Source organism: Notolabrus celidotus, chromosome 6, assembly GCF_009762535.1.
Source record: "Notolabrus celidotus isolate fNotCel1 chromosome 6, fNotCel1.pri, whole genome shotgun sequence".
NCBI classification, from domain to species: Eukaryota; Metazoa; Chordata; class Actinopteri; order Labriformes; family Labridae; genus Notolabrus; species Notolabrus celidotus.
This window is the reverse complement of record NC_048277.1, coordinates 2468424-2582080: the sequence shown is the minus strand read 5'-3', so window position 1 is coordinate 2582080 and position 113657 is coordinate 2468424. Positions and strand designations below refer to the sequence as shown.

The 113657-nt window shown below is 39.9% G+C and overlaps 5 protein-coding genes across 13 annotated transcripts; 4 read left to right on the top strand and 1 right to left on the bottom strand.

Moving 5' to 3' along the window:
* Positions 1 to 3535: 3535 nt before the first annotated feature.
* On the top strand, positions 3536 to 34964 carry lcat (lecithin-cholesterol acyltransferase). 3 transcript variants are annotated; one of them, XM_034684679.1, is made up of 7 exons: positions 3536 to 4107; positions 22819 to 22975; positions 23188 to 23303; positions 24308 to 24403; positions 28980 to 29204; positions 31451 to 31646; positions 33874 to 34964. In XM_034684679.1, the coding sequence occupies exons 1-7, from the start codon at positions 3963 to 3965 to the stop codon at positions 34235 to 34237; spliced, it is 1299 nt and encodes a 432-aa protein (XP_034540570.1). In that variant the 5' UTR covers positions 3536 to 3962; the 3' UTR covers positions 34238 to 34964. The 3 variants fall into 3 exon arrangements, with proteins under 3 accessions (XP_034540570.1, XP_034540571.1, XP_034540572.1); XM_034684680.1 differs by lacking the exon at positions 3536 to 4107 and adding an exon at positions 6670 to 7172; XM_034684681.1 differs by lacking the exon at positions 3536 to 4107 and adding an exon at positions 6670 to 7263.
* A 4780-nt stretch (positions 34965 to 39744) lies between these two features.
* pla2g15 (phospholipase A2, group XV) lies at positions 39745 to 55638 on the top strand. Its single transcript, XM_034685463.1, has 7 exons — positions 39745 to 40112; positions 43971 to 44127; positions 44669 to 44787; positions 48867 to 48965; positions 49146 to 49370; positions 52034 to 52146; positions 54358 to 55638. The coding sequence occupies exons 1-7, from the start codon at positions 39965 to 39967 to the stop codon at positions 54757 to 54759; spliced, it is 1263 nt and encodes a 420-aa protein (XP_034541354.1). The 5' UTR covers positions 39745 to 39964; the 3' UTR covers positions 54760 to 55638.
* Positions 55639 to 56266: 628 nt separating this feature from the next.
* On the bottom strand, positions 56267 to 64062 carry usb1 (U6 snRNA biogenesis 1). Of its 2 annotated transcripts, none has more exons than XM_034685464.1 (7): positions 63714 to 64062; positions 62444 to 62595; positions 61741 to 61924; positions 61448 to 61501; positions 60135 to 60240; positions 57840 to 57920; positions 56267 to 56751 (listed from the first exon to the last, which is right to left on the bottom strand). In XM_034685464.1, exons 1-7 carry the CDS (start codon positions 63869 to 63871, stop codon positions 56644 to 56646), a joined length of 843 nt encoding a protein of 280 aa, XP_034541355.1. In that variant the 5' UTR covers positions 63872 to 64062; the 3' UTR covers positions 56267 to 56643. The 2 variants fall into 2 exon arrangements, with proteins under 2 accessions (XP_034541355.1, XP_034541356.1); XM_034685465.1 differs by having other exon boundaries at positions 63720 to 64060.
* Positions 64063 to 65465: 1403 nt separating this feature from the next.
* znf319b (zinc finger protein 319b) lies at positions 65466 to 74577 on the top strand. 4 transcript variants are annotated; one of them, XM_034686378.1, is made up of 4 exons: positions 65580 to 65914; positions 67438 to 67600; positions 68203 to 69578; positions 69738 to 70886. In XM_034686378.1, the coding sequence occupies exons 2-4, from the start codon at positions 67596 to 67598 to the stop codon at positions 70055 to 70057; spliced, it is 1701 nt and encodes a 566-aa protein (XP_034542269.1). In that variant the 5' UTR covers positions 65580 to 65914; positions 67438 to 67595; the 3' UTR covers positions 70058 to 70886. The 4 variants fall into 4 exon arrangements, with proteins under 4 accessions (XP_034542266.1, XP_034542267.1, XP_034542269.1 ...); XM_034686375.1 differs by having other exon boundaries at positions 65466 to 65914; positions 68203 to 74577; XM_034686376.1 differs by having other exon boundaries at positions 65560 to 65907; positions 68203 to 74577.
* Positions 74578 to 82331: 7754 nt separating this feature from the next.
* Positions 82332 to 106736, top strand: csnk2a2b (casein kinase 2, alpha prime polypeptide b). Of its 3 annotated transcripts, none has more exons than XR_004631604.1 (13): positions 82332 to 83309; positions 85366 to 85477; positions 88863 to 88964; positions 92522 to 92572; positions 92764 to 92823; positions 92927 to 93010; positions 96009 to 96119; positions 96263 to 96364; positions 99452 to 99552; positions 99981 to 100129; positions 102910 to 102993; positions 106074 to 106406; positions 106502 to 106736. XR_004631604.1 is itself a non-coding variant. In XM_034686082.1 (12 exons), exons 1-11 carry the CDS (start codon positions 83206 to 83208, stop codon positions 102984 to 102986), a joined length of 1053 nt encoding a protein of 350 aa, XP_034541973.1. In that variant the 5' UTR covers positions 82332 to 83205; the 3' UTR covers positions 102987 to 102993; positions 106074 to 106736. The 3 variants fall into 3 exon arrangements, 1 of the variants encoding a protein (XP_034541973.1); XR_004631603.1 differs by having other exon boundaries at positions 106499 to 106736; XM_034686082.1 differs by having other exon boundaries at positions 106074 to 106736.
* The last annotated feature ends 6921 nt before the right edge of the window (positions 106737 to 113657 follow it).

Sequence of the window (113657 nt, the reverse complement as noted above, 5' to 3'; positions counted from 1 at the left end):
TCAGGTCTCCACGTGCGCTTTTTTAAAAGAGGATCAATACAAAACTGCTGCCAACAACGACACGCACACAAAGGTTGACAGCTTTAAACAGGATATTTCCCACCTTTGGAAACGAAGGCAACAGACAGGTGGGAAATTCTGGTACGCTACGTTTACAGACCAGCAAAATATAGAACCCCCAATCCTGATCCCAAACCCAGCCCTGACCCAAACCCACCCCACAATCCTAAAGTTAAGAACACAATATATGCAACAATAATAATAAAGACAATAAAAATAAAAATAAAATAAAAAAGAAGTTGCTGAACGGACTGAGGAAACGCTCTCATGATATCTTAATGAGGAAACACTGGAGGAAACATAAGATGTTAAAATTCAACACAGCAAAGTAAACTCACCAAAATAAGATACATTTCTAAGATAATAATACACTGAATATATTAAGCCATTAAAATAAACATGGCGAGATTATGCAAACAATAAATCAATCAATCAAGCTTTATTTATATAGCACCTTTCATACAAATCAAATGCAATTCAAAGATCTGTACAGCCACTGAAAACAAGAAAGAAGCAGAAATAGAATAATGGAAAGACATCTTTTAAAAAACAAATCAACATTAACAATATAAAAAGTTAAAATAAATGAATAAATAAAAAAGAATAAGGACAGGAGTTGAAGATAAAATTAAGGCTAAACATTTCAATAAAACTGGGTAGATAAAAACAAAAAACAGATAGTTAAAATTAATAAAATAATAAAACAACATTAAAATCAATACAAAACATTAAAGTAATAAGATAGTTAAACCTTACATGCAAAGCACCCCTTAGTGTAGGTAGGGTGCTGAGGTGGGTAGAGTAAACCAAAACAGTACTTAAGTGAAAGTACTGTTACTTTACAATGATGATGACTCAAGTAGAAGTAAGAATATTCAGTACTTGAGTAAGAGTAAATAAGTACCTCAGGAAAAACTACTCAAGTAGTGAGTAACTTTTGAGTAGTATCATATATAAAATTGTATCCTTTTTGAAACGGTAATAGCAATGTGAATTGCACACTGCCTTCAATAAAGTGACATTACCAGGAAAATGCCAAAATGAATGCTGTTAGGCATGGTTTACTTCAAACATTAAAGAGAGAGAAGCTGCACTGTGCTCAAACTACTGTACTTGCTTTTATTTTTTAAAACAAGCTGAGACCTCAAACTGTGTGTGAGATGTAATCAGAACATGGGACATTTAATGATCTATTAATCTATAATACTCCAACATAACAATAAAAAGGTATCTATGCCTTCCAAAATTTATATTTTAACCTTTAACTTATTTTCATTACATCTTACTTAAAAACAACTTGAAAATACTAAAACATAGTGCACTTAACGGGTGTAATATTGTAGTACGTTACAGTATGTAGGCCTACACGTATGATACAGTAGGATATATTAACTTTGTGAACTGATTCTTGGAGGTTTTTCCTCTCTGTTTTGAAATATCCCTGTGATTGGTCCAGTTGGAATCTGTGTTTTACATGTCTAATGTGCCATGGAGGTTTTATGCCTCCTATAAAGTACAACATGTGACGAGGCCCGAATAAAGGCTTAGTGATGTAATTCTGTCTGAACTGTCACAGTGGGCTACTTGCTCAGTCACCCGGATGATCTGTTGTTTTCACTGAGCTGAAGGTTTGTCCTGCCTGAGTGACTGAGCTGTTTTTCACTCTGCTCTGGATCTGATCTCTGCCTGGCATCATGAGACGAACAGACCATAATGTATAGATTTACCTACAACAAATAAGCCTATACTGCTCAGACTAATCACACAGTGGCGACGTCAATGCTGCCTTCAAGTGCTGTCTGAACTTTTAAACTTAGGTAACAGCCTTAAGCATCCAAATCAAACATTACTCATTGTATCAAGAAATGACTTTATAAGATAAGATAAGAATTCAGTTATCACAGTAACCCAGACAGAAGTACAATCAAGACATAGTTTCAATAAGTAAAATAAAATAAAATAAAATAAGTAAAAATGAAAATATATAAATTAAGATAGAATACAATTTAGATATATACAATGTTACAAATGGAATTTAGATTAAATAGCAGAAATTACAGGCAGTATTAAAAATGTTTCAGTAGTGACAGGTTGACATGGTGTGATTGTGGTTGGTAATGACAGATTAAACAATAAATAAATATGGGTATATATTATGACCGTAAGTTGTAGTAAACAATAATAATGTATATAACATATATATATCATAATACAATATGGCAAAGATAATTATATAATACAATGTAATATGCAGATAATTATATAATACAATGTAGTATGCAAATATAGTATATATGTGGATGTTTGTGGGATAAATGATTTCAAATGCTTAAAAAGTGACATCAATCTTACCCTTATTATGTCTGTGTCCATTTGAACAAGGACTATTCAGAGCAGGTGTGTAGTTTAGAGAAAGATACTAACACAAGAAACAGTGTTATCAGTTAACAGTAGGATATTTGAAGGTACATACAAGCAGTGACGTGTCCAGAGGGGTGGCCAAGGGTGGCACTGGTACCCCTTGAAATCCAATTGCCCACCCCAGGAGCCACCCCAAAATCCTATACTATGATTGGCTGTTTGCCTTGTCAGAGGTGGGATTTCTGTTAGGACCATAGACTGTATAAAATATGGACGTAGTATCCGTGACGTCACCCATCTGTTCCTGAGAGCTGTTTTGAAGCAAATCGACATTAGCAGCCATATTGGTAATGCGGAACTCAACTAGGCAGAGTGTGACGTAGTGTGAGCCTCTTAGCCAATGGCTGTGTGTTCCCAACCGGGAGTCACGTCAGTCATGTCCTTATTTGGGCAAAACTCATAATCTTAATATCTTCTTAACCATCACGTTAGAAAAAAATTCACCCCCCGTACAGTGTATGCCATTAGAGAGATTAGCGTTGTAGGGCCAAGCCGTTTTTTGAACCAGGCTGTAAACATGTTTATTAATGCTGCAAAGATCGTCTTTTTCCCATTCATATCTATGTGGTTTCCGGTGTTTCTGCAGCCAGCCTCAAGAGGATTTTCGATGTATTGCAGTTTATAGCACTTCCGCATTGGCTTCATCGTTTGAGACCGGAGTTTGCCGCTTGGTTAGGACCTATAATTTGGGATGAGTTAAAAGGCTGACAGTAGATTTCTCTATTAGTGCCCTCAAATGTGACTTTGAAAAAACATATTTTGTAAGTCCTTAAAGAATTAAGCTTAGAAGATGTATGCCACTTTGTCATGTTTTTTTTTAAAGTCAAAAAGAATATAACAACTGTTAAATACATGAATGAAAGTAGGTTGTGAAGACAGACAGGGTAAATGTTATTTACTTGTAAATGCACTGGCCACCCCTGCCAGTGTGAGAGCCTCAGTTGGGCCAAAAGTTCTGGAAACGTCTCTGCATACAAGTTGTTATGAAGTTACATTGTGAAAGTAATGTTTTTTACGAGGATTTGAACGTCGCACGGATGCACCAAGTGTCCTCACTCTCGGACGCACAGCTGGATCCTGGTCTGCAGAGTGTGTGGAGCAGTGAAGCTCTGCCCGTTAGTAACACCGAGCTCACGCTCTGCAGGGAGCACATAATCGTGTTTCCTCATCACTGTTCTTTGTTAATGATTGACACTGTGTTGTGTAAACAGCTCTACATCATGCTGGTCATGTCTAAGGATCAATAGAGCAGTGGGTAACCTGTACGCGCTCACGACCTCTCCTCTCCGCCTGCTGAGCCTTGTTTCTGAGTGTCTTCAGCCCTGTTGGTCAGGGGTGAAGATTTTAACAGTAGTTAAGGTAATATCACATCTGCCCTGGTCTGACCTAACGGTCTGTGCGCGACCCGCCTCTCTCTCCGCCTCCAGCAGCAGACAAACCGAGACCAGGTCAGTGCTGCTCCACGGCTGCTTGGACGAAACATGGGATCCGCTGCACAACTTTGGGTACTCCTGGTCCTCTGTCTCGGGCTTCATCACTCCTCAGGCTTCTGGATCGTGAACGTTGTGTTTCCTCCAAACGCCAAACCAAGAATCAAAAGCAACAGCACTTCACCACTCATCATCGGTGAGTGTGCAGTCTCATGGTTTAGTCAGGGTTAGGTGGATCATCATCAAAATAATATATGGATGAGATAAATCAGACTCAAAGGACAGACTGAGGCAACTGGGGAAAGTGAGTCTGAAGGCTTAACGCTTAGTGTGTGTCCTCTGGTCTGCTGTTTAATGGAATATATTAGAAATATATCAAATTAAAGTCATTAGGCCGACCAACCGAAAGACCCCATAACAGGTCTTCATCACTTAAGGGGCCGGTGTCTAATTTCAATGCCATCTGTTTTTACAGTTTTACCATTCAAAAGAAGTCAGAAGGCTAGGTAATATAATAAATACAGAATTTGATGTTTTGCAAATCTTTAAAAATATATATTTAACTGAAACGATACAATGATGATATATTAAATGATGGCATTTGAATGTTTTATGAATAAAATGCAGCCATTTTCATTTTGATGCCAGCAACACATTTTACCTCAGGGTTCTGTATTGGGCCCTATATTATTTGCCTTGTATTTGCTGCCCTTGAGTCACATTATCAGCAAATTCAAAGGTATTTCTTATCACTGTTAAGCTGCTGATATCCAGCTGTGTGTGTCATTTAGACCTGATGACACAGACAAGCTGATAGTTTTGCTCGATTGTCTGACTGCCATTAAGGACCGGATGGCTGACAACTTCCTGCAGCTAAACGCTGACAAGACGGAGGTCCTTATTGTTGGTTCTGATACTGTAGCTTCCAGGGTTGCTCAGTGTATTGGTTCCCTCTCTTCTGCTGTCCAGTTTAAACTCAGAAATCTTGGAGTTATATTCGATCAGTCCATGTATTTTGATCACCACATGAAACAGTTGTTCCTGTCATGTTTCTTCCATTTACCAAACATTGCCAAACGTAGGTCTGTTGTGTCACATCCTGAACTGGAAATGATCATTAAGGCTTTTGTTTCATCCCGACTGGACTATTGTAATTCATTTTTCACCTGCCTCAGTAAGTTGTCCCTCCATCGTCTTCAGCTAGTCCAGAACGCTGCTGCAAGGCTGTTGACCAAGTCCAGCCGGACAACCCACATCACTCTGTTTTTTTCTTCCCTACATTGGCTTCTAGTTAAATTTAGGATTCATTTTAAAGTTCTTGTTTTTGTGTACAGAGCTCTGCATGGTCAGGCTCCTGAATATATCGCCGACCTGCTCCACCCCTACCTCACCAGCAGGTCACTCAGGTCTTCTGACCAGGGCTTGCTGTTTGTCCCTCGAGCTTGTCTAAGGACAAAAGGTGACCGTGCTTTTGAAGTGGTGGCACCAACATTGTGGAACGCTCTTCCTGTAAATATTCGTTCAGTTGTCACTTTTAAAAAACTCTTCAAGACACATTTATTTAAACAGGCCTTCCACTCACCTTGTACAGACTAATGTTTTAATTCTGCTATTGTCTGTTTCCTTTTACTGTTTTATGATTTCATTTGAATTTGAATATTTTTCCTGTGAAGCACTTTGTGATTTTATTCTATGAAAGGTGCTACACTAAATCAAATTTACATACTTACATACTTATTTATAAAACATTGGAAAATAAGCATGTTTACTATGTTTACTATTGTGTTGCATCTCTTTCAGCAACCCTCTAAACATTTAGGAACCTGGGAGAACAGTTTGTGGTCATGTCTTGCATGTGACTTCAGGTGTCCTCCTTTGTCATATTTTTAGTGTCCTGATGAACCAAATGTTTTCAGTGGGTTATGAGTCAGGACTGCAGGCAGGCCGGTTTAACTAAGCACTTATTAATACGAAAATAATTGTGTGTGTGAAAATGAAAGGTTGTCCCATTTGTGCCTGAAATCGGATTCCAGCTGCTCAACAGTTCAGGGTCTCCTTTGTCGTATTTTTAGTTTCACGATGTGCCAACAGTATTAAATGGGTGACAGGTCAGGACTGCCGGCAGGCCAGTTCAGCACCTGTACTCTTCTACTACAAAAATCTGTGCAGAATGTGGTTTGGCGTCGTCTTGCTGAATCAGTAAGGTCTTCCTGAAGACGTCATTGTCTGGATGGCAACACATGTTGCTCCTAAACCTGTATTTAATAGCTCAGCATTAATGGAGCCTTCACAGATGTGGAAGCTACCCCTGACATGGACTCTGATGATCCCCATACCATCAGGGATGCTGGCTTTGAACTGTGAGCTGATAACAAGCCGTGTGGCCCCTGTCCTCTTACGAGGTGGTCTGACATATCAAAATGTGACATTCTTTTTGGAAATCCTGGATTCCCCAAATCCATGATTTCCAAAAAGAGTGTCACATTGTCATATGTCAGACCCAACGCCGCTTTCAGCTATGCATCAGTCTATCTTAAACAGGCTCTGGCTCAGAGAAGTTTCTGGCTATGATTTCCTCTTTGCATGGTAATGTTTTGACCTGCATTACTATTGTGTTCACAGACATGCTTTTGGAAGAGATTTTGAGCCTATGCAGTGACTTCCACTACAGAGTCATGCCTGTTTTTAATGCAGTGACTTGCACTACAGAGTCATGTCTGTTTTTAATGCAGTGACTTCCACTACAGTCATTGTAGGAGCCATATGTGTGTGTTTTATATGTGACGTGTTGGTAAGTGCTGTATATTGATGTGAGGGGGGTGTGTGCACTCTGCTGGCACTTGAGTGGTGGGTACGTCACTGTGGGTGTGGGCGCGGTGGTTACAAGTAATTCCACGCACCTGTAGTCTGTTGGTTTGTTAACGAGGAAGGGTGAGTCGGGAGTGACACTTTCTGTTGACCGCTACGCGTAACACCACATTAGTTTTGCCGTTGTGTACTTTGTCTTGTATTATATGAAGCATCTGTTCAAGTTGCGCATCGTGAGAAATAAAGAGCATTAACGAGCATTAGAAGTGGATGTGTGTTTCTGTGAGTGCGCGTCACAGGTAAACTCCCGTGCTTAGCCTTCCGCGGCGTGTCGGTTTTGGTTTGGATAAATCGTCAGTCAGCCGCAACATTAGTCAACAGAAACGTTATCGAAGTGTTGATACGTGGAAGATGTTTCGTTTATGGACTCCTGGAGCGCTCGCTGTTACGCGGGTGAGTAACAGTTCATTCATCGCTGGTCTCCTCTGATTCATTCACGCCCTGCCTACTACTACGTTTATTCATCATCACCGCTGGAATTAAGGTACTGCTACACACACTCAACAGGTTCCTTTGGTGAATCAAACTATTCCCCTGGTAGGCATAAGCGATATAGCCACGTAAGGTGGTTGTATTGTTTTTTGTTTTTCAGCCGTTTGTTATTTTCGTGTCATCGGCGGGTGGAGCAAATTGTCTCGGGAGTACCGCCGTGGTTCTCGTTTTAAGACAGCTTGTCTGATTCGGGACCATCGGTATACAGGTACATAAATACCCACCGCTTGAGCCACAGAAGACTAGGGTGAGTTGGTTAGTCTAGTTTTCTGTAGGCAGTTTAGAGGGGAATATTTGGTCTACCTGTTAATTGAGTGTTTTTGTGAAGCTTGTTGTAGTATATGCATCTTATTCTTAAAGGTCAACTGACTATAGTTATGAACGTATTTTGCATGGTTTTTGATAATTTGTGAATGAAAATGGAGTCAGGCAGGTCAAATCCCTCTTCTGATGTGGGTCAAAAAAAGGAGGATAAGAGACAAAGTAAACTCACTGCCAAAGCATTTGCGAATAAAATTGAAAGTCTTCAAAAGGAGCGAAAAGTAAAAGTAAATCAAATTAAAGGTGTTTCAAAGGAAATTAAAGGTCTAATGCAAAATAAAGATAATGCTACAAACATTCAGTCTCAGCTTGAAAATTTGCATGTGCTGTTTGATGATGCAGGTAAGCTCCATGATTCTGTAATTCCATTGCTTCCTCAGGAAGAACAAGAAAAACAAAATGTGTGGTTTTCCAGCGTGCATGGACACCATCATAGGTTTGTGGATGAGGTGAAGGAATGGCTTTCTGATGCCCAAATCCTAACCCTGAGGAATACAGATATTTCTACACTCCCTCAGTCACTGCTGCCTGGTGTTGAGTTGCAAGATGCACAAAATAATGAAGAGTTGTTTGTTTCCAATCATGTTGAGGATGATATTAGGCCGAGTGACAGCATCTCTAATGTTGCAAGCAGAGAATCGAACAAAAGAAGTTCAGTCGGAAGATCCAGTGTTTCGTCCACTTCATCTGCATGTATTAAGGCTGAGGCAGATATGGCTGCACTTATGGCTCGCCAAAGGTTGTTAAAGGATAAGCATGTTTTGGAAGAGCAAGAGGAGCAGCTCAGGAAAAGGAAAGAGAAGCTTGATTTGGAGATGGAAATAGCTGCATCTGCAGCTAAATTGAATGTGTTGAAAGCCTCCAACACTTCACGTGTTTCCAGTGCTGTGCGTAGTAGAGTGGATGGAATGAGCTCATACCTGGAAAGGGAAAAGGGTAGGGTTCAAGCATTGAATGTTGATGCTGAGATCGTTGTGCCTGTGGTTGCAGGCCAGGCATCTCTGTATACCTCTGTAGGTGGCCAGCTTGGACAACATTTGGTGGATGTAAGACCCAAGGTAAGAAATGTGGAACTGCAACCTCAAGCCACATTGTCATACCAGCTGCCAGGACTAGATTCAAAGATGAAGAAAAGTGGTACACAGAGCTTTAATACTGGACCCTATGTAGAACAAGATCTCTCTGCACCTGTGATGAGAAGTAGCACTGATCAGGGACGCTTAATATCAGTCTTGGAGAGGCAAAATGAGATAACATCCTTACTGGTGGAGCAGCAATCTCTCTCTCTTCTTCCAAGACGTGACATTCAGTTTTTTGATGGGGATCCTTTGCAGTATCAGGCTTTCATCAGGGCCTTTGAACATAGTATTGAGCAAAAGACCCACAGTGCAAGAGATTGCTTATACTTCCTTGAGCAGTACACCAGAGGGCAGCCTAGGGAGATGGTTAGAAGCTGTCAGCATATGCCTCATGAGAGTGGATATGTCGAGGCTAAATCTTTGCTCCAGGAACATTTTGGCGATCCATTGAAAATTGCTTCTGCCTACATGGAGAAAGTTTTCACATGGCCGGTGGTAAAATCTGAGGATGTGAAAGCTTTGCAGGCATATAGCTTCTTGTTGCGGGCATGCTGTAATGCTATGGAAGGAGCTGAGTCCACACATGAGTTGGATGCTCCTACTAATATGCAGACAGTAACAAAGAAATTGCCTTATAAGCTCAGGGATCGTTGGAGAGATGTCGTCTGTGATATACAGGAAAGGTTCCATCGAAGAGCCAACTTTCGGGACATTGTTGGGTTTATTGAAAGGCAAGTGAAAATTGCAAACGACCCGATCTTTGGAGACCTTAGTGATTCTCCAGCGGCAGTAAGAAAGGATGTTAGACATGTTAAATCCCAACCTTCTTTTAAGCCGAAGGGAAGTAGTTTTGCCACTACTGTTACTAGTGTGGATGAGAAGGTTGAAGCTGGGACGAAGAGAAGAATCGATACACCCGTGGTAAAGGTTTGCCTGTTTTGTGGAGCTGGACACACCCTGGATCTATGCCTTCTATTGGAGAAGAAGACGCATAGTGAGAAGATGTCCTTCTTGAAAGAAAATGGGTTGTGTTTTGGCTGTTTGTGCATTGGGCACAGAAGTAAGGATTGCAGGAAGCGCCTTTCATGTAAGGTATGCAATCTGAAGCATCCCACTATGTTGCACATCCACCGCAAAGAAGGTGAAGATGGTTCAGTGCAAGTAAGGGGGGGAGCAGGAGCCACGGGTGGAAGTGCTTTGATTTCAGTGCAGTCTAGTGGGCTTACTGGGGCCGGTGAGCATGATTGTACTCTCTCTATACTGCCAGTGCAAGTTAAGTCTAAGAAAGGGCAAGAAACACTTGTTACTTATGCCTTTCTGGATCCTGGGAGCTCAGCGTCATTCTGCACTGAAGGACTAATGAACAGGTTGAATATTACAGGTAGGAAAACAGACATTCTCCTTAGAACCATGGGTCAAGAGAAAGTAGTCGGCAGTAATATTGTGGCAGACCTAGAGGTAGCTGGGTTTGGCGCAGACTCTTTCATTGAGCTACCTGAGATGTTCACACAAAAATGTATGCCTGTCCATCAAGGTAACATTCCCAGACAGGAAGATCTTGTAAGATGGCCACACCTAGAGCATTTAAAGATAGCAGAGATTGACTCAGGCGTGGACCTACTTATTGGAACCAACGTTCCCAGGGCCCTTGAGCCATGGGAGGTTGTTCGCAGCGTGAATGGTGGTCCGTATGCGGTTAAAACGATGTTGGGTTGGACTGTGAATGGTCCTCTTAGAGAAGAGTGCATCACTGATAACTGTGTGGAGTATGATGTCACTGTTAACAGGATTTCTGTTGCAAAGCTTGATGAGCTCTGGGAGCAGCAGACAAAGACAGACTTCCCTGAATGTGCTCAGGACGAACAACTCGGGCTGTCTAGGGAAGACCGACACTTCATGGAGTCCGTTTCAGAGTCAGCTAGGTTGGTTGATGGCCATTATAGCATTGGTTTGCCTTTGAAGCAAGGTGACCTGAAAATGCCTAATAATAGGAAGGTGGCCGAGCAGCGAGCACTGAGTCTCAAAAGGAGGTTCAACAAGGACAGTGCAAGCTCAGACTTGGACCTGTTAAGGTTTCTTTGGTGGCCAAATGGAGACCACAATCAGGACCTTGTGGATCATAGAAAACTTGCACATCTCTTTGGAACCACGTCATCTCCAAGTTGTGCAAGTTTTGCCTTAAGAAAGTGTGCAGAAGATAACCGAGGTCAGTTCAGTCCTAAGGTCATTGACACCATTCTGCATAATTTTTATGTGGACGATTGCCTCATATCTGTTGGTTCTGAAGAGGAGGCAGTATTGCTTTATCAAGATCTCTGTGCTATCTGTGCTAAAGGAGGCTTCCAGCTAACCAAATGGGTTAGCAATAGGCGCACTGTGCTTGCTGCCATTCCTCGAGAGGAAAGATCTATTGAAGTTAAGGATCTTGACTTGGATAGTGATATCTTGCCCATGGAAAGAGCCTTGGGGGTACAATGGTGTGTCCAGGAAGATGTCTTTAAGTTTAAGATCACACTCAGGGACAGGCCTCTGACAAGGAGAGGGATTTTGTCGGTCATCAGCTCCATCTACGACCCTTTGGGATTCCTGGCACCTGTTGTCCTTTCTGCAAAGAGAATCCTTCAGAGGTTGTGCAGAAGTCAGCTTGGTTGGGATGATCCCTTGCCAGTCATGGTGGCCCAAGAATGGATGGCCTGGCTCAAGGAACTCAATCAGCTTGAGAATTTCAGGGTTGAAAGGTGCTTGAAACCTCTTGGCTTTGGAGAGGTCTCTTCTGCCCAGCTACACCATTTCGCAGATGCTAGCGAGGATGGGTATGGAACAGTGACCTACCTGTTACAGCGTAACATCAAGGGGCAAGTCCACTGTGCATTTGTGATGGGAAAGGCCCGCATAGCTCCATTGAAATCCATCACTATTCCTCGTCTGGAATTGACAGCAGCAGTGGTTGCAGGCAGGATGGATAAGCTGTGGAGGAAGGAGTTGCATTTGCCTCTGCAAAATTCCGTTTTTTGGACTGACAGTACTTCCGTGTTGAAGTACATCAGGAACGAAACTGTGAGATTCAAAACCTTTGTTGCAAATCGGGTGTCAGTAATACTCACACTGTCCAGTCCATCGCAATGGAGGTACGTGAATACATTGAGTAATCCTGCAGATCTGGCTTCCAGAGGGGCTAAAGTGGGATCCTTCTTGAAGGCTGACGCTTGGGTGTTAGGGCCCAAGTTTCTTGTCAAGCCTGAAAGTGATTGGCCTGAAAACCCTGATGTCTCTGGGAAGCTCTCTCCAGAAGATCCTGAGGTTAAGACAGTTGTGTCTGTGAATGCAATCCAAGCTGATGAGCAGACGGGCTTGGTTATGCGTTTCATATGTTATTTCTCCTCTTGGATTAAGTTGAAGAGGATGGTTTGTTGGCTCCTTAGGTTTAAGACATTGCTTTTGGCTCTTAGTCAAAGGAGGAAGCGGTTGAGAGCAGCTTTCGCTCAGTCTGGCTTGGGTGAAAGGCAGCCTGAAGACAGGCTAAATGAGAAGATGCTGATTTGTTCTGGAAGCGGTGGGTCAAGGAGTACTTGCCTCAACTTCAGGAGCGACAGAAGTGGCAGAGCACCAGACGGAACTTCGTCCCTGGAGATCTCGTTGTCGTTGTGGATGAGTCTGCGCCTCGTAACTCGTGGCTCACTGGAAGAGTGGTGCAAGCTGTTCCTGATAAGAGAGGACTGGTGAGACAGATTCGTGTTAAGACGAAGACCAGCTGCCTGGACAGGCCCATCACTAAGGTGTGCCTTCTTCAAGAAGCAGAGGAGCCATGAAGATCTGAATTGACTCTTGAGCTTTTTGCAGACATGGACTTTATTGTTTTTTTTTTGACTTGGACATTCGCAAATGGACATGGTAATGAACTTCAGCTAAAACTTCCAGCTAGAGTCTTTGGGGGTTTTTTGGACTCGATGGATTTGTATTTGAATGTAATGTTGTTAACTGATTGATTTTGTTGCAGTTTCTGTCTCCTACAGGTTAGTTGTTGTGTAATTAGTGTTTTAGCATAATTAGGGGCCGGAATGTAGGAGCCATATGTGTGTGTTTTATATGTGACGTGTTGGTAAGTGCTGTATATTGATGTGAGGGGGGTGTGTGCACTCTGCTGGCACTTGAGTGGTGGGTACGTCACTGTGGGTGTGGGCGCGGTGGTTACAAGTAATTCCACGCACCTGTAGTCTGTTGGTTTGTTAACGAGGAAGGGTGAGTCGGGAGTGACACTTTCTGTTGACCGCTACGCTTAACACCACATTAGTTTTGCCGTTGTGTACTTTGTCTTGTATTATATGAAGCATCTGTTCAAGTTGCGCATCGTGAGAAATAAAGAGCATTAACGAGCATTAGAAGTGGATGTGTGTTTCTGTGAGTGCGCGTCACAGGTAAACTCCCGTGCTTAGCCTTCCGCGGCGTGTCGGTTTTGGTTTGGATAAATCGTCAGTCAGCCGCAACAGTCATGTCTGTTTTTAATGCAGTGATTTCCACTACAGTCATGTCTGTTTTTAATGCAGTGATTTCCACTACAGAGTCATGTCTGTTTTTAATGCAGTGACTTCCACTAAAGAGTCATGTCTGTTTTTAATGCAGTGACTTCCACTACAGAGTCATGTCTGTTTTTAATGCAGTGACTTCCACTACAGAGTCATGTCTGTTTTTAATGCAGTGACTTCCACTAAAGAGTCATGTCTGTTTTTAATGCAGTGATTTCCACTACAGTTATGTCTGTTTTTAATGCAGTGACTTCCACTACAGAGTCATGTCTGCTTTTAATGCAGTGACTTCCACTACAGAGTCATGTCTGTTTTTAATGCAGTGACTTCCACTACAGAGTCATGTCTGTTTTTAATGCAGTGACTTCCACTACAGTCATGTCTGTTTTTAATGCAGTGACTTACACTACAGAGTCATGTCTGTTTTTAATGCAGTGACTTCCACTACAGAGTCATGTCTGTTTTTAATGCAGTGACTTCCACTAAAGAGTCATGTCTGTTTTTAATGCAGTGATTTCCACTACAGAGTCATGTCTGTTTTTAATGCAGTGACTTCCACTACAGAGTCATGTCTGTTTTTAATGCAGTGACTTCCACTACAGAGTCATGTCTGTTTTTAATGCAGTGACTTCCACTACAGAGTCATGTCTGTTTTTAATGCAGTGACCTCCACTACAGAGTCATGTCTGTTTTTAATGCAGTGATTTCCACTAAAGAGTCATGTCTGTTTTTAATGCAGTGATTTCCACTAGAGTCATGTCTGTTTTTAATGCAGTGATTTCCACTACAGTCATGTCTGTTTTTAATGCAGTGACTTCCACTACAGAGTCATGTCTGTTTTTAATGCAGTGACTTCCACTAAAGAGTCATGTCTGTTTTTAATGCAGTGACTTCCACTACAGAGTCATGTCTGTTTTTAATGCAGTGACTTCCACTACAGAGTCATGTCTGTTTTTAATGCAGTGACTTACACTACAGAGTCATGTCTGTTTTTAATGCAGTGACTTCCACTACAGAGTCATGTCTGTTTTTAATGCAGTGACTTCCACTACAGAGTCATGTCTGTTTTTAATTCAGTCCTTTCATTCCCAGTTATGTTACTTACTTGTTGCAAATTTGAAATGATCATTTATATTTTAATAGAAGAATAAAAATTTCCGGTTTCAATATTTGGTATGTTTTCTTGCACTTTTTAATCACATTTAGGGTTTAAAGGATTTGCAAACTTTCAAAAAGCATTCCAACCTTTAAGGAATTAGCACAGTATTTAATGTCACCAACATTTACTTTGATGAAATCACGACAGAGCAAACACTCAGCCCACTGTTAGACCAGAACATGTCTGCACACTGCACAGATAGTGCAGGGAGGATAAGGGGTTAATAAGAGCTCAGCAGCTATTTTGTATATCTATCTCACTAACTGTTTGTCTGTCTGTGTATTGATGTCCAGGCTATCAGTGAGGTCGTAAGTTGCACTCTGTACATTTGATCCTGTATTGTGCTGTTTGTGTCCTGTTATGTGGGTCACACGAGGGCGTTTTAGGTACAAAGGGTCACACGTACCTGCTAATTTTTTTGGTCCAGAGACAAACTGTATGTCCCTGTTCCTTTTACCCTCCTCCGCCCCTCAGCTACTGAGTCACAGGAGTGAGTCAAATCAAAGCTTGTGATTGAACACTGAGCCAGCTGTGGGTTATTAAGATATTATCTCAGTAGTAGAGATCATCTTGGTTATCACACAATAAAGGGTCCACAATTAAAATGTTATTTTTTAATACCCAAAGAAGCAGCTTTACCTTCAGAGCTTTGAGGTAGATTTGATCCACTATGACATGTTAATGCTGAAGTTCTTTGGCTTCTTTAAAGTAGATTGATTCAGACAGACTGAGATAAAGCTGCCAAAACACCAGAATGAGAAATAGTTTAACAGCCAATGATTGTTCCCAGGGAAATACTGCTCTTGATTTAAAGTTGTGAGGATTTTAACTTTTTGTTTAAAAATAAGTTAGAGGCCAATTCCTCAGAAATAAATCGCTCTGGACCTCAGAGGATCCAGTTCATCTAAAAATGATTTAAGTGTGTTTCAGGATTTAGCAAAATGGTGATATTACTTCATCAGTAAAACTTGTAACTAGGGATGTAAGGATACACTCCACCCACGATTCCATTCCAATCCCGATTTTTGGTTCACAAAACGATTCACTCACAATTCTCTAACGATTTTCAAGAAATCTGGATTGAACTCAAAATTTAAATAACTTTTATTTTATTTTATCTCTTATATTTCTTTGTAAACAAAGTCATCCTTTTTCATTTTTAAGGTGTGTTGTAACTCAAATAAAACCACTGCACACTTTTTTTCAGCAACTTGCAAAAATACTAAAAATGAGCGTACAAAAATACTTTGTTGGAAAATTTCAGAACAATAATAAAGAAATGTGAAGTGAACGATTCCCAAATTAAAGAATGAAATATTAAAACAAATAAGGTCAATCTTTTTAAATTGGAAATGTTAACGATCAATTATCGTTTAATCATTAAACAACATGTGAACGTTTTCCATTTAAAAAATAATGACAGATGCGTTTTTTCCCGCTGAATCAAGTTTTCCTTCACGACACAGTGTATATAACTGACGGTATTAAACAGCTACGGATCAGATTGAGGTGTTCAACATGTTAACACCCTGAATATCAACGTGAGGAGCAGGCTTATAAATAATCTCTGTGGACGCATGGTCATAGAGTGAAGACTCAGACTACAACATGTGGATTTACTGCAACAGGACAACTGAACAGGATCAGATTTTAGACTCACAGTGTCCAGTTTTCTGTCTACTAGTTCATATTGAGAAAAATAAACATGTGAACGTGGTCAGGTGTCAGCTGGGGGCGCAACCGGGTCAGAATCAGTCCGGCGGCGGAGGAGAAAAAAAGCGCTCGTGGAGACCTGTCACTCAGCTGCAGGCCCAAGCTGAGCGTCTCCGCTGTGAGCAACACCTTCAGTCAGCTGATACTGAAACATGCTTTAAACTTAAAACACCTCCACTCAGAGAGTGACGAGAGCAGCAAGAGACTTCATGATGTTGAACAAGCAGAGTGAAATGCAGATAGCGCCTTCTACTGTTCTGCACAAAAAAAATATCCCAATACAAATGTTGTTGAATCGATTTTAATCCACCATTATTTATATCGATTTTTACCGTCTTGCGATATATCCTTACATCCCTACTTGTAACATTTAATGAACCCTCGTCCACCTAGAAACATCAGTGTTAAGCAGAACATACAAATATAATACTGGTCATATTGATAATACATGAAAACAAAGAGCATCAAAACAACAGCTTCAGAAAGTGAAACATGAAGAGCAGGATGGGAAAAACTCAAGGACTCCACAGGTCATTGATTGTAAGCTGAAACCTGTTGAAGTATAATAATCTGCTCATTTAGTGGACCTTGACTTTTTTGGTGTTGCCCCTGTAAGTGGTCTGACTCTGAGTTTGTTTTTGAACAAGTTGATAAGGGTGAGTCACCACTACAGGCTGGAACACCCTCAGGTTCAGATTAAAACAAATACGTAGTAGGCTCAGATATTTTTTAACACACATTTCTTGAAATCTTCCTCTTTTTTTCTCTAAACTTTAAACACAAAAGCCAGTTTTTCAAAATACATCCACAAAACGTCTGATTCATGAAACACTTTATCTTTTATCTGTGCTCAGGATAAAAACACTGTTTTACAAAGCAGTCACAATAAAGTTTAGTTCAGTTTTTGTTTGGTTCAGTTTATCAAAACTCTTAAAGGTGCAGTGTGTAGAAGTTAGCAGCTTTAAGCAGAACAGAATTGGTTGAAATGGGATGTAATATTTATAGGTATGTTAAAATGAGTGTTTAATAACCTAGATAAAACTGAGAATAAGTATGTTTATTTACATAAGGAGCGGGTCTCCTCACGGAGGCTGCCATCATGAACCTCTATCATGTTTCTACGGCAGCACAGAACCATAGTCTGTATAATGAATGGACGTGGTATTCGTGACATCACCCATCTTTTTCTGAGAGCTGTTTTGAGGCCAACCGGCAGCGGCGGCCATATTGGAAATGCTGAACGTAACCTAACTGCTGTCGAGCTAGTGTGAGATATGGAGGCGGGCTTTGAGCCTCCTCGCCAACAGCTACAGTGTTCCCACCTGTCAATCAAGTGAACTGTGCCTCTCATAATGGAAAACTCATAATCTTAATATCTTTGAAATTGCTGCGTTATGAATAAATTCACCCCCCATACAGTGTGTGTGAGAAATGATCTATCCAGACTACATTCATTTTTTGAACCAGGCTGTAAACATGTTTATTTCTGCTGTAAAGATCAGCTTCTTTGAATGGGTGTGTATGTGGTTTCCCGTACTTCCAGAGCCAGCCTCAAGTGGACACTCGATGAACTGCAGTTTTTAACACTTCTGCATTTGCTTCAATTCTCGCTGCCGGAGGTTGTCGCTTGCTCAGAACAGATATATGTATTTTTGACATATTGGAGGCGGAGACCAAGTAACGCACTGACCCTCTGATGATTGGTCAGCTTTCAACTTGACCACACCCACATGACCTCTGAACCTTAACTGTGATTGGCAGCTGTCACCCACACAAGCCAGCCAGGCTGCAAGGCTGCATGTTCGCTGGGAGTACGGCCCACGGAACTCATGTTGTAAGCACATTAGTCGGCTAAAAACTTGAAATATATTGTTTTGATCGCTACTTGGAGCTAAATAATATCTGATCTTAGTTTAAAATATTGTATCTCACTTCAACCTTAACAGCCGTTAATTCAAAATTTTAATCAAAACAATATATTTTAAGTTTTTAGCCGACTAATGTGATTACAACATGAGTTCCATGGACCATACTCCCAGCGAAGATGCTCCTTGGCTGGCTTGTGTGACAGCTGCCAATCACGGTTCAGGTTCAGATGTCATGTGGGTGTGGTCAAGTTGAAAGCTGACCAATCATCAGAGGGTCAGTGCGTCACTTGGTCTCCGCCTCCAATGTGTCAAAAGTAGTTTGACTCACGCGAGCAGAATTCAGCTTCCAGAGCAGAGCAGTGCCTGCGCGCGTGCGTGCGTATGCCTCGCTCTGGCCTCGCTGCGCTCTCGTGGGCAGAACAAGGGAGAGGTTCCGGTGGCTGGTGGTGAGGCTTTCAGCAGTGTGACTGCCCCCTGGTGGCTGGCTGCAGTATAGGTCAAAAAAATCCGTCTCCCCGCAGTCAAACTTTAAAAAATAAATACACATCGTACGAATGCTTCTCACATTCGTATGCTGTGGTGATATGTAGTTAGTATTTGACTGTTTTGTGTTCAAGGCCTCTTTTTCCTGAAAAGTTTCTTCTTCGTTAGTTATTAGAGTTTAAAAAACGGGGTTTTACTTCCGGGTTTCCTTTGATTCACAGCTGCCGTGGAGTGAAACTTCAAAGGACACACAGCGACTTGTGAAGTCACGCTGTAGGGCGGAGCTTATTACAGTGGCTTTACAGGCTCTGGCTGCACAATGGCGGCGCCCAGGAGGGGGATTTTTTGGCTTCAGAACCATACAACGTGAAGAGGCGGAGCAACGCTGTCCATTTTTATTTACAGTCTATGGGACAGAAACTTTCCGCACAGAGCTGATTTGTGCTCGTGCGAATTGTTATTCACAAGCAAGTGTCATTCCCCACCTCTGTCCCTGTGCTTTTATGCACGCTCGCAGCTGCCTAAATACCTCTCGTTTGTTGAATTTCCTCGCGAGGAGTTCATATCTGCGCGTGTGAAATATTATTATCTGCACGTGTATATGTTTTTACGAGCTCGCCCGTTTTGACACAAATCTAACGCCATAGAAACGTTTCAGTCAGCTTTTAACGTTTAATAATGTCTTTTAGTCTTTCAGTTTGAAGGTAACACGACATCGTCAGATAACTAATTGCCATTTTCAGGAGAGCTTCTGGTCCTCAAAGGCCACAGTCGCTTAGGTGATGTGAAGGGTTCATTCCAGAATCTGACCACTGGATGTCGTTAATATTCCCATTTATTCACACTAAACATTTAAAGGTGACATATCATGCAAAGACTTTTTAATGGTTCTTTACCTGAAATATGTTTCCCTGGCATGTCTACAAACCCCCCGAGAATGAAAAGAATCCATTCTGCCCCTGTTCTGATTTCTACACCTTTCTATAAATGTGTGCTGAAACGAGCCGTTTCAGACTTCAGTGTTTTTGTTACGTAACAACAATATCCGGTCTGTCACGGAGTCAGAGCTCGGAGCTTGTTCAGCCCATAGACTGTATAAAATAATACTGAATCCCTCCTCTGTTTTTCATTACCTGCACAAATATGTGCTAACAAGGAGCTTAGGAGGGAGGCATGCTAGTTGTAGGCTGTCTTAATAAACACAAAGGTCGGTTTTACTCCCCACGTCTGCAGATTTGAAGATCTAGTGGATGATTTTTATTTATCATGGATAAGTGCTAGCGCTAGTTAGCATAGCTACATAGCTACATGTCCTAGCTGTAGCTGTGTACCAAGACACACGTCTACATACTGACAAATAAAACAACAAGAAACACTAAATCTGTGACCAATCCTTCAGAAAAGGTCCTGCTGCCTTTCTGGTAGATGTCGGTTTTACTCCCCACGTCTGCGGATTTGAAGATCTAGTGGATGATCTTTATTGATCATGGATAAGTGCTAGTGCTAGTTAGCATAGCCACATAGCTACATGTTCGTAGCTGTGTACCAAGACACACGTCTACATACTGATAAATAAAAAAACAAGAAACACTAAATCTGTGACCAATGGTTCAGAAAGGTCCTGCTACAGGCGCCTCTCCGTCAGGATCAGATTCTGGATCAGATTCAGAGGGTTGAAGTAACGTGATCTGTGAGCAGTCGTGTATATTCAGCCAACATGTAAACATTAGATCAACGTGCTGGAGAGCCGAGGCACATCCACTTCCTGAGGGGGCGTGGTCAGAGAGAAAACAGAGTGTTCTGATGAGGAATGAAGAAGAGGACTTTTCAGGCAGACCAAAATCTGATTTCAAAGTGTTTTTTTGAACATAAACTTTAAAGACATGTTTTGGGGACCTCTTAGACCAATATATATTGATGAAAAAAGCATGATATGTCCCCTTTAAATAAAATACTTAAATAGACTTGACTACTTTGACAAAACTCCTTGAATCCCTTGAAAAACACTCAAAACCAAGTTTTCTATTCTCACTTCATATTCCTTCCACAGAAACAATACACACAGTTATTATGGGCTGATGTCTTACAGGTCATCAAATAAACATTGATCTGATTCATTCACAATAGTAGTTTTATTGTGATTTAGTATTTGCACTACCTTACTACATGTACACACAAATCTTACCCATCTTACATAGTGTTAAGAACACTGTGAAATTTCCCCAAAGTATCACCACAAAGAAAAATAAATCTCTGAGACATGATTGAAGAGATCTTCCAGTTGAGTTTGCACAGGTGCAACATAAGTCAGACTTTTTGAGGTGAACAGAGTGTGATAGAGGATGCAGTGTGTGATCAGAGATTTGAAAAACCTTGATTTAGATTATTACAGTGAGACCATTGGATGGTGCTTTAGCCGTTTGGAATCAAGCTGTTGATACTTGAGCTTCAGGTTTTCAGAATCGCCTGCAATCTTCCTTTAGCTTTTAGACAATCGTATACGGATGCTCTGCAGAGATTAAGCTCCTCTATTGTTTAAGGCAGGGGTTCCCAAGGGTTGCACAATATCTTCCAGAATTAATATATATATATATTCCTTTTTATTATATTTGACCCTTTTTTGTAAAAATATTTGTTAAATTTGAAATAAAACCTTTGCAAAAAATGTGTTTCTTTAGTTTTCTGCCTGTCTGTGTTTCCAGACAACTCCTGAGGTTAGTTAACAGTTAATGAACAGAAGCATCAGTAGCAGCAGGTTGATTCATAACAGCACAGGAAACACAGACACATGTGCACACAGCTAGGTGTTTTTCTGCATACCAGCTAAATGAAGTATGAAGCAACATTTAATCACTTCGAGGGGCAGTGGGGGTCGCAGGCTGAAAGTTTGGGAACCCTTGGAAGTTTGAAACCAACTTGAGCACACATGGCCTACAGTCCTTAAACATATCAGGATCAGAGAATGTGAGAAACTTAAGGTGTTTTTTCGAACGCAAGAACTTTACCCCTGAACTAGGAACTTTATCCCTGAACTACATGCGATTCGACCGGTGGACCCAGGGTCTAAATTTAGTTCAGGGGTAGTTAATCTCCCCCCTAAAAAGCCCTTGCTAGTGGGGGTGGTACTTTTCAAAGGTCCTGAAACTTTCGTTGGGGCAAGGCCTGCAATGCTGAACGTGTCTGATTGGTAGATTAACCTCAGTGTTTTTATTCCTCCCTCCGTCCACAATAACATCACACACATCTGTGATTCTCTTGATTTCTCTTTCTTTCATTAGTTTTTATTTGTTCTATCTTTTTTGTATGTGTGTGTACTTTTCAAAAGAAGAAGCTGTGATTCTCTTGATTTAGCAGCTTGTAACAGTAGTCTTCTCTCAGCCCACCGTGAATGCGTCTCTCCCGGTGTTCCGGTTTTAAAAGTGACCCTGTAAACTGGAGACCTTCAGCTGAACGTGTCAGTGTTGGTGGAGTTTACACATTGCCAACTGTAAGGCAACCATTACATTTGATTACTAAAGGTGCTTTGGACAGGAAATTGTAGTCCCAGGAACTACTCTTCCAGGAACTACTCTTCCAGGAACTAAATGGTTCCTGTGGCCTGTTGTTGTCTGCGTTTCGACCGTGGGCTGAAGCCCCGGGTAGATTGTGCAAATCAGGCCAGTGCCGAAAAGAAAAGTAAATGCACTACACCACCAGACCAGTAGAGGGCAGTAAAACAAAGACAAATGCCATTCATCACAGATGACACCATAGAAGCAGACGGACAGGCAGGTATCATTGGGTGCTTCTCAAAGCTCTAAACGTCCCTCCTCGCGTCTCTTCCTCGTGTCTTAGTCCCACCCACCAGAGATGCGAGGAAATGAAACCAGAGGAGAGAGGAGATTTGTATTTAGAGAATTGAGACGTCCACTCTTCCGGAGCGTCACGTGAAGCGACGTCAGTTTGTGATGACGGCTTTAACAGCTGTTTGTGTGCTGAAAATGAAAACTTCTCTGGTGTGTTACAGAACATGTTATTGCTAATGAAATGATTTGATAAATAAACATTACTTTGGAGTGTATATTAATTATGCAGATTACATGACATTTAATGCATTCTCAAATACAAAAAACTGTTGATCATATTTTACTGTACCGCTGTTTTTTCTGGCACATTGACCTGAATCTTAAATAACTAATAAACAGCAGACATGCTGTTCAGAGGTGTCCTTACAGAACCTGTTACTACCTAAGGTTTGGTTTGTGTGGCCGACATGCCGTCCTCTACTCGATCAAAAATCCTGTGACCTCTCAGACTCACCTTTGCAAACTTTAAAACTCTCTAGTTGTGAATCATAACCTGCAGATTAACCTCCCAGAACTTCCCTTACATTAACGTGAAGTTGTGTGGTTTTGTGTCCAGTGCCAGGAAACCTCGGGAACCGCCTGGAAGCTAAGCTAGACAAGCCCACGCTGGTCCACTGGATGTGCTACAAGAAAACAAATCATTGGTTCCCCCTGTGGATCGACCTCAACATGTTCATGCCTATAGGTGTGGACTGCTGGATTGATAACATTAGGTATGATTGATTCACTTCATTGCCTGTACTTTCATGTACTATCCTAATGACATCTCTTTATGTTTGTGATCTCTCCGTTAATTCAGTGTTACTCTCCATAATGAGGGATGTTTGGTTCTGTTGTTCTGGTTCCTCGTTTCTCTCTCATGTGGTCTGAGCAGGCAGCTCTTTGGCCAGCTTGACTAACATGAATTTCTGTGTGCGTGCTCCAGACTTGTTTACAACAGAACGTCTCGGCGATCATCCAACTCACCGGGAGTTCAGGTTCGGGTGCCAGGATTTGGGCAGACATATCCCATTGAATTCCTTGACCCAAACAAACTAGCAGGTAAGACAGAAACACTGCTGTTTAAACTATCTCAGGCACACATTAATCATTAATCATACTTACATTGATCATTTGTATTCTTTTTCAGCAGTATCACTGGAAAGGTTTAAAATTTTCAGTTTTTTATATTTATGATCTTGTGATCATTTTAATCTTTAATATTTTGTTGTTTTTATTCTTTCAACTTTGTTTGTAAGGTTATAAGATTTCCTTTTATCACAACCCTTTATCTTCCTTTATATCTCTGTCACTTTGTGGATCTTTTTGCTGCAGTTTTTTTTTACTTTTAGTCCTTCTCCTCCTCACATTTCCCTTTCATTGTCTTTAAGTTTATTTCTTATTTCTGAAAAGTGCTTTATAAAATATTATTATTATTATTATTATTGTTGTTGTTGTTGTTGTTGTTGTTATTACTATTATTATTATTACTAATATTGTATTATTATTATTCATTATCATTATTATTGTTGTTGTAAATAGATAAATAATAATACATATAATTATAATTTTTAATATAATCTTAATTATCATTATTATTTATTGCTACTATTATTGTTTTATTTTAATTGTATTATTATTTATTATTATTATTTATTATTATTTTATTATTATTATTATTATTATTATTATTATTATATTATTATTATTATTATTATTATTATTATTATTATTATCATTATTATTATCTTTTTGTTATAATTTTTGAAATGTATTTATAATTTTTCATTAATAATATTCCTAGTTGTATTATTATTTGTATTGCTATTGTTATATACATAAATATATATATATATGTATATATATATGTATATATATATACATATATATATATAATTATTTTTTATTCTTCTTATTATGCAAAGTGTTCATAAAGCATATAAACCAAACTAAGTTATCGGCCTTAGCTTAATTCCTGATGATCTTATTGCATTTTATGATTTAGCAGTTTTGTATAAAGTTATGTTAAAGATGTTCACTCATGTCTGCTGCTGTTTTGATCACAGGTTATTTTCACACGATGGTGGAACATTTGGTCCAGGTGGGCTACACCCGGAATGAGACAATACGAGGAGCACCATACGACTGGAGGCTAGCTCCAAGTAAGACACACAGCTAATCGAGCACCCTCACAAACACATGTTCAAACATCATCTCTCTGACAGTTCTCCTAGTTTAGCATGAGTAATGAGCAGGAAAGGATTCTTCATCATAAAGCAGGCTCAGCCTCTACAAACCAGCTGAGCTGAAGTGTTGGCTCATATCTCAGCAGCCTTAGACATGATGCGTCTGCTGCAGAGCATCAGAGAAACAGTCGTTAACATTTAACAAGATTTATTACATTTTTATCATTACTTTATATAAGAAATATGAAGCCTTTAACAAAATCGAATGTGAATGTTGTAATTGCTGAAGTGCTGGAGATGAATGCACCAAACTGGAACACGGTTCTCTCACATGACAAATTACTGAACCATGGAACATTTGAAGTGGCGGCACAATGACAGCATTTCGTTTTGGTTATGCAAAGAGTTGATCTAAAACACTCTGTTATTTCATTAGTGTTGTAGGCTTGAGTTAGTGCTCATATCCTGGTCTGCCTCTCAGGTTATATTAAAGGCTCCCTAACACTGCTATCTATTTTGTTCAGTTCTTTCATCATGTTGTTATTTTTTATTTATTTTGATATGAATGAAAAGTTTAGGCCCGTTGCATTCCAGGTTGTCTCTTGACATACACAACATTGGAGTATAATATCTAGCAATCAATAATTTTTTTAAAGCACTAAATCATATTAATGATACTTATACTACTACTACTACTACTACTACTACTACTACTACTACTACTACCAATAATAATAATAATAATAATAATAATAATAATAACAGTTATAATAATAATAATAATAATAATAATAATAATAATAATAATAATAATAATAATAACAGTTATAATAGTAATAATAATAATAATAATAATAATAATAATAATAATAATAATAGATTAATAATAATAATAATCATGATAATCATAATAAATAGTAATAATAATTATAATAATAATAATGATTATAATGATAATAATAATCATGATAATCATAAAAAAAGAAGAAGAAGAATGAGAAGAACACATTTTATTTATAATGCACTTTACATTTAGAGCAAATCTCAAAGTGCTACAAGAAACATCATGAAAACAGCAAAGGTAAAAAAAACAGGGTTAAAAACAGACCATGAGAACAAATCCAAAGAGTTAAAACTTCAAACAGCCCACTTTTAAAAACACAGTGCAGTAAATACAATAAAATCCAAAACTAGGGAAATGCCCTCCAGAAAAGAAAAGTCTTTAGTCCCTTTCTAAAGGAGTCAGTGGTCTGTGGTGCTCTCAGACTGTCAGGAAGGACATTCCACAGACGCGGGGCAGCAGAAGGCCCGGTCCCCCATAGTGAGGAGTTTTGTTTCATGGGCAGTGGAGGCGCTTTGTGTTGGCAGAGCAGAGAGATCTTGTAGTGGTCTGTTGGGTCAGCAGTTCTTTCAGGTAGGGGGCGGTGTTCCATGAATGCACTGATGTGTCAGCAGAGAGATTTTGTATTCCATCCAGAGTGAAACCAGGAGGCAGTGAAGTGATTGTAGGATGGGTGTGATGTTGGATGTCAACAAATCTTCTCTGCATACAAAGTCCCAAAATAATATTAAGAAGGAGAAGAGCTTTGCAAATTAGAGTAAGGGGTTGAATTCTCTTCCTCTCTATTCATGGGGAGCCAGTGCAGAGAAGCTTTTAAGAAGAAGTCTGATCTCTTTGCATACTTCCTATAAGTTCACATAGTGGAGTGTTTTGGAGCAGGTGAAGAGTCTATATAAAGAGAGTGAATAACAGACTCACAGACAGGAGTGAAGGTGTCAGGAAATACAACTCTGCAGATGTAGTGTTTCATATCAGCGATATATCAATGAATCAATTAAACTTAATTTATATTTTACCTTTAATACAAATCAAATGCAACCCAATGTGCTTTACAGAGACTCAAAACAAGAAAGAAGCAGAAATAAAATAATGGCAAGACATACACTACCGTTCAAAAGTTTGGGGTCACTTAGAAATGTCCTTATTTTTGAAAGAAAAGCACTGTTTTTTTTCAATGAAGAGAACATTAAATGAATCAGAAATACACTCTATACATTGTTAATGTGGTAAATGACTATTCTAGCTGCAAACGTCTGGTTTTTAATGGAATATCTACATAGGTGTATAGAGGCTCATTTCCAGCAACCATCACTCCAGTGTTCTAATGGTACATTGTGTTTGCTAATCGTGTTAGAAAGCTAATGGATGATTAGAAACATCTTGAAAACCCTTGTGCAGTTACGTTAGCACAGCTGAAAAGGGTTTTGCTGGTTAGAGAAGCTGTAAAACTGGCCTTTCTTTGAGCTAGTTGAGTATCTGGAGCATCACATTTGTGGGTTTGATTATACTCTCAGAATGGCCAGAAAAAGAGAACTTTCATATGAAACTCCACAGTCTATTCTTGTTCTTAGAAATGAAGGATATTCCATGCGAGAAATTTCCAAGAAACTGAAGATTTCCTACAACGATGTGTACTACTCCCTTCAGAGAACAGCACAAACAGGCTCTAACCAGAGTAGAAAGAGAAGTGGGAGGCCCCGGTGCACAACTGAACAAGAAGACAAGTACAGTAGAGTCTCTAGTTTGAGAAATAGACACCTCACAGGTCCTGAACTGGCAGCTTCATTAAATGGTACCCGCAAAACGCCAGTGTCAACGTCTACAGTGAAGAGGCGACTCCGGGATGCTGGCCTTCTAGGCAGAGTGGCAAAGAAAAAGCCATATCTGAGACTGGCCAATAAAAGGAAAAGATTAATATGGGCAGAAGAACACAGACATTGGACAGAGGAAGATTGGAAAAAAGTGTTATGGACAGACGAATCAAAGTTTGAGGTGTTTGGATCACATAGAAGAACATTAGTGAGATACAGAACAAGTGAAAAGATGCTGGAAGAGTGCCTGACACCATCTGTTAAGCATGGTGGAGGTCATGTGATGGTCTGGGGCTGCTTTGGTGCAGGTAAAGTGAGATTTGTAAAAAATAAAAGGGATTTTGAATAATGAAGGCTATCACTCAATTTTGCAACGCCATGCCATACCCTGTGGACAGTGCTTGATTGGAGCCAATTTCCTCCTACAACAGGACAATGACCCAAAGCACACTTCCAGATTATGCAAGAACTATTTAGGGAAGAAGCAGGCAGCTGGTATTCTGTCTGTAATGGAGTGGACAGTGCAGTCACCAGATCTCAACCCCATTGAGCTGTTGTGGGAGCAGCTTGACCGTATGGTACGCAAGAAGTGTCCATCAAGCCAATCCAACTTGTGGGAGGTGCTTCAGGAAGCGTGGGGTGACATTTCTTCAGATTACCTCAACAAATAAACAGCTAGAATGCCAAAGGTCTGCAATGTTGTAATTGCTGCAAAGGGAGCATTCTTTGATGAAAGCAAAGTTTGAAGGACAAAATTATTATTTCAACTAAAAATCATTATTTCTAACATTCTCAATGTCTTGACTATATTTTCTATTCATTTGTAACTCATTTGATAAATAAAACTTTTGAACGGTAGTGAATTAAAAAACAAAAAAGGATTTTAAAATAGAGACTAATGCGCACCAGCAACAATAAAATGTGTGTAATTAAAATAAGTTAAAGCATCAAATTAATATTAAGAATATCAATAGTTAAAATAAATACATTTTAAAAAAAGAGTAAGGATAAGAGTTGAAAATAAAATTAAGGTTAAAATATCAATAAAACTGAGTAGATAAATAAAAATAAATAAATAGATAAATAAAAGTAAAATAAGATAACAGTTAAAATTCATACAATAAGATTAAGTGTAAAGGGAACACATCTCCTGTATGTGTGCTTGTTGTGTGTCAATTGAAAGAAATATATAAATAAAAAGTAAAAAAAAAAAAAAAAATCCAGACTGAATAAATGTGTTTTTAGTTTAAGTTTAAAAGTCTGAATATCTCTATCAGCTCCTCTCAGATCCTCCTGCAGGCGCGTCATGTCTGAAAGCAGCGTCACTGAAAGTTTCTGTTCTCCTCTGAGGAACAGCTAAAAGAGAGGAGCCGGAGGATCTGAGAGGCCTTCCTGGTTCAGACACTAAAAGCATCTCTGAGATGTAGTCTGGTGTGAGGCCATGCAGCGCCTTAAAAACTAGTAAAATAATTTTAAAGTCAATATGAAAAGAAACAAGCAGCCAGTGTAAAGATTTTAAAACAGGCGTAATGTGAGCTCTCCTTCTGGTCTTCATTAAAACTCCTGCTGCTGTATTTTGTATTAACTGCAGTTTGTTTATTGTGTTCTTTGTAGACCAGGAAGGAGAGCGTTACAGTAGTCAAGCCTGCTGGTAATAAAAGTGTGCATTAGTCTCTCTGTGTTACTCAGAGAGAGAAACAGCCTCACTCTAGAAATGTTCTTTAAATGATACAAAGCTGTTTTGGTGATATAGTCAGAACTTGATATTTTGTTAGTATTTAAGAGCTGACTACATACACATCAAACTCTAAAACATCTCTGTGTTATTATGATGATGAAGGGGAACGAATGAACACTTGTATGCACTTGTTAACGTCTTTTCTCCTCCCTCCTCTGACAGACGAGAACACAGAATACTTCATAAAGCTGCAGGGGCTGGTGGAAGAGATGTTCGCACAGTATGAGAAGCCTGTTTACCTGCTGGCTCACAGTATGGGCTGCCACTATGTCCTCTACTTCCTCAACCACAAGCCTCAGGCCTGGAAGGACAAGTACATCAAGGGCTTCATTTCCCTCGGAGCCCCATGGGGGGGCGCTGTTAAACCACTTAGAGTCCTGGCATCAGGTAATGACAAAGTGTAGGGAGAATGGCTGAATACAACAGAAGATGCACCTGGCTCTGTCAGTAGAATTAAAAGGGTATTGGTTTATAGTATTTTTATATTTAGTGTAATCTTTGTTATTATGAATCATATTGAGGTTTGATTCTGTATTTAGTCTTTGATCTATTAAACCATGCATGTCCTATAAAACCACATATCAGTCAGACTTTATTTAAAAAGCCTGACCCCAAACCCATCCTGCAATCCTAAGGTTAAGAACACAATATATACAAAAATAATAATAAAACAATGAAAGTAAAATAAAATAAATAAATAAAAAAGAAGTTTCTGAACGAACTGAAGAAACACTCCCATCATATCTTAATGAGCAAACACTGGAGAAAAAATTAGATGTTAAAACTCAACACAGGAAATTAAACTCACCAAAATAAAATACATTTCTAAGATAATAAAACACTAAAATACTAAACCATTAAAAGAAAATAAGATGCTATACTTAGAATAAATAAATAAAATAAATAGAATAAAAGTGACAAAAATTTGAACTAGATAATACATAAATAAATAAATAAAGTAAGTAAGTAAGTAAGGTGAAATAAAACTGTTCTAAGAATCAAACTCAGTTAAAGTGAGACTAAAAAGGTCGGTCTTGAGTTTGCTTTTAAAAATGTTGATGCTCTGTGCAGCCCTCAGATCTTCAGGTAGGGTGTTCCACAGACCTAAGGGCTGTGATGATAAAAAGCTGCCTCACTGTGAGTCTTTGTTCTAGCTTTTGGTACCATTAAAAGTCCACTACCTGAAGACCTGAGGGCTCTCACTGGCTCATATGATAAAAGCAAATCTGATAAATAAGAAGGAGCAAGACCATTAAAGGTGACATATCACGCTTTTTTCATCAATATATATTGGTCTAAGAGGTCCCCAAAACATGTCTTTAAAGTTTATGCTCAAAAAAACACTTTGAAATCAGATTTTGGTCTGCCTAAAAAACCCTCTTCTTCAGTCCTCCTCAGAACAGTCTGTTTTCTCTCTGACCACGCCCCCTCAGGAAGTGGATGTGCCTCGGCTGTCCAGCACGTTGATCTAATGTTTACATGTTGGCTGAATATACACGGCTGCTCAGAGATCACGTTACTTCAACCCTCTGAATCTGATCCAGAATCTGATCCTGACGGAGCGGCACCTGCAGCAGGACCTTTCTGAAGGATTGGTCACAGATTTAGTGTTTCTTGTTGTTTTATTTATCAGTATGTCAACGAACATGTAGCTATGTGGCTATGCTAACTAGCGCTAGCACTTATCCATGATAAATAAAAATCATCCACTAGATCTTCAAATCTGCAGACGTGTGGAGTAAAACCGACCTCTACATCAGGACCTTTCTGAAGGATTGGTCACAGATTTAGTGTTTCTTGTTGTTTTATTTGTCAGTATGTCGACGTGTGTCTTGGTACACAGCTACAGCTACAGCTATGCACATGTAGCTATGTGGCTATGCTAATTAGCGCTAGCACTTATCCATGACAAATAAAAATCATCCACTAGATCTTCAAATCTGCAGACGTGGGGAGTAAAACCGACCTCTGCCAGAAAGGCAGCGGGACCTTTTCTGAAGGATTGGTCACAGATTTAGTGTTTCTTGTTGTTTTATTTGTCAGTATGTCGACGTGTGTCTTGGTACACAGCTACAGCTACGACATGTAGCTATGTAGCTATGCTAACTAGTGCTAGCATTTATCCATGATAAATAAAAATCATCCACTAGATCTTCAAATCTGCAGACGTGGGGAGTAAAACCGACCTTTGTGTTTATTAAGACAGCCTACAACTAGCATGCCTCCCTCCTAAGCTCCTTGTTAGCACACATTTGTGCAGGTAATGAAAAACAGAGGAGGGATTCAGTATTATTTTATACAGTCTATGGGCTGAACAAGCTCCGAGCTCTGACTCCGTGACAGACCGGATATTGTTGTGACGTAACAAAAACACTGAAGTCTGAAACGGCTCGTTTCACACACATTTACAGAAAGGTGGAGAAATCAGAACAGGGGCAGAATGGATTTTTTTCATTCTCGGGGGGTTTGTAGACATGCCAGGGAAACATATTTCAGGTAGAGAACCATTAAAAAGTCCATTTTGCATGATATGTTACCTTTAAGAGATTTAAAAACCAATAAAATCATCTAAAAGATATTGTTCCTGTAACAGTGATTAACACCTCTCGTATCTGTGTTTGCTGCGCCTGCAGGGGAGAATGATGGCATCCCAATGATTTCCAACATCAAGATACGGGAGGAGCAGAGGATGACAACAACCAATCCCTGGATGCTGCCGTCGGAGGAGGTGTGGCCAAAGGACCACGTGTTCATCTCCACACCCACCTTTAACTATACTCACCAGGACTACCAGCGCCTGTTCACGGACATCAACTACGAGGACGGCTGGTACCTATCAGATTAAGCATTATACTATGGAGCAATGTAATTGACTCTGAACACTTTGATATCTAATGGTTATCCCGCTTATTACTTGGTTACTAACTTAAGATAGAAACACGTTGTTAAAAACTTTGATTAAAGATGATTTCATTGATTTAAATGATTTATGTTTACAGTTTTTAAAAATAGTCCCAGTGATTCCTCGTCAATGATCGTTCCATGGTGATGGATTCTTCTCTGCCTGTTGTGGTGGATTCAACATGAAACTGTCCTCATTCAGCTCTCCTTCTTCTCTGAGCTCTGTGGTTCACACACCTTTAAAAAGAAACTAATGTCACAACTTTGAACCCTGCTGCTATCATCACCACCACTCATGGTTTAACTTTCTTTGTAGAGATCTCTAACCTAAAGGTTTATAATATTGCTGGACAGAATCCTACCATAGCCTGTATAAATAATAGATGTAGTATCTGTGACGTCACCCACCTGTTCCTTGAGCGCTGTTTTGAAGCCAATCGTCGGCAGCAGGAAATGCTGAACTCAACCCAATGTAGTGTGAGGTAAAGAGGCGGGGTTTGAACCTCCTAGCCAACAGCTATGTGTTCCCGTCCAGCAGTCAAGTCAGTCATGTCCTTATTTGGGCCAAAACTCATAATCTTAATATCTTCTGAACCGTTGTGTTATAAATAAATTCACCCCGTACAGTGTGTGCTGATAGAGAAATGAGCTACGTAGACCCAAGCTGTTTTTGAACCAGGCTGTAAACATGTTTATTTCTGCTGTAAAGATTGTCTTCTTTGAATGGGTGTCTATGTGGTTTCCACTGTTTCTGCAGACTGCCTCTCGTGGACACTCGCTGAACTGCAGTTTATAACACTCCCACATAAAATAATAATAATAACTCATAGAATTTATATAGCGCTTTTCTTAGTACTCAAAGACGCTTTACATACGATGAAAACTCAAAAAATAAAACATAAATAAAACAAAACAGGGACAGAGGTGGTGCGGGGGGAGAGGTCATGTGTGGTATGCTTTTTGGAACAGGTAGGACTTGAGTTGGTTCTTAAATGAGAGGAGAGAGTCAGAGTTGCGGATGTGTGGAGGGAGAGAGTTCCAGAGAGTGGGGGCAATGATGGCAAAGGCTCTGTCCCCCAAGGTGCGGTGCTTGGACTTGGTGATAGGAGACAGGAGGTTGGCATCTGATGATCTGAGGCGGCGAGATGGGGAGTGGCGTTTGAGGAGGTCGGTCAGGTAAGAGGGGGCGAGGTTACTGAGGGCTTTGTAGGTGATGAGCAGGATCTTGAAGTGGATTCGGTGCTGAATGGGGAGCCAGTGGAGGTGCTGAAGGATGGGTGTGATGTGGGCTCTGGAGCGGGAGTGGGTCTGTGTTTTTTAAGGTCGGTGGAGGGGAGGCCGTAGAGAATGCTGTTGCAATAGTCCGGACTGGAGGTTATGAAGGCGTGGAGGAGGGTTTCTGCAGGAGAGGAGGAGAGAGAGGATCTGAGCCGTGCAACGTTGCGGAGATGAAAAAAGGATACTTTGGTGATGTTTCTGATGTGAGGTTTGAAGGAGAGGGTGGGGTCGAGGATGATGCCAAGGTTACGGACTACTGGGGAGGGTGTGACTGTGTGGTTGTCGATGCATAGTGAGAAGTTCTGGGTGGAGGGGAGGAGGGATTTGGGGCCGATGAGAATGATTTCAGATTTATTGCAGTTGAGTTTTAGGAAATTGTCTCTCATCCAAAGTTTGAGGTCAGTGAGGCAGTTTGTGAGGGTGGAGACGATGGCAGGAGTGATGGTTTTTGTGGAGATGTAGAGCTGGGTGTCGTCACAGTGAAATTGAAGTCCATGGTGGTGTATGATGTGACCGAGGGGGAGCATGTACAGGATGAACAGAAGGGGACCAAGCACCGAGCCTTGGGGGACACCATGTGTGACGGGGGTGGTACGGGACTTGTTGTTTTTGATGGAGATGTATTGGAGTCTGTCGGAGAGATAGGAGCTGAACCAGGAGAGTGCTGAACCAGTTATTCCAATGCATGAGTGCAGGCGACTGAGGAGGATGGAGTGATCAGTTGTGTCAATTGAGGTTGAGGAGGAGGAGGATGTTGAGGGAGCAAGAGGCATGGGCTTCATATTTTGAGACCGGATGTTGCCACTTGGCTTTCACATTGCGTTTCATGTACAGCTCTGTTTCACCGCATCTTCTTCTTCTCTTGTTCCTAATAAAGGCACATGTGGGAGGACACCAGGAACCTCACCAGTGATCTCCTCGCTCCGGGTGTGGAGGTGTGGTGTATGTACGGCGTGGGAATCCCAACTCCGGTCACATATATTTACGACGCGGATTTCCCCAACGTGGACCCCATAGACTTTGTGTATGCCGACGGGGATGACACAGTGGACAGCTTCAGCATGAGTCTCTGTAAGCGGTGGGCGGGGCAGCAGGAGAAGCCCATACATGTCACTGAGTACCGAGGGCTCGCCCATCTGGATATAGTGTTCCATGAAAAGGTGCTAAACCAGATTCAGGACATCCTGGAGGGCAAATCAGACGTGCCCAAACATGTTGACGTCAGGGCTGGAGCCGATTAGGAGACGGTGAAACGTGGAGTAAGGGCAACAGTTCTAAACCATTACCCTTCACCCCCCAGCCCTCAACTATGACCCCTTATCCAGGCTAACGGCCGACAGGAGGCCTACCTCTTTGTCCCTTATCTGATCCTTTCTTCTGTTTATTTTGTTGTGTTTCCCTTTTATTTGATCATGATGACATTTGTTGTCTTTGCACACGAAACAACCACAATGAGTAAGGCTGAAGAGGAGGTCGCTTTAGGATGACTCATCAGTGGTAGCCGTCTGTTTAGTTTAATCACAGTTCAAATGATGTTACATCTCAAACAACAATAAATACAATCTGTGTGTATCTGTGATCGTCAGTTGAGTAAGAAGTTATATTTCTGAATGACACACATACAGGTCATAGCCTTTCCCAAACTATGGAGTACAGCGGCCTAGTTCAAATACTCTGGAGTCCACTCAAACCTGAGGGAGGGGTCATTCAGTTTTACATGTGTAGGGCCTCTATTATCTGACCACTGATAATCATAATAATCCCTCACCTTATCTAAGTGGTTGTTCACTAGCTCACTAGCTCACAGGGCTGCCCTTCAGTTGCCTTTGAAACACACACATGCACACACACCTTTGCTCTGTCAGTGCACACACACACAGACACTCTGTTTATGTTTCTCTGCTCTGTATGTATTAACCCTGTTGGCTTCATCAGCTGTATGTTTTATAAAGTTGTCCCAAATGCTCAGCCTGTGTTTTGAAGTACTTTCAACAGCGCTCCTGTTCTCACAGCGGCGCGAGGAGAGTTTTAATGAGAGCATATCAGAACGATCAAACCATTGTGGTACTGAAGGACATCAACACAAACAGATGCTTTTAAAAGTGTTGTTCGAGAGGAGACGTCACATCTGAATCCATACATTTACAGGAGGATAGCTTTCTCTCTGTCTCCGTGTGTGTGTTCCCCTGATGGGCGTGGGGAGGTCCTGCTCTCAATGCTTGCGGTCTGTGAGCATGGAGAGCAGGACTCAGTGCCACAAGGGTCAGGTAAATATCCGTATCCATACTGACTAACTACAGTCAGTACTAGGTGTTTTTCACCTGCAGGAACATTGCCCCAGAACTACGTGCATTTCGACCAGAGGAACCAGGGTCTAAATTTAGTTCAGGGGTAGTTAATCTCCCCCCTGAAAAGTCCCTGCTAGGGGGGTAGTACTTTTCAAATGTCCCGGGACTTTCGGGGGGCGGGGCCTGCAATGCTGAACGTGTCTGATGGGTAGATTAACCGCAGTGTTTTTATCCTGCCCGCCGTCCACAATAACATCACACACATCTGTGATTCTCTTGATTTCTCTTTCTTTCATTAGTTTTGATTTGTTCTATCTTTTTTGTATGTGTGTGTACTTTTCAAAAGAAGAAGCTGTGATTCTCTTGATTTAGCAGCTTGTAACAGTAGTCTTCTCTCAGCCCACTGTGAATGCGTCTCTCCCGGTGTTACACTTTTAAAAGTGACCCTGTAAACTGGAGACCTTCAGCTGAACGTGTCAGTGTTTGTGGAGTTTACACAATGCGGACTGTAAGGCAACAATTACATTTGATTACTAAAGGTGCTTTGGACAGGAAATTGTAGTCCCAGGAACTACTCTTCCCTGAACTAAATGGTTCCTGTGGCGTGTTGTTGTCTGCGTTTCGACTGCGGGCTGAAGCCCCGGGTAGATTGTGCAAATCATGCCAGTGAAGTATGGAGAAAAAAAAGTAAATGCACTACACCACCAGACCAGTAGAGGGCAGTAAAACAAAGAGGAATGCCATTCATCACAGATGACACCATAGAAGCAGACGGACAGGCAGGTATCATTATGAGCAACACAACAGTTAGCCTGTTAGCATGAAGAGACTCAGCTGGTCTGTTTTAGATGGTGCTATATTTCATCACAGATGGATTCACTGAATCAACACGTGAGAGGAGATAAGTGCGAGTAGCAAAGACGTTTCAACACGCCTTTAAAATCCTTTTGAACTCAAAAAGCCGTGGCAGAGATCGGCCGGTGTTTTGGTTTAAACAGCGACCCTACCCCTTAACTAAATATAGACCCTGGTTCTGCCGGTCGAAAAGCATGTAGCTCTGGGGTAAAGTTCCTGCGGTCAAAAAACACCTTTAAAAGCCATTGCAGTGATCGACCCCACCCCCAATAGTTTCTGGACCTTTGCAAAGCACTACCCCAAAGCAGGGGCATTTCAGAGTGAGATAAACTTCCTCAGAACTAAATTTAAATCCTGGTCCTGTAGTTGAAAAGCACATGGCTCCTCTAAAAGTTCCTAGTTCCTGGGGAAAGTTCCTGCAGTTGAAAAGCACCTCTACTAACCCTTAAGTAGTCTATGATGCCTTTTCTCCCCTAGATGTCTAAATTGGATATATCATAAAAGTGATTGTAAAGTTTATAGTTTTATTATTTTTTTATTAGAAATGTTTAACTTTGAAGGTTTCCTTATATATATGTTTTAAATCAGTTTGTTTCAACGTAAAACAAGAAGGTAATGTCTTCACAATGTCATGTTGTGAGTGTATAATTTGGCTAAGATTATGTAAAATAATGAGATGTTGTTCATTAATGGAAAAGTTGGGACTGTAAAAATTTAAGTAATTTAAAGTATTTTTAAAATCTTACTGAAAATCAGCCCAAATCATTGTCACGTGTACAACAATGAATAAGTAGATGTTCAAGTGTTTCCATCATACATTTACAAAAAGAACATCTCTCTTCTATATTGGAAATATCAATTTACAAGTAATAGAGTTGATGGGGACGTATCTATGTCTAACTTTAAATAACCAATCGTTGCTGGTCAGACTAACGTATCTGTAGAGGAGAGTAAACAATGTTACATATTTTAGCATCAGGAATGAATGAGAATGAGTTTATGATCAATCAATCAATCAGTCAATCAATCAATCAATCAATCAATCAATCAATCAATCAATCAATCAATCAATCAAACAATCAATCAATCAATCAATCAATCAATCAATCAATCAATCAATCAATCAATCAATCAATCAATCAATCAATCAATCAATCAATCAATCAATCAATCAGGATCAGATCCAGTCCCATCTTACAGACAGGACTCAGTCTGATCTCATCTTAATCCACCATGAGCAGAGCACTTTGCAGCATTTAGCAAGTTACAGTGGCAAGGACAAACTTCCTTTAACAGGCAGAAACCTCCAGCAGGACCAGACTCATGTTAGACACACATCTGCTGAGACCGTGTTGGAGAGAGGGATAGAGGGAGATGAAGAGAGAGAGAGAGATGATAGCAATGATTCAGCTCAATGATTCAGCTCTGTGAATAAAACTGACTTGAGTTAACAACGATGGAAAGATTATATTTTCTAAAGCTTACTAAAAGAAAAATCCCACGGTAAGTCATAATTATGAAGAAAGAAAGAAAGTTATAATAATTATAATTGAATCTCATATTTATAACTCACTATCATAATTTTGTCTTTTTTACCTCATAAACAAGGAGTATTTTAAAACATGTACGTTAACATATATTCTTTTAAGTGGGGGAAATGAGAGAAGATTGCAATAATAGTTTCATTGGAGTGTTGAACATGCCCACTTAACCCTAGAGCCCCTGGGGGGCATTAATGCTTCTGAAAAAGGCTAATAGTTCAGATTTTTTTTTGATGTCCTGATATTATATATATATATATATATATATATATATATATATATATATATATATATATATATATATATATATATATGATGGTTGTGAACTTAAACTCAATTGACATCGAATTGGAAATTCAATTTTGGGTAAATGCAATATGAAAGTAGAGCGTAGTGCTCTATTTCAAAATGGTATACTTGGAAGGATTAAATTATATCTCCAATAAAATGTTGTGAACTAAAGTGTGCTGGTCCGGGCCACGAAACTCCCAGGCTGAGAATGAGTCCCACCCCAGCCCTAATACAACAGTATGAGAGGGTCAAACACTGGACCTCCTTTGGACCTCCAGCAGCCCACTAGGGGGCTACAGTCCACACTTTATAAATAAAGTTAATACTGAATGATGCCACTGTGTCAATGTCCTAGTTTTAAAATGGTGATTCTTGTTCTGTTTTACATTTGAATAAAACCTTTTTAAGAATTAAAATTTGCCTTTTGCTATGCTCATCTCATCTACACAGTGATTCTTTATGCACACTGAAGAAATCTTGCTAAAGTGCCTTCTTGGATTAGATGAAACATTACAAATTGCCTTCCTGTGTGCCCTTTCATTGGAAATGCATAAAAAAGTGTCCTCTGGATGCACTTCTATTGAACTTAATGTGAAAATATATCCTAGATAAATTGATAAAGTTCCCTCTGGGTCCCTCTTCGTTGGATTACAGTATTTCTCAATTGCTAAAACACCAATCCCTATTGTCTGAACCAGATTCCTTAGTGGCCTGAACCCATGTATTGAACCAGTCACTCCTTTGGCAAAACCATAAGCACTTTTCACCTGTTAGACACAACTTGCCAACACATCCTCACTCACTAAACCCATGTTGCACTGTGATGCACTTGTGTTGCATAATGGTAAGCACAGGTAGCAAAAGTTAAACACATTAGAAGCCGAGGAGTCACAGTCTAAACACAACCACTCAAAACTGATCACACTTGTGGCTAATGATGTGAGGAAACCAGTATAAGCCTGGATCTGGCATGCCATGGTTTATTTCTCCCCGTTGCCTGGCCAGGGAGAATGTGGCCTGTGATGTGGATGAAGTCCTGTGGCCTGATCCAGCATGTAGACCTGATGCTGTGGCTGAATGATTGTAGATACTGTGAGCACTTCAGTTTGATTTTGTGGATTACACTGTAATGTGCTTCTCATTTACAATTGTGTTTACTTTATTTTGACTGTATACAGGAGCTACATACATTTATCTACTGTGAACAATAAACATTGTTCCTACAGCTTCATGTCCTGAGCATTGTGTGTTCAGTGTTTTGATGTACGGTGTAATGACTGCTCAGTATTGTTTTAATTTAGATTGACTCTGAGTATGATCTGATAACATTTCTTGGTTTTGCAGGAAGAGTTAGAGGTTTGGTGAATGTAGTTTGAAAATTGGGTTTTGTGCTTGTAGTGTTGAGAAAAGCGTGCTGGATGTCAAGAAGTGTGTTCTAGCGATTCAGAAATACTGTAAATGCACAAAAGTCCTCTTAGGATGCCCCTAAAAAGTGTCCTCTAGTTGCCCTTGTAGTTTATTATGTTATGTTACTTTAATTGTGTAATATAATCAATAATATAGAAGTATATAAATAGTTTTGTGGGGTTTGAAAGGAGGTGCCCTTTTTTGGTTTCGCCCCTCAAACAGGCTGAGTACGCCCCTGAGAGGTACATTCTAAATGTTCTTTAATGTTCTCATAAATAATAAAGTATCTGATCTCATATGTCACGTGGTTAAAGTACAGATCAGCTCTGATTCATGTTAAATCGATTTCCCTGCGTCCGTTCGACTCGATCTGCCCTCGATGACTCTGGTCTTGATTGCCGGAGTTTGCCGACCCTGCTGGGTGGATTGCTCTGTTATCTGGATCTCGTGATCAGCACCTTCCTGTTTACTGATCATCGTACACAGTGGCACACAGAGACCAGATCAACCCGCTTTAAAGACCTGCTGCAGACCCACACTGGCCGAGGAGACGACATGACCGTGTGGCTATGAGACTTCAGGAGCCATGGCGACCCGGGACCGGATCACTACCTGCTCTGCGCTGCTCCAGATCTGTGTGTTGTTGCTGCTGTCGGCTCGCAGCAGTGAGTCTCCTTTAGGAGGGTGTAATGGAAAGGAGGCATGCCAGCCCTCGAGACCTCCTGTGGTCCTCAGTAAGTTTGTTTACTTCACATAACTACGCGACGTGTAATCAACAGCTGATTCCTCACTAGATTCAACACATGCAGGAGTCAGATACAGTTAAATCTGCTGTTAAGATTCTTCATAGGTTTAGATCTTAGAGTTATAGTCGGCTGGTACGAAAACATTCAATAAAAGTGGCTCCGTAAACACATCACTTCTCAAATGTTATTGAGTGCTCTAAATTCCGACTGTCTTTGAACGCGTCTGCTGTAACGTCGAAGTAAGCTGTTAATACTTCATCAAGAATCCCTTCAAACATCATGAATGTTACTCCGAGCCTTAATATTCACACATATCTGTGAAGTTTAGACACATCAGAGTGTTTGTCCCATAGACTGTATAAAAGGTTTGTCCTCAACATGCAACAAGTGTATCTCCTGTTTGATAACCCTGGACATGCTTGTATGTGTGTGTGTGTGTGTGTGTGTGTGTGTGTGTGTGTGTGTGTGTGTGTGTGTGTGTTTGTGTGTGCTAACCTCTCAGTCAGAAGTCCCCAGGTCACATGACAGTGTTGGAACAGAATTACACCACACCTGACCACAACCTGTAAACTCCTCATGAGAGCATGACTTTACACACAGCACAGTTTCAACCAATGTGTCTTCAGTTTCGTGTCCTCTTTGACTCTATAAAGAGTGTTTGGTTTTAAAGGGAGAGCTTATCTCAGTCCCAACCTCCACCTTTGTCTCCTTCAGTGATTAGAGGCTGAACCCCTACAATGCCCCAGACTGTAGTAGCCTTTAATCCATATTATGGCCTGTTTGTGTAGTGTTGTCAAAAGTGAAAAAAAATGATAAAACATCACACATCTCACTTTTGTGTCCACAGCTGGACTATAAAGGCGTTTATAAAGGATCTTTACCCTGAAACTATGTGCGTTTCGACCGGTGGACCCAGGGTCTAAATTTAGTTCAGGGGTAGATAATCTCCCCCCTGAAAAGCCCCTGCTAGGGGAAGTAGTATTTTTCAAAGGTCCCCTGACTTTCGGTGGGCAGGGCCTGCAATGCTGAACGTGTCTGATTGGTAGATTAACCTCAGTGTTTTTATTCCTCCCTCCGTCCACAATAACATCACACACATCTGTGATTCTCTTGATTTCTCTTTCTTTCATTAGTTTTGATTTGTTCTATCTTTTTTGTATGTGTGTGTACTTTTCAAAAGAAGAAGCTGTGATTCTCTTGATTTAGCAGCTTGTAACAGTAGTCTTCTCTCAGCCCACCATGAATGCGTCCCTCCCGGTGTTCACAGCTGTTGAAACACAGAGGGAGTTCCTGGGAATGCAAACTAGTTTAGTTTTTATTAAGATTTCAAAATATCCTCATCAGATATTTAATGATGGTCTAAAGACGTTTATGAGGGATGCATCCGGCTGAAAGTCTCCAGTTAACAGGGTCGCTGTTTAAACCAAAACACCGGCCGATCTCTGCCACGGCTTTTTGAGTTCAAAAGGATTTTAAAGCCGTGTTGAAACGTCTTTGCTACTCGCGCTTATCTCCTCTCACGTGTTGATTCAGTGAATCCATCTGTGATGAAATATAGCACCATCTAAAACAGACCAGCTGAGTCTCTTCATGCTAACAGGCTAACTGTTGTGTTGCTCATAATGATACCTGCCTGTCCGTCTGCTTCTATGGTGTCATCTGTGATGAATGGCATTCCTCTTTGTTTTACTGCCCTCTACTGGTCTGGTGGTGTAGTGCATTTACTTTTTTTTTTCTCCATGCATCACTGGCCTGATTTACACAATCTACCCGTGACTTCAGCCCACAGTTGAAACTCAGACAACAATGGGGGCACAGGAACCTTTTAGTTCAGGGGAAAGTAGTTCTGGGGGCTAAAAGACCCCAGAACTCTTGGATGAAATGTCTCCCTTTTTTCACATGTCTTAGCAATGCATCCCTGAACCGCCTACAAGTGGTCCATAATGCTGCTGCTAAGCTTTTTAATAAGATCATCTAAAAAGTCCCATGTTAATCTGATCCTCATATCTTTGCACTGACTTCCACTTAACTATAGAATCCAGTTTAAAACTCTTGTTCTGTACAGAGCGCTAAGTGTTCAGGCTCCAGTCTACATCCAGGAGCTGAATCCTTATAACTCCAGCAGGAGGTCCTCTGATCAGGGTTTATTGGTCGTGCCTCGTACCAGGTTAAAAACTAAAGGGGACTCTGCTTTCCAGGTTGTTAGTCCTAAACTCTGGAACAGTCTCCCTCTGGCACTCAGAACTGTGGACATGATTAAAAAGCAGTTGAAGACCTCTCTGTTTAGACTTACCTTTTTAAAATCTGTCTGTTTTTATGTCATATTTTTGGATATAATGCAATATCTGTTTTGCCTTCTAACATTTGTTGTTGTTGTTGTTGTTGTTGTTGTTGTTGTTGTTGTAAAACACCTTGTGACCTCTGCTCTTGATAGGTGCTCTGTAAATAAATCTTACCTACTTATTAGACCAGATACATTCCTTTTGAAGTTCATAAAATATCACATAGAGCAAAAACAAGTGAACAACTAACTTAAAGGGATATTTCAGTGTTTTTTGAAGTGGGGTCGTATGAGTTTTATGTCATCTGTATTTGTTCTAGCCACTACGGATGCCGCTCAGCTCGCATCCTTTAATGAGAAACAGCACTCAAGCTAGGCTACAGATTTCTGAAGAAGGGGTCAGGTCTGCCCAAGCGGCAACCTCCGGCCGCGAGAATTAAAGCCAATGCAGAAGCGTTATAAACGGCAGTTTCTCAAGTGTCCACTTGAGGCTGGCTCCGGCAGTACCAGAAACAACATACACACCCATTCATAGAAGACGATCTTTACAGCAGAAATAAACATGTTTACAGCCTGGTTCAAAAAAACGAGTGTAGTCTGGGTAGCTCATTTCTTGATCGGCACACACTGTAGGGGGTGAATTTATTCATAACGTGGCAATTTCGAAGATATTTAGATTATGAGTTTTCCATAATGAGAGGCACAGCTGACTTGATTGACAGGCGGAAACACTGTAGCTGTTAGCGAAGAGGCTCAAAGCCCACCTCTTTACGTCACACTAGCTCGACAGCAGCAATGTTGAGTTCAACATTTCCAATATGGCTCCAGCTGTCGATCAGCTTCAGAAACAGATGGGTGATGTCACGGACACTAGGTACATTAATTATTCAGGCTATGGTTCTGACACGTAATTTAGCTCATTTTGAAAGACTCCGACCCAAGCACTCATCTTGTTTTAAGTCTAAGCTCTACTCTGAATGGTTTTTTTTGCATTATTTGCAGACACAACACAGATGTGCTCTTCCGCTTGCAGTGCACTGATTTAAAACTTATACAACCCCACTTCAAAAACACTGAACCATCGCTTAACAAACCTTCATAAGGTAATCTAGGGGCTGGGCTTCCACCAGAAAGCCTTGTTCTGCCTCTGCTCTTTAAATCTCTGAACTCCAGTACCAAGATGTAACACTTCCTCCAAACAGTCATTTCATGTTGGGGTGATAGTGTGGGGTCTTCTCCTGTAGACGTTTCATGGGTTAAGATGTGATACTAACTCAGTTTGCTGTGTCACATTTTGATCTGCATTCATTTGCACATGACTCATCTTGGTCTCGTGTTCACACTGGTCTCACAAAGACTCCAAAGACTGGAAGCTAACTATGTAACCAGACTTGTAAACATGTGTCCCTGTGAGATAACTATTGAACAGCGATGTGTCATGTCTATTGGAACCTCCTGCATATCACATGAACAGTAATGAGTGTTATCATCTGGGACGGTTACACAGGGACGGGGACTGATATGTTGCTGATATGTGAGTTATGTCTTCTTGTTGTTTGTCGTAGTTCCAGGAGACCTGGGGAACCAGTTGGAGGCGAAGCTAGATAAACCGAGTGTGGTCCATTATATCTGCTACAAGAAGACCGACACCTTCTTCACCCTGTGGCTCAACCTGGAGCTGCTGGTGCCTGTAGCCATAGACTGCTGGATCGACAACATCAGGTATGAAGAGGCTCTTTGCCCGTCATCCCTGAGGAATTCATCCAGTGTCTTATTTAGATTATGATCATGTGATGATCAGCAGGTTCGGTGTGTTTCTATCTTTCTATTGGAATAATTAGTCTTTGCCCTTTTGAAATAACTTTTGAAATAACTTTTGAAATAACGTTTGGGTCAAAGTGCAAAACCCAAAAAGGCTGACTCCTTGAAGTGCTGGTTCAGTGGTTCAGCGACCTGGTCGACTCCCAGTGGTCAGATATCGATGTTTATCTGCTGAGAGTCTGTAACACTAGATAAACTGACCTTTGAGTTATTCAGCAACACGTTCAGGGAGAAAATAAACAACAAGATAAGAATGTCTTCAGTGTTTTCAACAGCTTAAAAAGACTGTCGTGTCGAGTCTTTGTTTTAACCCTTTATTGTTATTGTTTATTCACAGAGACACATACAGAGTAAACAATCTGTACTTTGTTGTAATGTTATTACATTTTTTTTTGGTAAGATGTGTCCTTAAGTCTGTGTGATTTAATTTCTGTGCACCAAGGCTGATCTACAACCGGACCACACACACCAGCTCATCCCCGCCTGGTGTGAACATTAGTGTTCCAGGGTTTGGGAAGACCTTTTCACTGGAGTACCTGGACCCAAGCAAACGCACAGTGGGTAAGTCAAAGACCAGAAATCAAACGGAGCCTCATTTTCCAAAAAATGTCCTCAGGCTCAAACTTTAATCGGGTCCTCACCAAGCGGCAACCTCAGGCCAGGAGAATAAAAGCAGATGCAGAAGTGTCACAAAGTGCAGTTTCACGAGGGTCCACTTGAGGCTGTCTGCAGAAACACCAGAAACCACATACACACCCATTCAAAGAAGACAATCTTTACAGCAGAAATAAACATGTTTACAGACTGGTACAAAAACAAGTGTAGTCTACATAGCTCATTTCTCTATCAGCACACTCTGTACGGGGGGTGAATTTTTTCATAACGTGGCAGTTTTGAAGATGTTAAGATTACAAGTTGTCCATAATTAGAGACACAGCTGACTTGATTGACAGGCGGGAACACTAGCTGTTAGCGAGGAGGCTAAAGCCCGCCTCTTTACCTCACAGTAGCTCGAGAGAAATTTGGTTGAGTTCAGTATTTCCAATATGGCTCCAACCGACGATCGGTTTCAAAACAGCTCTTCAGATACAGATGGGTGACGTCACAGACACTACATCCATGTATTATGCAGTCTGTGGTCCTCACACAAAATATGTAAACAAAAAATCAGATTCTGACTTTTGTTGCTGTTAAATACTTTGCTAAAGAAATCAAGCACAGCGTTAGATCAGACAGGCCACAGTGTGGAGCTCAGCCCCAAGCCGTTTACCGTCTACGTATCCAATATGGGCCTTCTTTCTACAACCCCAATTCCAATGAACTGAGCATTTTGGGGATGCTCCTTTTTAGGGGTGAGCCCAAATAGTCGAATATTGGACGATTGGTTCTAACGAGCCTTAGTCGACTGCCAATCTCATAGTCGAATATTTGCATATGAAACGTGGATCATTCCATTCAAACCATGGGGGTGCTCAATGTTTAATTTTACATTATTTTCCTGTTTCCTTTAAAATAATGTCTCATATATCCCATTTTTATATAAATATAGACTTATTGAATGTAATTCTGAGAACAGCTCTTGGAGTGTTAAATCTCCTCAAAGTGGTAATTAAATCTCCCCTGGTAATTAAAGGTGGACTCTCCCATTTAGCGGGACCTGTGGAGCAGACGTACCTCAGCTGGTCTTTAAATCTTTCTACGTTCATGGTAGCTCAAAATGTCAGGAAATAAAACTTCAGTTGATCCTAAAAACTAGTGATGAAGATGAGGAGCAGCTTCATGAAGAGGGCTGTGAGATCAAGGATTACCGGACCACACAAAAACTGTACGGGGCCAAAAGAACCAGGAGGAATACCCAAAGCTGTCTGAAGCCTCAAAAACAATCCACAGCATCCTATCCACCTCCACACCATCAGAGAGGATATTCTCAAAGACAGGATTTACAGTCAACAAAACAAGGAGCGCACTTCTGCCCGTACACATGATGGTTTTCCTCACGTACAGTTTGAAAAGACTGAAGAGGACAAAGACGAGATGAAAGACTGTTTTAAAAGGTTCTGTTAAGAGATTTAAAAACCCTTTAGCTGGTTCAGGTTTGATTTTGAACATTATACAAATGTTTAGTCTTAAGTTGGACAAACTACCCTCCACAGTGCTGCTCTCCTCTGTGTGAACACTGTTTAAATATCTCCTGATTCCTTATTCTATAGTGGAGCATTGTTCCATGTTTAATGGATGGTGGTCTTATTTGAGTTTTCTCTCCTTCATCACCTCGTTGTTTCTGTAATATAGATTAAAAAAATCTAAGTTTTATACTTATAATATTCTGTTGTCCCTTTTACTTTAAGCTACGAGTCTCTTAATTGTAAAGGGTTATGTGTAATATTGTCATGCGGTCACCATCATGCAGACTTTGGGTCAATAAGGAAAAACAACAAACATTCCACTATTCGTCGACTATGGGCAAAATCTGATGAATCAGATTCGACTAAGCAAATCCTTAGTCGGGCTCACCCCTACTCTTTTTATACCCAACTGTGACACTCACCTGTTTCCAGTTAACCTGTTCACCTGTGGAATGTTCCAAACAGGTGTTTTTTGAGCATTCCTCAACTCTCCCAGACTTTTGTTTCCCCTGTTCTCAGCTTTTTTGGAACGTGTAGCAGGCATCAAATTCAAAATGAGAGAATGTTTGCTAAAAACAATAAAGTTTACCAGTTTGAACAGTAAATATCTTGTCTTTGTAGTGTAGTCAATTGAAGATAGGTTGAGAAGAATTTGCAAATTATTGTATTCTGTTTTTAATTTACGTTTTACACAACGTCCCAACTTCATTGGAATTTGGGTTGTAAACTACTGTAGCCTGTCTTCGCTGACTGCCATTGTTACATGTGACTTCAAGCCACAAGATGCATGAATGAAATATCACCAACCCCTTTGACAAAGTATTTGGCTCACTCAGCCCTCACATGTTTCATCGTTGTTCAGCTTTCTGCAGAGTTTTTGCTGTCCGTCACTGTTACAGCCTCTCTGATTGGAAATTCTCTTCATATTTCTAAAGGTTGAATCCTTCTTTTGGCCTAAATAACTGACATCTCTTCCAGCTTATACATGTTCTTCAGCTCTCTGAGAATCATACCTTGTTGTTAAATCTTGTCTCCCATGGTCATCATCAGCCTAGGGACGTAACCTTCAGCCCGAGGCTTCAGCCATCTTCAAAGCGATGGGTACTCTATAACTGCTGGCTGATACAATAATGTTAGAGCAGAAATACTTGTGCTCTCTTTGTAATTCTCCAGCCCAGTATCTGTTTAGGCTGAATCGGCCTCTCTGCATGTGATGTTAGTCTAATTACCTTCCCTCTAAGCTGCGCAGCGTCCTCCCCCTGCTGGCGCTTCCATGTAAACACATTGAGGACAGGGAGGTTTGTCCAGTATGGTTAGGTTTTTTCCTGCCTTGGCTATTCATGTATCCACATGAAAGGGAGCAGAGGTGTGTCTCCCCTGCTACAGGCTTTGGAATTCCATGTATGCAGGTGGGAGACCAGGTAGCTCTCAGAACAGAGGCATCCTGTCAAATATAACTTATTGCCTTGACATGATAATTCTCTTTGACGAGAACTGAAATTTAGAGCATAGCGTTCTCATACAGCGTGTTTTTTAAACTGTGTCTGACTTTAGTAGTGTCGTGTGTTGACTGCATACACACATGGGAGGGCAGGGAGCTCTCAGAACAGAGACATACCCCAAATATATGTTATTGCATGTCAATTATCAATCAGTCAATCTTTATTTGTATAGCACCAAATCACAACAAACGTTATCTCCAGACTCTTTTACAAACAGAGCAGGTCTAGACCACTCTATGTCAAATTATGAACAGAGACCCAACACCAAGACAGGGTAAGACTCAGTCTGACCCCACCTTAATCCACCATGAGCACCTCACAGTATTTAGCTAGTTACAGCGGAGAGGACAAACTTCCTTTAACAGGCAGAAACCTCGAGCAGAACCAGACTCATGTTAGACAGCCATCTGCCTCAACCGAAGAGGGATAGAGGAGAATAAGAGAGAGAGGGAGCGGTGATAGTGATGAGACGAGTAGTAGTAGCTGTTGCCGCTGGAGTCCAGCACATCCATATTAGCTGGAGTCTGGAACGTCCACAGCAGGAGGACGTCTACGGCAGCTCAGAGGAACCTACGAGACAAGGGAGCTCAAGGACTCCAGAAAGGTCTATGGTTAGTAACTTTAATGGGACAGGGAGAGTTAAAGTAAGTGATGAGGGGGTTGGGGGGAAGGGGTGAGATAGGATCCCAGTGTGTCAGTTCCCCCGGCAGTCTAAGCCTATAGCAGCATAACTAAGAGCTGGTCCAAGCCTGATCCAGCTCTAACTATGAGCTTTCTCAAAAAGGAAAGTTTGAAGCCTACTCTCAAAGTAGAGAGGGTGTCTACCTCTCGGACCCTGACTGGTAGATGTTTCCAAAGGGGAGAGTCATGATAACTGAAGCCTCTACCTCCCATACTACTTTATGAGACTTTAGGTACAACCAACAAGCCTCTTGGACAAGACTGATCCTCAATGAACCAGAATGTATGATTCTATATATTCTTACTGTGGTTTGTGTTGTCTCTCCTCCAGGTATGTATTTCTTCAGTATTGTGCAGGCTCTGGTCGAGTGGGGCTACACCAGAGACGATGATGTCAGAGGAGCGCCCTATGATTGGAGAAGAGCTCCAAGTAAGCAAGTTTAACACACACACACTAGTTAGTGCTAAATTAGATAGATCAGATACTGGTGATAGACTTTCCTCATTAGTTTTTGAACAGGTGGACTCACACTTCAACGTGTTTACCCTCCAGTCTGGTACCGAGGGTCCGTGGAGACCTCGTGTTTACCTCTCTGTCCCTCTCCTTCAGATGAGAATAAGGAGTACTTCCTGGAGCTGCAGCAGATGATTGAAGAGATGGCAGAGAAAGCTGGAGGTCCTGTAGTTCTCATCGCTCACAGCATGGGCAACATGTACACATTGTACTTCCTGAACCAGCAGCCCCAGTCCTGGAAAGACCGATACATCAAAGCCTTCATCTCTCTGGGACCACCGTGGGGAGGGGTGGCCAAGACGCTCCGGGTTCTCACCTCTGGTAAATGATGACATCACAAAAACTGTTTCAGAGTCAGAGGGGACAAGAAGCCTTTCCTCCCCTCCCCTCCCCTCCCCTCCTCTCCTCTCCTCTCCTTCCGTCCCTTCCCTTCCCTTCCCTTATCTTCTCCTCCCTCTTTTCTCATTGCTGCATCTCTTGTCTTATCTTCTCTCATCTTGTCTCCTATCCTCTGCTCTCCTCTATCCCTCATTAGAGTGGGGGATGAGAGGGAGGTAGATGTGTACAGTCTAACCTGGTGTGGATGTATCAATGCATACTATGGCTGTCAGGTGATTCAGATTTATCTAATAAATGACACTGAGTTAAATCAATCACGTGTATCATCAGTTTTGAGGGAAAGTAAAACATCACAGGTAATCTAACTCAGTCTGCAGTGACCTGTTTCTATTTCATTAGTGTTTCAGTGTTAACTCCCCCTCTGGTCTCACTTCTGCACCCCTACACACAAACACAAACACCACACTGCTCACTTCTGCTCCCTGTGTTTGGTCCTTCCTGTAAGCGTTGGCAGTGTTTTCTGGCTTCATCAGTCGTCTGTTTTGTTGGATGACAAGAGTTGAATTTTTTTGGAAGGTGACTCTGCAATCTGTGTAGTTCCAGGAGGGGTGTGCCAGAGGAGCGAGTGTGTGCAGAATCAGATCCTACTAACAGGGAGGGGAAGATGTGCCATGGGTTTCCATCATATTTAAAAAAGCTGCATTAATTCATTTAAACTAAGACCCAATGAATGCATCCACTTTGCATGAATAGCTTTATCACTTACACTACCGTTCAAAAGTTTGGGGTCACCCAGACATTTTTGTGTTTTCCATGAACACTCACACTTTTATTTATTAAATGAGTTACAAAATGAATAGAAAATATAGTCAAGACATTGAGAATGTTAGAAATAATGATTTTTAGTTGAAATCATAATTTTGTCCTTCAAACTTTGCTTTCATCAAAGAATGCTCCCTTTGCAGCAATTACAGCATTGCAGACCTTTGGCATTCTAGCTGTTAATTTGTTGAGGGAATCTGAAGAAATTTCACCCCTCGCTTCCTGAAGCACCTCCCACAAGTTGGATTGGCTTGATGGGCACTTCTTGTGTACCATACGGTCAAGCTGCTCCCACAACAGCTCAATGGGGTTGAGATCTAGTGACTGTGCTGTCCACTCCATTACAGACAGAATACCAGCTGCCTGCTTCTTCCCTTAATAGTTCTTGCATAATCTGGAAGTGTGCTTCGGGTCATTGTCCTGTTGTAGGAGGAAATTGGCTCCAATCAAGCGCTGTCCACAGGGTATGGCATGGCGTTGCAAAATTGAGTGATAGCCTTCATGATTCAAAATCCCTTTTATCTTTTACAAATCTCCCACTTTACCTGCACCAAAGCAGCTCCACACCATCACATGACCTCCACCATGCTTGACCGATGGCGTCAGGCACTCTTCCAGCATCTTTTCACTTGTTCTGTATCTCACTAATCTTCTTCTGTGTGATCCAAACACCTGAAACTTCGATTCGTCTGTCCATAACACTTTTTTCCAATCTTCCTCTGTCCAATGTCTGTGTTCTTTTACCCATATTAATCTTTTCCTTTTATTGGCCAGTCTCAGATATGGCTTTTTCTTTGCCACTCTGCCTAGAAGGCCAGCATCCCAGAGTCTCCTCTTCACTGTAGACGTTGACACTGGCGTTTTGCGGGTACCATTTAATGAAGCTGCCAGTTCAGGACCTGTGAGGCGTCTATTTCTCAAACTAGAGACTCTACTGTACGTGTCTTCTTGTTCAGTTGTGCACCGGGGCCTCCCACTTCTCTTTCTACTCTGGTTAGAGCCTGTTTGTGCTGTTCTCTGAAGGGAGTAGTACACATCGTTGTAGGAAATGTTCAGTTTCTTTGCAATTTCTCGCATGGAATAGCCTTCATTTCTAAGAACAAGAATAGACTGTGGAGTTTCATATGAAAGTTCTCTTTCTGGCCATTCTGAGAGTATAATCGAACCCACAAATGTGATGCTCCAGATACTCAACTAGCTCAAAGAAAGGCCAGTTTTACAGCTTCTCAGTTTTTCAGCTGTGCTAACGTAACTGCACAAGGGTTTTCAAGATGTTTCTAATCATCCATTAGCTTTCTAACGTGATTAGCAAACACAATGTACCATTAGAACACTGGAGTGATGGTTGCTGGAAATGAGCCTCTATACACCTATGTAGATATTCCATTAAAAACCAGACGTTTGCAGCTAGAATAGTCATTTACCACATTAACAATGTATAGAGTGTATTTCTGATTAATTGAATGTTATCTTCATTGAAAAAAAACAGTGCTTTTCTTTCAAAAATAAGGACATTTCTAAGTGACCCCAAACTTTTGAACGGTAGTTTATATGTGAAAAAATGTCAGAGTCAACAAAGGGAAGGAGCTTCTTTTCATCTTTTCTGATGTGTCTGTGGAGGGAAGTCACATTTTAATATCAGGCAGTAGAGCCCTTCATTTTTACATGATGCCACAAACAGTTTCTGTAATTGTTCTGGTATGCAGCTGCCCTAATCTGCCTTTTCCTCCACCAGATGAGCTCATAACTGCACAATGAAGTATACTCAGTTAGACTGTTGTTCCATGTTTTCTCTGTCACTGATTCTCTGTCTCTGCCAACAGGGGACAATAACCGCATCCCGGTGATCAGCCCGTTAAAGATCCGCTCACAGCAGCGCTCCGCTGTGTCTACCTCATGGCTGCTGCCCTACGCCCACTCCTGGCCTAAAGATAAGGTGTGTTCATGTTTGTAAACAGGTCTTCATTTACCTGAGAGCCTGGTTTGTTTTCTTAACAGCAGCTGTCTGTCTGTCTGTCTGTCTGTCTGTCTGTCTGTCTGTCTGTCTGTCTGTCTGTCTGTCTGTCTGTCTGTCTGTCTGATTGTATGTCTGTCTGTCTGTCTGACTGTCTGACTGTCTGTCTGTCTGTCTGTCTGTCTGTCTGACTGTCTGTCTGTCTGTCTGTCTGTCTGTCTGTCTGTCTGTCTGTCTGTCTGTCTGTCTGTCTTTGCCACTTTAACTTTTTGCCTGTACTCCTCCCTGCTTGTGGTTTCATGTGTGTTAATGGTCTGAGGGTGGGAACGTTCAACTCAAAACTAAGCAGACAGGCTTTACTGAGTGATCACTTATTTCCCTGTGAGAAGTAACAAACAGAAAGTCATCACCCTGATCTGTTTATAGACTCAGCTGTTCTCTCTTCATGTGGCAGCTCTTTTTATTATAAAGTTTGGATGATCTGTTTGCTTATTAACCAGCGCCTAAAAGCATAACAGAAAGTTACAGACCAGTCGGGGAATATAGAACACGGCAACTTCTTTAACCTCTTTTAAATCTCTTTTAAAGATTTGAGCATGTATTAATCCAGATGTGTTTATTCTTTTTCAGCAGTATCACTGGAAGGCTTTAATATTTTAATATTTTATATTACTTATCTTTTAATCTTTTAATTTTTAATCTTGTTTTAATTCCTCCAAAATTGCTTTAGTTTCCTTTTGTTTGTTGGTGGTTTATCTTCTTTTAAATCTCAGTCACTTTGTGGATCTTTTTGTGGCAGTTTATTTGAATTTCTTAAAATTATTTTATTATCTTTTACAATGCTTTTTATTTGTATAGCACTTTGTTTTGAAAAGTGCTAGATAAATAAAGACTATGATTAATATTACTACTGTTATTAGTATAATTATAATTAATATTATTACTATTATTGTTATTATTATTACTATTATTAATATTCTTATTACTCCTATTATAATACTAATACTACTACTACTAGTAATAATAATATTATTATCATTATTTTTTTTATCATTATTATCATTAGTATCACTCCTGTTGTAATAATAATAATAATTATTATTATTATCATTGTTATATTAATAATATTATTATTATGATTATTAATACTGTTATTATTATTGCTTTTACTATTGTAATTATTCTTACTTTTATTATGATTATTATTAATAATACTATTATTACTGTTATTATTATTACTATTGTTATTATAATGATAATCATTTAACAATAATAAGTATTATGTTATTAGTATTATATCATATAGTATTCATGATAATAGTATGAATACTATTATTATTATTATTATTAATACTTTTATTATCATTATTGCTTGTACTACTTTTATTGTTATTAATATTATTTTTATGATTATTATGATTAATAATATGATTACTATTATTATTATTATGATTATTAGTATCACTCCTGTTGTAAAAATAATAATAATAATAATAATAACAATAATAAGTATTATTGTTATAATGATAATAATTATCATTAAAAAGATAATAATAATAATTATTATTATTATTATTATCATTGTTATAATGATAATTATTATCATTATAATGATAATAATAATAATTATTATTATTATTATCATTGTTATAATGATAATAATAGTATTAATAATAACAATAATACTTATTACTGTTATTATTATTACTATGATTATTATTATTGTTATTACTATGATTATTATTACAACTTTTGTTATTATAATTGATACTATTATTAGTATTATTATTATTACTAGTGTTATTATTATAATAATTATTATTATTGCTTTTATTATATTACTATTGTTATTATCATTACAATGGAGCAGATAGTAGGCAGAGAAACTGATAGAGAGTTGGTGCAGTCTGTAGACAATAACAGAGCTAACAGGAGAGTGAGCTTGAACATGTCAGACAAAATGCTCTGAGCACTCTATTCTGGTGCTCTTTATGGATTTCATGATGGCCGCCTGTTTGCTAGCATATTAGCTGAAACAACCAAATAAGGTTAGACCTAAAGGTAACAGTGAAATATAGAAGTGCATATGCAGCTGACCTGTGAAGGATAGGGAACAAACTGTAACAAAGTGAGAGTGGACATAACGAGTCCCTCTTTGTAAAGTTACTTAATCCTCTTCTTCTCCAACTCCAGGTCCTGGTACAAACACCCACCACCAACTACACTGTGCTGGACTACGAGCGCCTCTACACGGACATCGGTTTCGAGGACGGCTGGCTGATGCGTCAGGACACGGAGCCGCTGGTGGCTGACCTCACGCCCCCCGGCGTGGTGGTCCACTGCTTGTACGGCAGCGGCATTCCCACATCCGAGGCCTTCCAGTACTCGGACAAGTTCCCGGACGTGGAGCCCGTGGTTGTGTTTGGCGATGGCGATGGGACGGTGAACCTCCTGAGCGCCGTTCAGTGCAAACGCTGGATAGGACATCAGAAACAGGCTGTTACGCTCAAAGAGCTTCCTGGGAATGAACACGTGAACATGCTGCTGAACGTCACGACTGTGGCTTACATCAAAAGCGTGCTCTTCCCTCCATGAGGACACACACACACACACACACACACACACACACACACACACACACACACACACACACACACACACACACACACACACACACACACACACACACACACACACACAGTCATAAAAACTGAAAGGGAGCGATGTCATCTCAACAGTTACTGCCAAATCCTCCCTGGTTCATGTTACATCTGTTCTGAGCGAGGTATTAGGACACGTCAGATTGAAGTTTTAAATTATTTTAAAGCTGTAAACATTCGTCTCACATTAAAGTCAGGTTGTTTATTTAAGTACGCATGCAGTATAAACATACATTTTGTACACTAAAGGACCCGAGACCAGCTCACCTTTGCTAAATCCGTTTGTGGTCCAGTTTAAAAACATGGGTTCAATGTCGTCCCTCTCTTTTAGACATTCATTAGAGCCATATCTTTTTTATTAATCATGACAGAGATTCTTAATTTGTTCTACCGTAATGATGCAAGTCTTTACGGTAAAGTTCATGCTGTAATTATGTTTTTGTGAGAGCGTCAGATGATCTTTTAGTGCTTAATGTTTATTCAAGAACTTAAATATACTTTTAACAAATTGACCGTCTTATTTTTGTCTCACTTGTGATCCTCTTTTTTTTTTCATTCTTACACTCTCAATCATTCTTTGGGCAACGTGTTACAGGCTGTAACCTGTGGTCTAAGCTTGTATGGATGTATAATAACAATAACCCAAAGTACATGATCAGCTTTTATGAGCTTTGATCTGCTCTGAACTAAACCAAATAAAGGAGTTTGCTTCCTGCAGAGGTGAAGGAGAAGAAAAGCTAAGAGGTGACAACATTGTGTCATTTTTATTTGCTGTGTTTGAATCATTTTTAGAAATAAAGCAGAAATAAACTCATGCATGCTTCATTTCCCCGAGGGTTTCTGGGTTAAATCTCATGACCTATAAAGCTCTTAATGATCACACACTGTCATACCTTAAAGAGCTCATAGTGCCCTATTACCCCTCTAGAACACTACGCTCTATAGCTCACATCATTTTATTCTAAACTTCACGGTGCAGTGTTCAGTGTGCATATTTTTCATCTTCTCAGATACTAAATTAAAGGTACAGTGAACACTGAGTAGATTATGAGTAAGTTCCCCGGCCTGTTGGCTGAAGAAGAATTAAACACAAATAATCATAATTAGAATATGTTGGCTGATATTTGACAAAAAATGTAATTATTTGCAAACCATCAAATTCTTCTAAAAAAAACAATGCTATGAGTAAATGAAACACAGTCTTGTGCACTATAGAGCAGTATATGAGATGATCTGATTAATCAGATAATTGTTGTAATGTGTACGGATCATGTATGATGTTAAATCCTAGTCCAGCTCCTCTTCAAACCTGCAGAGAGCTGATTGGCTGTATTACAGACCGGCCTCCATGTGTGAGGTAAACTTTGGTTTCTGATGTGATCTTAAATCAAGTTGTTTGTCTTTCTTGTAAACCTGTGCAGATTCAGAAAACATAAAAGATATTTAACAATGTTTTAAAGGGAACTTTGATTTTAATCATTTAAGAAAAGTTACAAAAAAACGTTTGTGTCTGCCGCCCGTTAGTCCGTGCATCTCTGGTGTTGCTCCAAAGCTTTCGCCTGTCTTCAGTACATGAACATCACAATCATAACAATGTTCCTGCGATCTCCACGACTGACTTTGTAGAAACAGTCTCTCACATATCTTAAAAGACTGTGATGATAACGCTTTGTCATCCAAAGCAGGAGTGCATTGCATTGCATTGGTGAGTCCTCCCAGCACCGCAGCGTGGACTCAGTCATCAGAAGTCTTTTCACCCAGGCTCTGGTGAGGATGCAGAAACATCTTTCAGGTCCAAACTTATACTACATGTGAAATGTTAGCGCTCCAGAGGGAAACGAAAGGTCTTGTTTCCTGTTTTGCAGAACACCTCCACGCAGTCCAACATTAGCAGAAATGGTCCTTCCTCATGATCGTCCACGAGACTCTGACATGACAAACCACAGACAGGTGATCAGCTGATAGAAAGTATGATCCCAAAACTGAATGAGACAAGATCAAACTACAACTAACACTTTATATCAGTTTATCTTTGGATTTAAAATAAGAATATGGAAGAACAGAGCATTATATTGATAGGACACAATAATGTCAGAGTATCGATTGAAACATGTCATCCCTTAAAATCCTTCTTCTGACCTACAAAGCTCTAAAAGATCAGACACCTTCATATCTTAAAGAGCTCATAGTGCCCTATTACCCCTCTAGAACACTACGCTCTCAACATGCAGACCAGCTGGTCGTACCTAAAGCCTCTAAAAGTAGTATGGGAGGTAGAACCTTCAGTTATCAGGACCTTCTCCTTTGGAATCATCTACCAGTCAGGGTCCGGGAGGCAGACACCCTCTCTACTTTTAAGAGTAGGCTTCAAACTTTCCTTTTTGATAAAGCTTATAGTTATAGATGGATCAGGCTTGGACCAGCTCTTAGTAATGCTGCTATAGGCTTAGACTGACACACTGGGATCCTGTCTTTCCTTCTCTCTCCTCTCTCTGCCTGTCTCTTACTTTAACTCTCCCTGTCTCATTAAAGTTACTAACCATAGACCTTTCTGGAGTCCCTGAGCTCCCTTGTCTTGTAGATTCTTCTGGATCTCTGCTGCTGTGGACGTGCCAGACTCCAGCTTCTACAACCACTACTACCCGTCTCACCACTATCATCTCTCCCTCTCTTCATCTCCCTCTATCCCTCTCTCCAACACGGTCTCAGCAGATGTGTGTCTAACATGAGTCTGGTCCTGCTGGAGGTTTCTGCCTGTTAAAGGAAGTTAGTCCTTGCCACTGTAACTTGCTAAATGCTGCAAAGTGCTCTGCTCATGGTGGATTAAGATGAGATCAGACTGAGTCCTGTCTGTAAGATGGGACTGGATCTTATCCTGTCTTGATGTTGGGTCTTTGTTAATAATAGAACATAGAGTACGGTCTAGACCTGCTCTGTTTGGAAAGAGTCTGAGGAGAACGTTTGTTGGGGTTTGGTGCTTTATAAATAAAGATTGATTGATTGATGGATCTGTACCTGCAGATCTTGAATGCCTTCCTTCATCTGTTTCCTCTTGTCTCCAACACACCAGGCTAAACTCACATGGAAAGATGGATCCTTAAAAGAAAAAGAGGAACACAATGGATGATTTGATGCTGTTTAAAATCAAAGCATTGTTTACAATCACTCCTCAGCTGATGATTGTGAAGGGGACCGCTCCATGAAAGGGTTCCTTTTGCTTGTTGTAACTCTTCAATAATGCACTTCATTATTTGAACACTAAACCTAATAATACACATGTTAAAGTATTCAAAATGTGTACTGGATCATCTCAGGCGGTTTCACTTTTTCACAAGGTTTCAGAGGAAAAGATTGTTGCATTTTTCTCAGTCCTGTTACCGAAACTCATGTCCTGTTAAAACACATTTGTATCTGTTTGCCCCTCCTCAATAAAGAGTTTATTTAAAAGAAATTGTTTAAATAACTGATATTTAAAATCAAAACTCATGATTTACAGACTAAAGATGTATTTCTCCTTAATGTAAAGTATTTTCCCTTATAAAGGAGTCCTAAACTTTAAGTTTTTCAAAATAAAAGATACCAAATGATTGATTTTACAATCAGATCAATGATGGACCAAACATTACTAAAACAGGTTGGTTTATCTTAGATCTTTAGAAGGTGAACTTGTTAGTAACAGGACTGAGTTGGTGTTTGCGTTCGTACATTAGTATGTATGTGAGCATGTGAGACTTCTGTGTTTAAGGAATGTGTAATATGCTCGTTGTTTCTCACACTGAAGAGGATATGAAGTAGGTCTTCTGATGTCCTGTTTAAAAAAAAATTGACTCACCTTTTTTTCAAAACACCAACTAATTAGCAAAAACTACAACCCAGATCCCATAAGAGTTGTTAAGGTAATAAAAACCAAAACCTACTGGTTCATTGTAAATCATTTAAAGCCTATTTTTAAATGAAAATAGAGAAAGGAAACAAATCACATGTAGAAACTTAAAAACTAGATTTTTTGAAAACTATCTGCTTTAAAGGTGACATATCACGCTTTTTTCATCACTATATATTGGCCTAAGAGGTCCCCAAAACATGTATTTAAAGTTTATGCTCAAAAAAACACTTTGAAATCAGATTTTGGTCTGCCTGAAAACCCTCTTCTTCAGCCCTGTTCAGAACACTCTGTTTTCTCTCTGACCACGCCCCCTCAGGAAGTGGATGTGCCCTCAGCTGTCCAGCACGTTGATCTAATGTTTACATGTTGGCTGAATATACACGGCTGCTCACAGATAGCGTTACTTCAACCCTCTGAATCTGATCCAGAATCTGATGCTGACGGAGAGGCGCCTGTAGCAGGACCTTTCTGAAGGATTGGTCACAGATTTAGTGTTTCTTGTTGTTTTATTTATCAGTATGTTGACGTGTGTCTTGGTTCACAGCTACAGCTACAGCTACAGCTACAGCTATGAACATGTAGCTATGTGGCTATGCTAACTAGCGCTAGCACTTATCCATGATAAATAAAAATCATCCACTAGATCTTCAAATCTGCAGACGTGGGGAGTAAAACCGACCTTTGTGTTTATTAAGACAGCCTACAACTAGCATGCCTCCCTCCTAAGCTCCTTGTTAGCACACGTGTGCAGGTAATGAAAAACGGAGGAGGGATTCAGTATTATTTTATACAGTCTATGGGCTGAACAAGCTCAGAGCTCTGACTCCGTGACAGACCGGATATTGTTGTTACGTAACAAAAACACGGAAGTCTGAAACGGCTCGTTTCACACACATTTACAGAAAGGTGGAGAAATCAGAACAGGGACACAATGGATTCTTTTCATTCTCGGGGGGTTTGTAGACATGCCAGGGAAACATATTTCAGGTAGAGAACCATTAAAAAGTCAATTTTGCATGATATGTCACCTTTAAATTTGATCCCAGCAACATGTTTCCATGCTGATAGCAAAAGGACACTTGAGAGTGAACGTCTCAGGGGACACATGCTGTGTTTTAGTGTTCTAGGTCATTTTTCTTACTATATAAGAATGCATATCTTAAATGAACAATTCGATCAATGTGCAGGACACTTTAAAATGCATTTAATAAATCATTTTCATGCATTTTTATATATTCGGTGGAACGGCTCCTTTGTATTTGAATCTAAAACACACCTAAACTATGACCATTTAACCCCAAGTTTTCACTGTGTGCACTAAAGTAACAGCGTGTCAACAACAGGAAAGACTCATTCACAGTAAAGGTGTCAAACAAAGAGCCTCAGCTGAGGATAAACTTCACTTTGGGTTCAAGTGGAGTTACCTTATAGAAAGTGTCCAGGTTAAACTCTGTCATTGTTCCATCCACTGCTTTGGCCAGGTCCAACAACTGAGGATGCCCGCTCGTCACTTCCATCCCCAGGAACGTCCTGTAGTAGACGAGAGACAGAGAGGTAGGCGCACAGAGGCAGGCTGGACTGGTTAGACTTGATGTTCAGGCAGTTCAAGAAGCAGAAAGACAGACACAAGAATAAAAAGAAGAAGTTATCTTTCTTAAATATTTGGCTGAAAAATGCTAAAAACTCCGGCACACTGTTTAGGGATGAGAGCTACCTCGCCCGGAGAGGGAGTGTGAGATCCACAGGCGGATTGGTGCAGTGTCAGCAGGGATGCAGGCGTTGTACCGGACCGTCGTGGTGAAGAGGGAGCTGAGCCGGCAGGCAAAGCTTTCAATTTACCAATCGGTCTATGTTCCAACCCTCACCTATGGTCATGAGCTGTGGGTCATGACTGAAAGAATAAGATCTCTGATACAAGCGGCTGAAATGAGTTTCCTCTGAAGGGTGTCTGGGCTCAGCCTTAGAGAGAGGGTCAGGAACTCAGACATCTGGAGGGAGCTCGGAGTAGAGCCGCTGCTCCTTCACACCGAAAGGAGTCAGCTGAGGTGGTTCAGGCATCTGATAAGGATGCCTTCCGGACGCCTCCCTTTAGAGGTGTTCCGGACACGTCCAACTGGGAGAAGGACCCGGGGAAGACCCAGAACTCGTGGAGGGATTATATCTGCCACCTGGTCTGGGATCGCCTCAGGATTCCCCAAGAGGAGCTCAAAAGTGTTGCTGAGGAGAGAGATGTCTGGGTCAATCTGCTTGGACTGCTACCTCCGCAACCATGACCCCGGATAAGTGGAAGAAAATGGATGGATGGATGGATGGATGGATGGATGGATGGATGGATGGATGGATGGATGGATGGATGGATGGATGGATGGATGGATGGATGGATGGATGGATGGATGGATGGATGGATGGATGGATGGATGGATGGATGGATGGATGGATGGACACTGTTTAGCTTTCTAAATGTATTTATTTGCAATATTTTGGTTGCAGCTTGTAAGAAAGACTCTGGACATCTTAAATTTGAAACATGGCTCATGATGTTCTTCCTTTTTCTGGACTGTGTGCCTGATGAGGGTCTAAGACTTGTATGTTGTAAATATAAGGTATTAGAGCCGTGTGCCGGAGTTTTGCATTCTTTTTATTGTCTCACTCCTCTCCTATGCACCTGTCCTCTGAAATAAACTGCCACATGCTTTGGCAGGTGATGAAGAGGTAAATTTAAGGGTATTGGCTATACCTTGTTCCTTCGGCGTTACAATAAGTCTTCAGTTTCCCGGCTGAGCACACAAACCTGCCAACAAAAAACATACGTGAGTTGAATCTCAAATAAGACAACGTTCAAATCTCTTAGTCATTGCAGTTGCAGGCCCACCTGACCCTGTGATATTTGTCACAGTGAAATATCATATTTATGGGACTACGATTTCTTCCTGCTCATGTTTAATAAATACAATACAATATACAATGCAAAATCAATACCTGACACTAGGGTAAAGATTGATAAATACGTATATTATTGTTTTAGCAAACCTCCTGCAGTGAACAAAGCCAGCCTTGAGACTCTGTGTGAAGGGTTGGATCCAGTGGTGTCTCAACACCACGGTCTGAGACAGGCTGAGGTGGAACTCCTCCTGTGGGTTCAGATCCACACCACGAGCCCTCGCTGTAGAAAGCAGCTCTTCTAACAACAGCCTGAACTCTTCCTCAGGGTGGTCTGATGTGCAGAAGACAAGCAAGAAAACGATCGGTTTAAAGAAATGATCATGAATCGACTTAGACTATGAGACTTAAAGCTGCTGTTGGTAGGAATGGTGTAAAAAATGTTACATTTTTCCTGCTGGGTTTGGAGGTCATAATGCCCATCTGTAAGTGGAGTCATTAGAGACTATTGCGAAATCTCTGCGTTTTCCAATGCCTTCGTTTCAAGCAATGTTATTATTCCCCTTGTTCCTGTTATGACGGACCAATCAGAGCTAATCTCCAATCCTCTGTCCTGATTGGTTAAGGGGCGGCCCCTTCTACGTCCTCCGATTGGTTATGAGTCCGTCACAATCATGACTGCCCACACTAATCCATGTTGGGGGGCTAAGAGGAAATCTGGTTGGGAGGGATAGTGTTGACATTCGAAGTCCCTCTCTCTGAACAGATGTTTACTCTGGGACTACCAACAGCAGCTTTAATGTCTGTTGTACCGTATGTTGTATGTTGTATGTTGTATGTTGTGTTGTCTTACATGGTAAATAAACATAAGTGGACCAGTTTCCATCTTCATGTTTGAAGGAGCGGATGCGTCCACCATGAAGACCACTTTCTTCAGACTGTGAGTCCACTTCATCTGGAAACATGGTCAACAGGCAACCAGGGAGAGGCAGCCTGTTGGACACCCTGTTAACAGAACCAGAAATACTTTATTTATCCCGGGGAAGGAAATTCAGACATTACAGAGCTCTTATAAACAGTATGTAAGAAAGTCAAAATAGAAATAGAAATAGGAAAAAAATATGGTATAAATATGAATAAAATCAAATAAAGATCAAATAAAATAGAATAAAATAAATAAAACAAAATAAAGATAAAATAAAATAAAATGAAGATCAAATAAAATATAGAAAATGAAATAAAATAAAATATAGATAAAATAAAAAAATTAAATAAAATGAAGATAAAATAAAAAAATGAAGATAAAATAATATAGAAAATGAAATAAAATAAAATATAGTAAATAAAATAGAATTATGATGACCTTCATTTTATTTTATTTTATCTATATAGATAAAATAAAATAAAATGAAGATAGAGGAAAAGAAAATATCAAATAAAATAAAATGAAGATAAAATAAAATATAGAAAAATGAAATAAAATAAAATATAGATAAAATAAAATGAAGATGAAATAAAATATAGAAAATGACATAAAATAAAATGTAGATACAATATCATAAAATAAAATAAGGATCAAATAATATAGAAAATTAAATTAAATTAAATATAGTAAATAAAATACAATTATGATCATCTACTTTTTATTTTATTTGATCTATACAGATAAAATAATATAAAATGAAGATCAAATAAAATAAAAATTAATTTTGATTATCGTCATTTTATTTTATTTGATCTATATAGATAGATTAAATTAAACGAAGATAAAATAAAATACAATAAAACGAAGTTCAAATAAAATAAAGAAAATTAAATTAAATATAGATAAAATAAAATAAAATGTAGAAAATAAAATTGAATTATGATGATCTTCATTTATTTTATTATATCAATATATATCAAATAAAATAAAATGAAAATGAAGTGTAATAAAATATCTTAATAATAAAGTATATACAGAAGAGTAGAATAGTTAGAGAACAGTGATCATTGTTGATCTTGAATACTCTGTATATCAGTAAACACTTTAAGGAGGTAACAATATACCCTATATTTACTGTGAGAAAGATTTACCTTATAACTTCATATGTCCCTAATGAGTCTCGTGAATCAACACCAACCTGTACCTTTTGTCCACAGCCTGCTCCTGAACTCTGGGCTTCTTCCTCGCTGGGCTGTCATCCTCCTCCTCAGTCTTCAGAGGGGTACCTGTGCTGTGAGTCTGATCCGGTGTCTCCTCCTCCTCCTCCTCCGAGCTGCTGCTGTAGCAGGAGAACATCCCGGACTGTGGTGGTTCACAGCTCGGTAAACATGGAGGGTGTGGAGATGCAGACACAGTTTAAAATGAAGACAGAATCTGCTTCACATGCCGGACTGAAGTGAGTCCCGCACACTCCTTCATTTCCTACTCAAACTTCTTCTTCTGCCTCGTGTCTTCTTTTTTGGTGGGGGACTGAAATCCCGGGTTCAAGGTGAACACCGCCCCCTGCTGTCCCGGAGTATTTAACAGGGATCTGGTTTTATAATCTACATGGATTATTATACAATTAAAAAGGTTATATATCTTATCTTTGTTTACACCTCTACATACAGAGAATTACCTATGAGAATTACACATATATACATACGAGTTATATCATTTTAAATTAAGCAGTAAAGCAACTATCATTTCTTTCTGGATCTGCCATACTTATTAATAATAATAATAATAATAATAATAATAATAATAATAATAATAATAATAATATAAGAATTATCATAATAATTATTATGATAATTATTATTATTATTATTATTATTATTATTATTATTATTATAATAATTAATTAGTTCGTTTAATTTAATAATGATATACAACTAACAATAATTATAATAGAATAATAATAATGGTGTGTAATATTTATTAAGAATAAGAATAATGTTGACAATAATAATGATAATAATCATTATTCTAATTATCATTATCATTATAATCATAATAGTAATAGAATAGAATAGAATTTACTTCCAGTCTCGATTCACCTCTCTCACATTTTGTTGTATTTTTTAGTATAATTGGTAAAATGTACTATTTTTGTCATTCAGCTTTTTTGATTTGCATTTTTTTAGTATTTCCTTGTTTGCCACAAATTAGCAAATTATATATCAGTAATACAAAACGAACAAAGAGGAAAAAAATATAATAATATAATAATAATAATAATAATAATAATAATTAATAAATAATAATAATAAACAGTACAAGCAAAAATAAATACAAAAATAAGAAAACAAGGTAAATAAACAAAATTAAATAATAATACGTTTTTTTTTTAGATAACTTTAAAAAAGAACATATTTCTGCAGCCTCAAGTGGATTCTTGATGAACTGCAGTTTATAACACTTCTGCATGGGCTTCATAGTTTGAGACTGGAGGTTGCTGCTTTTTATTTACAGTCTATGGTCCCGACCCACACTTTGGGAACCCCTGGTTTAGAATCAGAATCAGAATCAGAAATTCTTTATTTATCCCAGGGTGAAATTGCTCCTATACACAATAATTACGAATTTCAAATAATATTAATAGAATAAAGTAATTAATAAGGTATAAATACAAATACAATGAATAATGATAATGAAAGTATGTACAGAAGACGAAATAAGCTATGTAGAAAATAAATCCATGGTTGAAGTCCTCGGAGATCAGGAAGAGGGCACTCTGGTGGTCTGTCTGGAGTCTGGGACGTGTTATTTTAAGAAACATGGTTTTGCTTTACTTTAAGTCTTCAAGGGCAATGTGAACACTGAGGTGATGAGCTGTGTTGAATAGAAATGTTTTACTAAGGCAATCATGTGTGTGTGGGAGTGTGTGCGTGCGTGCGTTTGTGTGCGTGTGTGTGTGTGTGTGTGTGTGTGTGTGTGTGTGTGTGTGTGTGTGTGTGTGTGTGTGTGTGTGTGTGTGTGTGTGTATGGCGGGTAGGGGGGGTGTATGCCGATGAACTCTTGGTGTATTCATGTTCCCGGGTGCGAGCAGCGGCTTCGGTGCTAGCCAGTGATAAAATGTCCTGAATGGCGGAGAGGGTCTCCTGTGAATTACATAGATGTGTTCGTGACATGCCCGTGGTCGTTGGCCGGTTTGGGAACACAAGGGGAGTTTTTTAACCTATTTGAATGGTCCACATATCCCATTTTCGGCCCCAGAAGCCCCGGTCCAGGAACAAGAGAGAAGACGAGCTGCGGATGTGCAGAGGGGCTATTTGTGGGAGAAGCTAACCTCCAGGACCGGACTACGGCCTGGCATCCTGCTGTGATCTGCTCCCCTCGGACAGCCCTCGGTGTGTGGTATGTTTAAAGGCTTCAGTCTTCCGTAAATGTGTCTCTGCAGGGCTGTTCGGTCGGCTATTGTATTAGCTCGATGCTGTTAGCATGTGGCTAACTGGCAGCTAGCTAATATGTCTCCAGTGTTTCAGTGATTTCTGCTTCAATACTAAAACCAGCACGAAGCGCCCTGATACTGTTATTCACTGCGAGGTTAGTGTGCTGCACATCTTTATCAGAGATCATGATACAAAACAAACACACTAAATACATGCATACATTACTTTTTCTTCAGTGTGTGTGTACGTGTGTGTGTGCGTGTGCGTGCGCAAACTCGCTGTGTGTATTCCTGGCTGATTTACATCTCTCAGTTCTGCTCGAACCTTTTCTAACTATAAGTGTTGTTTTCATTTACAACAGACTGTTTCTGCTGAGTTTAACTAGACAATCCATCACTGTCTGCTGGAGCTGATGTTTTAAAATGCAAAATAATAATCTATTGTATTTACTAGGGATGTAAGGATACACTCCACCCACGATTCGATTCAAATCCTTATTTTTGGTTCACGATACGATTCACTCATGATTGAACCTCAAAATTTAAATAACTATTATTTTATTTCAGCCCTCAGATATGGACAGTTGGGATATATATTTTATCTCTTATATTTCTTTGTAAACAAAGTCATCCTTTTTTTCATTTTTAAGGTGTGTTGTAACTCAAATAAAACCACTGCACACTAAAATCACAGTACAAAAATACCTTGTTGGAAAATTTCATAACAATTATACAGAAATGTAAAGTGAACGATTCCCAAATGAAAGTATGAAATATTTAAATAAATAAGGTCAATCTCTTTGAATTAGGGATGTCAATTTCAAGTATTTTCTGTGATCGATCTTTGGAAATGTTAACGATCAATTATCATTTAATCATTATTTCATTTCCCCCCCCTAAATCAAATGTTACTTCATGACACAGTGTATATTACTGATGGTATTAAACAGCTACAGATCAGATTCAGGTGTTCAAAATGTTAACACCCTGAATATCAACATGAGGAGCAGGCTTATAAATAATCTCTGTGGATGCATGGTCATAGAGTGAAAACTCAGACTACAACATGTGGATTACTGCAACAGGACAACTGAACAGGATCAGATTTCAGACTCGCAGTGTCCAGTTTTCAGTTCAGGCGCTCGTGGAGACCTGTCACTCAGCTGCAGCCCCCAGCTGAGCGTCTCCGCTGTGTGCAACACCTTTAACAGCTGATTCTGAAACATGCTTTAAACTTAAAACACCTCCAGTGATGAGACATTTTCTGAAGACCAGCTAAATGAAGCCACATTAATTCACTTTGAGGGACAGTGGAGGTCGCAGGTCTTTGGCATCTATATTTTGGGGGTCACAAGTCTTTGGCACCTATATTTTGTATTAGATCTATAGAGCAAAGGTTTTCTGTAGATCTGTCTCTGTAAGCCCAAAACAACTGTTATTGTCACTTCCTGTATTTTTGATACCTTTACTTCTCCATTCTTTATTGCAGATCCCACTGCAAGGCCGGGAATGGAGTGAAAGTAGGAGATTTCCCTCCATCTCTTCACACGCGTCTGATCTGGACCCAGCGTTGAGCTGTCTCTGTCATAAAGTCCTTTGCCGCTTCATTCAGAGCCCTTGCCAGATATTCAGAGCCGGTTTCCAGAGATGGAGTGAGTTTTCTTGTCCTGTTTTCTTAAAGCTGGGGTTGGTAATCAGATTTAGATCCACTTTTTATTATACTGGTTAAAATGATCTTTCTGTCCCGATGGTAATCAATACATAATGTGTTCTTAAAAAAGAGGTAAAAAAAGCTGCTATCTACAGCCGGAGTAAACCTGGGAAAACACCAACCAATCCCTGCCATCAGGAGCCAAATGATGAAACCAATCAAATCCCATCCTGCCGTTCTGCCCGCCTCCTGCAGAGCGTACATTTCATGTTTGTTTGTGTTTTTAACTTTCACTATGAGAATGTTTTGGTGTTTTCTTACCGCTGAGTGAGACATGAGTTGACGTAGTGCAAAACACAAACCATGTGCTGAGGACCGGTTTGGAATCAGTCACCATCATATGGTCGCGAATCAGCGGCACTCGTGCATGTGAGCGGGGGCGTCGTTTTGGAGGAGCTCCGAGGGGAGGGAGGGAGGGGTTAGACGGAGTACTGAGGAAATGCTACATTCAAATTCATGCTAGTTTTCTGTGACTACCAACCCCAGCTTTAACACTATCTGCAGCCTTTAGCCTGTCTCTGAAATAATCTCCCTTTCTCATAGCAGTTGGGCCACATCAGCCGCCAAGATGAATCCCTACAGCCGAGCCCGCATGGCTGAAACATGGCAGCAGCATGCTGTTGCGCCTCCTCAAGTTGTCCACACACTCCCTGCTGGAACTGAGAGTGCGTTAGGCTGCGCTGTGTACGGCATCGTTCTGCAGCCAGACGCTTCGTCCTTACAGCCGCAACAGAGCCAGCATGGACAGCACAGCCAACAGCACAACGGATCAAGTCAGCCGCATGGAGGTGGACCGCACAGTCAGCAGCACCCTGCCCAGGCCCAGCAGACCTCCCTACAGGTGGGGGCGGAGGGAGGGCACAAGTGTGGGGCCTGTGGACATGATATCTCACACCTGGCCAACCCGCATGAGCACCAGTGCATGGTGAGTCAGGACAGGTCATTCCAGTGTACACAGTGCTTGAAGATTTTCCACCAGGCGACAGACCTGCTGGAGCACCAGTGTGTCCAGGTGGAGCAGAAGCCATTTGTGTGTGGGGTGTGTAAGATGGGCTTCTCCCTGCTTACCTCTTTAGCCCAGCACCACACATCCCACAACAGCACCAACCCAATGAAATGCTCCATCTGTGAGAAGACGTACAGACCTGGTTCTTCTGGCAATGTCACACCCAACCAAAACATCCAGCAGTCCAGCACAGACCGAGCGTCGACCAGCAGCAGCTCGTCCATCCTTCCCTTTCCCTCAGCGCGAGACCGGCCGTATAAATGCTCCATCTGCCAGAAGGGCTTCAAGCATCTCTCCGAACTCACGCGGCACGAGCGGGTGCACACGGGAGAGAAGCCTTTCAAATGTGACACATGTGACAAGGCCTTCAGTCAGTCGTCACACCTGCAGCACCACCAGCGAACTCACAGCAGCGAACGCCCGTTCAAGTGTGCTGTTTGTGAAAAGAGCTTCAAGCACCGCTCCCACCTGGTGCGCCACATGTACGTTCACTCCGGTGAGCACTTGTTTAAATGCAACTTATGTGAGCTGCACTTCAAAGAGTCGTCGGAGCTTCTTCACCACCCCTGCCACCCACAGGGAACCCGCCCGTTCCGCTGCGCTACGTGCGGTAAGGGTTTCAAACGGCCGTCTGATCTCCGACAGCACGAGCGGACGCACTCCGAGGAGCGTCCCTTCCACTGCGACGAGTGTCAGATGAGCTTCAAGCAGCAGTACGCCCTGGTGCGCCACCGACGCACTCACAAAGACCCCACTGACCGGCCGTTCAAATGCAACCTGTGCGACAAAGGCTTCATGCAGCCCTCTCACCTCCTCTACCACCAGCACGTCCACGGTATGGACAACCTTTTCAAGTGCGCCTCATGCCAAAAGGAGTTCAGCCAGTCAGGAGAACTGCTCAGACACAAATGTGGTGAGTCGCCTAGCACCTCAGCCGACAAGCCGTACAAATGTGACGTCTGTGGTAAGGGCTACAAAAAGAGTTCAACGTTACAGCGTCATCAAAACTCTCACTGCCAAGAGAAGCCGCTTAAGTGTTCTCTTTGTGACCGCCGCTTCCTTTCTTCTTCAGAGTTTGTCCAGCACCGCTGCGACCCATCGCGGGAAAAGCCACTAAAATGCCCCGAGTGTGAGAAACGTTTCAAATATTCCTCTGACCTGAACCGGCACCGACGTGTGCACACGGGGGAGAAACCGTATGAGTGCAGCCACTGCAACAAGGGCTTTAAACAGCGAGAGCACCTGATAAAACACCAGAGCACACACTCCCGAGAAGGCCAGTTTAAGTGTGTGTGGTGCGGCGAGCGTTTCAGTGACTTGGGCTCTTTGCAGGATCACACAGTGCAGCACACGGCGGACGGAGGAGGTTACCCAGTCTCCCAGTGCATATAGACCCTCTCCCTTGGACAGACATTGAATAGAATAGAATAGAATAGAATAGAATGCCTTTATTGTCATTGCGTGACTTGCATACAATGTACAAAATTAGGAGGAGAGCAAAGAGCCGACGCACCCGTGCGCGCCGCCATCTTGAAAAAATGCCAAACCCCCTCTTGTTTGTCTTTTGGAGGCTGTTTATCGAGCCTAACTCTTCACGCTATTCTTCATTTAGTCGTGTTTTTTAATTTTGATACATGAAGATTGTGTTGTTTTACTAACCCGCCTAAACCCCGCTCACTCCTGAACTCAGAGTAGGCCTTTTTCGTGTCTGCGACCCTTTTCTCATTCTCACACGTTTCCCTCCTTTTTTTCCTCATGGCGGATAAAAGCAAAGAGTCCACAGCCTCTATCACTGGCATAATCCAAACAGGTATTATTTATGTGTGTGTTTGGTGAAGAGCACAGTATTGGTTGTACCAAATAAGTCAACGTCCTCATAATCTTACCGGGCCAGAAACTGTCTCGATGAATAGACTCTAATAAGGAGATCAGTCCCCCTCCTACTCTTTTTCATCCTCTCCTTGCTCCCCCTCTTCCCCTCATTCCACGATCAAGTGTCTTGATCAGGTGCTGTGGTCGGTACCACAATACCATGAGGAAGAAACACCTGGCTCCATAAACAAACCAAACAACTGATGATGACCCGTCAAACCCCTGATGATACCAGTCCGACCCTTCAGTGTAGCGTACGGATGGGTGAACAATTAAAGGAAGCATCATCACTAAGTCATGATTTCATCTTCGAGTAACCGCAGAACTGCCCCAGTGTGCAAGGCTGATTTATACGCAGCAGGGGCTGACGAGGGCATGAGCACCACATAGCCGAAACACTTGAGGGCAGTGTGGTCTCTCTGATAGCCTGTCGCCTGCTTCCGGTCCCGCTACGATCTGTTTCCTTTCACACAGAGATTCAGAGCGTGTTATGTTAATCTACAGCTGATACATGTTGCTGTTTATCATACAGACATGATTACATGAGGAATAGAGAGGAGGAGATGAAATACACGGACGATGAGCGGGGATCCTGGAAGTGCTGTAAATGCGGGAAACACAATGCCGCAGAGTGGACCAATCACAGGGCTTGCGGTTCGCGTCGATTCTACGCGTGGTTACATTTTGGAGGAGGTCCATGTCAGCTATGTGTGTAGGCCTCTGCGTAGGTACGGGAGCTACACGGACCTCTGGCGTAGGGTACGCCGTCGATTTGATGCAGAAGTATAAATCAGGCTTTAATTCTACCGATCTCTGGTATTCTACAGTAAGGGACAGAACTATTGATCCACTGATATCGGGTTTTCAATGATGATGATAATTAGAGAGTATGTTGGTCATTCCACACACATTACAATCTCATACATGTTTGTCTTAGACAGCAACATGTTTTAAATTGATCTTAAATTGATTCGATTCGAGGAAATTACTGATGTTTATTTTAGAAGCAAAATTAAACAGAATTATTCTACACACACATGTTTTTAATGAGCGGCCAACATAGACTATAAATAAAGGACGTAGTATCCGTGACGTCATCCATCTGTTTCTGAAGCGCTGTTTGGAAGCCAATTGTCGGTGGCAGCCATATTGGACATGCGGAACTCAACATAACTGCTGTGGAGTGATTGTGAGGTAAAGAGGCGGGCTTTGAGCCTCCTAGCTAACAGCTACAGTGTTCCCGTCTGTCAGTCAAGTCGGCTGTGCCTCTCATAATGGAAAACTTGTAATCTTAATATCTTTGAAATTGCCGCGGTATGAATAAATCTGAAGAGTGTTTCCAGATTTGATCAGAGGTGTTCCTTTGTGTTGATCCAGTAAGTGTAAGAGTGATTCACAGCTTCATAGTCACGAGCTTAATTACCCATCATGCCCCGGTGACAGGGACATTGAAAACTAAAAAGGCGGACTCCCATCAAAGTAGAAATCTATCCAGCACTTCCTTCAGTGCACTGACGTGGACTCTGCATTTGTTATTCTCTCCACATACTTATTTGACGTCTCCTTTAATGTTCCACCCATCTGTACACAGAGAGACTCCTTCTCCTTCAGTATCGTCGGACTTTCTGAAACGTTTAAACATCAGCCTGTACATATTGTGATGGCGTGAGAAGACTCTGCCACACGAGCTGGAAATGTCAGAGTGTGTATTTCTTAAAAACCAGTATATAAGAATAGTTTTTGTATTCTTGCTACTTTTTAACATGTAAACATTTTGCCATAATATGCTCTCTTGTTGTTTTTGTAGTTCATGTAGTGATTGTATCGATATGTTGCAGGCGGCGTCCTGCAGCCGTGTGTGTGTGTGTGAATGTAAATGGTAATCTGTCAAACAGGAAACTTCTGTCTGTTTAACATTTTCCATGTTTGAAGGAAATATTAATCCTGTTTTTATGTTCCATGTTGCTCACGGCTGACCTCGAGTTAGTCAGTGCAGGTTTATGTGAGAGTGAGTGACGCGTTCCTCTTTGGGCGCCTGGAGCACACGTTTGTTTACATGTAAGCTGTGGTAACCCTTGTTTTTATTTATCTGCAAACCCCTCTCCCTCTCCACCGTTCCCCTTCTTTCTCTCTTGATTGTTAGTTTGAGTGCAGTTAAGAGGTGTTGAATACAGAAGAGGAGGCCAAAGGAGATAGAAGTTACATATCTATCTTTTTCTTTTAGCCTTAAAATGAGACCACGGTGCCGCTTTGCCTCTTCCTCCTCCTCCTCCTCCTCCTGTACTCTCTGTATCTGCCCGTCCTCAGAATCATCATCATCATCATCCTCGATGAGATGATCGGTTCAGTCAAACATCACTCCTGAATCTGGAAACATAAGACTGGGCAGGCATCTTTAACACATGCTTATACATCTTTTTATTGATTTTCTTAAAAATACATATTTATGTTCTTTGGTGAGGAGACCAGAACCTGGGGTCAGTTGGTTTTATGTTCTCAGAGTTTTATTCACTATCATAGTTAACAGTTATTCCTGAAGACAAAACAAAGAAGATGCTACTCCTATGAAAAGAGAAGTCATGTAACAGTCGAATATCAAGAAAAAAACAAAACAGAACAGTGATGGAGGGTTCCAATTAGGGCTGGGCGACAATTCGATAAAGATAATGATGTAAATTTTCTCAATATAAATATGACAAATGTTCGACACAAATTTGATATATTTAAACATGTAATTACAGCTCCCAACCACTGGGAAGGGAGGGGGCGCTAGTGAGCCTTAAACGCTAGTTCCCACCGAACATTAGACAGAAGAAGAAGACGGCATTGAGCAGCCAATCATGTCGCGGGATGAGAGGTAGGCGGGGCTTAAAGACGTTTGGAGCAGAATGTAAACAGCTGAAACGAGCGACACTGAAGAAAACTGAAAACCTAGCAGCTCAAAGCAGAGTCGTTAGTCTGACACTGAGTCGACTCTGAGTTAACTATTAACTTCATACACTTCATTAAATCTACTTTCAGGATGTGGGTAAATAAATGTGATTATGAAAATGATCTCACCCTGAGAAAATAAGAATCTACAAACTAAAATGTCACGAAAATCTCATCTTCCATTAAAGACCTGCTTCCTGTTAGCAGCGTCAGAAATGATGGATTCAAGAAGTTCATCAGAAACTAAATCCAGATACAAACTAACAAACTGTCTTCAACTTTCACTCAGGAGCAAAAATTCACCTTTAAATTTAAATAAAATAATGATTTGATATTTATCCTGATAATTATGGATATCGACTGATATGAAAAAGGTTAGCGTGATATCTTTTTTAATATTGCCCAGCTCTACTTCAAATCACTAAAAGTGCTTCAAATTCCAATTCCAAAGTGATGCCATCACAACGTTAGATATCTATAATAATCAGGATGATCCAGGCTCAATGAAAAGACCTCACTGCAGACTTTAAACGTATTGATTATTATACACACGAGTCAGAAAAGAGCCCGACCCAGCTTCACTTGTTCTGTTTTTATCGGTGAGGCTGACGTCTTGGAGGGCGTTGTGTAACAATGAGTGGTTCAGAGGATAGCAAAGTGAAAAAACATGCCGTCTCTTCTTACACTTTTATTATTTGTGTCATCCCATATTCAACAGGTACTCTGAGAAAGAAGGAGGACACTCTTATGAAACATAAATGATATAAATTAAACGTTCGGTCCGGCGCCCTCATGACCTCCTCTCCCTGTTTTTGGTTGCAATCCATCCGCCTGTCCGCCCCCGGTTTCTCTATCTCTGCATGCTTGCTGTGTTAGTTCCTGTGTTCAGTCCCTGGGAACAGGTGACTTCTTTCCCTCCTCACAAAAGCATCCCCCTCCCCCTCCCCCTCCCCCCCTTTTTCAAATTGTGAGTAGTTTGTATGGATGATGTTAAAAAGAAGAAAAGATGGCGACATGTAGTATGTGTACATTCTTGATAAAGTTTTCTGTATGTGTAGCTGTCAATTACACACATCACTAACAAATAAAACTTTTTTTACAACCTTGAACTTGTCCTACGGTTATTATAAATCAACCACAGCTAGAACACACAACATTTGATGATGTGCTTTTATTTTTGGATGAACCTTCTAAATCCATCCCTGCCTTAATCAGAACTATTAACTAATAAAGCATTTTCTCTGGGTATAAGATCAATTATGATAACCCCTGGCATTACCAATAGGAAAAAAAGCTGTGTTCTCAGTTTGTCACAGTATCTACCTTTTAATGTAGCTAAATATTTGGGAATTATTATCCCACCTAAACTTCCTGACTTAAATAGATTCATTTTTACCTGTTGTTACTTAAAGGTGCTGTGAGGAACTTTTGTTTCGTATCGATTCTGGCGCCCCCTTGTGGACAAAGTGATACCTCTTATCTCTTGTCCTATTCATGCAAGGTAGTGTTTTCAACAAAAGCCTCATCCTGTTGTGTTCAACAGTCAACTTTATCAGGCAATGTGATTATTTTCCATGAAAACAGTCCAATAAAGGCTGTTTCTCAAGCAAGATGTCCATCATCATGGTCTGACACCTACCCCCCCAGGGCGGTTTCAGGCATTAAAAATTACAACAGAGAAGGTGTCAGTGTCGCTGCTGATGGACTTGTTTGCTATTGAAGGTCATAAAGAGGCATCAGTATCATTTTTAGTCTGTTTCTCAGTCAGTTCAAAACTCCTCACAGGGCCTTTAAGTCAGATCTTCAGAGGTGGATGAATCTACCAGTGTCCTTACTAGGCCCGGATTGCATTATTAAAATGAATATCCTTCCTCGCTTATTGTACCCAATGCAGATGTTACCTACATGCATTCTCAAAGATGTTTCATTCAATACATACCGCTATTCAGAGATTTGTTTAAAAAAATAAACGTCCAAAAATGAAACTGCAAAAGCTTCAAGCTCCCATAAATAGAGTTGGATTAGCCTTACCCAACCTGCTGTACTGTCACTGGGTATCACAGCAGAGATTTGTTACAGAATGGGTTAATGAGGGACAGTTTTGCTTTTCTTGGAAACTATTTCAGAAAGTTGCAGAATGAAATGAAAGTTTTTTTTATAGTTAACAATGTGTTTACGTCTTTGAAGTGCATACAGGAATATCTAGGACTAGGCCAATAATCCTGACTTTGACTGTAGCTGTACAGATGTGGGGTTCACTGAATGGAAATCTGCTGGTACCCTAAAAATATACGATATGTATCTGGGCGACACACTAAAGTCCTTTCAGCATTTACAGGAAGAGTTTCATCTTCCTCACAAACACTTTTAAACAACTTTTACATGAGTCTGGTTCTGCTGGAGGTTTCTGCCTGTTAAAGGTGACATATCATGCTTTTTTCATCAATATATATTGGTCTAAGAGGTCCCCAAAACATGTCTTTAAAGTTTATGCTCAAAAAAAAAATTTGAAATCAGATTTTGGTCTGCCTGAAAAGTCCTCTTCTTCAGTCCTCATCAGAACACTCTTTTTTCCCTCTGACCACGACCCCTCCGGAAGTGGATGTGCCTCGGCTCTCCGGCACGTTGATCTAATGTTTACATGTTGGCTGAATATACACGGCTGCTCAGAGATCACGTTACTTCAACCCTCTGAATCTGATCCAGAATCTGATCCTGACGGAGAGGCGCCTGTAGGACCTTTCTGAACGATTGGTCATAGATTTAGTGTTTCTTGTTGTTTTATTTATCATGTAGACGTGTGTCTTGGTACACAGCTACGAACATGTAGCTATGTGGCTATGCTAACTAGCGCTAGCACTTATCCATGATAAATAAAAATCATCCACTAGATCTTCAAATCTGCAGACTTGGGGAGTAAAACCGACCTTTGTGTTTATTAAGACAGCCTACAACTAGCATGCCTCCCTCCTAAGCTCCTTGTTAGCACACATTTGTGCAGGGAATGAAAAACGGAGGAGGGATTCAGTATTATTTTATACAGTCTATGGGCTGAACAAGCTCCGAGCTCTGACTCCGTGACAGACTGGATATTGTTGTTACGTAACAAAAACAAGGAAGTCTGAAACGACTCGTTTTAGAAACATTTACAGAAAGGTGGAGAAATCAGAACAGGGGCAGAATGGATTCTTTTCATTCTCGGGGGGTTTGTAGACATGCCAGGGAAACATATTTCAGGTAAAGAACCATTAAAAAGTCAATTTTGCATGATATGTCACCTTTAACGGAACTTTAGACATAGAGCCTTCAGTATCCAACCAAAGGGATGCAGAGTCTTTACTCATCCAGTGGGATATGGTGCATAGATGAGCACTCAACTGGTGCTTCTGAATGTCTGGCAAATCCAGCCCACCCTTTGAGGATGAGAGACGTAGTGTTGCTATCTTAAGACGTGCCTTCTTTTTGGCCCATATAAATGAACTAAACCAGCTGTTAAAATCATTTAGAATTTTATGAGAGAAAAGGACCGGGATCATTTGAATTGGATATAGCAGCCTAGGAAGAATATTCATCTTCAGCAAGGCAATACGACCCAACCAGGAGACAGGAAGGGCGTTCCACCTTTCCAAATCCAATCTTATACATTCAAATAGGGGGACAAAATTTGTTCTATACATATGAGCAAAATCTGCCGTTACATTTATTCCCAAGTATACAAACCCTGCAGGAGACCATCTAAAGGGGAAGGGGGAAGGAGTTTGGGGTTTCTGTCCTAACCCACCAAGTGGCATTACTTCTGACTGATTAAAGTTTTAAAATACAGCAGATATAGCTGAGGAAATATGATTTGTACCTTGTGGTTATTTAACCCAAGTTTAGTGAGGTAAGGTAAACAAAGTACAGTTATTTAAAGATTTTAAAGGGTCATTTGTGTAATGATGAGGGTGCAGTTGTAACAATTTCTGTGCAACAATGCCATACTATTGTCTTTTTTCTTGTTGTTACACTCACACTGCAATTTTCTCTTCCCGATAATCTAACTTATCAATGCATAAGGAGAGAGTGTACATAGTTTATATTTGTTATATTTCATTTTTACCTTTAATATGATTCTATTTTAACACTGTAAGTGCATTGTCGATTCCTGTCAATTGTTGTAAGCTGCTGTAACAAAACAATTTTCCCTAATGGGGATCAATAAAAGTATCTTTTCTTATCTTATCTTATCTTTTTGCAGGGGTTCCCAAAGTTTGGGTCAGGACCCCTTGGGGGGTCGCAAGACACAAATGGGGGGGTCATGAGATGTCTTCCAGATTCTTCTTTTAATCTAAAAAAAAAGTACATTTTACCAATTATAGTTAAAAAATGTTGACTAGAATAGTAGCTAAACTTGAAATAAAATCTTGAAAATAGAAAGTGTAATGAGTTTTCTGCCTTTCTTTGTTTCCAGATGACTCCTAAGTTTAGGGTTAGTGAACAGTTAATTATCAAAAGCATCAGTAGCAGCAGGTTCATTCATAACAGCACAGGAAACACAGACACAGTTAAGCCAATTTTCTGCATTCCAGCAACATGAAGCCACGTTAAATCACTCTGAGGGACAGTGGAGGTCACGAGTCTTTGGCACCTATTTTGGGGGTTGCGGGCTGAAAAGTTTTGGAACCAATGTCTCATTGTGCAGTATTGTTTTCATGGGGCTGAGTCTCCCCCCTTACAAACAGAGGTTGTTGAGTCAAACGTACAGTCTGTCATGTCAGATCTTGTAGCAGCATGTTAGAGAGTCTGGTGAGGGGTAGGTGGGCCTCATTATAATCTCTGCTCAGGGCCCCACCTTGGCCATACACCTCTCTTACATCCGCCCCACTTGGGGGCTTTTAAAAAAAACAAATTATTAAACATTTCATGCAAATGTACAAATGTAAGGAAAAAATACAAAATTACATTCTGTATAGAACTGCCAAGGGAAACAGCTGCCATGACAATAATTAACAGTACATCATTATGTAATATAGAAATGAATGACAATGTCTTTAAGTGCAGTTAATTAGGTCTGGACTTAATATAAGAAGAAATAAAATAGATAAACAATTAATTAAAGAAAAATACAAGGGCATATCAGTTTTTAGTTTACAAATCATTGGGAAAGTTTCTTCAAAATATCCAAACTGTTTGTGTTATTTTTTACTAATTTTAAGGACTTGAGGTAAAATTTAAATTCATTCAAAAAAAAAGATCAAATTTGGGGATGACTTTAAAAGTCTATTTTTGTGTATAAAGAATTTAGCTAGACACAGAGTCACATTAATGTAGAGTTCATCATTTTTGATGTTTAAAATTATACCAAACATCACATCGTCTCTGGAGACAGAAGGTGGAAGTGTTGAGACTTCCTCTCCATCCATTTGTGTATTTCAACCCAAAACACACGAGGCACATTACATGAGAAAAATACATGGTCCGTGGTTTCTATGTCATTTTTGTAAAATGAACAAACGTTGTCATTCATATAGAAACACAGTCTAAGAAGTTCTTTAGAGGGATAAATGTTATTTATAATTGTGAAATGTGTTTCTTTGGTTTTAGGAGTATAGAGAGTTTGAAATACAAGGATCTCAATTTTCATCAGATTTATGTAATGTGTCATTTTTGTTTTGTTTTCCTGGGAATGATTTTTCAGTAAAATATTTTCTTACAGAGGAATTGTTACACTTTTTTTATCCCAGTTTAAATTGCCTTGGATTGAAAGTGGAGCCAATTGCGGTTGGATAGTCTGATGTGCCATTATATTTTTTTGTCAGAAAGACAAATTCTTGAGGAATAGCTTTCTTTAGTTTATCAAAACCTGCTTTCAATGTTACAATGTTACAATGTCATTTAGCAGACCCTTTTATCCAACTACATACGAGAACAAAAACAACACAAGCAAAGATCTAGACAAGAGGAAACAAGATCAGTAAGAGTAACAAAGTGCTTCAAGTCCATTTGGGTGCAGGTACTGCCAAGCAGTGTAAAGGCAATGCACAAAAATAAATAAGGAATTTTTTTTTTTTTTTTTTGTAAAATAAGGAACATCTTATTTTACAAAAAAAAAAAATCCTTATTGGTTAAAGTTGTGTTTAGTGCAGAATTGCTCATAATCCAATAAATTATCCATCAAGTCCACCACGGACCAGATACTTCTCCTAAACCAATCTTCAAAAAAATAAAGATTTTTTTCTGTACAGTATATATCTATTATTCCAGAGTCGTGTCAGATTTTGGAGCAGCATGTTAGAGCAGGGGTTCCCAAACTTTTCAGCCCGGGACCCCCAAAATAGGAGCTGCATATCTCAGCAGAGATTATATGGAATTATAATCTCTGCCGAGGGCCCCACTTTGCCCCCATTACCACAGCCAACCCTACAAGACCCCCACTGTCCCTCAGAGTGATTTACTGTGTCTTCATTTAGCTGGTCTGCAGAAAACGACCCTACCTATATGAGCATGTGTCTGTGTTTCCTGTGCTGTTATGAATGAACCTGCTGCTACTGATGCTTTTGATAATTAACTGTTCACTAACCCTAAATTTAGGAGTCATCTGACAAAAGAAAGCCTGAAAACTCATTACAGTTTCTATTTTCAAGGTTTTATTTCAAGTTTAGCATCTATTTTAGTCGATATTTTCTTACTATAATTGGTAAAATGTGCTATTTTTAGATTAAAAGAAAAATCTGGAAGACATCTCATGACCCCCCATTTGTGTCTTGCGAACCCCCAGGGGATCCTGACCCACACTTTGGGAACCCCTGTGTTTGAGAGTCTGGTGAGGGGTAGGTGGGCCTCATTATAATCTCTGCTGAGGGCCCCACTTTGGCCCCATCACCACAGCCAACCCTACAAAATATAACATTGCTGCTATAATACTGGTTTATTAAACAAAAACATATGCTTAAAACTACCCTGGTTAACTGACTCAAATCTAAGGTACATATCAATATATATATATATTTTTTTACAATTTCTCCAAATGTTAACTGCACAATATTGACCTTCAGACTGTCAACCTCTTTAAACAAGATTATTTGAAGCCAAGGCTGTTTTCGAAACGGCCTGCTACATACTACCTACCAATGTAGTAGGCAGTAGGTACTGCCTACTACATACTCAGTTGAATTTAGACTGTAGTATGAGTGTTCTGTTGGATCTGTGTTGCAGTACGCTGGGCCAGACGTCACTGAATTTCTCATTTCTGAAAGTGGAAGTAAAGGACGACCGAGCTGATAGAGACTGCTTCTTTAGCATCACTTATGATTTCAAAAGTTAAGAAGTGGTTTATATGGAATTTAATCATTTTCACAGCACCTAAAAACTGAGTGCCCCCGTCAAAAAAGAAGAGAAAAGAAAAAGTAGAACGAGCGCTGTGCATTGTGGGAAACAGTACTCGAGGCAGACTGGTCTGATGCATACTGTGAGTAGACATCTGGGTAGTTTTGGCATACTGCAGATTTTGCTCTTTTTCACATACTACATACTGAATTTTAACCAAATCAGTACGTACTGCTAAGATAGTAGGCAGTTTCAAAAACGGTCCAAGTGACTTGTTGAATAACAACAAGGGGGCATTCTTTGGTATAATCTAACCTCATGAAGTCGAATAAAACTTTAAAAACCTACAGTTTACTTTCACTCAGATTCAGCCACACTAGATGTTCTAAAATATGACAATTCCCCACTTTAGGCATGAGACGTGCATCTCAGGGAGCCAGAAAGAAATTCCAGGAATTCTGAATGTTTGTTTATTTATTCAGACAATTTTAGTTATCTTATTTCAGTTATAACAAAACAAAAGAAGGTGTGGTAGAAAACACATTTTATTTCAGGCCCATTAAGGGTCCCCCTCCCCACTTAGGCCCTTGGTAGTCATCAGTGCTGGACAAAGTACACGTCTTCATTACTTAAGTCAAAGTATAGATACTCCAGGTCAAATATTACTCCAATACAAGTGAAAGTTGTTCAGTCAAATTATTACTTGAGTTAAAGTCCTGAAGTACTTGCTTTTAAAAAAACTGAAGTATTTAAAGTCATTTTTAAAATATCTCAAAACTTTGTATTTTCACAATACATATGTGCAGTCAAGATTACATAGGAGTACATTCTGTTACATTATGTTTATTTAGAAACCATTACTTGAAATCTCTAAAAACTATACCATGGAATAAAAACAGACACTAAGTTACTCCAAGCACAGACACCTTAGTTTGAAATGTCCATCTGGAATGAAACAAACGTTACGTAGCTCAGCACGCTCTCTCAGGTTGGACAGCGAATGTTTGTATGTTTGGGCAGAGTGAGAAACAGGGAGAACATTTCAAACCATACGTATCATTCTTCATTTCAAAAACCTCTAACACGGGCTGAAGATATGGACATGGGTGCTCAGGTGGAGAATTATAGCCATCAGTACCACCTCTACATGAACTGTCTGGTCTGAGTGATGCTCTGTGTTTGATATACAGGTACGACTAAACCACTGAGACAAACAGAACTACACAAACACAGTTTACTGTCTTAGGATCAGATTTCAGAAAAGAGAAGGAAATTCATGAGCTGACTTCAAAGATAAAGTAAAGAGTAACTAGAGCACTGATAGAAATGTAGAGGAGTAAAAGTAATAAGTTCCCCCCAAAAAATAATACTCAAAGTACAGATACTCAAAACCTGTACTTTGTTACAGTCCACCACTGGTAGTTAGCCCCACTTTTTCCCCCACTACGACGCCCCTGCACACACAGCTCCGTAACCTCCCCCCCCCCCCACTAGGGGGCGCTGTGTCCCGGTGGTCCAGTGGAACCTCTCATCCCCATCTCTCTCCCGGCAGCCAGCTGCTTTCACATCCGGGCGGCTCTCTCGCTGTTCTTCACAATCCGCTCCCCTTCCCTCCGCTCTCGTCCGGGAGGTCTGAGGCTGCAGAAGAAACCCCCAAACCCAGGGGCCTTGGTCGGCGTCTGGTATCGGGGCACTGGGGCGCTGCTCTCCCGCACAGCCGGCCGCACATGACGCGGGCTCCGCCGGTGGAGGTGCACGGCGCCGCGCGCTCCCCGTCGGTGCGACATCCCTGCGGCGAAGCTGAGGCTAACACTAGCTAACAACATCGATCCGAACCTGATCCGTACCACCCCCCCTCCTCCTGGTCCAGCCCCAGATCCATCACATCAACTATTGATTGATAACTAAATCTGCAGCACCGAGGGCGAACCCCCACCACGACCCCCCTCCGACTAGCACAGGAAGCCCATCCTCTGACTCTCCTAGCGGGTCACAGTAAGGCCGGACTGAGACTTCCTCCTGATTCTAACCCGTTATTCTGAGATCCACGACCTTCCGTCTTCCTCTGTGGCCTTTAGGGGTCCGGTTTTTCTCTACCTCAACACCCCGATGCCTCTTAGCCCCCGTGTGTAACCTCAACCGCCCTGACAGCCCGATTCGGATCTCCCCTCCCCCCTTCGAGCCGATCCGGCACCCACTCTGCTCCTCTCCTGTCCGACCAGGAGCGCTGCTTCCCGGGTCCGGCTGCTGTGAGTCCGATCCTCCTCCTCCGTATCCTCTGGTTCTTTCATGGAAATCAGCTGACTGGCCTCTTTAACTCGACACCCACACACATCCAGTGCTCGCTCCATCTCCACTAGGATCCTCTGCGACCCCCACAACCCGGCAGACCACCTCCAACGCTCCACAGCGCCCGAGCTTCGGGTCTCGCCATGCCGGGTCCGGTGGCCGGTAGCAAATCCCGTGTGTACGCAGATGTCAACACGCTGAAGAGCCGGGAATACTGGGACTACGAGGCCCACGTCCCGAACTGGAAGTGAGGGGTTTTCACTGCAGGTTTCTCTTAGTGCATTCATGAGGGGGCTCACCACAGGACTGAATAATGATGGGATGTGATGTGAGAGGAGATGTGGGTCTTTTACTGCACATCTGGTTCAGAGGATGTAAACGCAGGACTCCCTCTCAGCTCCACATCTGTCCCCGTGCTACGGTGGCCCTGAAGGACAAAATACATTTACAAAAGATCAAACACTTTTACAAAGTTGGAGACAAATTTACATTCTGGAAAACATTTTTACATTTTATAAAACAAAATTACATCAGCAAAACACTTTTACCAAGGCCAAAACAATTTTACATTTAAGAAAACAAATTTACAAAAGATGAAACACTTTTAAAGTTCAGTCTGACTCCTTTTAGCCTGACTATGTTTAGCCTGAGGCTATGTGGTCTGATCATAGACTGCATATAAAATGGACAGCGTTGCTCCGCCTTTTCCCCTTGTATGGTTTGAAGCCAAAAAACCCTGTTCCAACGCCAAGCCTTTGAGAATTCCTATGGTTGCCATGGTAACGAGCTCCGCCCTACAGCGTAGCGTCACAAGATCCTATGGAGTTTCTCTCTACGGCGGCTGTGAATCAAAGTAAACACGGAAGTAAAACCCCGTTTTTTAACCTCTAATAACTAACGAAAAAGAAACTTTTCAGAAAAAAGAGTCCTTGAACACAACACAGTCAAATACTAACTACATATCACCACAGCATACGGATGGGAGAAACATTAGTACCACGTGTATTTATTTTTAAAAGTTTGACCGCAGCCCCATTCAAATGAAAGGGGGAGACAGAGTTTTTTACCTATACTGCAGCCAACCACCAGGGGGCAGACGCTTTGGTGGGAGCTTCACTTCCAGCCGAGCGAGCTGCACCCCTGGGTCTGAGGCGGTTTCATCTGAATTCTGACACATGATGAAGGTTCTGTGGAGATATGAAGGAGCTTTTCTGGAGACATGATGCTTTTTCAGCTGAGGTCTGACACCTCACTCTGAGACCTGAGGATGTCCTAATGTGTAAACCATGTCCATCTCTGTTTGGTTTCTCTCCATCCAAACAAACTAAATAACCCTTCACTTGATCACTTCAGGATCACTTCTGGTATTTGGTACTTTCCCTTTCCGTAAAAATGAAATGTTAATTTGTTTCGGAAATCGTGCAAGTGTTCCGTCGTTTGTAAAATTGTCTCCAACTTTGTAAAGTGTTTCATCTTTTGTAAATTTGTTTTCTTAAATGTAAATTGGTTTTGGCCTTGGGTAAAAGTGTTTTTCTGATGGAATTTTGTTTTATAAAATACAAAAATGTTTTCCAAAATGTAAATTTGGCTCCAACTTTGTAAAATGTTTCATCTTTTGTAAATTTGTTTTGTCCTTCAGGGCCACCGTACCATGCTCCTCTGCATTCCTTAAAGAACCCCTGCAGAGTCTAGTCTTGAATATCCTGCAGAGTCTAGTCTTGAACACCCTGCAGAGTCTAGTCTTGAACCCCCTGCAGAGTCTAGTCTTGAATATCCTGCAGTCTAGTCTCGAACACCCTGCAGAGTCTAGTCTTGAACCCCCTGCAGAGTCTAGTCTTGAACCCCCTGCAGAGTCTAGTCTTGAACCCCCTGCAGAGTCTAGTCTTGAATATCCTGCAGAGTCTAGTCTCGAACACCCTGCAGAGTCTAGTCTTGAACCCCCTGCAGAGTCTAGTCTTGAACCCCCTGCAGAGTCTAGTCTTGAACCCCCTGCAGAGTCTAGTCTTGAATATCCTGCAGAGTCTAGTCTCGAACACCCTGTAGAGTCTAGTCTTGAACCCCCTGCAGAGTCTAGTCTTGAACCCCCTGCAGAGTCTAGTCTTGAATATCCTGCAGAGTCTAGTCTCGAACACCCTGCAGAGTCTAGTCTTGAACCCCCTGCAGTCTAGTCTCGAACCCCCTGCAGAGTCTAGTCTCATTGTGAAGGCAGACTTCATCACACTGATGATATAAAGTATATAAATCTGTCTTTCTCTCTCTCTCTCGGTTACTCAAGCTCTGCTCTTATCCCTCTCTTCTTGCAGCAACCAGGAGGACTACCAGCTGGTCCGTAAGCTGGGCAGGGGGAAGTACAGCGAAGTCTTTGAAGCAATCAACATCACCAACAATGAGAAGGTGGTCGTGAAGATCCTGAAGGTGAGCAGTGACTTCTAATTGAGCTTGTTGAACATCCTGGCTGAATGCACGACAGAAAGCTTAGATTTTAAATGTTGAAGACATCAGATTCAGTGTTTGTGATCTGAAAATGAAAACCCTTGTTTGGTAAAGTTCCTGAATTAGTGTCAGTGATCGTTTGTAAAGTTGTGCACACTGAAAATAACAGCAACATTTCTCCACATTTAGCTCCAAAAAATCTTTGAAAATATCACAACATGTTTTTAAGTTATGTTCTTATCACATTTAGAGACATATTTGTAACCTTTTTCACATTTATTTTTCTCTCCACTAATATATTTAAGATGATAATACTGTTAAATCTAAATGTTCCACGTTAAATCTAAATATTAAATATTAATCTAAATGATAAATTTAAATCTAAATGTTAAATCTAAATCTAAATGTTAAATCTAAATCTAAATGTTAAATGTTGCTCTGCGCTTTATGATGCTTTTATTTTGGTACTTCCGCTCAGCGGCAGTGTGAATTTGTATAAGGCGCTGTTAGTACCAAAATAAAAGCTTCATAAAGTGATACAGATATCCTAACCATAGTCTGTCAGTACTGACTCCTACGGGTTATAGCTGGACTGCCGACATTAAATGTTTTAAAGGCAGTTTTGGAGTCCACAAAGAGATTTGACAACGCTCAGAGACAGAACTGACCTGGTCTATGGGACGGACAAGATAAGTTACTATTACTAAGTCTGTATTTCTTTATGAAGCTTTTATTTTGGTACTTCTGCTAGGCAGCAGACTGAATTTGCATATGAGCTAAATATTTAGGATCACTGAGCAACATTTAACATTTATATTTAACATTTATATTTCTTATTTAACATTTATATTTATATTTAACATTTATATTTAACATTTATATTTATATTTAACTTTTAGATTTATATTAAAAATCAAGATTTAAAGTTAAACGTTTAGATTTAGTTTTAAAATTCAACATTTATATTTAACATTTATATTTAACATTAAGATTTACCATTTGATATTATATTTATATTTAACATTTCCATATATATTCAACATTTAGATTTAACATTTAGATTTATATTTGACATTTATATTGAACATTTAGATTTAGATTTAACATTTAGATTTTTATTTAACATTTAGATTTAAAATTCAGATTTAACATTTAGATTTAACATTTAGATTTTTATTTATTAATACTTAGATTTGTATTTAACTTATATATTTAAAATTTAGATTTATATTAAGCATTTAGATTTATATATTTAACATTTATATTTAACATTTAATATTCATATTTAACATTTAATATTTATATTTAACATTTAATATTTATATTTAACATCTTGATATATATATTTAACATGTAGATTTTACATTTATATTTAACATTTATATTTAGCATTTATATTTATATTTAACATTTAGATTTATATTTAACATTAAGATTTACCATTTGATATTATATTTATATTTAACATTTCCATATATATTCAACATTTAGATTTAACATTTAAATTCATATTTGACATTTATATTGAACATTTATATTTAGATTTAACATTTAGATTTTTATTTAACATTTAGATTTAAAATTCAGATTTAACATTTAGATTTAACATTTAGATTTTTATTTATTAATACTTAGATTTATATTTAACTTATATATTTAAAATTTAGATTTATATTAAGCATTTAGATTTATATATTTAACATTTATATTTAACATTTAATATTCATATTTAACATTTAATATTTATATTTAACATCTTGATATATATATTTAACATGTAGATTTTACATTTATATTTAACATTTATATTGAGCATCTATATTTATATTTAGCATTTATATTTATATTTAACATTTAGATTTATATTTAACATTAAGATTTACCATTTGATATTATATTTATATTTAACATTTCCATATATATTCAACATTTAGATTTAACATTTAAATTTATATTTAACATTTAGATTTAACATTTAGATTTTTATTTATTAATACTTAGATTTGTATTTAACTTATATATTTAAAATTTAGATTTATATTAAGCATTTAGATTTATATATTTAACATTTATATTTAACATTTAATATTCATATTTAATATTTAATATTTATATTTAACATTTAATATTTATATTTAACATCTTGATATATATATTTAACATGTAGATTTTACATTTATATTTAACATTTATATTTAGCATTTATATTTAACATTTATATTTATATTTAACATTAAGATTTACCATTTGATATTATATTTATATTTAACATTTCCATATATATTCAACATTTAGATTTAACATTTAGATTTATATTTGACATTTATATTGAACATTTAGATTTAGATTTAACATTTAGATTTTTATTTAACATTTAGATTTAAAATTCAGATTTAACATTTAGATTTAACATTTAGATTTTTATTTATTAATACTTAGATTTGTATTTAACTTATATATTTAAAATTTAGATTTATATTAAGCATTTAGATTTATATATTTAACATTTATATTTAACATTTAATATTCATATTTAACATTTAATATTTATACTTAACATTTCATATTTATATTTAACATCTTGATATATATATTTAACATGTAGATTTTACATTTATATTTAACATTTATATTTAAATTTAACATTTTGATTTAACATTTAGATATTTTCAAAGACGTTGAAATGTTGCTGTTATTTTCTGTGTGCACAACATTACAAATGGCTCCCCATATGGTCGAGGATGTGTGTCCAGTACAGCAGAAATAAAGCACCAAAAACATACACTCTCACGTCTCTGTATCTTGATCACATGTTCTGATGAATGAATACAATAAAAGAATGATCCCTAAATTGGAACAAACTTGTCCTCTCTGTTATGTTATTTATGAGTATGAAGCAGGATCGCCCCCTGCTTCATACTCACTGTGCTCGTGTGTGATTGGCTGTAATGAGGAATAAACCATGAAACACTTTGACTATTCATTCATCACTTTGTAGCGCCTGCATGTAAGAAAGCAGAGTGTCTTTAGAGTACACCTGGTTTCTCTGATGTATTTATAAAATCAGGAGCTTTGTCCTCTCAGAGAAGAGCAGAGGTCACTCTTGTTTTGCCACATGATGACCTCATGCTGAACTAGCATCCGTTTGGACGTTTTCCAGGGTTACAGTTTTAAAATCTTTATTAATATTGGTCACATTTGGCGCTAGCAGCATGGTAGAGTCTGTCATTTAGAGACATGTTTTAATAATCCCTGTGGCGTACCCCTCCCTGCTGTGACTGTACTGAAACATGCACAAAGATTTACTGATTCTTTGTTCTCTTCTGTCTCGGCTCTTCTGGCCTTGGTGGTTTTCCTGTGGAATTAGCCAGTCAAGAAGAAAAAAATCAAGCGAGAGATCAAGATCCTGGAAAACCTCAGAGGCGGGACCAACATTATACGACTGGTGGACACAGTCAAAGACCCAGTGGTAGGCTGGCTTATAATGTGTGTCTAATGTCAATTATTCATATTCTACATCATTTCAGTGCTACAAACTTGTAAGACAGTCCTCTTGAAACGTTACACATGATTGTATGAATGTAAGTAAGACGGAGTGAAAGAGCCGCTTTTAAAAGTAGAGAAATGAATGGAGAGTTTTGCAATCCTAATATAAAGGGTTGGTTTATGGGTTGAAATGTGTTTCTCTTCAGTCTACAACCCAAACTATAAAAATGTTGGGACTCTGTGAAACATTTATAGAAACAGAATCAAATTAAAAATAGAGACAATAAAGATCAAAAGTTGTTTCATGAAAAATATGCTCATTTTAAATTAAATGCCAAAAATGTGTTTTGAAAAATTGGGATGGGTACAACAAACCTGAAAAAGTTGTCATGCAAAAAAAAAAAAAACACCTAGAGGAACATCTCCCTGCTAGTTAGATAATTTGGTTAGTAACAGGTTAGTCACATGACTGGGTTTAAAAAGAACTCTCCAGAGAGGCTGAGTCTCTCAGAAGGAAAGAGGGGAAGAGGTTCACCACTCTGTGAGAGACTGCGTGAGCAAATAGTTCAACAGGTCCGGACCGGGTGATTTGGTTGATATGGGAGGTGAAGGAGAGGGTGCTGACGAGGATCAATCAATCAATCAATCAATCAATCAATCAATCAATCAATCTTTATTTGTATAGCGCCAAATCACAACAAACGTTATCTCAAGACTCTTTTACAAACAGAGCAGGTCTAGACCACTCTATGTCAAATTATGACCCAACACCAAGACAGGATAAGACTCAGTCTGACCCCACCTTAATCCACCATGAGCATTGCACCTCGCAGTATTTAGCTAGTTACAGTGGAGAGGAAAAACTTCCTTTAACAGGCAGAAACCTCGAACAGAACCAGACTCATGTTAGACAGCCATCTGCCTCGACTGAGTTGGGTCTGGAAAGACAGATAGAGGGGAGTAAGAGAGAGAAGTGATAGTGATGAGACGAGTCGTAGAAGCTGTTGCCGCTGGAGTCCAGCACGTCCGGATCAGCTGGAGTCCAGATCGTCCACAGCAGGAGGACGTCTACAGCAGTTCAGAGGAACTTAGGATGACACCCAGACTCTTAACCTGAGGGGAGGGAGAGAGGGACGAGTTGTCGATGGGAATGGAGAAGTTATGGAGTTTGTTTAATGTAGATTTTGTGCCAATATAGATTTTAAAGTTTTATGTTTTTGGTGTCTTTTTGCCTTTATTGGATAGGACAGCTGAAGAGAGAGGAAATGTGGGGAGTAGAGAGCGGGGGAAGACATGCAGCAAATGGTCGAGAATGGGAATTGAACCAGCGACCTCTGCAATAAGGACTAAAGCCTCTGTATATGTTGATTTAAGCCCAAGTGGCATTTTTTTTCTGACAGTTTAATTTTGGATTTAGGGAAAGCGCTGACCTCAGATTTGATAAAAGTTGCAGCAAGTTTCAGGATTTCTTCTCTGATTAATGAAAACTAACTGAGTAGAGATGTAAGGATACACTCAACCCATGATTTGATTCAAATCCGGATTTTTGGTTCACGATACGATTCACTCACGATTCTCTAACGATTTTAAAGAAAACTGAATTGAACTCAAAATGTAAATAACTATTATTTTATTTCAATTCTCAGATATGGACAGTTGGGTTATATATTTGTTCTTTTATATTTCTTTGTAAACAAAGTCATCCTTTTTTCATTTTTAAGGTGTTCAGCACCTTGAAAAAAAAAACTAAAAATCACTGCATAAAATACCTTGTTGGAAAATTTCAGAACAATTCTAAAGAAATGTAAGTGAACAATTCCCAAATGAAAGTATCAAATATTAAAACACATAGGGTCAATCTCTTTAAATCAACTAAAGAGCAGCTTCTGCTCCTGGCTGTGAATTGACATCAGAATCAGAATCAGCTTTATTCGCCAAGTATGCTTGAACACACAAGGAATTTGACTTCAGTAAACTGTGCTCTCTTTGTACAAGGCAGAATAGGAATAAGAATAAGAACTACAATAAAAAATAAAATAAAAATATAATAACAATAACCTTAGCTATAAATACAAAGAAACAACAAATAGCTTGACTAATATGTACAGGCTAAAATAATATGATAAAGTGCAGTGGAGAGTTGCAGAGGTAGTTTTTACATTATAAAAATAGAAGTTAAATAGTACAAAAAAATAGAAATATGGAATTCTGCTTTGAGAATTGTTGCATTGTGTATCTACATGTATATTTACAGAGAGTATTTATCTGACAGGTATGACACTGTTATGGTTTAGTGTTCATCAGAGTGACAGCCTGGGGGAAGAAACTGTTCTTATGGCGGGTTGTTTTGGCGCACAGTGATCTGTAGCGCCTGCCGGAGGGGAGGAGTTTGAAGAATTTGTGTCCAGGGTGTGAGGGGTCAGCGGTGATGCTACCTGCCCGTTTCCTGGCCCGGGACCGGTACAAGTCCTGGATGGGGGGCAGGTCGACACCGATGATTTTTTCTGCAGTCCTTATAGTCCGTTGCAGTCTGTGTTTGTCTAGTTTGTTTGCAGAGCCAAACCAGACAGTGATGGAGGTACACAGAACAGACTGGATGATGGAGGTGTAGAACATGATCAGCAGCTCCTGGGGCAGGTTGAATGTTGTTCTTCAGGAATATCAGGGAAAGACAAAATGCTGCCGTACCTCAGACTGTAAACACAAAGGTGCATCCTGACCTGCTCGGTCTTCACCTGCTGCCTCCATGTCTGTTATGATCAACTCAGTGAGTGATGAGAGAGCAGACAAGAGACTTCATGATGCTGAACAAGTGGAGTGAAATGCAGAAAGCGCCTTCTACTGTTTAAAAATAATATCCATATACAAAGTTTGTTGAATCGATTTTAATCCACCCTTATTTGTACCGATTTTTTACAGTCTTGTGATATATCCTTACATCCCTACTAACAGAACGTGGTAACTACTTCAACCAATGACTGAAATGCTGTCTCCATTTGGAGGGAAGAAACATTTTTATTCCAGTTCTTCAGACTCTTTACTTAATGCAGGTGACTCCAACTGGATCAGGACTTACAAGACAATTTTAAAGCTGAAATCCAAAAGTGCAAAATGAAAATGAAGAAGTTCTGCGAACCATTGAAGTGTGCTGATTTAACCACGGAGGGTTTCAGTAGGGGCTTATGCACGATCTCTCTTGTTCTGGATCAGTGTTCTTTTAAAATTGCATTTGTTGTAAAATAATGATAATGATCAGATCTTGGATAATTGTTTGAAATCAGCTCACAACAAGTGCTTTTTGTCTTGAACATGATGCAGGGATTTCATCTGTTTGTAATGTTTGGGGGAAGATCAGTGTCAGAGGGTTTGTGGTCGGGTCACAAAGTCTTAAAATGATCAAGGGACTGAGCCGGATATGATGAGCGCTGATTTGATTGATTACTGTTAATGATTTTGACTCTCTCCCCCTCCCCCCTTCCCCCTCTGTCTCTCTGTCTCTCTGTCTCTCTGTCTCTCTGTCTCTCTGTGGTGACTGCACAGTCCAGAACTCCTGCGCTCGTCTTTGAATGCATCAATAACACAGACTTCAAGGTAAATACTCACCTGTCATATGCATGTTTCAGGGGGTCTATGAGGCTGGAGGGATTTCTGCCTGCTCCTCATGTCCAGTATTTCAGGGTCTTAATCAGTATGGGGGCTTTGATGCAGAGTTCATGAGCTTTCTTGAACTCATTTTGAAGACAAAGGTTTGATTCCTGATGTTTGTGTGTTATTCTCTGCAGGAGCTGTACCAGAAGTTGACTGATTATGATATTCGTTTCTATATGTATGAACTACTGAAGGTGAGAGTCCGTGTCCAGTCCTTCGAATGGTTCCTCAGTGTTCAGTAGTCTTCATATACGTATTGATCACACCTGTGTCTGCTCTGATGTGTGTGTCTGCTAGGCTCTGGACTACTGTCACAGCATGGGAATCATGCACCGCGATGTTAAACCCCACAATGTAATGATCGACCACCAGTTGAGAAAGGTTGGTGTTGCATTATTCACCGTTGATTCTACCTCTGTCTCACTGTGCCTTTACAGCCCCCTCCTCTCTTACTGTTGGTTTACGGCTTTCTGCATCCTTTACTTCATTTCTTATCTTTGGTTTCTTACATTATAGAAGGTTGATCATGCATTCAGCACTGACTGTTACTCACCGGGTGTTCTTGGTGTTTCAGTTGAAAACACTTCTTCAGTCTGATACACACGCTACATCACTTCCTGTTTGTGAGTGCAACATTACAATAGGGGTGATAAAAGTTTAGAGTTTAATATGTATCTTAGTTATGAGCTCTTTTCATGGTAAAACAGAAAACTAAATGATGTGTTTTCCTATGGGGGGGGGGGGGGCTAGCTTTGCCTTATGAATGCTGCACAGGTCAGACTGAGTCCATCAATAACCGTACTGAGGTTTAACTTACTCACACATTGTTGTTTACTCTTACTTTATCCTCACTTTTCTAAGACTTCAAACCTTTCAGATGACGTTTATAACAAATGTACCGAAAGTTAAGAGAAAAAACATTAAAAATGAAAGACAGCATTCATGTTAAAAATGTGATATCGTAGCTATGTACAGCTTAAGTACCTAAACACAAAACCTAATGTTAAAATCAAAGATGAACAACTTCTCCCATCAGGACATTTCCTGAAGCTCACTTTAGACATGTGACCCTTTAGATAGCTCTGCAAACTAACCTTTACCCTCACTATACAGTTTACATTACAACATAGGAAATGCAAGAACATAATAATAATAATAATAATAATAATAATAATAATGATAATAATAATAATAATAATAATAATAATAATGATAATAATAATAATAATGATAATAATAATAATAATAATAATGATAATAATAATGATAATAATAATAATAATAATGATAATAATAATAATAATAATAATAATGATAATAATAATAATAATAATAATAATAATAATAATGATAATAATAATAATAATAATAATAATAATAATAATGATAATAATAATTATAATAATAATAATAATGATAATAATAATAATAATAATAATGATAATAATAATGATAATAATAATAATAATAATGATAATAATAATAATGATAATAATAATAATAATAATAATAATGATAATAATAATAATAATAATAATAATGATAATAATAATAATAATAATAATAATAATGATAATAATAATAATAATGATAATAATAATGATAATAATAATAATAATGATAATAATAATAATAATAATGATAATAATAATAATAATAATAATAATAATAATAATATTAACAATAATAATAATAATAATGATAATAATAATGATAATAATAATAATAATAATAATAATAATAATGATAATAATAATGATAATAATAATAATAATAATAATGATAATAATATTAACAATAATGATAATAATAATAATAATAATAATAATAATGATAATAATATTAACAATAATGATAATAATAATAATAATAATAACTTTATTTATATAGCACCTTTAAAAACAAATGTTTACAAAGTGCTTTGACAAAAGAAGTGTGGTAATAACAAAGTGAATCTTTAGACAGACAGGGAGGAAGAACTTAAACAATGCATAACAGAATACAACATGAGGTTAAAAAGAACACACGTACATTAAACAGAACAGGTGATAACAGGTGGAAACTGGGAAGCAATAAACTTACTGTTAAACAAAACAGGGCCCCCAGTTGAGCACAAAACTCAATGCAGGGAGACTAAAGCATTTAAAGTAGGCGGAATCTCCCACTTTCTCTTCTCGGTTTCCTTCTTCATCCAATGTTCTCAATAAAGGCATCTTAAAATAGATTAATAATTCTTTTTGAATCAGTTTTTTAAGTTTATCCCACTTTAAACAGTTTTAACCACAGTTGTAGCATTAAAAACACATATTAAAGGTGACATATCATGCTTTTTTCATCAACATATATTGGTCTAAGAGGTCCCCAAAACATGTCTTTAAAGTTTATGCTCAAAAAAACACTTTGAAATCAGATTTTGGTCTGCCTGAAAAACCCTCTTCTTCAGTCCTCCTCAGAACACTCTGTTTTCTCTCTGAACACGCCCCCTCAGGAAGTGGATGTGACCTCGGCTGTCCAGTACGTTGATCTAATGTTTACATGTTGACTGAATATACACGGCTGCTCACAGACCCGCGTTACTTCAACCCTCTGAATCTGATCCAGAATCTGATCCTGACAGAGAGGAGCCTGCAGCAGGACCTTTCTGAACCATTGGTCACAGATTTAGTGTTTCATGTTGTTTTATTTGTCAGTATGTCGACGTGTGTCTTGGTACACAGCTACGAACATGTAGCTATGTGGCTATGCTAACTAGCGCTAGCACTTTTCCATGCTAAATAAAAATCATCCACTAGATCTTCAAATCTGCAGACGTGGGGAGTAAAACCGACCTTTGTGTTTATTAAGACAGCCTACAACTAGCATGCCTCCCTCCTAAGCTCCTTGTTAGCACACATGTGTGCAGGTAATGAAAAACAGAGGAGGGGTTGAGCTGTACTTTATACAGTCTATGGGCTGAACAAGCTCCGAGCTCTGACTTCCTGTTACAGACCGGAAAAACACTGAAGTCTGAAACGGCTCGTTTCAGCACATATTTACAGAAAGGTGGAGAAATCAGAACAGGGGCCAATGGATTCTTTTCATTTTGGGGGGGTTTGTAGACATGCCAGGGAAACATATTTCAGGTAGAGAACCATTAAAAAGTCTATTTTGCATGATATGTCACCTTTAACTCGAATAATACACTTCCTTCATTGTCCAGCAGAGGGCAGCAGGCTCACAGATTTGAATAAAGCTGATATATTCCCACTGGTACATGTTGCACACATATAACAGTGAGTGTCCCTAATCCAAGGTCACATCAGGTCACACCTAACAGTGCTTTTAATCCACATTCTTTTTTATTTTTAACTGAATGAGGGAGATTTATTATTTTTCTTAGCTGCGCCTTATAGACTGGGGTTTGGCAGAGTTTTACCATCCATCCCAGGAGTACAACGTCAGAGTGGCATCGCGGTACTTCAAAGGTCCAGAGCTCCTGGTGGACTACCAGGTAACACCCTCAGAGCTGCACCTGAACACCCATGACACTTTGTGCTGCAGTCACACATACACACACTATTGAGGAAACGTCAAATAATGCTGTCGTCTGTATTCCCATCATCGGCAGTGCTGTTTGATGATCTTGTGTTTCAGATGTACGATTACAGTCTAGATATGTGGAGCTTGGGCTGTATGCTGGCCAGTATGATTTTTCAGAAAGAGCCCTTCTTCCATGGACAAGACAACTATGACCAGGTACCTCTGACACACACACACACACACACACACACACACACACACACACACACACACACACACACACACACACACACACACACACACAAACACACACACACACACACACACACACACGCCTCACCTCACCACAGGGAACACAACAGGTGGGTTACAAATGCATCCCTCATAAACGTCTTTAGACGATCATTAAATACCTGATGAGGATATTTTGAAATCTTAATAAAAACTAAACTAGTTTGCATTCCCAGGAACTCCCTCTGTGTTTCAACAGCTGTGTAAACTCCACAAACACTGACACGTTCAGCTGAAGGTCTCCAGTTTACAGGGTCACTTTTAAAACCGGAACACCGGGAGAGACGCATTCACGGTGGGCTGAGAGAAGACTACTGTTACAAGCTGCTAAATCAAGAGAATCACAGCTTCTTCTTTTGAAAAGTACACACACATACAAAAAAGATAGAACAAATCAAAACTAATGAAAGAAAGAGAAATCAAGTGAATCACAGATGTGTGTGATGTTATTGTGGACGGAGGGAGGAATAAAAACGCATGCGGTTAATCTACCAATCAGACACGTTCAGCATTGCAGGCCCCGCCCCCCGAAAGTCCCGGGACCTTTGAAAAGTACTCCCCCCCGAGCAGGGCCTTTTTAGGGGGGAGATTAACTACCCCTGAACTAGATTTAGAACCTGGATCCACCGGTCAAAACGCATGTAGTTCAGGGGTGAAGTTCCTGCGGTTGAAAAACGCCTTAACGTGTCAGAGAGCTCACTTAAATATTGTCTTCAAGTAAAAGTGCAGTTACTTTGAAATATCACGTAGAAGTCAAACTTCACACAGTCTGTGAAACTTACTTAAAGTACTGAGTACTGAGTTTAATCAGGGGGGGAGATGAAAAGTAAGACCCCCAAATTAAGTCAAAGCTATCCCACAGGAGATTATTGATGTGTGGGGGATTTTGTTGACACAACCTCTATCCAGGTTTTATTGGTCATTGAATATTTTTGTTGCATCTTGTTTGTGCTGTGACATTTTGTAGACCCCCTGCATGGAGCCTGTTGGTTCTGTAATGTTTCAATGAGGGATTATTGACCCGGGAAGGACACACCTATGAATATATTTCACACAGGTGTTCTTCTCCTTTGCATCATGCTCGGTCCCCTGACTCTCAGGTGGAAGATGTCAGCAGTCATAGTCATAGTCGACGAATAGTGGAATGTTTGTTGTTTTTCCTTATTGACCCAAAGTCTGCATGATGGTGACCGCATGACAATATTACACATAACCCTTTACAATTAAGAGACTCATAGCTTAAAGTAAAAGAGACAACAGAATATTATAAGTATAAAACTTAGATTTTTTAAATCTATATTGCAAAAACAACGAGGTGATGAAGGAGAGAAAACTCAAATAAGGCCACCATCTGTTAAACATGGAACAACGCTCCACTATAGAATAAGGAATCAGGAGATATTTAAACAGTGTTCACACAGAGGAGAGCAGCACTGTGGAGGGTAGTTTGTCCAACTTAAGACTAAACATTTGTATAATGTTCAAAATCAAACCTTCTTTCATCTCGTCTTTGTCCACTTCAGTCTTTTCAAACTGTACGTGAGGAAAACCATCGTGTGTACGGGCAGAAGTGCGCTCCTTGCTTTGTTGACTGTAAATCCTGTCTTTGAGAATATCCTCTCTGATGGTGTGGAGGTGGATGGGATGCTGTGGATTGTTTTTGAGGCTTCAGACAGCTTTGGGTATCCCTCCTCGTTCCTTTGGCCCCGTACAGTTTTTGTGTGGTCCGGTAATCCTTGATCTCACAGTCCTCTTCATGAAGCTGCTCCTCATCTTCATCACTAGTTTTTAGAATCAACTGAAGTTTTATTTTCTGACATTTTGAGCTGCCATGAACGTAGAAAGATTTAAAGACCAGCTGAGGTACGTCTGCTCCACAGGTCCCGCTAAATGGGAGAGTCCACCTTTAATTACCAGGGGAGATTTAATTACCACTTTAAGGAGATTTAACACTTCAAGAGCTGTTCTCAGAATTACATTAAATAAGTCTATATTTATATTAAAATAGGCTAAATGAGACACTATTTTTACGGGAAACAGGAAAATAATGTAAAATTAGACATTGAGCACCCCCATGGTTTGAATGGAATGATCCATGCTTCATATGCAAATATTCCACTATGAGATTGGCAGTCGACTAAGGCTCGTTAGAACGAATTGTCGAAAATACGACTATTTAGGGTCACCCCTAGTTTGATGTAAAGCTTGAATCCGTTTTGCTTTTTTTTCTCTACTACTGCAACCTGAAGCTTACAAGTACGGAGCCTGGGTGTGTTGAACGTGGCAGTACTGTATGGGTTGGGTTATTAAATTGGGGTGTTCTGCTGGTGGATCTGATGGACAGTGGGAGCTGGCATGGAGGGGGGTTTCTCTGGGACTCCAGAGTAAACTGTAGAGCCTCTCTGAGGTGTCGTGGGCCGAACTAAAGGGGATCAGAATCAGAATCAGAAATACTTTATTTATCCCGGTCAAATATTAATAGAAGAAGGAATAAAATAAGATATACATTAAATTAAATTAAATTAAATTAAATTAAATTAAATTAAATTAAATTAAATTAAAAATAATAATAATAAATAAGATAAAATAATAATAATAAAGTATATACAGAAGTGCAGAATAGTTCGAGGTAGCTATGTACAAAAGCACTGCGAATGAAGGTGATATATATACAAGGATGTTAACGTGGTAAGGATATTGCACAGTGTATTGCACGGTTATTGCACAGAGGAGAGGATATTGAGAGAAAGAAAAATAAAGAGCATAAAGAAGGAAGTAAATTACAACATATGAAGAAATTGCACCTTGACCACCACAACGTCTATCCTCCTGAGATGCACACACACACACACACACACACGCAGCCACGCACGCACACGCACACACACGCACACACACACACACACACACACACACACACACACACACACACACACACACACACACACACTGATCACTGATCTATTCCAGTGTGTGAACAGAGTTTAACCTGCTGTGTTGCGTTTTTTTTAGTTGGTGCGAATTGCCAAGGTCCTTGGGACGGACGAGCTGTTTGGATACCTGCGTAAATACCACATTGAACTTGACCCCCGCTTCAAAGACCTGCTGGGACAGTAAGTCTGGATTGACCAATCCTTCAGATAACCAGCTTTGTGTGACTCCTTTAGAGCGGTCTGTTCTGTTAGGGTCAGTGAAGCCAGGTAAATGAGAGATATCCTGGGCATGCTGACCTCACTTTGAGGTATCGGCCCCTGAAGAAAGAAAGATCAACTACAGAGGGAGCTACGGGTCAAAGATCCTTAAACTCACAGGGCTCAGAGACTTCTGTGAAACATCTGCTCACAACACAGAGAATAACTCCAGCAGATGACCTTTCACACTTCTGCTGCTTCTCAGATCTGTATTCGTAGCAGACCCTGACCTGTACAGAAAACAGGAGAAACAAAGAGAACAGGAGCCGTGTTAGACGTGTGATTGGTGCTTGCAGTATCTTCCAGTTCATGTCCCCTCAGCCTTGGTGGTGTGGTTTGTGTGACTGCAGGCAGAGCAGGAAGCGCTGGGAGCAGTTCGTGCAGACTGAGAACCAGCACCTGGTGAGTCCTGAAGCCCTGGACCTCCTGGACAAGCTGCTGCGCTACGACCACCAACAGAGGCTTACAGCAACAGAGGCCATGGACCACCCTTACTTCTGTAAGCCACACACACACTACCACACACCTTTTACTGGACAGACACACACACAAACACACACACACACACACACATCATTTCGGAGGAGCTCTGAGGGAGGAGGGGAGGGATTAGACGGAGTCATGAGGAAATGCTACATTCAAATTCATGCTAGTTTTCCGAGACTACCAACCCCAGCTTTAAGCCATGCAATTTCTGTTTGTGTTGCACAGGCATTTTCTAGACCATTTATTAGCAGACACTTGAAGCTAGTTTGTATAGCAGTTTGAACACACTGGGTTAAAAGAGCTCAAAGTTATAGACAGAAATGTCAAAAATGTTACAACTGTCCCCGGTCTCCCCTACCATTGCTTTTCTGTCTCTGACTGTGTGCTAACCTCACTAAAATCAAGGATCTCATTGAACATATCAGACAACCAGGATGCATGCCCCTCATCTGGTTCAGAGAGACCAGTCCTTTTTTCTGCGCTCTGTTCTCCTTCTCCTGCGCTGTGCACTTCTCCGTCTCCAAGCTGGTTCTCTGCATCCATCGTGGCCTGGATCATTTCTCATGCACGCTGCTTTATTCCCACATCCAAGTAATGATCTTTATAACGTGGATCAAGTCCAGTCACAATGAAGTGCAGAGGATCTGAATAGATCTCAGTGAACCGTGTGCTGACAGACTCTAAGAGTGTACTTTTCATTGTTTCACTCCGTGGTCCGTCTCAACCTCTTTGATTAGAAGACACTTTAGTGCTGAATTAAAGGAAGAACAGATGCAGACATGTTGGCCCTTATCCAGAAAAGCATGGACTGGAAGCGGTTTTTGCTTGCGTCATCACAACATTCTGTTTCTCTGATAAAAGTATTTCGGCCGAAAACGGAAAATGCACTTTTCTGCCATTATTGGCCGAAGATTTTCGGTGGACGAATTTTCGAGCATCCCTAGTTTCTATCTTCCCTTTATGAAGCAAACCGACTTTTTTAAAGTTTCCCTCGGGCTCTTTTTAGGGCCCGAGCACCACCGGTGGTGGCGAAGGCCCTATTGTAACCCTAGGGATGCAAAAAATAGAAAATTGCAGTTCTGGACCCCTGAACGTTAATGAAAGCGCGAGTATTTTTGCACACTCATCGGGCTTGGTGAAAACTGCAAGAAATTATAGGTCTCGCAAAAAAAATTTCAGTAGTGCCCCCTAGAGGTAAAAATAACACGCTGCGCGTCGAGTTTTTTGAGCTACATGCATGAAAAAATTTACACATATTTATGGCATCAGGACGCACAAAAAAGTCAGTGGCACCCATAGTCCAAAACTCAACAGGAAGGGCGCCACCTAGCTTTGAACAGGCAAAATTGCTCCAAAATGGGTCTGTGCAAGGGTGCATACTTTTGCTCATTTCTCCTAGAGCTTTTCTCCGATTCAGTCCAAACTAGGCACATTCTATTGTAAACCCATTGACGATTAAAACAAAGTAAAGGCATTCCGTTCAGACAAAAGATGTGGGCGTGGCAGAGTTTGGGGCGGGGCATCACAAAAAAAACGTCAAAAAATGGATTTTTGTAACTTTAAAATGCACGTAATTTCACGTCATCCAACTCACTCGTCAGTCCATGGAAAAATTGCGACATTTTATGAGTTTCGCGAAAAAAGTCGAAAAAAATGTACTCACTGGCGCCCCCTACAGGTTTCAAAAACAAATCCCCATAGGGGTTATTTTGAGCTACATGCATGAAAAATTGTACGCATATTCAGGACATCATGCCGCACAAAAAAGCCTCTTGCACCAATATCCCAAACTCAACAGGAAGAGCACCACCTAGCTTTTATCATAAAAAAACGCTGCTAGCATAAGGGTGCACGCAAACATTATCTTCTCCGAAGGCACTTGTCCGATTCAGTCCAAACCAAGGGCAACCTATAGTAGACACCTTGACGAGCAAACGATCTGGAACAGAATTTTGCTAAGACAAAAAATGTGGGCGTGGCAGCCGTCGAGACGGGGCATCAATTGACATACAGTTTTGATTGATGCCCAAATAAGGGTGCATACTTTAGAGAGCTCCTTCTAGAGTTTTTCTCCGATTCAGTTCAAACAAGGCCCATTCTATAGCAGACATATTGACGAATAAATTAGTGTAAAAGGATTTCTGGTCAGACAAACATTGTGGGCGTGGGATGCGTTGAGGCGGGGCATGAAATGCACATACAGCTCTGAATGTGAAAAACGGAGCAAAATAAGGGTGCATACTTTTGACAGCTACTCCTAGAGTTTTTCTCCAATTCAAGCCAAACTAGGCACATTCTACACTAAACCCATTGACGATTAATCCAAAGTAAAGGCATTCCGTTCAGACAAAAGATGTAGGCGTGGCAAATTTTGGGGCGGGGCATAAAAAAAACCCTCAAATCAGGCAGTGCATCAACGTACATACAGATTTCAATGTGAAAATGTTAAAATGATGAAAGGAATTCTGTTCAGACTAAAATTGTGGGCGTGGCACACTGTCAAGTTTGGAGGTTTTCTTGTCAATCTGCCAGAAACTTGGAACGTGTGCACCACCTAAGCCAGCATATACTCTCAGATCATGCTTTCGCATCACGTGGGAACTAATATCAGGCGGGTCGCTTATGCGCCGGTGGCTCGCGTAGGCGGCGGCTGCGGGTGTGCGAGGGCCCGTTCATTGCCGCTTGCGGCTTTAATTGTCTTTGTTTGTCTCTGAAGTTTTAATTTTTTACTCCAAATATCATTTAGTGCAGTTTGTAAAGATTCTTCTAATGTGTCACTTGTTCCTCCTGCAGACCCAGTGATAAAGGAGCAGTCTCTGTCAAACTCTGACAACAACATGGTATCCAGTGGAAACACAACAGCGCGATGAAACACAGGTACAGCTGGAAAAGATATGTTTATTGTCACAGTGGGATTTGATTGAGAAAGAAATCAGTCCAAACTGTGTTTTGCTGACGAATTTCCTTGTAACAGTTTTGAAATATACATATTTTACCCGCCTGGACCTTTAAGTCAATCGTCATTCTAATTCAAACCAGACAGAAATCTATAGAATCATTCTGACTCCTAATCTAAATTCACCCTCCATATCACCTCACTGTTCTGTGGCTGCTAGTACACGCTGTCAGTCACAAGTCAGGAGCGAGGGATGAACAGATGGGTGATGAAAGAAATCCAAAAGTAACTCTTTAGGTGTTGTGTCCACTAATGCCTTCTTTTTCACTGGCAGCGCCTGTTTTGTATTCAAATCATCATCATAGTCTGTACAATACAGTATATTAACAAAAGTATTGGCTCACCTGCCTTAATTGGCATATGAACTTAAGTGACCTCCCATTCTTAGTCCATAGGGTTTAATATGACGTCGGTCCACCCTTTGCAGCTATAACAGCTTCAACTCTTCTGGGAAGGCTGGGAAGAACTTTTGACCATTCTTCCAAAAGCCCATTCGTGAGGTCACACACTGATGTTGGACGAGAAGGCCTGGCTCTCAATCCCTGCTCTAATTCATCCCACAGGTGTTCTATCGGGTTGAGGTCAGGACTCTGTGCAGGCTAGTTAAGTTCATCCACACCCAACTCTCATCCATGTCTTTATGGACCCTGCTGTGTGCACTGGTGCACAGTCATGTTGGAACAGGAAGGGGGCATCTCCAAACTGTTCCCACAAAGTTGGGAGCATGGAATTGTCCAAAATCACTTGGTAATGCTGAAGCATTCAGATATCCTCTCCCTGGAACTAAGGGGCCAAGCCCAGCTCCTGAAAAACAACCCCACACCATAATCCCCCCTCCACCAAACTTTACACTTAGCTCAAAGGAGTCAGACAAGTAAAGTACTGTTCCCCTGGAAACCGCCAAACCCAGACTCATCCAGATGGTGAAGTCACTCCAGAGAACACGTCTCCACTGCTCTAGAGTCCAGCGGCGGCGTGCTTTACACCACTGCATCCGATGCTTTGCATTGCGCTTGGTGATGTATGGCTTGGATGCAGCTGCTCGACCATGGAAACCCGCTCCATGAAGCTCTCTACGCACTGTTCTTGAGCTAATCTGAAGGCCACATGAAGTTTGAAGGTCTGTAGGGATTGACTCTGCAGAAAGTTGGCGACCTCTGCACACTATGCGCCTCAGCATCTGCTGACCCCGCTCCGTCATTTTATGTGGCCTACCACTTTGTGGCTGAGCTGCTGTCGTTCCCAATCGCTTCCACTTTGTTATAATACCACTGACAGTTGACTGTGGAATGTTTAGCAGCAAGGTAATTATTTCTGCTGTAAAGATCGTCTCTTTGAATGAGTGTGTATGTGGTTTCCGGTACTTCCAGAGCCAGCATCAAGTGGACACTCAAGGAACTGCAGTTTATAACACTTCCCAATGGCTTCAATTCTTGAGGACGGAGGCTGCCGCTTGATTAAAACTCAATGGGATTCAGTGGTCAGCGTCCTCAGAGTCAGCTGTCTCAGTTGAAAACAGTTCAACTTTTGAAACACCGCCACGCTCATTATTGTCACTTCTTGATCACCGACCAATCAGAACCAAGGAGGTGTGGGACTTCTGATATCAACTTTGTCAACAGCAATAGCAGAGAACGGTCCGTAAGGAGGAGAAAAGTTATCACACTCGATTTTTTCGAGGTACAATTTCCAAGTTTGGATCTGCTGCTGATGCTCTGACACGATTTATATCAACAGTTTTAAAGTTTCTTGATGAAATGTTTTGAAAGAAAGAAAGTATGAAGCATACAAAGCATTTAAAACAGACCCAACGGTCACTACTGAGGGACGTGGAAGTGCTGCAAGACGACTTTCGTAACTTATAGCAACAGTAAACGCTGGTAAGAAGCGCTCCCAGAATAAAAATCGGCATTAGTGGAGACGGCACCAAAAGAGTTTTTTATTTTCTTTAGTTACCCATCTGTTAATTACTTTCTCTTAGGGATGTAAGGATACACTCAACCCACGATTCGATTCGAATACCGATTTTTGGTTCAAGATACGATTCACTCACGATTCTCTATCGATTTTCAAGAAAACTGGATTGAACTCAAAATTTGAATAACTATTATTTGATTTCAGTCCTCAGATATGGACAGTTGGGATATATATTTGTTCTCTTATATTTCTTTGTAAACAAAGTCATCCTTTTTCATTTTTAAGGTGTGTTGTAACTCAAATTAAACCACTGCGCACTTTTTTTCAGCACCTTCAAAAAAACTAAAAATCACTGCATAAAATACCTTTTTGGAAAATTTCAGAATAATTCTAAAGAAATGTAAAGTGAACGATTCCCAAATGAAAGTATGAAATATTCAAACAAATAAGGTCAATCTGTTTAAATCAACTAAAGAGCAGCTTCTGCTCCTGGCTGTGAATTGACATGTTGTTCTTCAGGAATATCAGGGAAAGACAAAATGCTGCCGTACCTCAGACTGTAAACACAAAGGTGCATCCTGACCTCCTCGGTCTTCACCTGCTGCCTCCATGTCTGTTATGATCAACCCAGTGAGTGATGAGAGAGCAGCGCAAGAGACTTCATGATGCTGAACAAGCGGAGTGAAATACAGATAGCGCCCTCTACTGTTTAAAAATAATATCCAGATACAAAGTTTGAAGAATTGATTTTAATCCACCCTTTTGTATCAATTTTTTGCCGTCTTGTGATATATCCTTACATCCCTACTCTCTCTTGACTTGTGCTTGTCGGTGTGTTCAGTGGTGGACAACACATCACTGCTTCTGTTTATGTTTCTTCATTTGGGTGGAATATCTTTTAGACTACAAGCTGTGAAATGTATCTTGTGTTGTAATTGTGTCCTCTCTCTCTCTCTCTCTCTCTCTCTCTCTCTCTCTCTCTCTCTCTCTCTCTCTCCCTCTCTCTCTCTCTCTCTCTCTCTCTCTCTCTCTCTCTCTCTCTCTCTCTCTCCCTCTCTCCCTCTCTCTCTCTCTCCCTCTCCAGGAGTGCAAAAAGAAGGATGTCTGTTACCTCAACTGTGTACCAGGTTGTGACAGTAACTTGAAGTGTACAGTGACAATGGATCAAAGTAACTCTGAGCAGTTCCACACTCAAAGATATGTGCATACAAATAAACACATTGACACAAAGAAACTTACAGATCACAGCAAGCACACTCTCTCTGCAGACACACATGCAGACCAGTATACATATACCCTCCTCTGTACCAGCCTGCGGTTGGCTTTTCCTGGGTTGTTGTCAAACATCCAGAACAATGAGCTTGATGCTGCTCCCCTGTTTCCCCTAGAAACCATCGTTCCCTCCCAGATCAGTCTCGTAGGTTGACAAGGACAAACTACTTTTTAAAGCAATCTAGTCCCTCTTCTGTCTGTCATCCCCCTCTTCCTCCTCTTTTTTTTTTCTTGCAGCAGCATGGAGAATGAACAGGAGTCTGTAAAAGTCTTTATACTCTCCCTTGATCCCTTACCTGCACCTGTTTACCCACGGGTCTGTCTGTCCCCCTACTTCCTCCCATCCCGACCCCCCCACGGCAGACAGACAGACAATCTCCTCCAGTTCTGAAAGTGGCATGGTGGACTTTAAATAGCAGGATGAAAATAATACTATTAATATTCATGGAAAATAAATGATTTTTATTTAGATGAACTTGTCCTGTGTCCAGATTTGATTTCAGCGGGTGGTGAAGGGTGGAGGGTGGAGAGTGGGTGGTGAAGAGTGGAGGGTGGAGGGGGACGGGTGGAGAATGGGTGGTGAACAGTGGAACATGAAGAGTGGAGAGTGGGTGGTGGAGGGTGAAGTGTGGAGAGTGGAGAGTAAGTGGTGGAGGATGAAGGGTGGAGAGTAGAGGTTGAAGGGTGGTGAGTAGAGGATGAAGGGTGGAGAGTGGAGAGCAGAGGGTGGAGAGTGGGTGGTGGAGGTTGAAGGGTGCAGAGTGGGTTGTTAAGGTTACTTATTCTGCCAATTTTTCATTTCTTTTTTTGAATATTTTATTTGTAAGTTTTTCTTTTCTTAACATATACACAATCACAGACAATAGACACAAGACACCATGAAAAATAATAGAGGCAGGGTGTTGCAGATCTAGAAGACCCACAGATAGTCCTCAGTTGCTAACAATAGCAACATCTAAAAAGGAAATGAAGGCTGCCCCTGCTTCCAAAAGATTCTGTGGTCTGACACACACTACGGAGCCTCAGACATGACATGGTAAAAAAAATACTCTTTCGAAGCCACAAAATACAAATTGTGGACACAAAATATTAATTTGTGGCGACGAAGGGAGGCCACAGGGATTAAATACAGAGAAGACATGGGGATAATAAGACACTGCTGAGACATATTCGGGCAATCACAAACAGGAACATAGGAGACAGAAGGGTAAGGGATCTGCAATGAGGGACAAAAGGTAAACTACAAAATAAAACAGGAAACACAACATGAAACATGAGGAAGGTCAAAACAAACTAGACTAACCCCTAGTCATGACACTTGTAAGAAAGGTGAATTTCTTTCTGTCCTCTCTCATGTTAATAGTTGTAGGCGACAGAAACGCCTGTCAGAAGAATTCCTTAACAGCTTAACAACACTGCAAACTACGTCTTCTAAAATGACACTCGACAGGACTTGATCTCAGCGAAAGTCAAATTATGGGTGTGCCATTAGCAAGGCCCTCTCCAACAGCTGCTCTAACTCTGCTTAGTGTGCATGCATGTTTGCAAAAGACAGACACTTCTACAAGGAGGAGCTGCCTGAGAGGACAGAAGTTACCCACATGATTATTGAAGTTACCTAATAATAATAATAACTGATATTTATATAGCGCCTTTCAAGAAACCCAAGGTCGCTTCACAGGGTCAGGTAGAGGGTCTGGGGGGTAGGTGGGGACAACACTATCTAATGGGGAAAGGCCTTGAAGAAATGTGCGTTTTGACTGCCTTTTTAAAAGTGTCCAGGGTTGGGGCGCTGTGGATGTTGGGAGGGAGAGAGTTCCACAGAGTAGGGGCTGCCACACTGAAGGCTCTGTCTCAGTCCACAGCTTAGTCCGGGGGATGGAGAGGAGACCCAGGTCCAAAGACCGTAGGTTCCGGGATGGAGTGTTTTGGTGGAGGAGGTCAGCCAGGTATTGGGGGGCAAGGGCATGCAGGGATTTGTAAGTGAGGAGGAGGAGTTTATAGGAGATACGGTACTGAACAGGGAGCCAGTGGAGGCGCATGAGAGTGGGGGTGATGTGCTGCCAGGGCTTAGTATGCGTGAGAACCCTGGCAGCTGAGTTAGCAGTAATCCAGCTGAGATTATTAAAGACAAGTTGAACTGTAGGTTAGGATGTATAGGAATGTATACGCTCTGGTGTGTGTGTGTGTGTGTGTGTGTGTGTGTGTGTGTGTGTGTGTGTGTGTGTGTGTGTGTGTGTTCGGGCGGGGGTCTGAAGTATAAGGTTACCTGTTTTGAAACCAGAGCTTTGGCTATTCTACAACCTGATGCCTCACTCACGTTCAGGTAAACTCTCCCTCTGTCTTTCTTTCTCTTTCACACACACACACACACACACACACACACACACACACACACACACACACACACACACACACACACACACACACACACACACACACACACACACACACACACACACACACACACACACACACACAGATTAATCAGTGTAACAACCCATTTTTATTTGTACAGTGCTGATTCATAAATGTCATCTTAAGACACTTTAATGGAGCAGCTTTGCAGCGTGGTTATATTGTTTTCAGAGGAGCATAAATCCATCATGAGCAAACACTTTAAACATTTGTAACATTCAGAAAGTGACAGCAGCACTTTCCTTGACAGGAAAAACAATCTTCACTCAACTACACTCATGTTGATCAGCCATCTGTAGAACATCTGTGTTGGATGTAGAAGGTGGGATTGAGGGAGATTTCTCCCCATCTGCATATAAACTACTATATTTAAGTTGTTTTTTGTTAAGAATTAAACAGTTGTTGCAGGAATTTAAAAAAAGGATGCTGTTCCGTCAGATGGTTGAAATGCTCCAAGCTGGTAATACTCGTCAGAATGCTGATCCATAAAAGTTATACAGGCAGTGTTATGCAGAAGAAACAGGTTCCCTCCAGGGTGATATAAAAATACAACATATACCATGAGGCAATTATGGTGCAATATGAAATATAAGATAGATTAAGATACAGTGGGGCAAAAAAGTATTTAGTCAGCCACTGATTTTGCAAGTTCTCCCACTTAGAAAGATGAGAGAGGTCTGTCATTTTCATCAGAGGTACACTTCAACTATGAGAGACAAAATGAGAAAAAAAATCCAGGAAATCACATTGTAGGATTTTTAAAGAATTTATTTGTAAATGATGGTGGAAAAGAAGTATTTGGTCAATAACAAAAGTTCAACTCAATACTTTGTAACATAACCTTTGTTGGCAATGACAGAGGTCAAAGGTTTCCTGTAAGTCTTCACCAGGTTTGCACACAATGTAGCTGGTATTTTGGCCCATTCCTCCATGCAGATCTCCTCTAGAGCAGTGATGTTTTGGGGCTGTCGCTGGGCAACACGGACTTTCAACTCCCTCCACAAATTTTCTATGGGGTTGAGGTCTGGAGACTGGCTAGGCCACTCCAGGACCTTGAAATGCTTTTTACGGAGCCACTCCTTCGTTGCCCGAGCGGTGTGTTTGGGATCATTGTCATGCTGGAAGACCCAGCCACGTTCCATCTTCAATGCTCTCACTGATGGAAGGAGGTTTTGGCTTAAAATCTCACGATACATGGCCCCGTTCATTCTTCCCTTAACACGGATCAGTCGTCCTGTCCCCTTTGCAGAAAAACAGCCCCAAAGCATGAGGTTTCCCCCCCCCCCCCATGCTTCACAGTAGGTATGGTGTTCTTGGGATGCAACTCAGCATTCTTCTTCCTCCAAACACCACGAGTTGAGTTTTTACCAAAAAGTTCTATTTTGGTTTCATCTGACCACATGATATTCTCCCAATCCTCTTCTGGATCATCCATATGCTCTCTGGCAAACTTCAGACGGGCCTGGACATGTACTGGCTTAAGCAGGGGGACACGCCTGACGCTGCAGGATTTGAGTCCCTCTCGGCGTAGTGTGTTACTGATGGTAGCCTTTGTTACTTTGGTCCCAGCTCTCTGCAGGTCATTCATCAGGTCCCTCCGTGTAGTTCTGGGATTTTTGCTCACCGTTCTCATGATCATTTTGACCCCACGGGATGAGATCTTGCGTGGGGCCTCAGATCGAGGGAGATTATCAATGGTCTTGTATGTCTTCCATTTTCTTACAATTGCTCCCACAGTTGATTTATTCACACCAACCTGCTTGCCTATTGTAGATTCACTCTTCCCAGCCTGGTGCAGGTCCACAATTTTCTTCCTGGTGTCCTTGGACAGCTCTTTGGTCTTGGCCATGGTTGAGTTTGGAGTCTGACTGTTTGAGGCTGTGGACAGGTGTCTTTTATACAGATAACCAGTTCAAACAGGTTCCATTAATACAGGTAACGAGTGGAGGACAGAAGAGCTTCTTAAAGAAGAAGTTACAGGTCTGTGAGAGACAGAAATCTTGCTTGTTTGTTATTGACCAAATACTTATTTTCCACCATAATTTACAAATACATTCTTTAAAAATCCTACAATGTGATTTCCTAGATTTTTTTTCTCATGTTGTCTCTCATAGTTGAAGTGAACCTCTGATGAAAATGACAGACCTCTCTCATTTTTCTAAGTGGGAGAACTTGCAAAATCAGTGGCTGACTAAATACTTTTTTGGCCCACTGTATGTCTTTAAATAGAGTAAGAGAAAAGAAAAAAGTACTATATAATAAAATTAATATGTTATTAATAATCTAATATGCAATATATTATGTAATATAATTGAGTGGTATATAATAAAATGTAACATAATGTAATATAATGTATTATAATAAAATATAATACAATATAACATAATATAATATGATGTAATATAGTATGATACGATATAATATAATATTATGTTACATAATATAACATAATATAATATATTATAATAAGATGTAACATAATATGATATAATACAATATATTTTATCATAATATAATATAATATAATATAGTATAATATAATATAATACAATATAATATAAATATAGATAATATGATATAATATAATATAGTATAATATAATATGATATAATATATATATATATATATATGTATATATAATATAGTATATATATAATATAGTATAAATAGAGATAATATAATATTACATAGTATAATATAATATAATATGATATATATATATAATATAGTATAAATATAGATAATACAATATAATATAATATGATATAATATAATATGATATAATATATATATATATATATAATACAATATAATATAAATATAGATAATATAATATAATATAGTATAATATAATATAATACAATATAATACAATATAATTTAATACAATATAATATAATAAAGTAAAATAAAGAAAGGCAGTAGAATAATTTAAATAATATTTATAGATATAGCTTTAACATGATATGCTGTGATAGGATCATAAAATCCAGAAGGATTATATAACATATGGCACATTTATGTTGTGAAACACAGAATAAACTAATAATAAATGAAGACAAACTATACAGCAGCACAATAAACACACAGGGAGTAATGATTCTTTGTTGTGCAGGAATAACCAGCAGGTCGGTCAATGCTGTTCTCTTATACAGACACAAATATAAGCAGGCCAGATGGTAGACCATCAGTTCTTCAAAGGACACAAATAACTCTGCCTCCATTCACACAATCCTTTTCTTCAAGTTACAGACATGCTGACACGCCATTTATCAATAGGGATGTTTGTTTAGCAGAAGAAGCAGTCAAAACTCTGACATGAGGACAGGTGAGTCAGGGATGTAAAGAAATAACCTTTTTAATGTCTCAAACATGTTGCTTGTCATTAAACAAAGCAGTACTTGAGTTTTTAATCCAGACCTCCATAATGTGAACAGTACAATAGTGTTGACATGATTCTGAGACTGACTGGTTGGTAGTTGTGTTTATAGTAACTTCATTTCATATTAGTTTACTTGTAAATCTGAACATCATTCATATCATGTCAAATTACATAATATTCTGAGGAAATGTCAAACTTTTGAACAGTGTTTAAAAGACTCATATTGGACTTTGTGAACTTGAAGTGTTTTATGTAGCAGGACAAGGATTACTCTGCTGGTGGAGAACTGTTGACTGAAGGCAAACAGGGACCTCTGCTGGAGACTGCATGGAATGGGATAATGTTTCTCACAACACTGAATGCTGTATTACAGTAACCATACATGTATAACACTAAATAAACACTAAACTGAAATCAGAATGTGTTCCTATATAATAATATAGATATAAAAAAAATGTCATACAACTTTAAAAAATAAATATATATTTGTATTTCATTTCAATGGATATACATTCATAATAATCAGAGGCACAGTGGTGAATATGGACACTAATATCCATAGACTAGTCAAGGTTAGACTAGAAAGGAACACTAAGGGTGCTGGTGGAACTTACCAAAACACCACTAGACCATCAACAGAAACCTCCCAGAAAACAAAATTAGGTAAAAAGAGTAAGTACAACAAAAATAAGATAAAATACATTAAAATGATAATAATAATAATATTTAAGAAATAAGAAATTGAGGGCTGAATTAAAACATTAGGAAAAATAACAAAAGCAAAAAAACATATATACCAAATCTGCTGGATGTTAATCAGTCGAACTGCAGACCATCGAGATCCCTGACAAAGTTCAACTTTTCATTTTTATTTATTCTATGAGTTACTTTTTCCAAACATTTAGTTATTGTGGTCCAAGGTTGACTCCGAGACCCAGATGATCACATTTTCTTTACAGTGAATTGGACACTTTTATAAAATAAAATGATCTGGTGATGGTCGCATGCACACAGTCACAAGCACAGAAGACATTTTTTTTCTTTCTTTTCTTTTGCTGCAAGAATAAATTGCATTAATATTTGACAGTTTGTGACGAACATGACACAAACCAGAAATATATATGCAGACAAGAGGGGAAAAAAAAAAAATAAAAATAAATAAATAAATAAAATAAAATGGTCTGACTCCCTGAGTGCTTCAATGAGCCCACTGCACACTCAAACGTGTTTTATCTCTGTCGTTAAATGATCATTAAGGCCTTCAAACAGCACCGCTGTATGTGTCATCGATTTATAGCCGATAAGAGATCCTAATGGTCAATTTAGCTCACTATCACCTTTCACAAACCTGAAGAGAAACTTCTGACCTGCATGAAACATTTCCCTTTTCATTGGTCGATCATTTGAGGGGAACGTAAGAAGAGTTCATTTGCAAAAACAGATAACTCCGTTTTTATACATTTTCAAAAAACACATTTCTTTTGATAGCCTATAGATACCTAATAAAGTTACATTTTCAAGATACCTCTGATAAGTAAGGTCATTTTGACTTTGTTAAAGCCACCCAACCTCAGTTGATTGATAAACCAAAAGCTAG

What these genes read in the sequence shown, in the direction of transcription:
- lcat (XM_034684679.1), top strand. Translation starts at nt 3,963, where the DNA reads ATGGGATCCGCTGCACAACTTTGGGTACTCCTGGTCCTCTGTCTCGGG. An exon ending in TGACCCAAACAAACTAGCAG is followed by an intron (nt 23,304 to 24,307) that starts GTAAGACAGAAA and finishes TTTTGATCACAG; the next exon opens with GTTATTTTCACACGATGGTG. An exon ending in ACTTAGAGTCCTGGCATCAG is followed by an intron (nt 29,205 to 31,450) that starts GTAATGACAAAG and finishes CTGCGCCTGCAG; the next exon opens with GGGAGAATGATGGCATCCCA.
- pla2g15 (XM_034685463.1), top strand. Translation starts at nt 39,965, where the DNA reads ATGGCGACCCGGGACCGGATCACTACCTGCTCTGCGCTGCTCCAGATC. An exon ending in TGATTGGAGAAGAGCTCCAA is followed by an intron (nt 48,966 to 49,145) that starts GTAAGCAAGTTT and finishes CCTCTCCTTCAG; the next exon opens with ATGAGAATAAGGAGTACTTC. An exon ending in GCTCCGGGTTCTCACCTCTG is followed by an intron (nt 49,371 to 52,033) that starts GTAAATGATGAC and finishes CTCTGCCAACAG; the next exon opens with GGGACAATAACCGCATCCCG.
- usb1 (XM_034685464.1), bottom strand. Translation starts at nt 63,871, where the DNA reads ATGTTCTCCTGCTACAGCAGCAGCTCGGAGGAGGAGGAGGAGGAGACA. An exon ending in ACCTGGACACTTTCTATAAG is followed by an intron (nt 57,921 to 60,134) that starts GTAACTCCACTT and finishes TTTTCTTTTAAG; the next exon opens with GATCCATCTTTCCATGTGAG. An exon ending in AAGGCATTCAAGATCTGCAG is followed by an intron (nt 56,752 to 57,839) that starts GTACAGATCCAT and finishes TTGTCATGTCAG; the next exon opens with AGTCTCGTGGACGATCATGA.
- csnk2a2b (XM_034686082.1), top strand. Translation starts at nt 83,206, where the DNA reads ATGCCGGGTCCGGTGGCCGGTAGCAAATCCCGTGTGTACGCAGATGTC. An exon ending in ATATGTATGAACTACTGAAG is followed by an intron (nt 92,824 to 92,926) that starts GTGAGAGTCCGT and finishes TGTGTCTGCTAG; the next exon opens with GCTCTGGACTACTGTCACAG. An exon ending in TCGACCACCAGTTGAGAAAG is followed by an intron (nt 93,011 to 96,008) that starts GTTGGTGTTGCA and finishes TATTTTTCTTAG; the next exon opens with CTGCGCCTTATAGACTGGGG.